This window comes from Diceros bicornis, chromosome 8 (assembly GCF_020826845.1).
Source record: "Diceros bicornis minor isolate mBicDic1 chromosome 8, mDicBic1.mat.cur, whole genome shotgun sequence".
NCBI lineage: Eukaryota > Metazoa > Chordata > Mammalia > Perissodactyla > Rhinocerotidae > Diceros > Diceros bicornis.
In genome coordinates this window covers 20,780,915-20,925,093 of record NC_080747.1, presented here as the reverse complement: position 1 = coordinate 20,925,093, position 144,179 = coordinate 20,780,915, and the positions used below count along the sequence as shown (strand labels likewise).

Sequence of the window (144,179 nt, the reverse complement as noted above, 5' to 3'; positions counted from 1 at the left end):
AGGCCTGCAGAAAAATTCTGCATTTAGATGCAGCTTTGCAGGGAGGTAGGCCTAAGTTCAAATCTCTACCAACTTATTTAACCCTCTAAGCCTCCATTTCTCTATCTGTAAAGTGGAGATGATAACCACAACCTACCTCACAAGTTTTTGAGAGGATTAAATGAGACGCTGTGTGCAAAGTGTTTGGAACAGTAAATGTCAGCTGTTATTATTTGGGTTCAAGTTTACATGTGGTGCCTTAAGCTAATCCACCACTCTGGGCCTCAGTTTCCTCATCTATAAAATGAGGATAATGCTTCTTGTGGCTGTGTGATGGTGAAATAAGACTGCAAGATAGATTGTCAAGCACTTTCCAAACGCCAGCTAATTTCATCAGTGAGTCTTTTCATTTGCATCTACCCCCGACCATGGAGTTAAGTTGAATTTCTCACAAAACCCTAAACGTGGACATGTTGCCTGTTTCGTCTACTCACGAAAATAATGTAGAAATATAGAATGTGGAGGGCTGTATGCAAACACTATTGGGAAATTTAAAAAAAAAAAAAAAAAGAAGCAAATAGCATTAAAATGATTATTGCATGGGTGACCGGACTATCGTCCCTCAGGGGAAAATATTTCCCAGTTTGCTTACAGTAGCCAAAAGAGGGAAAAAAAGATTTGATGGTTATTTCAAATCTATCTCCCCCAGGGAAATTAAATTTGAGTTATGAGGTATTTTTCATGAAGCCAGAGTCTGGAATAAAACTAACAAGTAAAAAAACCACTGTGAGATGAATCTAAGTGGATTTGGATAGGGTTGTCTGTAGCACAGGGACGTGTGGGCACACCATCATTCCTGTCACACAGCTTCCTCTGACCCCCACGCTACCCCACCTCTTTGGCCTGGTGGGACCAGGGTACATCCATTAGGAGTTACTCACCTGCCTTGTTCCAGTCGCCCTTGTAGGCAGGGACCTCCCAGTGTTCACAGCTGACGTGTTGATAGGCCCCCTCGGTCTCTGTCACTCCCATCAGCCCTCTGAACCCTAGCAGTAATTGGTGCTGCTGTGAGGACCACAAAGGCGGCGGGGCATTTTTATTTTGAAGTAACAAGTTATTAAATGTAAGCTATGGTTCCTGCTTTTATTTTTTCAAAATTACACTTTTCCAGAAACCTGATTGTTTTTAGCCTCATCTTAGGTCTTCTCTCCTACGGGCAGTTTCAAAAGTCAGGGGCGTTTCTCACTTAAATCTGTCAGCACCCCTCTTTCTGATGCAGAACCCTCTTTTCTGTAGGAAGCCCATTCCACAGGAGGCCCACTCTGCCCTTCCCCATTCACATGGCCCAGAACTGACCAATCCATATAATCCTACGCTCTTGCCAGTTGTGACTGGTTCCAATAAGCACGTGATCCAAATCAAGCAAATCAGGATGTTCCTTGGATCTTTTCTGATGTTGTAATTGGGAGAGGCCATGTCGTCCCCTGGGGTTGTTAGGCTGGGAGGATTTCAGTCTGAGGCTGCTGGTAGCCATGGGGCCAGGCCCTGCTTTAGAGACAAGAGATCCCTGATAGCATTGTTTGCACTCTGGATCAAGCCCTGCCTGAAGCCACTACAGTAGGGCGTTATGTGAGCTGATAAAAACCCTCCACGCTGCTTTTTTTTGAATGGGGTTTCTGTCACTGCCAACTGAAAACACCTTGATCAATACAGTTAGATTAGTCTCTGTGTTAGGTGTTTTGGAAATCTTGAATAATTGCTATGATGGAATGAATGTGGTGTAAAGAAATATGAAGTAAAGCGTAGCACATAGGGTTAAGTTTGGAATTTCCTTTAAAAATAGTGCCTCCCGGGCAGGCCCCATGGCCTAGCGGTTAAGTGCACGTGCTCTGCTGCTAGCGGCCTGGGTTTGGATCCCGGGCACGCACCGAGGCACCGCTTGTCAGGCTATGCTGTGGCAGCGTCCCATGTAAAGTGGAGGAAGAGGGGCATGGATGTTAGCCCAGGGCCAGTCTTCCTCAGCAAAAAAAAAAAAAAGGAGGATTGGCATGGATGTTAGCTCAGGGCTGATCTTCCTCACACACACACACAAAAATAGTGCCTCCCACTTACTGAACGCCTACATGTGCCAGGCATAAAATATACCTGTTTTCTTGGCTTTTCACCACCATCCTGCATGTTGTATTATACCCATTTTAGAGAGCAGAAAATTGAGGCTCAGAAGAACTAAGAGACTTGTGAAAGACCACTCAGGGAGGAAGTAGTGGAGCCAGGATTTTACGCTCAGGTTTTTGGCCAAATAACCTGCATCCTACAGATCTAAGACTATTGCTTATTCATTCATTCAGCACTTATTGGACATTAGGTATTTGCCAGGTATGGAGCTAGGCACTGGGGATATGAAATGAATAAGATAGTGCCTGTCCTTCAGCTGCTCACAGTCCAGTGGGGGAGACCCCCTCTAGGGTCATTATTATAGGCTGAATTTTATCCCCCAAAAAGATTTCTTGAAGTCCTAACCCTGTACCTGTGCATGTGAGCTTCTTTGGGAATAGGGTCTATGCCAATGTGAGCAAGTTAACATGAGATCATTAGAGTAGGCCCTAATCCAATATGACTGGGGTCCTTATAAGAGGGAAATTTAGACACCCAGACCCACAGGGAGAACTCCATGTGAAGCTGGAGGCAGAGACTGGAGTGACGCATCTACAAGCCGGGGAACACCAAGGATTGTCCGCTATCATCAAAAGCTAGGAGAGAGGCATGGAACAGATTCTCCCTACAAGCTCTCGGAAGCAACCAACCCTGCTGATACCCTGATTAAGGACTTGTAGCCTCCAGTACTGTGAGATGAAACATTTCAGTGGTTTTGAGCCACTCAGGTTTCAATATTTTGTAAGGCAGCCCTGGGAAACATATACAGTCATCCAGGGTTCCGCCTCCAAGAACCTATGTTGATTTGAATCTCACCCAAGATTGCTCTGCCTGTGGCCCACCCAGCTGCCCCCCAGGAACAAGCCTCTGCAGCCAGGAGTCCTGCCCTCCCCATCCATCACACCTTGCAGATGGGATCCTCCTACTCACAGCTCCCTGTCCTCTTAGCCACAGCTGAGTGAAGCCACCAGGTCCCGGGACCCACCCTATTTGACAACTCTCCCCTCCACTGCCCTCTGAACACACTCGGGCCCCAATAGCTGCCCAGGGCCCCACTGTTTGCTTTGGACAGGCAAGTGCCTGGAGGCAGTGGACAGCTAATACCAGGGCGTTGCCCTGCCTTTATATTCCAAGGCTGTTCTGTTTCCAGGATACTAGTCTCATGATTTCTCCTTTGTGATTAATGTTGAAACCATTTCTTGATGTACTGTCTTAATAACACGGTGAAGGCACACAGCCTTCGGTTGCCAAATGTGACAGCATTTTTATCTGACCAGCCTCACCCCTGCCCATTCCTGCGAGTCAGGGAGGCAGCACGGATGCGGAAGAAGACGGAAGACGAGGGGAAATAAAGTCTGAATTAATCAGCGATTTGCCTAGGGTAGTGATTAGCTACAATTTGGACCCTGCCTAGCATTTTAAGCATTGGCCCAACTTCCTTTAGTTTTCAACTCTCTCGAAACGTTGACAGAACACTTCTAATAAGATGCATTCACCTGCTGATGTGTTTGGAGGGCAAAATGCCAACTCATTAAAAATGGTGAAGCCTCTAGTAGCTAAAGCTTTCCCAGCGGGTGAACTTAAACTTTCCATTCTCCCAAAGAAGGGGGAGATGTCAGCTATAATCATTCCCAACTGGGTGTCCTCCTGTTAGCTATCCCGTCAACACCTTGAGGCCGAGAACCCAATCTTCCCTTATGTTTTTTTTTGTAGCTTTAAGAACTTCTAACATAGTGGGTGCTTCTGGCCTGCTGGCTGGCTTGATTAAGTACAGGGATTTAATTGGGGCCACGGCGTCCCTAGTAAGTTTTTATCAGTTATGGTGGTTAAGAATTTAAGCTTTGCGCCTTAAGAGTCAGACTGCCTGGATTAGAATGCTAGCTGGCTGTGTGACTTTGGGAAGGTCAGTTAACTTCTCTGAGCTTCAGTGTCTCCTCTGTAAAATGAGTTGTTAGAATGAGTCAATGAGATAATGTACCTGAAGTGCTCGGCCTTCAATAAAAAGAGCCGTTATTATCAACTGGTGATTGGCAGACCGAGACTTACCCAGGTTTGTCTGGCTCCAGAGCCCAGGCCCATTTCAGGGGCTCAACATGACTTCCCAGTGGAAGTCATGATCTAGTATCACTCTCCACCTTAGGGTAAGCTGTCATAACCAGATGCAGGACCAGTAGCCACAGGCTGTAAGAGCCACACTGGACATTGCTAAATCCTTTCCACAGAGACCTAGGCTGAGGCCCCTGTACTCCCAAGATCATAGCCAAGAACCCCCATACTCCCACCCAAATTGGTCATCCAGAAATCTAGGGAACGTCTTTGCCGCTTTGGGGGGAAATAGAAACTTTCCAGACTCCTTTCAGGTCTCTCTCTCTCCCAGGGCTTGTCAAAGGCCCATGTTGTGAGGACAGGAGCTCAAGGAGGGGAGACATTTGAAGGTTTTACTCATCTCCCCGCTCCCCCAGAGGTACAGGAGACTGTGGTCTCTCAGATCTGGAAGCAGCTTCCCAGCTATCCATCCATCTTAGTTTCCTAGGGCTGCCACAACAAAGCACCAAAAACTAGGTGGCTTGAAACAGAAATTTATTATCTCACAGTTCTGGAGGCTCAAAGTCCAAGATCAAGGTGTCGGCAGGGCCATGCTCTCTCTGATAGCTCTAGGGGAGAATCCTTCCTGGCCTCTTCTAGCTTCTGGTGTTTTCCAGCAGTCTGAGGCCTTCCTTGGCTTGTGGGGGCGCCACTGCAGTCACATGGCCGTCTTCTCTCTGTGAGTCTTCACGTGCTCTTTCTTCTGTGCAAGTCTGTCCGTGTGTCCAAATTTCCCGTTTTTATAAGGACACCAGTTATCTTGGATCAGGGTCCATCCTAATGACCTCATTTTAGCCTGAATATCTCTGTTAGGACCCTATTTCCAAACAAGGTCACATTCTGAGGTACTGGGAGTTAGAACTTCAGCATACCTTTTTTGGGGAGGCACAATTTAACTCACAACATCATCTGTGATGGTTAATTTTATGTGTCAACTTGGTTAGGCCATCATACCCAGCTATTTGGTCAAACATTATTCTAGATGTTTCTGTGAAGGTATTTTTTAGACAAGATGAACATTTAAATCAGTAGATTTTGAGTAAAGCTGATTATACTCCATCCGATCAGTTAAAGGCCTTAATAGAAAAAGATTCACCTCCCTCGAAGAAGAGAGTATTCTGCCTGCAGGCCACCTTTGGACTCAAACTCAAATCCTTCCCTGGATCTCTAGCCTTCCAGCCTACCCTGCAGATTTTGAACTGGCCAAGCCTTGAGAATCATGTGAGCCAATCCTTAAAACAAATCTTCTCAATAGATAGATAGATTTATATATATCTATATAGATATAGGAAGAGATATCTATCTATCTATCTATGGATAGAGAGAGAGAGAGAAAGATCTATATATCTATATCTATGTCTATGTCTATGTCTATGTCTATGTCTACATCTATGTCTATGTCTATATCTATATCTATGTCTATGTCTATGTCTATGTCTATGTCTATTATATAGAGAGATTTGGTTCTGTTTCTCCATTGATTCTGTTTCTCTGGAGAACCCTAACATGCTGTTCAAGTGTCCCTGTTACCATAGACTCTCCCTTCAGCCTAAGGATCTTGGCAATGCTGCCACAATCGTGGCAAGGCTGGCAATGCCTCGCCTAGACAGAGGAGAATGCCTGGGCCTGCCTTTCAACCCACCTTGCTGTAAACAAACTGTCAGTCAACTATCAAACAAGCATTTCTGAGACTCCAATTTTTATTATTCCCTTGGCAAAGGAAGGTTGAACAGTTCAGTCTCAGTGTGAATTGCTTTAAGAGATGGTGAGGAAGAAATGAGACGAAATTCCTTAGCTTCACAAGTTAACATGGTTCTGGAAGCTGCTGTTCTGTACAAGGAGTTAGAGCAGAAACACTCATTTAAAGTAAAGCATAAAATGTTAAAGCCTATTACATTGTTCATTGTCTAGTTACCTATTGCTGTGTAACAAACTGCTTCAAAATTTAGTGGCTGAAAATCATAACTATTTTATTTATTCATGACTCTGAGGGTAAGCAGCTGTGCTGGACTCGACAGGATGGTTCTTCTGCTTGATCTCTTCTGGAGTCACTTATGAAGCTTCATAAGTGGCAGCATAACTGGTGTCTTAGCTCGGGCTGCTATAACGAAAATACCATAGACTTTGTGACTTAAACAATAGAATTTTATTCCTCACAGTTCTGAAAGCTGAGAAGTCTGAGATTAAGGTGCCAGCTGATTCAGTGAGGACTCTTTGCCTGGTTTTCAGAGGGACACCTTCTTGCTGTGTCCTATCATGGCAGAGACAAAGATCATGTTTCTCATGTCTCTTCTTATAAGGCATCAATCCCATTCATGAGTGCTCCACCCTTATGACCTAATCACCTCTCAAAGGTTCCAGCTCCAAACACCGTCACATGGGGGATTAGGTCTTCAACATGTGAATTTGGGGGAACACAAACATTTGGTGCATAGCACTGGGACTAGATGGTCCAAGTGGCTTCACACACATCTGGCAGTTGGTACTGGCTGTTGGTTGGGCTTCTCTCTCCATTTGAGCTCTCATCTTCAAGATGGCTAGCCTGGGCTTCCTTACCCAGTGGCCCTGAGTCCTAAGAAGGTGAGAGTAGAAGCTGCAAATCCCCTTAAAACCAAGGCTCTGAAGTCGCCAAAACATCACTTCCATTGTATTCCTTTGGCCAAAGCAAGTTACAAAATCTTCTCAAGTTCAAGGCAAGGAGGAATAGACTCCACCTTCTGACAGGAGGCGGTGCAACGTGACATTGCAAAAGAATGTGCATGCACTGATGTGAGGGTTTATTACGGTCAGCTTTGCAAACAATCTACCACGTTTACTGAGCAAATTAAACGAGTGAATGTAAAGGGCAAGTTATGTCAGGTTACCTCAGTGGAGGTGACAGCATTATACCGATCAGATCCCAAGATTGCAGGGGCATTTCGGACATGCGAGGACATCGTTGTTTATTACGCCCTTTGATTGAGAACCCGGCAGGGAAGGTTTTTGGAATCTGCCTCATTCAAAGACTAGTCTATAAATTTTTTCCTGTGAAATTAGATGTTTGCCTCATCTCTGTTACAGCACAGCCAGAGGCATTTGGCTGGGCCTGCTAACTTATGTTCTTAGATTTTCCTTGGTAGAAATTAATTTTTTTTCTTAAGAAGTTTTTTTTCTCACTCCAAGGCTGAGTTTTTGGGTTAATACCAGGGATCCACAATTCATAAATTTGTTTCTCTTGGTTCATTGTTTCAAAATGAGACTTTTAATAGATTCCAAAGGCTTAATAAGAGAGCTGCCTAGTCACATAATGAAGCTACTGTGCATGTGGCTGACAGGTAGTAATCTATTATTATCTGTGTCCCTGATAAGAGTCGTGTCATGCACAGTGGGTGCCTAATAAATATTAGGTATAACAACATTAGCTATGGAAGAAAGTTTGTCCCTTTGTGTCTCAACTAACCTTTCATAATGCATTCTTCTATTACCACTGTGTCTATTTTCTGTTAATTTTATCAATTATTTGTAGAGGGGAACTATAGCTGTGTGTCTTTATTATTGTGAGTTTAAATGTCCTAATTTATCCTGCCACCGTGTTTCGCTTAGCAGAGCAAGTCACAATATTTTTCTGTCCCTGCAGTGAAAGACTGCAGTAAGTTGAGCTTGCTAACAAGAGATAATTGTTAGCTTCCTCAAGAATGTTACTAGATATGCATTGCTAAGCATTCCAGGAAGATTAATATTTCTATGAATTTTGGACAAGACGAGGTGGTGGCAAAGACGGATAGGGCTGTTTTAATATTGGCCCTTGCTCCATTTGCATACCCATCACTGATAATTTGTTGATGCTGCTTGTGTTTCAGCCTGTGGTCACCTCTGCTGACTAATACACCCAATTCTGAAGTGAGACATAGGCAAGTTAGAACATTGGATGATTCCGGCAGTCACAAGGTTTACACACAAGAGCAACTTCTTCGCAGGGTGGTGCTTTTCTGAAAAGTCGACAGTGAAATGGCAGATTTTAGAGCACGGTTCATTGATGTTCAAGGGTTTCTTCCTCAGAGGAGCAGAGCTATTCTGGCACTTGGAATTGCACAGGATTTTTTGTTTTTGTTTTTGTTTTGCCTATCTGTTTTGTTGTTGTTGGGAGCAGGCAAGGGGAAGGCAAGGGGATTTAAAATTCAACAGAGGATTGCCAAGAGTCAGAGGTCAGTAGGGCTGGGAAGTCTTTGATTGCTGAGCTAAGGATCTGAAAGAAATGGAAACATTCATACGTTGATTATAAGTAGACACGTAACCAGACTGCATAGATATATGTATTAGAACCATTTAATTGTTTTAATATATGTCTCATGAATTCTTCTATTTAGGAAAACTTTAGGTAAACCACAAGTAGGCAAATGTTGATTTATTAACTTAGGGTTGGTCCTGCGTGGGCCTCTCTGGAGGAAGTGACCTCCGGGTGAGGCAGAAGGCGTGATGCGAGGTGAGGCAGGAGGGACAAGCAACGCCAGGTCTGTAGGATTCAGCCCCATGCTATGGAGTTTGGCCAATGAGGGGCGTGGAAGGCATTAAGAAAGGAAGTGACCGGATCAGGATGTGTGCGGTGGGAAGGTTGACCTAGAGACGCATCTTAGGTTAGGTCGCCAAAAGCCGAGCCTGAGACGGCTTCTTGGGCAAGCAGTGTCCTGAGGGAGTGCTCTCAGGTGAAACCTGTAAAGGTTTGAGGGAGATGCGATATGACAGGCTAAGATGTGGTCTAGCCTCAGCCTGAGCCCCCGGGGAGCTCTGGAGGGTGAGGGCCAGTCTTGTGCCTCCATTATCAGGCAGCTGTGGCTGTGGGCTGTCTGTAGAGGGAAGGCAAAAACCTCCAGGCATTTTCACCAGGTGAAATGGTGTTTTTCTCCTAGGGCGAGTCTCAGGGGAAGGGAGCAGCTGTGAGCTGTTAGCTGCCCCCAGTCAAGAGGATGTGGGCAAGGCACGAAGAGCATCTACTTCCAGAGGCAAGAATGAGCAGTAGACGGGGCTCTCGACACCCTCCACATGGGGGGAGATTGCGGCATGCCATTGCCGGAAAGGAAAGGGCGAAGCAGTTCTTCTAATGCAAAAAGCATTAGGTTTTCTAGAGAGAACCGCTAAGTAAGGGGTGAGAACAACAGGACACTCCCGGCGGTTCCGCTGAGGGCAAGACCTAAGAGCTGTATCCATCAACCACAAAAAAAAGAGGCCCACAGTTCACAAAGAACCAGAGGTGAAGCGAGTGGGATTTGAGTAACATTGACGTATGTGTCAGGCAAGGCAGAGACAGGGCTATGCCAACGTTCCAAAAATAAATAATTCTCTCCTGTTTCCATCCGAGGTGCTCAAGGTAATATGCAAGCATTTGCAAGCGAGTTTTCTCCAGGCTGAACTGCAGGCAAAGCTCCCACTGACTTCACAGGGAGCTCCCAGGGGACACGCAGCAAGGTGAGGCCTTGGTTCTGGGTAATTAAGACTTATGGCACCCTTGTTAGCAAAGAAATCCCTGCGGGCATCATCGACATGCAGCAGGCTCTGCAGCCCGGCAGCCCCTCGGCAGCCCGCGGCCGTTAGAAGCCCACTCCAGCCATTATTACTTTTGCTCTCCTTCATTTTCTGAAATCAGAGGATGACATCACTTTGATTAAGAGGGACAGTCACGTTACAGACAATCAATAGAGTCAGCCTGCGTTGGTTGGTGTCCTCAGAGCCGCTCACTGATGGTGGAGTTGGTGCCCCACGGGGCCACAGGGAATAGGAGTTCTTCAAGATAGATTCAGCTTCCAGTGTCGCCTCCTGAGTAGAGGACATTCTCCACCTGCACCCCACCTGCACTCCTTTCTTATGTTACTCTCCTTTTCTGCTTGCCTTCCTCTCCCCTTCTCTAAGGCACAAAGGTGCTGATTGGTGGCCAGGCCTGACCGGGAGGAAATGTCTCTAGAACAGTCTTTGGATCCCTCTGCATCAGAGTGGAGGAGGGATGGGTAAATGCATTAGCAGGTATGTATTGAGCCTCACCTTGTGCAAGGTGCTGTGCTCGCAGCTGGGAAGGGTACAAAGAATTCTGGGAAAGATATAAAGAAAGATTCCTGACCCTGGAAGAGCCTAATATCTTGTAGCAGAGGCCCGTCTCTGCCTCGGGTTAGCAGCACAGCTTTGGAGCCAGATGGCCTGGGTTTGAATCCTGGCTCTGCCACACTGGCTGTGTGACCTTAGGCAAGTTATACAACCTCTCTGTGCCTCAGTTTTCTCATCTGTAAGATGGGGATAACAATAGTACCTACCTCATAGGGTCGTTGTGAGGACTAAATATATTAAGGAAAGAGCTTAAAACATGGTCATTACTCTCATAAATGTGAGCAAAGCAACAAACATTTTTAAAGTATTCACAGTGCTGAGTGCTGTGTATGCTTTATCTCCTCTAATCTGCAAACGACATATGAGGTGAGTGCAATCATTATCCTCATTTTACCAACAAGGAACTGGAGGCTCAGAGAAGTTAAGTAACTTGTGTAAAACCACAAATCCAGGAAATGACAGAGCTGGGATTTGTACCCAGAGGTAAGGCACCTAGCCTTCTAGGTGATTCTAGAATGTGTCTCCTATAAGAAAATCGATGAGGGCCAAATGCTTTAGATACTCACAGAAATGAGAGCTCTCTGGGAACTGGGGCGATCACAGAAGTTTTCTGCTGAGTCTTGCTTTTGCATGTAGGATGATCATTTATATATTCAACCAATATTTATTGAGCACATGATATGATCAGGCACAGAGCTGGAGACATCGTGAGTAATGCGTGGTTTCTACTCAGTTTAAAGGGGAAGAAGTAAACGATCAAATGCGGCAGCAGCAGGGAGGGGGCTTGGTAAAGGTCGTGCTGAGCAGGGCCTGGAGGCAGGAGCGGACAGATCTTTCAGGGATGGGAAGATATGGACAATGGGAGCAGGGCAGGGAAGGATTCCTAAGGGGGTCAAGGCCATGGCACAGCATGAGCAAAGGCTCAGAGGAATGAAACAGCTTAAGGAACCCCAAAGTATTTGCATAGCTGAAGCCACAAGTGAAAGTGGGTAGGATGGTAAGAAATAATTATGATGACCAACACCCTTTGAATGCACATAGTGTGTGAGTTCTCTGCACTCTCTTTTATTCTTTCCCTAGTGTGGACAAACCACGGCCTGTGAGCCAAATCCAGGCCACCGCCTGTTTTTGTATGGCTCACAAGCTGAGAATGATCTCTACAGATGAACATTTGCAATCGACTTTAACGATAGGGAACACTGCCTTTGAACCCTAATTAAACAAAATGTTATCCTCCCCCCCAAAAAAAAGAACTCCATTGTTCTCATTAGCAGACCTCTGTTACAAAAAAATTGCCCTTGATTATTACTATATTTTGAACTTTGTCAGTAAAATATGTTGCTGAAATTGATTCTCTCTCTAGTTATATAAGTACCTATATAATGGCCTTAATTTTGTGTCTTCACCTACAAAAATTGAAATATTTACAACCTGGCCCTTTATAGGAAAAGTCTGCCAATGCCTGTTCTTTGCAAATGCCCAGGAGGTACCATTCTTATTTAAGGATGAGCGGACTGAGGCACAGAGGGATTAATTGCAGAGCAAGGCAGGGTGGAGGTAAGATTTGAACCCAGGTAGTCTTGTCCTGGGGCCCAAGCTATGAAGTGCACTTCCACCAGTGTTTGCGGAGGTCTGGGAGAGAAGCTAAGGCCTGAGCTAGGGCAGAAGAGAGGGAATGGGGAGGACAAAACTGCCCAGATGCAGAGGTGGGAAGAAGAAGGAGGCTTCCCAGCTGAGCGAGGCTTCCCTGATGTGATTGGACCTGCGCTGGGGGCTGTGGGCACAGTGGGAGTAAGCCTTGTTTCCTAGAAAAGAATTCTTGACTGGGGACATCGGATTTCTCGCTTGGATGACTGGGCATATTCGCAGTGCTGCAGGAAATGCTACAGGAAGAGCAGGCCTGGTGAGCTGAGGGTGGGACAGAGGGGATGTTCAGCTTGGACGAGTGGAGCTGGAGACGGCTGGGGGATAAATATGTGAAGATGTCCAGGAGGAGAGTGGGTAACAGTCAGGGCTCGGGAGCCAAGAGCAGAGTTGGGAGTCATTAGCCATGGAGGCTGAAGCCTTGGAGAGTCAGAATTCATACACCAAGACAAGAGATTATTCCCTCTGTTAACAGCAGTTGAAAAGTTCCCCTTCTCAGAATGAGAGTGCCGACAGAGCACTTTTTCATCTTGGAAGCTCTGTTGGAGGGAAGGGGGAGCCACGTTCCTGGGTTCAGTGGATCCAGGAGACGGAAACAAGGCTATTTTTTAAATGAGTTATCCATGTCATTATATGATATCTCTTGTCACATACACACACACACACACTCCAAAAGATCATAAAGGATATATTTTTAAAAATCCAGTGTGTGTATTAATTTACACAGAATTATCTGGTTAACTTCGAAGGCTGTTGACTTGAGCATGAAGATTTCCAAGTAAAAGCAGAGAGAAAATGCTGAGTATAATTGAGAACGCAAGGAGAATTTCCTTCCAGTGAAGTTTCAAAAAACAAAGGAAGAAGCTGCCTCTGATTACATAATTCCTACCTGGGAAAGTAAAAATCTTTGATTATCTATTTATGCCCTGCCAGACTCAGGGCCCAGAGGAAATCAGACAAGCCTAAAAGAAACTAATTTCCACCACTTCTCCTTTTCCTCTCTCTTGGTTTGTGGCCTCAAACCAAGGAGGCTGAGGAGCTGGCCTGTGTGTACTTCAGGCTGGCATGAGATCCACTTCTGCAGATCTGCTGAGGATCAGGCCCTGCTGGCCAGGGAGAGACCGAGATAAAGGGACAGGACCAAGTCAACCTTGTCAGCTGAGGGGATTCTTGTAGACCTACTGTTTTCCCAAGAATTCTTGGGGCAAATAAGGAGAAAAATATGAGGCTGTCTAAAGTTTTAGAGGAAGTGAGGGGTTATCAAGGTTATGGGTATGCCTAGTCTTTGGAATTTTTGCCTTGGTTTTCCTTGGGACTGCTCCTGGCCTATAAGTTGTCTGTGTGCAACTTATAAAAGGTGACTCCCCTGCCCCTGGCCCCTGACCCTGGGCAAGCCTGAGGTTAGGACTGTTGGCAGGGTGAGGGAGAATAGGCCCCCACTCACCCTCTTGGGTGAACCTGGGGGCAGAGCACAACTGCACATCTGGGCCCCCCAGTCCTGTGTGTCCTACTCAGTAATTTATAGAAGAGCAGCATCTGGAAAGTGAGTGCTGCAGAAAACCTGATGATGTGGCAGGGTTCAACTAACAACTTAATGCGTGTCCCTCTCATACACTGATTTGTCATTTTCCTTGGACAAACAATGTAGCAGTAGGCCTGGGGACATCTGTCATTTTGTGAGCTCTATTCTCCCCTGGATTTAATTCTGTGAGGGATCATCCAGGAGGGGCTTTGAAAAACTCCAGCCACACTTTGAGCTGCTAGCGTTCTACTGAATAAATGATCACTTTGGTGTTCTAAATGGAACTGGAGATCAAATCAACAAGATCTAGGAAATCCATTAAAAAAACAAAAACGATGCAACATGGTCCCATATTTAATATGAGAATGACATTTTCATGAGATGTCTTTCAATGAGAAAACGCATGTGCATAAATACACAACATCTGTATAAACTAAAACAAGTATCTTTCCTGATTTGAAGAGAGCATACAACGTAGGTGGAGGAGGGATTTGTATGTTTACCTCTGAACCTGACTTGATTTTAATATCATTCTGTCATTTACGAACAGCTTGCCTTGTCAGGAAGAGTCGCTTATTAAGCCACTGAAAGTATCTTATAAAAATAGCAGACAATCTAAACTGTGAATCATTCCATGAAACACCAGTGGCCCCAGCATGACTGAATTCTGTACCGACTTATACAGTTGTGCAAACATGTGCTCAGCATCCTTTCCATGGCAGATTCAGTGCTAACCTCAGAGTGAAAGAAGATTCATAAGACATAGCCTGATCTGAAAGGAGTTCACAACCCAGTGGGGAAGGAGCAATATACTATACAAGATAAGGTTAAACCATCAGAGATCAATTAAAAGGCATCGCTCTGAAGTTGTACTGATGGAGTATAGGTCTGTGGAGAGTGTGATGGGAACAGAGAAGAGGGGAAATTGACCCAACCTAGGGGTGCCAGGGAATCATCAAGGCAGAGACATTTGAACAGTGTCTTGAAGGATGAATAAGAGTTGGAAAGCGGCCAGGGGAGTCTTTTCAGCAGAGAAGCAGCACGGGCAAAGGTTTGGAGCTATGACTCTGCACAGCTAATAAGGGAACAGCAAAGAGCTCTGCATGCTAGACAGCACGGTGTATGTGACACTGACAAAGCATGAAACTGGGAAAAAAGGGAGGGGTGACTGGGCGGGACCCAGTGTGAATGTGAGCCCTGAAGGTGTTCAGGCTGAGAAAGGTACCAGTAGATAGGTGTTTTCGATAGATTCTTCTGATGGCCTCTGATCTGCAGAGCAGACCTCTCAATGAGATCTACCTTAAGTGTGATACATGGTTGTGCTGGTATTTTTGTCACTGATTCAGAAAAATTTATCCATTTCCTAAAGTTCTTTGCTTAGACTGAGGGAGTGTTTATACCCTAGAACAGGGGTCTGCAAACTGTGGCCCATGGGCCATATCTGGCCCACCACCTGTTTTCGTAAATAAAGTTTTACTGGAACATAGCCACATCATTCCATCCAGTTTTATCTATGGCTGCTTTGGCACTATGGCTGATTTGAAAGCTGAGTTGATTAGTTGCAACAAAGACTGTATGACCTCAAGGCCTGAAATATTCATGATTTGGTGCTTTACTGAAAAAGTTTGCTGACCCTTGCCCTTTAGCTCTTCAGAGTCTTTGCCATCTTTCTCATCAGACCAGAAACTTCAAAGATAACCTTGAAGTTTTGCCTCAAGTTTACCTTTTGTACTGCTCACTTCTGCCTTTATCAAACGGCCAGATTCAATTGCTCTCTTCAAGCCAGGAAACAGAGGTGAGCATCACATACAAAAGAGGCAGCAAGACAGCGAGCACCAGGAACCAGGCAAGTCTGGTCAAACCACTTCATTTCTCCTCTGCAGGAGGCTCTGCATATGAGATCATGAGCCTGCCACCGAAACCAAGTATATTTATGGCAGCAGAGTTCAAAAATCCCTCACCATGTCCTTATGGGCGGGACAGAACTAATTAGGTGGTTGTGTTGAAGGTCCAACACTGCCCCCCAACATGTACAGATGAATGGGCTGACACCAATCTTAGGGAGATCTTGAACATGTTCCACAAGACTCCAGACTTACTCCTGCCCTGTTCAGCATTTTTATTGGCACAAATAAATCAGAAGCCCTGTTATCAACGTGGAGTTTCCCCATAGCTGGGGGATGTGGGACAGCTAATAACTGGCATTGGTATGTCGTCATCAGTGTTTCAGAAAATTCTTGGTAAGTTAGAGCAGTGACCAAAAGGTGCTCTCTGCCAGAGAGGCAGTTTCTCCTAAGTGAGGAATGTGAGGCTTTAGGAAGTTCATCCCTAACATTCACGGGCCCTGGGGCAAGTGCATAAATGGAGGCCAGTGTGCCATACGTCCAAATACTTAGAGGTTATAAATCAAGCTAACAAACTGCTAGACAAAATGTGTTCTCTTTTCCTACCTTGAGGAATGTACCTTCTTCACCACCTAGAAGCCCAGATTCAAGTTCAGAATTCCCTGACTCCTCGGAGTCGTACAGCTGGAGCATGGCGGCTTGGGGGCAGCTGGTCCTTGCCCCCGGCCCCCAGCTCTTGACCTACCATTTGACTTTGTGCCCTGCCCTTGGACTCCTCAGCAACTTCTCTCCGGTTGCTTCCTCTTTATTGCATCACTAGTTAGAGCTATCATTTGGTGCCGTATATCTGGCTCTTCCCTCTAGCTTCTGTACTTAAACCCAATTCCTGCTTCCACCACTGATTAATCTGTTTCCAGTCTCTTCAGGTACCCCATCTAGTGCTTACATTTGGCACATCCCCAGGCAATCATGTCTGTGATAGATTCCCCCCAGGGCTAGGAAACAGAACCTGGCCAACTCCCACCTACCTTCCAGCTCCCAGGTCTCATGTGATATTCCTTCTCCTCTACCCCAACTCATGCCAATGTCTCCTGAACTTAATCACAAAGGATGAACATAGACTTCAGCAAATTTGGGGCAGCCAAGGGTAGAAGGTAGTCCCACCCACAAGCAGCATATTTCTTTGAATGCTAGTGTTTTTATTTTCAAAGGGTCACATGCTTTAAGAAAAAGTTTTAATCATTGAAATATGATTTACGTATAATGTACATTCAAAAAAGTACACAAAACATAAATATACAGCTTAATGAATTATCAGACGCATGTGACCACCAGACAAACAAATGTCCCAGAACCCCCCCCCCCCCCAATCTCTGTGCTTCACTATCTTCTCCCCAAAGGAAACCAACCACTTGTTCTGATTGCTGATGCTATTGTTCGGTTTTTCCTGTTTTTGGATTTTCTGTAAATGGAATCAAACACTATTTATTCCTTTGTATCCGGCTTCTTTCACTCAACATGTGTGTGAGATTTATCTATGATGTTCTGTGTAGTTCTACTCCACTCATTTTCATTGCTGTGTGTCTATCATATGAGTACACCACAATTTACTTATATATTTCATTGTCTTAATGAACTTGGGCATTTAGGCTGTATCCAGTTGTTGGGTATCATGACTAATACTGAACATTCTTGTAAATATCTTTTGGTGCCCCTGAGCACGAATTTGGGACTGTGTATATCCAGAAATGTGTTGCTGTATCGTGGGTTTTGCATATTTCAACTTAGTCGATACTTCCAAAGAGTTTTCTTGAGTGGTTAAACCAATCTGTACTCCCACCTTCAGTCTATGAGATTTCTTGTGGCTCCATATTTTCATAGGGTTTTTTAAAATTCTTCATGATATAGCCATGTTTGTTTCCATGTTGAAAAATATTATACACTTATTGCCAAAAGGGGGAAATGATGCTTCTAAAAGACATACCAAGTTTATCCTGTTGCTTCACCTGTCCCGTGTTGGAGGAGCTCAGCTGTATATCAATCAAGCTGACCTCTTGAAGGTTCTTCACTCAGTCATGACTTTTTCCAAACTGTTTCATATTCAGGGAACAGCTTCTCTCCTCTGTCCATCACGGCACCTGCATCGTATTGACTGAATATGAAGAGATCCACTGCTGATCTTCAATCCATTTTGCCAAGACAGTATTTATCTGAATAATCTTATTTTGACTACAGGTTCATCTCTTTGTGGCTTAGATCAGCCTCTATGTCATTTCAAGGAAACGGACCATATACTTCTTTAATATATACCTCCATTACCTGCAAGATCTCTTGGGACCCCGTGGGGAGCAATCAGTATTTGCTAACCGACTGACCAGCTCAGTGTAGCTTAAAATCCATCTTTATTTTTATATGATAGTTTAAGTGATTTAATGAGTGGCTGTCACTGACAAGGCACTTGGGGACTGTGCATAAAATGACACAATAATATAAAAATAAAGCTTTGCTCAGAGACTAATACACAGAACTGCCTTCCGTGTACACATTGCTCTTTATCCTAGAGGAAATAATTCTTCCTTTGGTCAAGCGCAGTTGTTTTATTGACAAAAATAAGTAAATCCACATTTCCTTCTACTGCCTTATTTGAATGCTTACAAAATCAGGACTCATATATAATATTCATTTCAGCAATGAATATGCAGAAAGTGCTGCATCTCTTTATTTAGGGATTTTAAACATTGCAGTCATGTTCATCATGGTGACTGTAGGCTTTTATATCTAAGTCAGACTCATTTCTCAAAGTCATATTTAAATATCTCAAGCGGTAGTGTCAGCCTCGTGGGTATTGCACAACATACAACCGAAGAAGGAAGGTTAACCTCGCCAAAAAAAATGTAAAGATTGGCGCAGCTGTGGATATTTCACGTTTAGGAAGCAGCAGGATCAGGCAAAAGAAGAACAGAGAATTCTAGGGGAGCCAAGTTTGCAATGAGAATCTGGATGTTGGCTTCATCTTAGAGCAGAGTGTGGGAGTTCTTCTCTAACTTAATGATGCTCTAAGTGAGGTATACAATTTTTTCTCAGTTGCATATTTTGTAGGCAAGGTTTCTCTTCTGCTCCTTTCAATAATTTAAATGCCAAATCCTGACAATCCAGATGGTTACCTGGACCTAAGCATACACACAGCTTCACACCCATGGCTTTGCTCCTGAGTTTAGATTTTAGGATAGTTTCATTCATTCATTCACTCATTCATTTGTTCTTTTATTCATTTGTTTAATTAAATGGTCAGGCAACAAATAACTACCCAGCACCTATTATATTGCAAGTGTTGTGCTTGGTGCTCAGAGTACAATGACGTGTCCTAGCCAGACATTTTTCAAATAATCATGCAAATACTAATAAAATTGCATCAAGTATGAGTGCTCTGAAGGAAAAATACGGTCTGATAGACATGTGTATTAGAAGGTCAGGGAGGTTGGGAAGTGTCCTTGAGGAAGTGATGACTAGGCCGATATCTGTTAAATGAGCAGATGAGTTAACTAGGCGAAGTAGGGGGAGAGGAGGAAATGAGAACAGCTTGTGCAAAGGCCCTGTGGTGGGGGAGAGTATAACTTACATGAGGATTAGAATGAAGGTCAATGTGGCAGGAGTGGAGACAGCAAATGGTGTGGGCAGGACCTTGTGGGCCCTGAAGGAGCTTTGTACTTATCTTAAGAGCAAAGTTGACACACGGGGAAGAAAGGGGGACAGGAAGGGATCTAATTTCACAGTGTGGGTTGTGGGGCACTGGAGCATACCAGGAAGAGGGTTTTAGAGTTTCTTGTTCTTGCCTCTACACAGTCCTCGGTCAGCAGCTTGACTCAATTACAGGTGTCCCCTGACAGCTGTTAGCTGTCGGGCAGGCTGGTCTCCCAGGCCTAAGTGGATAATAGGGAAGATGCTCAGGGGTGGCAGAGGGACACGCTCCAGTGGTCTGGATCTGCTCTCTCCTCTGTGCACAATGAGCCATTTGGGCAGGAAGCCTGTACTTGCTGCTCGCAGATCTGAACGTGTTTAGCTGTAACGGTCTGACAGGGAAGCCTGGTTTCAACTTTAATAGAACACAAGGCACCCAACCAACTGGCAGAATCTCTCCCCTGAAAGGTAATGTGTGGCCTTCGTGTGCTGGGGCTTCAGTTTACAACTGAGATTAAATATAGACAAATTCAAAATATAAATGTTCTTGATTCGATTTATAACGCTAATAATAAAGTACATCATAATAGCATTTTCAAAGTCCAGGTATTCCACATTTGGAGATTCAAAAGATCTGAAAAAATATTTTTGGTTCAAGCTATTGTAATGCATAGCATGACAAAACAACAATAAATCTTGGTGGGGCAGGATTCCCGGCGCGGAGGAAGGAAGGGGAAAGGGAACAGTTTCCTGAATGTGGGCTGTGACTGTTGGAGTGCGGGGTTTCTCAGCGCTACTGACTTGTTGGGCTGGATCATTCTTCGTTTGGCAAGCTGTCCTGTGCATTGTATGATGTTTAACAGCATCCGTGGCCTCTGCCCCTTAGATGCCAATAGCACACCACCCCCACTCCCTGTTGTGACAATCAAAAATGTCTCCAGACATTGTCAAATGTCCCTTGGGGGGGCAACTCCCCTAGCTTTTGAAACACTGTAATATAGGATCCATAATTAATAAATCTGGTGTGGAGGGTTTTGTGAAATAAAAACAAAAACTGCCAATAATTTGAAGATTGTTTTACATAAATTTTTAAAACAATTTTCTATAGAATGTGACTTGAGGTTTTTCAAACTAAGATCAGTTTTCCATCTCAAACTATTTGGACACATAGCACGTGTATGAAAATCACTGCACTCTAGCTTCCCGCGAAACTCCTAAGAGGGGCAGATCCCTTTCTATTCACTGAGGGACATTGAGTTTATGATTCTGCAAGTCAACTTTGAATTTAAAGTCTGAAACACAAAAATGGCTTTGCCGTTTCTTCCTTCTCAAAGGAGCAAAAAAGGAACCCGTTGTTGGCTTACTGCACTCTTGAGACTTTAAATATTTCTCCCCATCTCAGTTTTGGTGGGAGACAGGAGGGTATTAAAAGCTATAATACAGTCATTTGGATGCTTAACCATAGTCTGGAGGAATTGGGAAAGCTTTATAAAATTCCCCAGGAGAGCGCAGCGCTCTGACAGGGGCCCAACGCCCCCCGTCCTCCACTTGGACAGACACCACGGTCCAGCTGGGGCTGCAGCACCCCAGCGGACTGAGGACGTTTTGGCTCTGGACTCTTTACCATGCTGTACGTGAGTGACCTTGAAAATTGGCCAAATCTCCTTGGATTGCCACTGTCCTTTTTCTGAAAACGAAAATAAAAGCAGTGGCTGAATCCCTCACTCGAGTGTTGTGAGGTTTAATGAGATCACAGTTGGGGGATCTGGCGGTATTGTTTGAGGAATGTTACTTCTCACTTTGAAGCTGCCAGGGATTTCTCAGTATTTTGCCTATTTCTTTTTGTTAAATTGGTTAGGCAGGCAGATGTTTCTTTTACATAAGTGGAGAGGCAGGATTTAGAAATATCACAGAAGTACCTGTTAACCACTCTAAATTTAAATCCGGTGAGTTGAGATTAGATGTAAACAAGTTTAAACTTATTTTATGTATATATAAAATATGTAAATTATATAAACATATATACAAAATAAGTTTAAACTCATCTCTCTCTAATATATATAGTTGTTTGCTCTATATATGTAATGTATAAAATAGATTCAAACTATACATGTACATATATAATAGATATAGCAAATATCCTGGGATAGATTCATAATGTGAATAATAATAACATACTACCTAAAATATTAATAATACTATGGCTTACATGATTTGCAAAAGCTTTCGGTATGTTAGATTAGAAGGTATAAGCTATGTCTACTAAAATGTGAATGGAGTTAGAAACACTTAGTTGCTCTGAGTATCAGAAAGCCCGGACAGAAGTCATCTCAGGCAGCGTGCGTGTTTATCTTGGGGAGGAGAATTTATCTACACCCCCTGAAGGAAAATGGAGAGAGGGCTTGTTTTGTTTTGTTTTGTTTTGTTTTGTTTTGTGGTCTGTACTGCCGGAAGTGGGAGGGTGAGGCAGAAAAATGTTGGTCTGTTTATGTTAAGGCTGAAGGTTGATCCCTGACTAATATTGAAATTAACTAGCTAAACTTGGGCAGGTCCAAGAGGGAAAGCAAGTAATAAAATAAGACCCATATGTTCAAAACTGGAGCATGATTTTGGAACAGTCCAGTGGCAGCAGTGTGGGACGTCTGTCTTATGGAAGAGGGCGGGAGAAGACCTGTGAGGTTTTCCAATCCCAACACTGGGAAGTGTGTGCCCTGAACAGTAAGACCTTCAGCTGTGTCCAAACTGACCTAACACTCCCACATCTGTGAAGTTTGCAAAGCCCTTGCCCAGCCACATTTCATTCAATCCTCAGAACAACCCTGAGAGTGCCCATCATCATTTTCAACGGATAAAGCTGGCTCATAAGGGTCAAGGGACTTGCTCAAAGGCCCTTGATTGGGAATTGACGGAGAACCAATTCCATCCTACACACCAAGTTGCTTCCCTTTAAAAAAAAAAAAAGAGGAAGACAAATTTCCTTTTAAAAAAAGGTAAAATAAAGAGAAAATTGAAAACAGTCAGGATTCCAGGTGGAGTTGCGAATCAGTTGAGTGGTTTTGTTGGCTTTTAAAAAAAGTTTCTTCTCTTCCAACTCACCACCGTTCCCTTTTTTATTTTAATTTCCTGCTAGACGCCTTGGGGTAAGGTCATCTTTCATTCTAAAAAGGTAAGAAAATCTGTCTTCCTGTTAATCACCATCTCTCTCCCACACTGAAACTTCCAGTAGGTTAGTTAGCCAAATAGCAACATTAGCTGCCGGGTCGATGTGTCACCAGACAATATGTACATGAACAAATGCATCTTGTGGTTTTAATGACTGATCTCTCCAAGGACCAGTCTATCCTTCTATGTGTGTACCTTCCAATTTACTAGTTTTAAGATGCACTAAACAGAAGTCTGTTCCTGTAATTGACCAAGAGGTCTTAACCCACCAAGGTATGAATCTTCCCATGAGAATGTGGACACCCTACTTACTCTGCAACCACACTCACTGAATCCAAGCAGCTGCCACTTTCACTTCTTCTTCTTTTTTTTTTAAATTTTCTCAGTTTTTGTTTGTTTTCGCCCTTCACTGATTTGACAGACACATTTATACTTTCTGGAGAGATATTTAAACCACTTGTGTTAAAGGTACTTTTTTTTTCATGGTGTCCTGTCAATAGTACAGTGAGCATACAATTTTAGGAACTCAAAATACGTTTAAACACAACTTAGTAAATGTAATCGCTCATCATTTGGCATTTGACCTTTGTAATTTCATTTTATTTAATGTCATAATTGACGTTCTTGATTTGAAATACTTCCTAACTTTTATTTTTGTCTTGAAGGCAATATATTTTTTTAAATGTATCCCATTTGACTTTCTTATAGTAACATCCTCCCTCAAAATATACTTGATTTCTATAGAAATTCATACCTATATATGTGTCTGCCTGTCTATCTATCTATTATCATGTATCTATATAAACAAAAACTGCTTCCTCTGGAAGGTGCTAGGACAGATCACCATAGCATTAGCCCCCAGCAGAGGTCTTTCGCTATATGGCCTCTGGGGAGTATCACATGGCATTGCCCCTTCAAAGTGAGACATCTATTTGTCACTCACCAATGCACTCAGCCTTTTATGGAGTAATTTTGCTGCCTCTCCACTTCACTCAGATTCGAGAGAGTTAATTATTTAATATGTTTGCAAAGCACATTGGGTTCCCTAGAGGAAGTGTGCCACATAAATATATAAAAATGAATAATTAATTACAGTTTAAGCAGATTACTTGGTGAGTTCTTCCTTAACTGCCCCATTTTTCTAATGAGGTGTTTTGAAGCTACAATCTAGTTTTGGTTTCTTGCCCTTCCTCCTTTCTGGTGCCTTCTCCTTCTTCCTCATCTTCGTTTCCTTCTGTTTAATTCTTTTTCCCTTCTGTCAGTTCTATCGCTGCCTACCATATTGTGGGCACTCAGTCAATCACAATGATTTAGCGCCAGATCTATAGGTAAAAGCCTTCATTAACTTCAACAGCCGTCATAAACTCCTCAGAACTCTAGGGTGAGATTAATAATTAGATCATGGTTCTAATGCGCTGTGAAAATGCGAAGCCAGGCTCATGAAATGCTGAGCACGGCTTGGTGATCAGTGGTTGAGAAAATCCTTGTCTACTGACCCTTTTTCCTTGATCTGTTTCAAGTAAAACAAGAGATCCCTGATACTCTAAAAATTAATATAAATCAAATCCAATCCCTCCGACAACCTGACTCCTCTCCCGGGCTAGAACAAAACAAGGAAATTGCAATCGAAAAGCACAGTTTGGAGCTTCGTTGGATTCTCTTTGAGGGAACAGCGGACTAATTTAGATCCAGTCTGAAGGAGCGACATAATTGCTTATTGAATGTTGACGTCCAAATCCTAGTTATTCCTTTACCAGAGATTAGAGGAATTAGGGAACAGTTCACGTCCATCCTGCTAAACCTGACCCAGTTTATTTACACTGTAATCTTACTTCAGAGCATGAGAGGTGAAATGAGCTGCTCTTATCAATTAATAGCTGAAGAAAAATTTAGATTTCAAGTTCAACGTAAGAGCTATTTATTCCAAAGCACTACAGAAATGAAGAGGCACTCCCGGTTATGCTGGGGGAGAGGAGGAGGGGGATGGGGAAAATCCTGAAGAGAATTTTGTTCTTTCCCTCTTAAGAGTTTGAATTACTGTGCCAATCTTGGATTTTCCAGTGACCTGTGTTAAAGCCCTGGGGCTAAAGCAGACCTATAATGGATCTATTTCTGAACTGTTCAGCAGTATTGGAGTTTAGAACAGCAATAGTGGTACATGCATCTAATGAGGCCAGTGCTTCCTTCTGAATCCGGGAGAGCATTGGTCACAGCCCTGCATGGCCTCGCAAAGGACAGAGGAGAACAAGGTCTTCCTCGGCCCACTTCCAGAATTCTCCAAGGTAGCCAGGCCTTTCCTGAGCAGACAGAGAAGTTGCTTCAGGGGTACGAGATAAAGGGTCAGCAGAGGACTCTGCCCTTGCCCCCAGATCTCCCTGCCAACCCCACCCCAGTCCCACATTCCACTATCAGAAATTCACTTCTCTGGGTTAAGGCATTGTTCCACATTCAAATACCTCTGGGAAGTATAACACATTCTCTTTACTAGTCATTAATAATTTAGTGTTTATTCGACAAACATTGTTGTTTGTTGAATTTATTCATAACATGAATTAATCAGAGTCCCGGAGTGACAAGACGTGTTGGAGTCCAACGGTGCCTTTCTACTGTAGCATGACCCCTCTGAACTTCAGCTGGCACACCTAGAAAAACAGGGGGATGGATCAGGACCCAAGTCGCTTCCAGTCCCAGCATTGTCTACCTCTAAGACAGCTGTGGGAGTGGGTACAAACCGGGCAGTGGTGATGGAGGGGGAGTGCCTGAGACACAACAGAATGAGCATGGAAATTCATCAGAAGGCTCGGGGTCTTTGATTTGCTTTGTATTAACATGTAGCCTTGGGTCTGGGTTCCAGAGCTCAGCACAGAGCCTGGAACACAGTAGGTACCCAATTACATTGGATTAAAAAGTATAGGAAAAAAGATAATACCTCTATATTAGTTTTCGAGGGCTGCTGGAACAAAGTGCCCAAAACTGGGTGGCTTGAAACAACAGAAATTTATTGTCTCACAGTTCTAGAAGGTAAAAGTCTAAAATCAAGGCACTGGCAAAGCCATGCTCCCTCTGAAGCCTCCGGACAAGGAGCCATGCTCCCGTCCTTGCCTCTTCCAGTTTCTGGTAGCCCCAGGTATTCCTTGGCTCATGGCAGCAAAACTCCAATCTCTGCCTCCATCTTCACATGGCTGTCTTCCCTCTGTGTCTTCACCCTGTCATCCCTCTGGGCATGCCTATGTCGAAATTTCCATCTTCTTGTAAGGACAGCAATCATAGTGGATTAGGGCCCATTCTATGATCTTGTCTTAACTTGATTACATCTGTAAAGACTCTATTTTCAAATAAGGTCATAGTCACAGGGGTTAGGGCTGAGGACACCAACTTACCTTTTCAGAGGACACCATTCAATCCGTAACAACTTCCTCCACAGGATTGTTGAGACAATGAACTGAAACACAGATATGAAATGTCTTGATGATTGGAAAGTGTTTATGCAAATGTAGGATAAGGAACTCAGCTGGGATTTGAGCCTGGCCCTTTCTCCCAACCATTAGGCTATCCACAAAGTTTCAGCAGAAAGACTCTGAAGTCCAATTCAGGGATGTGAAGACAAATGAGGGGGAAGAGTATAGAAAAGTAGGTCAAGGGCACAAAAGACAATGTTCACTACCTTCACAGCTTACCTGGGCCTAGTTCAGGTCCCAAGTGAGTGAGGTGACCTCAAATACTCCATGCTAACCCAGACTTCCCAGAATGGGACCAGCAGGCAAGCGACATCTGTTCATCAAGGCCACACTGGAGAGAATAGAAATCACTCTTCAACACGAGTCTTATGTCTTTTATTATCGTAGACTTGGAAGGTCACTTAGTGAAGAAAAGCTTTAATAAGCACCAGTAAGGTGTTAAACATTGTGCTATTCAGAAGACAAATACAGTTCCTGACCTCCCAGGGCACGGGTTCTAAAAGACACAAGGACAGCCATGTATAGATTTTACATGTGTTTTTCCTTTCCCTTTTGGGGGGTTAGTACCAGGGAATTACTGCATTCTAGTTGATTAGGAACCACAAATCTAAATTTCAATTCTGGGCTGAATAGTAATTTTTCCTGAAGGTTTGAATAAATCATCCAATCTGCTTCAGTTTCAACTATTTTCAGCATTTCTATTTTAATCATTAATTTTGGCTGCTTAGGACCCCGGAGTCACCGAGCTGGTTTGTGACTTAATTTGGGATGTGAGTGAGGCAGGAGGCAGAAGATGCGGTGAGAACCGAACAGGAAAAAATGGGCTTGAGCTCCAGTCTGAAAGATTTGGGCCAAATGCAAGGGACATTATCTTGTTAGCGACAACTGCAATTTTTTTGTTTGCTCTAGCAAGGCAGACTATAGAACTTGCACAACTGTAATTCTGGTAAAGATAGGAGAGATTCTTAAGTACGGGAGATAGTTTAATTTTCATTCTGATTTGACTGCAAGGAGGTGACTCAGATGAACTATCCATTCAGGTAAATCATAACACCTCAAGACAATAAGAAGTGCATATAATCCATCCTGCTCCCCTTTTTGCTTTGAATGCCAGGAATCTCAAAGGTAACTATACTGTTGAGTTAAAATATTAATATTAGCCTGGGATATTGTTTCAGTTATCTATTGCTGTGAACAAATTACCCCCAAACTTAGTAGCTCAAAATAACAATTCATTTTTATCTTTCATGGTTCAGTGAGTTGACAGCACTCAGCTGGGAAGTTCTTGTTTGGGGACTTGCACACAGTTTCAGTCAGCTTGCGGCTGGGGTGGGAGTCATCGAAAGGTTCAGCTGAGGTAAATGTTCAAGATGGTTTGCTCAGTCACATGTCTGCCAGCTGGGCTGAGTCGGCCAGAACAGCTGGAGGCTAGCTGAGCCTCTCTCTCTCCCTCCACACAGCCAGCTCGGGCTTTCTCACGCCATGCTGGCCGTTGCAGCTCACATGTGGCAGCTGGCTTCCCTTAGATGGAAAATGGGGGAATACTACCTTCCAGGGTTACAATGAGAGATGTGGTTCATGGGTGGGGTCATGCTGCCACGGGTATTTATAAACCTTCCTCAATTTTTCACGGTCTTATAATGGATGTATCTTTCTCTGTGAGCCTTTTTTGGAGGTGGGCAAGTATGAAAAATACAATCATGCGCTGCATAACAACATTTCAGTCAGCAACGGACTGCACAGTACCATATAGCCTAGGTGTGGAGTAGGCTATCCCACCTAGGTTTGTGTATGTATACACTATGATGTTCGCACAACGACGAAATCGCCTAATGACTCGTTTCTCAGGATGTGTTCCCATCGTTAAGCGACGCGTGACTATACCCACAGTGCTTTACTCTTGTCTAGAGCTTGACAATTTACCATGCCCCCTCACCTATGCGACCTTACCTGGCCTTCAGAACACCACGTAAAGGGGCAGATCAGCGACTTTATCCCCATTTTTACAGATGTGGAGACTGAGGTTCGAGAAGGATTAGTGACCTCCCTAAGGTAGCACAGCTGGGAAGTGGTGGGCTAGGACCTGGACAGGTGTGCCTGATACGGCAATCTGTTCTCAGCACCTGGTGAGGTCCTGACAGAGACCCAAGTCTAGCACCCAGGTGTGACTCCTCCACATGCCGCACAGCACCTGCCTGCCTCTCCATCACCCCCAGTCACAGCGAGAGTTTAGTGCAGGGGTGTGAGCATGAGTCTTGGAGCGAAACTGCCAGAATCCGAACCGGCTCTGTCACTTCCGGGCCGTGTTCCTGGGATCTTTCAAGCGACTCAGTTTCTTCATCTGAAAAATGAGACTGATGCTGCTAAAATGATGCTGCTGATGTCATGAGGGGTAAACGAATTAATGCATCAAAGAAATACTTGATGAGAACTTTAAAAAGAAATCTCTCCAGAAAAGCTGTGAAGATCAGTAGCTATCAAGAGGACCCTGGTCTAGCTTCCCCTTCTCTATGCCTTTCTTGATTTATAAGGACCTTACCAAGCGTCCACACAAGTACAGCTGATCTGGATGTTTCATTTTACTTGATATCGTATATTACTGGTGGACTAAAAGCCCTAAGTCGATGTTAATGCCTGCCTGCGGCTCACAATTTCAGCTGCAGGATGCAGTTATGAAATATTGTCAGGACTTGGAGACACAACCCGTCTTCCCCAAGCTCTCACATGCACTCGTACTCTCTCTTCAATTATTTACACTGACATTCCCTCCCTCAGTGCCCGGGCGCTCTCTCCTCTCACTCTGTGTCCCAAGTGGATCCGCACATTCACACCCAACTTCTCTCCACTCCGCTCCTTCTCCACACACATTCTCACCACGCTCACCCAAAGATATCCTTCCACCTGCAGACACATGGTCCTTGACCTTCTGCGTCCCAGGGCGCCCTCCTTCGTCAGACACTCAGCATACAGATATTTCTGTGCTCACGGAGCCTGAGATGCGGCCCCTCCCATCCCAGGTCCCGCAAGGATGGCAGGGGAAGTTTTTGCAGCCATGCCCAGGGGGGCAGGATGCAGACCTATGTATGAGTGAGGAGGCTCTGCACAGCGGCTGCACCTGCCCAGGGGTGTTCAGCTCACAGAGCTCTTCATCAGTGACCCCAGGGGGCCAGAGAGTGGATTTCCCTGCTGCCCACCCAGACACTGCAGGAATAGCCTGCCTGTGATCCAGAGAGCTTATGACAGCTGCTGCTTAAGGGGGCAAGGGCTCCTGACTCGGGAGGAGGCTTGGCTAAGGGGAGCTGCCTGCTTTTTCCTGGCTCAGGGTTGGGGGAGAATCGAGCTGAATATGCACCTATTCAGAAGGGCAAAGAGCCAAAAATAACTAGGAGCAACAGCATTTCATCTGACAGGCCCAGAAATAGAGCTCGTTTCGGAGCATGCCAGGGCTACAGACAGAGTGATTCCGAGACCTTCAGCATTCCCATGGAAATATATGGAAAAACTCCCAGGTTACACAAGCATTTCCATCCCCTCTTCACTACTGCTTCTCAAAGCCAGGGTTCTGTGGCCCACAGGAAGAGAGTCTGCAGAGACAGAGACTTGAGGCTCAAAAGAGAAGGTCTGGGGACCAGCACACGGGCATGGTATCTGGTGGAATGTCCTAAGGAAGGAAGAAATAGGAAGTAATTGGTCAATATGGAGAATGTGAAACAGAGAGAACAGAGTCAGGAAATGGAATGAGGGAAAGAGAAGCTTAGGCGTCATGAGAAAAATGGAGGTACTGAACATTAATGATGGCACACGTGCAGGATTTAGATAGATCCTGAATGTCATCCTTGGCAGAAAAAAAAAGCCATGGTTTTTCAATCAGGATGGTATGTTGCCTGACAGCCCTCTTCTCTTCTATTTTTGTTTTCTTCTCTTCTATTTTGATGTAAAAGGCACATGTCACAGTTCATTTGTCTTTATTCCGAATATCTGAAATTGCAGAAAGGGAGGAGGGGTTGGGAGAGGGGAGAAGGCTACAGGATTCCAGAGACCCTGATGGTGGAAAGGCTGTGTCTAATAGGAAGAAGATGGAGGAGATAACAAAGAATGAAAAGGGAAAGAAGGAAGGAAGATAAGAAGGGAGGAAGACAGGAAGGGAGGATAGAAGGAAAAACAGAAAAGAAAGATGATGGAGGCAATTTTATTTAGTGACTATGTCTGAGAATTTTCTGTACAAGGCATGGGGGGAGCACATAGAGCTGATTAAGAAACAATCCCTGCTCTCAAGGAGCTTACAGTCTACCCGAGGAGGAGAACAGGGCAACAAACCAACTACCGTATATAAAGCAGCATTAGCCCGTTGCTACGTGGGGCTCCAGGCCATGCCTGGTGGGGACAGAGAGAAAAGACCAACTGAGTTTTGACCTGAGGTCATGAGGGAAGGTCCCTAGAGCGGGCGGCATTTGCCTGGTCCCCAGCAGTTTATATAGGAGGGGAGTGGTTAGAAGGAGCATTCCTCACTCCCAGAGTGCCGCCTCCACCCACCTCTTGTAACCCAGAGCTCAGTCGTCTCTGTAGGGGCAGACCTCTTTACCCTACACACCCTTCGTCCCTGGAAACGTGGTTTCCAGTGCCCCAGTAGGGATGGTGCCAGTCTGAAGGTACATTTCTACTGGGCCACAGCAAAAGAGACACAGAAAAATTGGGAGTTTTTCACGAGCAAATTACATTCAGTTTAAAGGACTGTGTTTCATTATAATGTTATGTCCCCCCTTAATTTTCACTGGTAGAAATGCTGTGTCTTTTTAACAAAATAATGTTGACAAAAGATAGTATATAGGGGGTTTTTTGGTTTGCTCTAAATATTTTTACTTGGCAAGTTAATAGTTGGCCAACTGCGTGGGTCCTTGAGATTTTACTCATCTTAAAATCATTTCAGAGTCGGAGATGTCATCTGTGGCCATCGAGGCAGCAGGTTCAGTGAGATTCTGCCTTTCTCCAGTCTCTTCCCCTCAGGCCTCTGGATGCTGCTCCCGCTGGAGCCTCAATGAGGATGAGTCCACCATCCTCCCTGGAACCCTGCTGCCTTTGTCCTTTTCGGTGTCGAGGTGTGGAGTTGTTCTCCTCTCACTGTCTCCTTAGAGGGGAATGTGATAAACCGACTCACGCTAAAGCAGTAATGAGTGATACCAGATTAATACGGTCCCCGGGGGCCTTCACATTTTATTGGAGTATTAAAACTTAATTCAAACCAATGAATTATAATGGCGGAATTTTAAGCCCTTCCACAGGGCAAGGGGAAAGAACGATATTTTTAAATAAAGGCCCTTCTGCTGAAATCAGACCACACCTTTCAAATCACTGACACAAACGGCTGGAGAGGAGAGGGGGCAATAACTGAGTCTGTCTTCTGGATCAAAATGTCACACTCCACTATGAACAGACATCCTGACCTTCTCTTTCTCTGCCCCTCTCCGATAGAGAATTAATCAGTCAGTCCTGCCACCCCCTGCCCCGGGCCGCAGAGCAACCGGAACGTTCCTTGTAGAGAACTAAATTGCGTTTTGGCGTTTTCTGCAAGCTTGCTGCTCCACGCTGAACCGATGGTCCTGCCCACCTCTGGATTCCCAGGGCCTCGGGTGGCGCCTGATGGACAGCAGGAGGGCAAGAGAAGATGAATAAGTGAGATACTGGATATACTAGGTTAAAAATAGCCCAGTCTCCTGTGGGGTGCCCCCACACTGACTATAGTTAGGTAAATTCAAACCCTTAAAGTTCACAAGGCTCTGAAAACGCCAATTGCATGAATCCTGATTACAAACCACCTGAGGGAACCATTTGGTTCCCTAAGACCAGCTGAGTCTGTGTGCAATGAAGCAGAGAAACTCTGGCGACAGGCTCAGGAAGACAGGCGGGAAACCCCAGAAATATTGTGAAGCCCCATTCTCCAGAACTGGCCAAAAATTTTCCTCCGACGTACATTAGAGAAGTATAGTCTGTACTTTGACCTGACAGAAAAAATATGGACATGATCTGGGATAAAGTCACCAAATCTTTGATCCCCTTGGGTACTTGATAGAATAAATGGTTTTCCACCTCACGCAGGAGAATTTTAAGTGCTTTGGGTCTGTGGAAGTGGGACAGGATGGTGGTGACATCTGTCAAACAAAGAAACCTTCAAATGCTTTAATGTGGTAGCTGCTGGATGAGAGAGGAGCAGAAGTGACCCTCTCCTATAAGCCGGTGGTTCTGGAAATGGGGTCTTTGCACCAGCAGCATCTGCCATCAGCTGGGAGCTTGTTAGAAGGGCGGCTTCTCAAGTCCCACCCAGGACTGATCAAATAGGAAATTTCAGCAGGGTTGTCCAGCTATGTGTGTTTTAACAAGCCCTCCCGTGATTCCAATCCGGGCTGAATTCTGAGAACCACTGACATAAGGCATTACCTTGCAGTGAGTGACTCGGGGCCAAGAGCCTGACCCAGGGGCACAGCCATCAAGTGACCTAAAAAAAGTAAGGGATGACTCAGCTGAGGAGCTGAGTGTGGCCAGGTCTGTCCTGAGAGGCTGCGGGCATACCCACGCACAGGGGATTGCAAAGCTGGTCTAACCCAACCCTGGGCCTGCCATCTTAACCCCCAGCTTCTCCCGATGCCTGTCGTGACTTGACCACTGTGGTGGCACCTCCGCAGGGAAAGGGCTGTGTCCTCTCAGATTCCCAATCTATTATTAGTTCCAATCCGCACAAATCCAACAGTGCCAGAGGGAAGCTTTTGCGAACTTTGGAAGACGGGTTAACTGTTTCAGAGCAGCAGCCGCGGGCCCAAGCGTTTGTCTGAGCCGCGAGACACAGCCATTCGCTTCCCAGAGCGCCAGGGCGGGCCGCGAGCGGGGTCCCGCCGTCTGGCCGCGCCCCTCGGCCTGGCGGCAGAACCCGGCTGGGCGAGCAGCCAGTCCCAACCTGCGTCCCTAAAGCCGAGGATGTGCCTGGATTTTTTAAAAAAGCTTTTTGTGCACTTCAAGAGCATCAGTCCTTTCATTTGAGGCTTGAGTACAATTGCACTGGCCTAATTAATTCATTTTCTTTTCGGTCCAAAGCGGAAGCGGGGGCACAAAGATGCAAATCAAATACAAACCCGCTTTGGGCGCCGATACTCTGGACAATTAAAACAAAGAGCGCGGCGGCGGCGGCACCGCACAAAACCCTCGGGAAACATCCAGAACGCGCTGTGAAACAGCCAGCAGGGTGGGGCGCAACCCGGGCTAAAAATGTGTCAGCAGGGAGGCGGCCCCACCTCTGCAGGTGGACAGGTGGAGGTTGGCAGGGGTCAAAATCCATCCTTCAGGACTGGAAGCTGGGCCGCTGAGTGGCGCGACTCCAGGGGGCACAGTCGCCCTGCACCCAGCGGGAATGGCGCCTTCGCCCAAAAAGCAACCAAACAGAAACCCATTGCACCGGCGCGAACTGGGCTGCGCGACCCGGAGAAGGAGTGGGTGGGAGAGGGAGAATGCGGAAGGCAGGAACAGAAGGAGAAGGGGAGGGAGAGGAGGGAGAAAAAGGACAGGGAGAAAAGGGAGAAAGTGAAAAAAAAGAGGGGGTTAGGAAGAGAGGGGTAAGAGAGGAGAAGAGGAGAGAAGGGAAAAGGGAAACGGAGGGAGAGGAGGGGATCGCTGAGAGGACAAGCGCGGAAGGGGGCGGGGGAGGAAAGGAACGAAAAGGAAAGGGGGGGGTCGGGCCAGGAGCGGAGCGAACCGGGCGAGGGGCGGCGGCGGGGGGGCGGGACCCGGGTCGCTCCCCACCTGCGTGGGCGCCGGCGGCCCCCAGGGCTGGAAGCTGGGGGCCGGCGGGAGCAGCCGGAGGCGGGCTGGCCAGGGAGGCAGAGGGGAGGGAGGGGACGGGGACTGGGAAGCGGGGAGGAGCTGGCGCTCGGCTGGGGCTGCGGGGGCGGCGACGGCGAGAGCGGCAGTGGTGGCGGCGGCGGGTCCGGCGGCGGCAGGTGGCCCCGCGCGCGGCGGCCGGCCCGGCCGGGGGCGGGCGGGAAGGTGGCGCCTCGGGCGGGGGCCGGTCCCTGCACCAGGTGACCTGTTCCGGCCCGTATCCGGGCGGCCTCGCCATGCAGCGGCGCGGCGCGGGGCTCGGGTGGCCGCGGCAGCAGCAGCGACAACCCCCGCCGGCCGCGGTCGGCGTCCGGGCCGCAGCCATGGCCCCCCCGAGCGGCAGCGTCCCCCCGGGCCTCGGCGGCCGCCCTGCCTGCGCGCTCTTCCTGCTCTGCTACCTGGTGAGCGCCGGACCCTGCTCGGGTCCTCCCCTCCGCGCGGGGCCCGGGGACGCGGGTGTGGGCGGCCGGGGACCTCCGCCACGCGGGGCGGGTGCGGCGCTGCTAGTTTTCTCGCTTCCTCGCCGCTGCGCCCCGGGCGCGCGCGGCGCCTGGGATGGGTACCCGGGTCGCCGAGAGGGGTGCGTGGACCGGACTTGCGGCGCTGCGCTCTCGCTGGTGACCATTCCTCTCCCTCCCAGACTTGCTCCAGACCCTGGTCGGGTTCCCCTCGAGACTCCGTGCTGTCCCCCACTCCACCTGGGAGCCTCGCTACCCCGCGTTCCCTCCCCACCCCGCCGCGCACGGCTCTCCAGCCCCCTCCCTACCCGTCCTGGGCTTCCCTCACAATCTTCTCGCAGCTCCTTTCCTTCCCGTGCCCAACTTCGCCTCTTTCTCGCCGCGAATGCCACCCACCTCGACCCTCCTTTTAGTTTCCACCGAGTCCTCATGGCCCGGACTGTTTTCTGCCAAGGCGCCGGGCGATGAACCTCGCATTTCCAGCGCTCTTCAACTCCTCCGTGGTTACTCCAGCCAAGTTGCGGACGCTGGAAAGAAATCTAGTTCTTTATAACACGCTTACCACCAGAGTGGTGACTTTAGCTGCGTCTTGAACATTGTCATTTCAGAGAATACGTTTGGCTTATGCATGTCGGTTTACAATTTGCACACTTCTTGGCTTCCGTTTTAGTCGTCAACTAAATGGCAGTAACCTATTTTTCAAAACCAACTCTTTTGAAATACCAGAGTAATTTAGACTCTCAGAACAAGGTGGGGAAATATTCCTCAGTTCCTTTGATGGCTTGCTTTCTTCTGCTTTGAATTCTCCTGAATAATAGTAAATTTACAGAAGGCGACACCCTTCGTGTGCAGGCTAAGGTATGTTCCAGGATCCTGCAGAAACCTTGGGTTATCTCGCCATATATTACTGTAAATAAATGAATGGAAAATGCTGAATCATGAAACTGATGTAATAGGAAATTCACAAAATGCTAAAAAGAAAAAAAATTGAGCAGTATTATTGTCCAGAATTCTTTTCATTTATGTGGCATTGTCATTATTCAGAGTCTTTCTTCATCGAAGCTGAAAACTGCTTAGGAGACACTGGCAGGAATTAGAATTTGATTCCAGAGAAATTTACCACCCAGCCCAAGTTTCTTTTGATGCTCTTTACTTCTTGGATGTTTCATTTCTTGAAACACAGGAGTGTAAAAATGCAAATTGTATTTCTGCTTTTGCATCTACCTGTTGAGCAATCTATGCTTTTGCTCATATTTTAAAATTAGCCACTACCAAATTTTGTGGTTGAATTTACTTCATATTTTCATAAGAAGTTGTCAGTTAACATGAATGATTTCTTTTTAACCAAGAGATATTATTATTTAATATTTATGCCACAGGGTTACAGCACACAGGCTCATAAATAAAACTGCCTTAGCAAATGACAGGGTTTCAGTTTATTTTTTTTATTTTATTTTATTTATTTTTATTTATTTATTTTTCCCCCCAAAGCCCCAGTAGATAGTTGTGTGTCACAGCTGCACATCCTTCTAGTTGCTGTATGTGGGACGCGGCCTCAGCATGGCTGGAGAAGCAGCGCGTCGGTGCGAGCCCGGGATCCGAACCTGGGTCGCCAGCAGTGGAGCGCGCTCACTTAACCGCTAAGCCATGGGGCCAGCCAGGGTTTCAGTTTAAATAGATGATCCCCTTCCACAAGGCACTGGTTTACCCACAGAGGCAGAAATTATGTAGCAGAGCAGAGTGTGAAACATTAATTTACAGGTGGCCTGGAAAGTTCCACATGGAAATCTCAAGACCTTGCAAGGAGAGACCACTTTTTGACAGTTCCAAGAAATCACAGTCACGAAAGCCAAGCCTAAAGGCCTAGTGGTCTGTGGGAACAGAGACAGATGATGGAGTGAGTGTAAAAGTTCTGTGTGGACCAAGTGGAATTTAAGAGATCACAGAGAGGGGGACAGTGATGCTCTGGGTAGACCAGAGTGAGACAGTGAAGTGGGGAGGTAGGGGTCTGAAAAGATTATAGAAAATACTGTAATGTGGAAAATAACGAGAGCGTGTATGAATGTCTTGGCAGACAGGGCAGGAATGGATTGGGAACTCTTTTGGAGAGGAAATGTCAGTGCTTCTTGACTATGTGTTCTTCCTTCAGATGAGCTTCAGAGAGGCCCCTGTAAAGGAAAGACTTTGATAAACAAGAAGGCTGTTTTGCAACTGAGTGAGAAGGTTTTGCCAAACCCAAGAAAGCTAAAGTGAGGCTGGGAAGGTGGGCTGTGCCTTTTGCTCTAAAGGTCTAGCCATTTGCTAGGGATTTTGTTCTAGAGGGATGTGCTACCTGAGATCCTGCTGAAAGGTAAGGTTTCTTGACCTTGGAGAAGTTCAGTGTGCAAAGTGGGGAAAATGTAAACATCTGCATGAAACATATGACAAACATGAGACAACTGAGAAAAAATGCACAATTGTGTGCATTCTGCTCATCAAGGACTACTTCCTAGAGGAGGTGATTGGTAAGGGAAGGAGGGTGGGCACTTGGAGGGTAGAGGTGGAGCCGAATAGTTAGGCAGGATCTCAGGAATATGTAGACTCTAGTGGGAGGAATCTATCCCATAATTTGAAAGCCTAAATAATATTAATAATAATGGTTTGCATTGTGCTAAGTCATTTATATGTATTATCCAATATTCATCTTCACAACAACCTTGTGAGATAGGAGCTATTGTGAGTCCCATTCAGATGAGGTAACTAAGGCTCAGACAGGTTAAGTAAGCTGCCCCGGGCCACACAGGTAGTCCGAGATTGAAACCCAAATCTGTCTACTTCCAGAGCCTCAGTTCTTAGCCATGCTAGCTTATTGCCTTCTGGATTTTGCTGCTTGTAACCCATTCCCCTCATGCGTAGATGTATGGGCCATTAGCAGAGCTCTCACAATTAGCAGCTACCGTGCAATTGGCCAGGATGTGAGGTCATATCTAAAGTAGCCTAAAATATACAAAGCAGGAAGCACAGGCCACAGAATAGAAGCAGGATGTTAAAGAGAAAAAAAAAAGGTAAAACCAAAAGATATATTTGCCATCTGCGATGGAGAGGTAAAGGATCGAATCTTGGTATGGTCCAGAGGCAGCTGGCAGAGGTTAGCACTTGAGTTTGTATGAATGTGTGTCCAAGTGCAGGGCCAGTGTGTCTTGGAATGCATTCCAAAGCCAAATTGTCCGTGATTTGGGAACTGATTCCCATTTTGTGTTATTCCCACCTATTTGCTTGTTCACAAGGGCTGGAGGTTGAGAATGGCTTTCTGAACAGATGTCTTTAAGCCCCTGCCCTCGTAGGAAGCATGCTCCCTGAGCCAGGGTCCGGAGGCGATGGGCCCCTGCCTTCTCCATTGGCTGGGACGGAGTAACCTTCAGGAGCAGCCCAAGAACAGTACTGTGACTGTAGCTAGGATACTGCCAAAGCATGAATAATTGTGACGAGGCCTGAAAGATAAGTCACGGAACGATGCCAGGCAGATTTCTGAAAAGATGATCCCTGGTTCCAGCAGCTGCCAGAAAATTCTGAGGTCACCAAAGGTCAAGATGCAGAAAGCCTTCTCAGAGAGGGTGAGGGCCTTGAAAGCAAGAGGTAACGAACTCGCTTCCCCTGAGGTCACTGGCGCTGAGTGGTGTGGTCCGCACAGGACTTGATCTGTCCAGTAGACCCCCTTGTCGTTCTCTTACCTCATTAACTCTTACCTTCCTCTGGACTTGGCTAGAACAGCCCGAGGCTGCTACAGCCCCATCTGTGACAATGGCACTTGTACAAGGCAGTTCTGTCCACTCCAAACTCTGGTCTCGAACGTATAATTTTTCTTAAATGAGAAAACAGATCTCACAATGGCAAGTATTGATGTCAGCTGTAGAGCTGAAATATTCCGAGTGGACATTTGTTCTTGTTAGACAACCAAAGGACAGAGAAATAAGAGGACATATGCTGCAGAGACGTATGTGGGGATTGTTAGCAGACAGTGGCTGCGACCCAGTTTTGTACCGAATTGTCCGTAAGTGGCCACACACCATTGGTTATCCTTCTAGCAGTATTCTTTAATTCTTTACTCTGTGTACCATAGGACCTAGTAAGATCAAAACAAGGTACAGAGACCCTCAATTATCCAGCTTGTGCAAGAGTAAGCGATTATGGGTATTTGAAATACAGAGATCATGCTCAAACTTCACATCAGCCAATAGCTTTCACATCCATCCTGATTGGAGCTCCTAAAATCTCCTAAGAGATGGTGTTTGCCTCTTGCCCTCTATTCCTTTTGGCTCAAGTGTAGGAGGCATGAATTGGCTGAAAGGAAGCAGCTGGAGGAAAGGTAGAAGAGAAGACATAGGAAGCCAGGCAGTTCACAGAGAAGATGGATGGACTCCAGGAGACCATAAATAGCCTCAAGTGAGTTCAGTTACCCTGTTTATTGACTCATCCCAATCCCCTGAGAAAGGACTCGAGGGGCAGGAGGGCCATGCAGCGTGTGAGGGATTGCTGAGGAGATTCTGCTTCGCTGGCTCTTATTTGTCTCCCATCCTCACCCAAGGAAAGGTTTCATCGAGCTGCGGCTCAGCGTGGTGTGTGTGTTTGTGGGTAAGATAATATCTGCCCTCCCCAGATGCAAGGCTACCTCATGGAATTTTAGCTGCCTCCCACTTTCAAGATGAGGGTGAGCAGAGTCCCAAGATACCCTCACCTGTAGCCAGAAAGTGGTGACAGGTGTAGAGGTAAGTGGGTGAGTTGAGGGCATCACTTTGGGTGTTTCTGGAAGGCAAGGGGCACACCACCATTGACTTTGGAGTCAGCTGTTATGGATTTGAATTTTGGTTCGGCTTTTTAGTAGCTGGTTGACCTTGGACAGGTTACTTACCGTCTGTGAATTGGTTCCGTTTCATCAGCTGGAATGTTGTGTCCCTTACAGGGCTGTTGCGAGGATTAGGTTTGAAGTAAAAAGTTCTGTGAAGTTCTTTGTGAGAGGATGAGGTTAGAAGTGAGTGAGAAGACTTACTACACCTGTCCCAATGCCCAGCGTACAGTAGGTACTCAATAAAATAAAACCAAAACAAACCTTGCTGACCACATGTGATTTGAGTTAGAAAGAAATAGCATATCGAATAGTATTAAATGGGAGAAGAGGATCCAACACAACTAGTAGTGTGATCATTATTATTCTCTAGCCAGCTCTCAGATTTGGGAAGGCGTACTGGTCGACTGGGAAATGTTTCCCAAGGCACATCTTGATTTTGAAGTCCATGTTGACATCTTCGCCCATTCTGCTTAATTGCTTGCTTTGTTGACATAAACAGAATTTTTGCTTATTTCTAGTCAGCAGAAATTGGAAAAGTAGGCCTTTTAAGCCAATACAGTTACCTTTTTGACCTATGGAAAGTTTGATCCAGCCAGCTGAGCGGAGAAAAAGCACTCATGAGCCAAGGTTTTCTTAGGCGACTAATGGGGCAGAATGGGCAAGAATGAGAAAGACAGTCAGTTATTGTTTGCATATGTGACATATCCACATACACGTGTAAGTGTAAATGAACTTCCCATAGCGAGACTTGAATGATTAAGACTTTCCTTAAATAACAAGTGGATCATACAGAGAAAAGAGCCACGTTTTCTCAGCTCTTTGGTACAAGGGAGGGTTGTTTGAATAGAGTTTCTTTCTGTTGATTTTGTTTAAGGGAATCAGATGCAATCATCCTAAAAGAAGTTTGGGCGGTATTGATAGATTTTTTTTTTCCATCAAGAAGATACATAAATTCATCTATTTCTCAATTCCCAGGCTGAAGTGAATGCATTTAGATCTCCAATTTGGGGTCTGTTATGATGAACACACATTGACTGACCCATTTCTTTCTTTTTTTAAAAAAATTACAATACATACACAATTACCCAAAGACAAAGGAGTCTATGTTTTGTGACAGTGTGTGACGTTGTCAGGTTTGACTCTGATTAGGGCTTACTTCTGGTATGAACAGATGTTTGGGGACTCAGGCATCTTTCAGAGCCCAGCTCCATTGTGTGCAGAGCAGATCAGTAGCTTCCCAAGTGAAGCATCTATGTGGCTGCCTAAATGGCATAATTTGAAGGGCACAGACATGCTCCCTACACCCAAGATATCTTGCTTACAGCTGCAGTACATTTGGGCTCTGCTTTTAAGGCATTATTTCCAACAGGGTGGCATAGAAATGCGGATATGTGACGCTACCACAGTATTTTTTCATTATCACATTGACGTGGATGAACTTGCTGGATGAATGGGAGTCCAACAGAGGGTAGAGGGATAGGAAATTTTAAAAATTTAATTTGTATTTTTGGTGCGGAGAATTGGAAAAGTTCTGGAATGTAGGGCTAATGCCTGAAAGGTCTGGAGGGACTGGATAGCTGGGAGAAGTTCACTCTAGGTGGGTGTCAGATCGTGACCTCACAGTCCCTCAGGTCAGCTCTGATGCCCAGGCACCCAGTGAGATGCCAGAGGCTCTTTGGAAGAGAAGTGGCAAGGGCCCCTCTCACAAAAGAACTTGTGAATGTCAGGAAAGGGTGATGGGGACTCAAGATTGGATCAAGCCCTTCGGTTTATATGCAGGTACCCCCAGGGTGTGGAGCAGTGACCTGGGATGGACCACCGAGGCACCTGGCAGAAATGCCCGTGCCCACCCAGTACTTTATTTCAACAAGAAACACTTAGCAAAATCGTACTGTGTGCCAAGCTGTATCTTAGAAGCAGAGACATAACAGTGAATAAGACATGGACTCTGACCTTATAGTTTCTTAACAAAGAAAGGTTTGGGTAATTTTTAGCTTATATTAATGCAACCTGGCATGTGGAAATACCTATGAAGGTTGGACACGTGTCATGCCTGTAGCTGGAACTCTTCAAGTTAATTGCCTTATTTTCCTGGCAGGAAACAGCTCGTAACCACACACATGACTTGAGCCAGGAAATCAGCTTCAGCTTAATCAATATTTAGAGTGTGATGTGTTGCTAATCGGTGTTGGTTTTGTACATAACAGAGGTGGCCACAACTCGTGGTGTAGCAGGTGCCCACTGGGTCTGTTCCAACCCACAAGATGCCAGTTTCCTATATTGCATAGGTGCCCAAAAGACTGAAGATGGTTAAGGCCTTCTTTAGGGATTTAGATCATACTCCTAAAGCTACATACGGTGATTTTGAGATCTCCTTGGGGCCAGCACACCCCCATCATATTAAGAAAACAGTGCTCCGTCCCTGAAGTTGCTCTTGTCTTGTACCCTAGCTGTCACTCATGCTCCTCCCCTTTCTCAAATAATCTTTCTCAATCCATGAAATTATATCTCTTTGCCCAGCCTGGCTCCAATTTCTTATCCTACTTAAACCTTTACTGAAAGAAACAATAGCAAGATGTCAACACCGCCACCAGGGAACTTTTGCAAAATAACAGATCAAGCCCCATCAACTACACATATATGAAATTATGCCTAATTGGGTTATTACTTTCATTTCTCCTATATGATAATTCCTTTAAAAAGCATATCTTCTGTCACTTGGTGTTCTTCAAAACTATCTAGAATAAAACTTTGATAATCTAGAACAATGGTCAGAAAACTGTCCCATGGGTCAATCCAGCCAGCTGCCAGTTTTTGTAAACAAAGTTGTACTGGACCACACGCATGCTCGCTCACTTACGAGTTGTCTATGGCTGTTTTCTCGATACCACGGCAGAGTTGAGTTGTTGTGATGGACATCGAGTGGCCTAAAAACCTAGAATATTTACCATATGGTCCTTTACCACATGGTCAGGAAAAGTCTGCTGACCTCAAATCTAGAATAGCACCATCCAGTAGAAATATGATGTGAGCCACAAAAGCGAGTCACATGTGTAATTTCAAACCTTCTAGTAGTCACATTAAAAAAGTGAACACAAACAGGAAATTAATTTCAGTAATATATTTAATTGACTGTATCCTAATATTATCACTTCAACATGTAATCCTCTAAAAATTATTAATGGGATCGTTTACCTCCTTTTTTTATATTTAATCTTTGAAATCCAGTATCTATTTTACATTTACAGCACCTCTTAATTTGGACCAGCCATATGGTGAGTGTTTAATGTGACTTGTGGCCACCACATGAGACAGCATACATCTAGAACCTATAGATTTTGGATTGCTTTTGTTTCATTTGAGACTTTGAAGCAGATGAAAATAAAATAATCTTCATACGAGTATATGGAGATTTCCTTTAAAACAGAATTTCAAGAGAGAGTACATGTCAGGTGTCCAGTACCTTCTTCATTCTCATCTGTCATCACCAGTGATGAGCCTGAGGTCTGGAAAGTCATGGATCATCAAGCAAAACTGAAACCATGTGCAGCACGCTGTGCTTATTAGCATGGAAAAGTGGGCTGGTGCATTTTTAGCAATAAGATGTAAAATAATGAACATGATTATTATTAATTGTAGTTTGTGGTGAAATACAGTGAAATCAAATAGCTTTTCCCTCTGCATTCTATTTAAAAGAGGTTTTCACTGGAGTTCCTAGCGTCAGCAATAAAAACATGATAAAATCAAAGTGGGAAGACTGGGCCTCAGTGAGGTTTTAAGGCACACACGTGAAGAATGAGGAAGAGGTGTCAAGTCATTCTTTGAAAAAGAACACAATGTGATATTTGGTATACCACAGCATGTCCTGGACTCTGCTCCCCATCGTCTCACTAAATAAGCAAATATCTCCTTCTGGTGGAGTTGAGGAAGGGCAGCACTGGGGGCATTTGGAATGAGGAGGGCTGGCCACCCATTGGCTGCTGTTCTGGTCCAGCTTCCATCAGCACCAGCCATCTCTGGCTTCGGCTGAACTCTGTTGTGTGCTTAACAGCTTGATTTCCATCCTGAGAAGGGGGCCACATCTTGGCACATCTCGCTGCATGAATAAACCACCGCTTGTGGACAGATGCCGGGTGTATCTCTATTCGTAGGAAAGCAGAATTCAGCGTGGAGCGGGCAGACAGCCGTGAAATGGCAACTCTTTAGTCTTGCTCTTGTGTCTATGGGGTGGGAGGGGGTGAAGAAAAGGAGCTGGGCTTCTGGACCTGCCTCTGCAAAGCCCCCAGCTGGGTAATGTCAGAGGACGTCACCTCTCTGTTGCCATCTCCTCTTCCGGAAAATGGGCTGGGCCGGCTTGTCACCAAGGGCTCATTCCCTCTAACGTTCTCTACTTCTAATTATAAGATTATTTTTATATGTGTTTCCCCCCTCTAATTTGGAAGTGTAAATGAGAACGTCAAACAATTAAACCTCTCCCTGCAGGGATGGACAGATTGGACTGTGCCCTGCTCGTGACACGTTGCTTCCCACGTGTCTCCCGTGACTAATCAAAAGGAATGGCCGGCCCTTCTCCTAATCTCCCTCTGCCATTGGGAGAAGCTACGTTTTCCATTTTCGTCTTTTAGGACTGTTGCTTTTCTCCCCTCCCCTCATTTTTTTTCCCCAATATTCATGTAGTAGAAAATTCAAAAGATGAGTAAGGATACACAGTACTGATCTCTCTTACCTTGTCTTCTGGTCCCCTCATCCTTCTCCATGCAAGCAACCAGTGCTGTGTGCATTCAAGCAAATATGTCTATATTTTTTCCTTTTTAAAATCCAAATGGTACTTTTGAACCTTGCTTTAAAAAACCCCAAAACTCAACCTTTGGAGATCATTTCATTATTTGTACATGAAGCTCTTCCTCATTTTAATAGCTGTGTAGTACTCCAGGAGGGATGTACTGTAATTTATTGAACCAGCCCTCTCTTGACGGACATTTAGGTTTTCCATCTTTCACTATTATACAAACAGTGCTGCAGTGAAAAGCTGTATATACATGATTTTGCATAAATTTGAGTGTATTTGTAGGATAAAACCCTAAAAGAGGAATTGTTGGGCCAGAGGGTGGGTGCCTTTATACTTTTCATAGATATTGCCCGATTGCCCTCCATAGAGATCACTCCTATCAGCAGTACATAAGAGGGCGTACTTGCCTATACTCTGGCCAGTACAACGTGTTATTGGGCTCTTTAGTCTCTGTGAATCTAATAGGTTAAAAATGGTATCTCAGTGTAGTTTCAATTTGCGTTTCTCTTACTATGAGTAAGAATTTGTAATGAACTATGTTGTTTGTTTGTTTTTCTTGATTGTCAGCTTTGTTTCTGATTGTCAGGGCTTTAAAATGGAAACACCATCCCCTTTTACAGAAAACTTCATTGATTCTTTACTGTCAGTGTAATACAAGTCCACATTCCTTGGGCTGGGATTCAGTGTCCTCCAGAGCCAGCACCCTGCCTTTCCTTTCAACCTCATATCCCCATGTCCTTCTGTGTCCTTACCCACTTCTGTTCTCTGCCCAAACCAAGCTGCTTGCTCATCCCCAAGTACACCTGCATTTCCCTGCCTTTTTGCACCTACGTAAGCTGTGCACACCACTTGCAGTGTCTTCCTTTTGCCTCTCTACCTAAAGAACTTCTCTTCATCCTTCAAAGCCCGACTGAAATGCCATTTCTTCCATAAAGCCTGTCCCAGACCCTGCAGTCAGAATTGCTCTCAGCTGGTGCTGTGCTCCCTTAGGACTTGTTTATAGTTTGACTGGAGCGCTGGCCGTGTTCTGCCCAGTGTCACTGTAATTTATAAACGGGATTCCGTGATACCTTATCCACCTTAGCCTCTCCTACAACCCTAAGCCAGAACTGAAGAAGGGGGTCCCTATTTCTTCCTTCTCTGGAGAAGACCACAGTGACCTTTTTCTTTAAAATTGTGATATTATTCATAGCATAAAATTTACCACTTTAACCATTGTCAAGTGTATAATTCAGTGACATTAAGTACGTTCACATTGTCGTGCAACCATCACCACCATCCATCTCCAAAACTCTTCTCATCTTTCAGAACTGAAATCTGTACACATTAAACACTAACTCCTCATTCTCCTCTTCCCCAGCCCCTGGCAACCACCATTCTACTTTCTGTGTCTATGAATCTGACTAGTATAGGTACCTCACATAAGTGGAATCATAGAATATTTCTCTTTTTTGTGACTGGCTTATTTCACTTAGCATAATGTCCTCAAAGTTCATCCATAGTGTAGCATGTGTCGGAATTTTCTTCCTTAAAAAAAAGCTGAATGATGGCCAGCCCAGAGGCGCAAGCGGTTAAGTGTGCGTGCTCCGCTGCAGCGGCCTGGGGTTTGCAGGTTCGGATCCCAGGTGCACACCAACATGCTGCTTGTCAAGCCATGCTGTGGTGGAGTCCCATATAAAGTAGAGGAAGATGGGCACAGATGTTAGCCCAGGGCCAATCTTCTTCAGCCAAAAAAAAAAAAAAAGAGGAAGATTGGCATCAAATGTTAGCTCAGGGCTGATCTTCCTCACACACACATCAAAAAAAGGCTGAATAGTATTCCATTGTGTATGTACCACATTTTATTTATCTATTCATCCCATTGATGGACATTTGGGTTGTTTCCACATTTTAGCTATTATGAATAATGCTGCTGTGAACATGAGTGTATGTCTGTGAACATCTCTTCCAGTCTCTGCTTTCGCTCTTGGGTATCTACAAGTACAATTGCTGGATCATTTGGTAATTCTGTGTTTAATTTTTTGAGGAACTGCTGTACTGCTTTTCACAGTGCACTATTTTAACATTCCCACCGGCAATGCACAAGGGTTGCAGTTTCTCTACATCCTCTCCAACACTTGTTATTTTCTAGGTTTTTTGTTGTTTTTGTTTTTTGATAATAGCCATTCTAATGGGTGTGAAGTGGTCCAAAGTAACTTTTTGCTATTGTCTTGGATGCCTAAGTCACAAAGTCACATTTAGAAGAGCTCTTAGCACCCATACATCAGTGCCTTGTGCTTGTAACATTGCCTTAATTTCACAACCAAACTTTCCAGATTTCTTCTGGAAGGCATGTCCACATTGAGAGGGCTTTGTCATTTAAAGACCGAGATAAATAAACACACAGCTAAAATCTTTCTTGGCATGTGTAGCACCATCCGTGGTAAAAGACTCAGACAACAGTCTGTGGTCCAGGCCTGCCTGTGTGTGATCTGGAGCAATACAAACCTCCTGCTGGTCCATCCGTCACACATGCTTGTCCTGGCTTAGAACGTACGGGAGCAAAAGGGGTCATGTTGGCGTCCCCGTTGTGTTTCCTCTCTTGCACTTTGAACTCTTCTCCCGCCCTTTGATTTGGCTGCATCTCACTACCATTTGAAGTCATGATAATAGTTTGGAAATATTTGAAGCTGGGTTGTCTCTTGTTCCCTCTAAGACAGGTTTGCCGCTACTAGATTTGTTGTGAACTGGCTCCTCTATTTGGAAACCAACTCTGGAATGATTGCCACAAAGCTTTGAAAGTCACATTTGATCGGTAGATGTTCCTGAGTCTGGGGAGAGAGTTTAATGTGGCCTAATCTTCATTTGTGTGTATGTTGGTTTTTCTCCAATTGTTCAGTAGTAGTTTTGATATCTTTTATCTCCCATATTCATCGCTGTACGTCGATGGATATTTTTTATCCCTGGAAAATAATGATTCACCTATATGTTAAGATGATGATGTTTAAACTCACATAGATATATTTTCTTTTCAGAATTTTGCACCGTCTTTGGGCAGGCAGACTTCCCTGACTACATCGGTGATACCCAAAGCTAAACAGGGCCTGGCTTACAAAGACTTTATTTATTTCACTGTCTTGGAAGGAAACGTTCGCAACGTTTCTGAAGTCTCAGTCGAGTATTTATGCTCTCAGCCTTGTGTCGTCAATTTGGAAGCGGTTGTTTCGTCTGAGTTCAGAAACAGCATTCCTGTGTACAAAAAAAGGTGGAAAAATGAGAAACATCTTCACACCAGCAGGACACAAATAGTACATGTGAAATTTCCAAGCATCATGGTTTACAGAGATGATTATTTCATCAGATACTCCATTTCGGTGTCCGCGGTGGTACTACGCGCCTGGATTACTCACAAATACAGTGGTGGAGACTTGAATGTTAAATGGGAGGAAAACTTGCTACATGCTGTAGCGACGAATTATACTCTGCTGACTGCAGTCCCGCCTTTTGAACGCCCTTTCAAAGATCATCAAGTGTGCCTTGAGTGGAACATGGATTATATTTGGAACCTTCGAGCAAACAAGATTCCCCAGTGTCCTCTTGAAAATGGTAGGTCATTCACCTTGCTAGGAACCTAATTTTCATTTCTCCAGATAGCCTGTATCATAAGAGGATGACAGGAGAAAACTCTTGTATTAGCAGTGGGGGAGGCAAGGAAAATGGAGGGACACACTGGGTCTGTAATTTTGAACTTTGGGGATGAAAGGGGAAAATTAAAAGGGTGAGGAGAGGAGAAAGAGTCGGAGAGAATAGGACTGAAGATGGAAGTGGGAAGGACAGAGGGGCCATGGAAAGGGGCCCTGAGAGGTTTATATCTGCTTTAAGTTGGAAAGGAGTGTTAATGCCACTGAAACAAGGACTGGGAACATCTTCCTCCCCATCTCCCCTCAAAAATCCCTCAGGTTCTTTTTAGTGCAGCATTGGCTTTTCAGCCAAGCAGACCTGGTTCAGCTCCTGGCTCTGCCACTTTCTGCCTGGGTAATATTGGAACTCTTGGAGCCTCAGTTTTCTTATCTGTAAAATGGGGATCATAAATAATAATTCCCTCAGAACAGTGTTGTGAGAATTAAATGAGATGTAATTTGCTTAGCATATACTCAGTACTCAGTCAAAAGTAGCCCTGATGATGATAGAGTCCAAACTCTGTATTTTATCCTAAATGCCACATGGTCCCAGCCACCGAAGGACTGATACCGGAGGCTCCTGTGCCCTTCCTTGGCCTCTCTTTAGCACGGGGATTGGAGATCTCTGGCGATGCGCACTTAGAAGAAGGAGTCTGAGGTTCCCTCTCTTCTCCTTACTCTGCCATGGGGAGTCAACCCCAGGCATGCTCCCAGGCACCACCCGGGGTCTGGCTGTATTTCCTAAAGTGTGGCCCTAGGACACATTGCGACAGAATCACCCAGGGCTCTTGTTGCAAATGCAAATTCTCAGGCCCCATGCAGTACTTACTCAGGATCTGTGGGGGGCAGGGCCCTGGCATCCGCATTTTAAACACATTCGCATGACTCTGATGCACCCTAAGGCTTGAGAGCCTCTGCAGCAGGGGCAGAGCTGGTGGGACTTTGATCTAGAGTTACTGTGGCCAGACCTCCAGGCAGGGTTGGTGTGTGGAGGAAATCTGTGGACCTGTGGCAGCAGACCCTTCCACCAGATGTGGCTGATACCTCCTATTCCTCAAGAGGACTGGTTTGGGGCAAAGTGACTTAAGGACGTGGCAAAAAACAATGGCAATGAGCATTTCTTGGGGCTACCCCAGCACTACCCTGCATATAATGAAAACTCAACGGGCCTGTGCAACCATATCTTACAATTGGTCAGAGGCCACTTGCCTTAGAACCAACACATTTGGCATTTAAAAAAAACTCTTTATTTTGAAATAGAGATTCGCAGAAGTTATTAAAATGGTAGAGAGTCCCATGTTTCCTTCCTCCAGCTTCTCCTAATGGTGACATCTTTCGTAACAATAGTACAATATCAAAACCAGGAAACTGACGTTGATCTAATACCGTTAACCAGACTACAGACCTTATTCAGATTTCACCCATTTTTACGTGCACTTGTATATGTGTATAGTTCTATACAATTTTATCCTACATTTTTTTTAATAGCCCTGTTCTGTATCTGGCTTATTCTATGTTTGTGCAATGCTTTAAATACAAAGATATCTAAAAGAAAAAGGCAAATTCCTTTTCTGTGTGTGTGGGTACATTGCGGGTAGGACGGGGTAGGTAATTAAATGTCTGAAATCATCGAGCCGCATGCATTTTGATGATCAATGTACATCCCTCTTCCAGGCAGAACCCCATGCTAGCATCCATCTGGAATGCCATCCACAGGGATCTCTAATTTGTTAAGGAGAAGAAAGCACGGGGCACATACAGCCACAGTATTGCTTTGCCTCCGATTTTGTCAGGGCTTAATGATTCCATTTCATGTTTGGCAAATCACATATTTCTCATTGAAGAATGCCTGAATTGCAAGCTGGAAGTTTTCAAATGAAGTCATTTACGAACCGGCTGAGTTCTTAGGGCGCCTGAACATACCCTTAAAATACGAGACGTCTTTTCTTTCCTTTGTTGTTCCTTCTCAAATTCACAGAATTCATATTCTTCAGAATAGCACAGTGGAATTTTTCTCCCTACCTTCTTCAGAGCATTACTTTTGGGGTGAGAACCAATCTAATAAAAGCACAGTGCAGAGGAAAACCTTTCCTAAGAGTCCAAGTCACTGAAATAGGGAGGTGCTCTGTGCACCCTCAAAACCAGCTCTGTTTGCACAGCTGTGATCTGCTCACCACAAAAAGTGACCATTTCCTCTCCCTCTCTTTAAAAGACAAACCGAAGTAGCGTCAGCAGTAGCCCTGTGGAAAATGTCCACGACCTTTGTTCTTGATATCGGCTGTGCGATGGAAGGAGGCCAGGCTTCTGGCTTGTTCTTAGCAGAGGCTCCTTTATTTGGCTTCTGATGAACAAGAGTCAAGTCTGAACAACAAGATGGCATTAGGGAGCCGCGGGGGCGCCTTCATGTCTGGTCCCATAACAGTCTGCAGCCAGCACTGGTGTGGGTGTGGGGGACATTTTCTGTGTCAAGTGCTTGGTGTCCTACGAGGGCTCCGCATCCAAACTGAAGTACCCCCTGACTTGCTTTCCTTTTCTTTTTCCTTTGTAAAGAGAGAGAGAGAAGCAGAGTCCCTGTGCATGGATGTTCCATGATGATTGCAGGGCCCCTCCACTAAAGGCTTGGGATACACTCCCCAGCCGAGGCTGTGTGTGCCCAGAGACACCCCATACAGCTCCTCTTCTTTGCCAGGCCTGGCTGGTGGTCTGATTTTCGGCAGAGGTGCAGCCGACTTTTGCCCCGCCCTGCTGCGTAAACCTGCCCGGATCGGAAGTGGACGGCCTCTCAGGACGTGTGTGTGCCAAGGCTCTGCCACGTGTCCTTCTGGTGCACCTGCCTGCCGGACTCTGGGCCTGTGGGCCGTAGGTGGTGGGCGGACCACGCCTGCAGCAACGCTTATTGTCCGTTTCCTTGGGGGAGGGGCCCAGGCGTTAGCTGTTGTCCCTCAGCAGTCACATGTGTGCCTGACTCATGCGTGAGCTCCCCGAGAGAAAGAAACGAACCACACAACTCTAGGGGTGCACCAGACTGTCACATCCTGTGTGAGAGGCCGGCTGCTCCTGGCGCCTCCAGCTTCAGGGTATATCGCATATTCAGTCGCTTCTCACCGCATGTATTGCTGGCGCCCTGGTCTAGGCCACGGTCGTTCCTGCCTGGACCCTGCCCACAGCCTGCAAATGGCCTCCCCGCTTTGCCCTCATTCCCCACACAGCAGCGACTGCCAGCAGGTCACATCGCCCCCCCGCGGGCAGTTCCTCCCATTGCAGTCAGGAAGGTCACCCGCGTCCCTTACCATGGCCTGTGGAATCTGTCCCTGTCCCCTTGCTGGCCTCATTCCTACTATGCTCCCCCCTGCCCACCTGTTCCAGCCACACAGGCCTGCTCGCTTCTCCTGGAACGTACCAAGTTCGTTCCCACTTGGGGACTGCTCCCTCCGCCTAGGAGGCTCCTCCCCCAGATCGCGACACGGCTTGCTCCCTTACCTCATTCATACCTCTGCGCAAATGTCATCTCGTCAGAGACAGCCTCCTGTCCGCCTCATCTAAGACGGCGGCCGCACCCCACCATCCCTGCCCCGGGGTTATCCACCTTTGTTTTCCTTCATAGCCTTATCGCCACCGGATAGTGTAGTTAAGTGTATTGAATTGCTGACTTGCTCTTTGGGTGTCTCCGTACTAGAACCCAAGCTCGGTGAGGGTCCTGGTTTGTTTTGTTCCGGTGCCTAGCACAGAACTTGCATATGGCAGGTATGACTGTTGATTATTGACAGGTATGACAGTGAGTGAGTGTTGATTGAATGATGAATGCTTTTAGCTAAGGAGCCAGGACCTTTCTCTTTTATGCTTATATGTGACAGCATCCTCATAGGGCTGTGTTGCCACATTAGGGAGCATGCATGGGTGTGGGCGGCTGTGTCCCTTTCCTAGGGCTGGCACACCTCAGCTTCCCAGGAAAAGCCCATTTGGGCTGTGCTGGTTAAGGCTGCAGCCTCCCCGTCAGTGGTTCTCCTTTGCAACCATACGTGAGCTCCTCTTCGCCCTGCCTGCCCTCACAGTTTGAGTCTGTGATCCCCCACCCCTATGCCTTGGCTAGAGGAGTTCCTTTTACCAGGAATAGCTGCCATCCCTGACTCCCTCCGTCCCCCAACACCTCCCTGCTACTGCCACCTTCCATGTCTTCCTGGCAAAATCATACCCATATTTCAGTAACCAGCTCAAATTTCCACCCCTCTCCCAACCCCCCAACCCTGAAGCTTTTTTTTTCTCTTTTTTGATTCCCACAATCAGAAATTAGATCTCTACCTTCTGGCCTCCCCTAGCCCTCTGTTGGTACCCTCACCATCTGATGAGTATCATGTTCGATTCAATTAAACAAAGATTAATTGAGCACCTACTATGTACCAATTTCTTTACTAAGTCTGGAGGTTCAAAGACACAGATATGGTCCCTCCTTCTCTCTAGGTGGTTATATGGGAGGTAAACACAGCTAAAAATAGTAACAGCCATTTTCCGTTACTGAGCACTTACCATGTGCCAGGCATTGTGCTAACTGCTTTATGTGGGTATCTAATTTAATCTGTCCAGTGTTCTACCATCATATTTACAGAGGAGGAAGAGGAAACGGACTCAGAGAGGTAGAGTAACTTGGCTAAGGTCACACAGCTATTGATGTTGGAGCTGGGATTTGAGCCCAGGTAGTTTGGTTCACGAATGGCACACTTAGCCATTAGGCAGTACTGTGGGGGGTGGGGGTGGGAGTGTCATGGAGCTATTTATTTATTTATTTTAAGTCATTTATTCATTGAAAAAAGTTATTGAGTGGTCTTTTTGTGTTAGGTACTTTGTTAGGCTTCTTCATAGAGGAGGTGACATTTGGACAGAGACTTGAAGGATGAGTAGAGTTTTCATAGTCAGAAAAGGAACAGAGGGGAGGGCATCTGGGCAGAAGAGAAAGCATGAACCACGGCACACGGAGGAGAAAATGCAGCCTGATGGGGCAATGTGACGAGCCTGCATCCCTTGATGTGCGGAATAGCAAGTAGGTCTCATCTTGCACCCCAACTCAGAGTGATTGGGGCTGGCTACCTAGAGCATGGAGTTGAGAAGGATTCTGAGGCTGAGTCTGTGCCTAGTGGAAGGAGTGCCATGTGGCCTGATTACCAGTGCCTGCCCCAGGGTGGAAACGTGGAGCAGCAGCCTGCGAGCTATGTGTTTGTGCGGGTAGAGTCTCACGTGTGAGATGGGCGATTCAGGAAATAAGACTGGAAAGGCAAGTCGGGACCACACTGTGAAGGTTCTTAAATGCCATGCTAAGGGCTATTAAACATTCTGCCCTACTGTCTACCTAGATGAACATTTTTCTGATCTTCCCTCTTAGGTCAGAAAGTGGGGAACATGGCGGTTTTCTTCTTTTCCACTCTTCCTTTCACTAAAAATTGATTCTCATCTTCAGATCCAATAGATTGGAAGCATGATTTCTTATAACAAAATTCCACTACAACAAAATAATAGAAGACCAAGTCAAATATTGGATCTAGACTTTTCCTGTCTTTTTGAAAATATCAGTTTATGCAGTGGGACTATTCAAGTCAATGACGTGGTGATACTTTCTGTTATTATAAGAACTATATATTTGGCACTTTTAGAGAAAAAAAGACATTCCTTTTTTTCCCCAGTTAATCATGGTAGTCTGAATTTTTCGGTATAACACTAATTAGTGCCTAGCATCTGCACTGCCCTTTATGATTTTCAAAGCACTTTTTCCGTGCACATTGTCTCATTTAATATTCCCATGGGAAAGACAGTATTATTCTTGTCCTCTCTTTATGGAAGGGAAAACCCAGGCTCTCAGGGTCCTCGTTTATCTGGGTCCAAGCTTCCTGATTCCTTCAGCTTTGCTATACTGCCTCTCTGAAACATGCTAATACAGTCTCAACCCAGGTTCTAAATTAGAAGGAATACTCTTTTTTTGAGTTGAATTTTTACTGATGTGAATCATCGTGTTTCCCTCACGCACTGGACTTTGTCTCTTTGAAGTGAATTGAGCAGCCACAGAGGCCCAGGGTGGGGAGGCCTCCAAATGTGGCTGGCTCCTTCTACCCCTCTGCGTGGAAATGCTCAGAGATGTTGTTCTCTTCTTTTTTAGCCAAAAAGAAATACGTGTACCCGGTAAAAATTCAGATAGTGTAAAAGAGTTTGGGTGAAGAGTAAGTTCCCACCCACTTCAGTCTTCTAGTCTCTTCCTACAGGCAAACTCGGCAACACTGGTTTCTTATGTCTCCTCCCAGAAGTGTCCTCTGTACGTATGAGCGTTAAGTTGATAGCCCATCCTCTTCAAACACACATGGGAGGATACTATAACTCTGTCCTGCACTCATTAACAATACAGCAGAGATTTTTATATACCAGTGCATGCTACAAGAACTCATTCCTTTCGATAGCTTCTTAGCATTCCTTTGCCTGAGAGTCCATAATTTATTTAACCTGTCTCCTGCTGATGGTCATGCAGGTCATTTCTAGTCTTTTACTGTTAACAACAAGGTTTTGCTGAACATCCTTGTACATGGATCTTTGTGCACCCAAATAAGTATGCTTGGAGGATAAATTACTAGGAGTGTAATTTATTTTATTTTTAAGATTCCTAGTATTGAATATTCCACAGACTTCCTTAGTAACCCACTTCACTGCCTAGTATCCTTTTGGGGGAAATTCTGACCTAAATCATACTTGCTAGAAAATAGAGTTTTTGTTCTCAGGCTTTGCTTTAAAGAAAATAAAGCACCCTGTTGCCACTGCCTATTTAATCCTGTGTTTGGAAAGCATTATTGAGTTACCTGCACTCTAGCTTTACTTCTCCAGGTTAGAGAATCTTAGCTTCCTTTCCTCCAGGTTCCACTTACAGATTTGTAGTTATTCCTTGTATGAAGACTACCTCTAACCTCTCCACGAATGGGTGGGGGATCTCAGTGACATCACTGGGGTGCATTTGAAGCATATCCAAGTAGGGCTTTGTTACGTGGAAACAAGACCTTCCCCAGAGCAGGTGTCTGTGTCAACTCAGCTGAACTGGAGAATGGGCTACATGACCACCCAGCCACCCCACTCAGGTGTGATATTCAAAATACTTAACAACCAGGAAGAGGTGGGGGCCCCAGTCAGTCTCCCCAGGCGCTGGCCCTAGTGCTGAAACAGCATGATGCTGGAGGTCCCGGCTGAGTCAGTCTCTACCCTGAAGGAGGGGCTGGCATGGGTAGTGGGGTGGTGAGGCCTTAGAGGTTCGAGGCAGCACCAATTATCTAACCAATATGGGCATGCTTCAGTGTTTTAACCCCCAGTACGGCCTCACAGGGGCATGCCAGCTGACCATAAGCCCAGTTCTCTCTGGGAGGACTTGGGAGATGTGATGTGGTTTAGTGAAAAGCCCAGTGGTCTGTAGTGGGGGACCAGGTTTGTCATACCTGGACCTCTTATTAGCTCTACAACCTTCAACAAGACGCTGACATTTTTCTTGTCCCCAAATGAAGGATTCTGCACCATATAATATTTAATGCTGCTTCTTGCTCTAAAATTTGAGGAAATAAAACAAGCAAGGGGATGGGTTCCAAACCTGCACTGTGTTCCTGGCATTTTATGTTTATGTCATAATGATGCTTTTTTCCTCCCTAACTGCCTCATTCCAGGTCAGCCAAAGAAATGGATTTGGAGGAAGGATCTGAAAGAAGAGAGACTGTCATTTGGTTTGGGCAGCATGGGGCACATTATAGAATTGTAGGAAGTTTTGGGCGAAAGAGAGATTCAAATCCTGACTTGGCCACAACCATATTCATTTGCTCATTTGTCATTTATTCATTCACTCATTTGCTCACTGAGAATTTATGGAGCCTCCATCAAGTGTCGGGCACTGTGCTGACTCTGGGGGTGGAATAATGCATGAAGTAACGTCCCTGCTCTCTTGGAGCTTACATTCTAGAGGAAGTTGGGCAAGCCACTTAACCTCTTTGGACCTAAGTTTTCTTCCCTGAAAATTCTTTCATGGTGAATGGCATTGGTACTGTTCTTCCCCATTCTAGTGCCTATGAGAGCCATCACTAATCAACCGGAGCACTCCAAGCAGCCACAGTCAGCCACTAGCAAATAGCCTGTACGTGATGTTGGGCTAGATGAATTCTAAAGTCCTTTCCTGCTCCAAAGTTTCATCCTTATTAATTACTTCTAATTAAATGGGAAGACAATATTATATGGAGGGAAAATTGCAATAAAACTCCAAATCATAGAACTAGCGAAGCTACAGATTTTACAAGAAAATCACCATTGCTTTGGTTTTGTTGGATAGAAAAGGTATGTGTTTTTGCAAAATTATTTTAGATCTTTGGGTCTTAGATTTTCCCTCCACAGTCACCTGCTCAACCTGCTTTCCTTTGATCCCTGGATAAGGGAGAGGCTCATCAACATTCACTTTTAGCTCCTTTCATTTTGGAAACCTCCTTTATGAAGTCTCCTTTTACTGGAGTCAGGTTGGGCAGAATCAAATCCCGCTTGTTATGATAAATGTTTCCACTACATGCTAGATAACTTGACAGCAGTCACTAGCAGAAGGCCTCCGAGGGGGCTAACGTGGCCATCTGGTCTCTTATATTCCACTCAACAAGGTGGAAGCCAAACCAAGGTTAGGCTGGTATCAACCTCTTGGTGAATTTTTTCCCTGAATTCCAAAGACACCCTTGTAATATTTCCATTTCTATTCCCCTCTCCCCGCTCCCATAACAGACCAGCAAGTCCAGTGTGCCCAAACTGAGCTCAAATTGCAAAGAAAAAAAGGTTTGAAGTGCTTCTGTTGGAATTGATAACTCCACTCTTTTGGGTTTCCAAATGCATCTTTGTCTGTAACAAAGCAGGCAGATTTGTGGGCATTGGGGGAAATTTGGCTTCTTGAATTCTATTAGATATATACACAGGGGTCTGAGACTATGACAACTTTGCTCTTATGATTTCCAAGTTATAATGAATCAGATGTACCTCTCTCTATAAGAAAATATTTTTCCCCACTGGGGAACGAGAGCTGGAGTGTCCAGTGTCCCAGGTTGAGGCTGCAATAATTTGTGCTAATATTAGCATTTGGTAACTTGCTCAGAAATCAACTCTTCCCTCTTCTAGAAGCCCCCGGAAAATAGATTATTTCTACCGTTTAATCTTGGACTTTTAAACCAAGGAGCATTTTAAGAAAGAGAAAAATGATCTTTATTCCTAGGTTGAGTTCAGTGAATTCTTTTTTCTTTGAAGGGGGGTGGGTATAGGAAATAAAAATTTTATATCAGCCTTGTTTAAAGTGGTTGGTATTAAATATGGATGGAATAACTCAGTTTTCCCTTTAAGATTTGTTATGGACACCCCTCTTTTCTAGAGCCACAGAATTCTCCCATATTTGCAAAATACAGTGGAAGGCTCCCTAGTTTTAAGGGGTGTGGTTAGTAATTCTTGCAGAAGGTCATGTGTTAAGTATATGTGGAAAGTCTGTACAGAAGGAAAAAAACTGCAATTTTAAGAGCATGGATTCTAAAACCAAACTGCTTGAGTTTGAATTGCAGGTCCAGCTCTTATTATGTAACCCTCTCTAAGGCTCAGTTTTTTCATCTGATAAATGGGGATAATAATAGAACCTATTTCATAAGTTGTTGTAAAATTAAACAAGATTATTCCTGAAATGTGCTTAGCATATTGCCTGGCATAGTCTCAGTGTTAAATACATGTTAGTTACTATTTTGGCAGCTGTGCATCTACTCTCTCATCTGTAGACTGAGGATAATAATGAGGATTAAGTGAATTTATGTATATATTTATCATTATTAAATTATTATTATTTTTTACAGCAGTGTGGACCATAGTGAGTGCTTGAAATGATAACTGTTACTATTATTACACAAATTCAAAATGTTTTCCTTAACCTTAGAAGGGCAGTATGTGAAACAGGTAAGCACATAGAACCTGAGCTGCAAACTTGAAATTTGGTTCCACCAGCCAAATTATTAGCTCTGCCACCTCAGGCAAGTTATTTTTACCTCTCTATGCCTTGGGCATTTCATCTGTAGAATGGGACTAATGATAGAATCCCCTTTATAGGGTTACTATGAAAAGTAATTGAGATAGCTCTGTAAAGTGCTTAGCAGACGCCTGGCTTATAGTCAGTGTTCAATAAATGTGTGCTAATGTTGTCAGACTCTTTCATTTAAATGTTTGATGGGAACTGGGCAGAGGGTTCCAGAAAGAATGTGAGTGGCGAAGCAATGCTTTTCTGGAGATAACTGAAAGGCAGCTGTCTTGCTGTTTGCAGATGTGGCCACCCTCCTGGGCTTTCTCTATGCCTCCAGTGGAGAAAACACAGGCATTGTGAAGAAGTTCCCGAGGTTTCAGAACCGAGAGCTGGAGGGCACCCGACGCCAGCGGATAGATTACCCAGTGTAAGAATGGGCAGATGGTGGGGGCTGCTGGGCGGTGCTCTTTTTATCTGAGGACCAGAGCAGGCTAGTGGAATCCCTTAGAAGGACATACCTTTGTAATATGCTTTGGAAAAATATTGAGATCTTCAGAGCTTAGGCAGAATCTGTGGACCTGAAAACCTCAAAGTATTCTTCAATTATTCTCGCGCTTTGCAGTCCTCGGTTTGCCTTAGGCTTCGTGTGATGGTCCCAGGACATGAGGAGGGGAGGAAGGTGTTGGAGCCTGAGGCCTCGCCAGGTTTCAGGTGCGGCCAGCCACAGCCAGCACAGATTGCAACCTTTGCTTTGCCTTTTCCGTCTTGGAAGATTGGATGAGCTGCTTAAAATCTCGCAACTTCTGATCTCCTCCATTGATTTCAGCAAAACCCAGATACATTTTTTTCCTTCTGGGGTGAATTGAAGATGCTGAAAATGGTTCCTGGTTCACCTCAGACTGGATGGATTTAGCAGAGTGATTTAATTCTTCCCATGCTGCTGGCTGTAGAAAGATCTTGAGTCACTTTACTGAGCGTATGTTCTTGCTAAGCTTCCTTGTAATAACTTATCTTCATGAGCTTGCTCAGCTGGGTGGGTCAGGAGGGAGCTGTGTGGCACCATCTGTTTGCATATCTTACCACTGATTTGGAGGCCAGATTATAAAGCCCGGAATATTCTAAAGGACTTGTTCGGATGTATCCCCAATGAACCTGGGGCCACTGCCTCTTTAACCCAAACTGTGAATTGGTTGCTGGGGTAATGAGAGAACTCTATACATTTGTTTTGACCTGGATTTCTGCTTCATGTGCAAAATGCAATTACTCCCAGCTCCTCATCTTTGAACTGCTGGTCACTGGCACCATGTGTGGCATCGAGCAAGTGTACGGCAAATATTTGCTGAATGGTTGATGGATCACATATCTTGGCTAAATGTGTCCTAGTTAAGTTGACTACTGTTATTTTATCCTCACTCCGCACGTCACAGATGTACAATATTTTTTTTCAACTAAAATAGCCCCAGTCCAGAAATGGAACAATTAGATTAGTTGTTCCATATTGGTCAGCCAGAACTGTGTTACTGAACAACCTAATGTGTGCATTAAAATAGTGTCTATGTGTCCCAATTAGCATATGGTGATGCTGTTTGCAGATTACATTTTTCTACCTTAGGGCTTTTATCTTTGGAAGAAACAAAATTGCTCAAAAAGCCTTAATTATGTTTTTTCTTTTAATCATCAAAATTAGAATAGCTTCTTATCAAATCACCTCTTATTAAAACCCAGATTTTTAGTCTATGTCTGGCTTTATAAGCCTTAATCAAGAATTCAAATGGCAGGCATGTGAGATTCTCAAAGAGGCACAGAAACAGAGTTTTTGGTGCAAGGTAGAATGTCTGCTAGTTTTATACAATGACGCTTAACTCCTGTCTTTTCGTTACTCTGACTACCTCCTTTGTCTCAAAAATCAAGCTTTGCAAGCTGATCTCCCATGATGAACGTGAAGGCAAATCCATCCCTTCATTGGAAAGAAAGCAATTTACTTGGTCATTGTTAACTGTAATTACCTGTTCTTAGATGATATCAATCTGCAGAATTTTTTTTCCCTCATTCTTGTAGGTTTACTGTTTCATTGTGGCTTTATTTACTCCATTATTGCAAGGCCAATCTCTGCGGGATTCTGTACTTTGTTGATTCTAGTGAGATGTACGGCACACCTTCTGTATTTCTTACCGAAGAGGGTAAGTATGAAACAGAACCTTTACGACGATGTTGTAATTTTCTTATGCTCTGTCTATTGGCAGATACATCTGTCTAGAATAAGGAAGATATTGTCAACATGGAAGTTCAGTGAGAGTGATAGTGTTCAAATGTGGGCTTCAAGTTGAACTTTTTTTTTTTTTGCTTGAGGAAGATGGTCCCTGAGCTAACATCTGTGCCAGTCTGCCTCTATGTTGTATCTGGGACGCCGCCACAGCGTGGCTTGATGAGTGGTGCATAGGTCCATGCCCAGGATCTGAACCTTCAAACCCCAGGCCGCTGAAGCGGAGCATGTGAGCTTAACCACTACGCCACTGGGCTGGCCTCAAATTGAACTTTTTTTCTGGAAGCTTAAAACAAATGTCTTCTTTACAAAGGCATGCACTTATGTGTTCTTTTGTTTTGCTTTGTTTTTGTTTAAAGAAGGAAGATACGTGTTCTTTTTAAATATTGGGATTATTTTGCACTGGCTACAGGATTATTTGTGGGTAATATCTATTAAAGAAGTTTGCTTCTATTCTTTGCTAAGTTTTTCTTTTTTATTATGAAGTGATGTTGACCTTCATAAAATGATTTTCCTCCATCTACTGTAATGATCATCTGATGGCTCTCCTTTCTTCTGTTAATAATGTAAATTATATTGATTAATTTGCCGTTATTAAGCCCCTTTTGCATTTCTGAAATAAATCCAACTAGATTAAAGTAAAAAAAAAAAGAAAGAATGAAAGAAGATATGTGATCTAGTCTGGTAGCTTCTTAGAATAATTGTTGAAAAGGTATAGCCACTTCATTTACTCCTAAGTCTTTTTTGTCATTTTCATGAGCTTTAATTTTCCTTTTAGGCCACTTGCATATTCAAATGCATCTTGTCAAAGGAGAAGACCTTGCTGTAAAAACTAAATTCACAGTGCCTTTGAAGGAGTGGTTTAGACTCGATATCTCTTTTAATGGAGGCCAGGTATCTGTATGCACGCTCCACCATGAATCATATCAGCATCAGCACTTAATGTGAAGCATTGCTATAAAGTCAGGGAGCGAGAAAATCTGTAAAAGCAAATTTGCAGTAAATGAAAGCCTCTTTACAACTATACACTTTTTCAATCAAACTTTTATAGATGGAAGTTTAAATCATAAGAATTCTATCCCTTTTAATTAACTTTTAAAGTGCTTCTTGTGACCAAATTGTGAATGAGTAAATAATATAGCCAGCTATATAGCCACAATTATCTGAGCAATTCAGTCCTTTTCCCTCGGGGAGATAGGCTTTGTGGAGATAAATGTTAAAACAGCATTGGCCATGTTTATATAGTGTTATCAGATCTACAACTTTTTTTTTTACAGGAAATTGATTGTTTAGTTCAGCCAAGAAATGGTTTGACTGTTTTTGGCAGTTGAAACAATTGCTGACGTTTGGCTTTAAACAGACAAATAATAATCAACAAACATCAGTGATAATTCTGGTGGGACAGAGGGTCTTTATCTACTTTGTACTATAAAACACTGCGTATAACTGTTCCAAACTCTCATAGCACAGATTTTATGGATTATGGCAAATCTGTTGTTATAATTGAAGACAATTCCATTTCTCGACACACACGATGCCAGGATGCTACTATTTTTCTGGTTACTTTATTTTGTCATCAGCTTTTCTTATTGACTTGTGATTTTCCGGTAACAAAACTAGAGGAGACGTTTTGTTTGTCTTGTGTATTAGATAACACACAGACTTCCTCCGTGGTTAGGTTTATCACATTTCCTTTTTCTGAAGGGAAAAGGAATCAGGTCAGTCCTTGTTGCTTTCCTGAGAAGAGTCTCTGAAATGTTAGCTGGGATTTTTTATATGTTTGTTTGTTTCCTGAAAGGTGTTCGGTGCCGTAGCTGTGGTCTACGTTTTAGCTTCTTGTTTACATGAGGATTATGATGGTATTATAGCTTGGTTACTGCTTTCTCCTAAGGAAAAGGTCAACTCAGAACTGTGTGTCATTTAGACAGGTATCGAATCATCAGAGCAAGTCACAGATCTTATTTTGTGTCTGCTGTACTTCGCTCAGTGAGCTCATAGACTATTTCTGGTAGTAACATTAAGCAGGTGAAGGATGTCATAAGGTGAGCTTAATTGCCAAATGATTCATATTGATTCATAGAAGAGAGACAGCACTTCGTGCTGGGATGCTCAGGTTTCAAAGAGAAGGTTTGAAAGAGAAAGTTCCTATGGATGGGCAGAATTGAGATGGAGGAGAGAGGAGGGGGCATTTTAGCACATCATTGGGGATTAGCAGATAAACCAGTTTGACTGGGGTAGAAATTTGCCGACTGCAGACAATTAATAGAAGAAAAAAAATGTCTTTATTATTAGAACGTGGAGAATCTTGAATATCTTGGAATTGCAAGGCAGCATGGCATCATGGAAGATTTTTTAGCAGAAGAAGAGTAAATCAAAGTAGTCCTTTAATTAAAGAGATGAATTTAATTGCAGAGTTCCTGATGGGGTAAAACGGAAGAAAAGAATTAGGAAGACTAGATGGGATAGAAAGAAAGAAGAAATGTGTGTGTGTATGTGTATATATATGTTTTTTTCTTTTTTAGTAGACTTTTGCCATTTGTCCTTCTTTCTTTCCATCCCATCTGGTCTCTGTAATATACATAAGTTCCAAAACAAGACTTATTGTTTTTCTATACGAAATCCACCTCAGTGTTGGGACTACCAGACTTATTGCTTTGACTAAGTTGACAAGTGACTTAAAATAAATGATCCATTTAGAGAAACAACTGGTTTGAGTCATTTTCTTCTCTGAACCAACGCGTTGTATATGGCTGAATTGGGTTGGTTTTTATGGATGAGCTTGTTTCAGACACAGCGTTGTAGACACATCTTCGAGAATCTAGTTAGGCCAGCACATGTTTCCTAAACACTTGCTCTATGCTAGCACTGGAGGAGTAAAAGGCGCCCTTTAACTCCAGGGGCTTATGTTGTAGTCCAGTACACGAGAAGAGCACGTGTGACAGCTAACGACATTCACCACAAAAACATTGTCGCCGTTGAAATGACAGTGACGATTCTCAGTGCTTAGAGAAAGAGGGTGGGAAACAGCAGTGCGTGAAGAACATTCAGCTTCAATCTTGTTTTTCCCCTAAGGCTCTCATGCAATCAGAGTAAAATTTCAGAAATTCCTTTTAGTATCTTCCACAGTTCCTAGTCTTTCTATGCAACGGGCTTTTAAGCACAAATACACCAAATGAACCTTTGGCTTGTCATTTGGAAGTATCTGAAACCCACTGGGGGAAGCTGCATTATAGATGTTTTTACCACATCAAGTCATTTGGAGAAATTAAATTTCTTAAGTTTTAAAATATACACAGGGCTAGTAAACTGTTAATGTTATTTTTGCAGAAACTGATCAGGTGAAAAACTCTGCAGCACATTTTATGAGTAATTTATACCCAGGACTGAATTTATGATGTGGGCCTTGAGGCATAACTGATCCTTGTGTATCTCTCCCAACATAGATAGTAGTGACCACCAGCATCGGACAGGATTTGAAAAGCTACCATAATCAGACCATTAGGTAAGTGTAATCTTTCTTTTGATTCAAAATTTTGCTGGATGAGGGTCAGGGAATCTTCACCCTTTAGCCCTCAACCCTAACATTATTCCCAAACCTCCTTAGTCAGCTGTTCCAAACACGGCCTGTGGCTAGCCTGCCCTGTGCTAGTCTTTGTACTTTTTTTTTTTTTTTTACTGTTCATAGACTCCCCCTGTTTCCCCCACAACCAGTTTTCTAAGCAAGAGAAACTAATTCTCTCTCCAGATCTCATTGTAAATTCTTCCTTTCATGGCATTTTATATAATTTATTTTCTTTGAAAATTATCTTCCACGAAGTACTCTGAAAAATAAATCAAAGTATTAATGTTGCTTATTGAGAATGATTGGTAACTTTGTCCTAGAATAAAACATAAAGGTAGACAGTATTCCTATTTATGTTTATAATCTAAGTTTGAAATGTATACAAGTATTGATATTGGTGTAACTTTTCATCTTTATATAACCATTCCTTATAAGAGTTACAGAAACTGAGAGTTGGGTCCCTTGCCTTATATTTCATAATTTTTTAATTTGCTTCCACATTCCTGTGTAATAGTGGGTTTTATGGTGGCAGAACCATGGGGCAACCTTCTTTAGGAACTCAGAATACCTCATCAGAGCTCAGTAATATATATATAATCAAAAACTTAGGAAGAAGTCTAAAGAACAGAAATAAAAATTACCAGACTTGTATGTGTTATTTAAAAAACTGTGTGAGGACTGTTGGGGACTTTGGCTGGGGTTCAGTCCTCCATCCTTCAGTCATTTCACTACACCAAGCAGAAAGCTGCCACTCCAAACAGGCTCCATTCACTCAGAGTCCCCACACAATCCAAATTTTCTTGAAAACCAATTATTAAAGAAAGGAAAGCAAAGAGGGAAGGGGAAGGAGACAGGGGGGTAAAGGGGCATACAACTCTACTTTTTTTCCTTTTTGTGGCCATTCCTGTTTTACATTTAAGTCTAACTGATTTCTTTTGTGCTCTGGGTACGTAGAACAATGCTTATTTTCATGGCTGGATTAAAGGATTAGAGTTATATAGATGGCTAAAGAAGTGTTATTCCTTAGCCTGTGAAGACAAAGTCCAGGGTGACTGGATAGGTATATTGCGGCCCAGAGGCTGAGGCCGAAGAACAGAGCAGAAAGTGCACCGGCTGGCTTTAGAGCAGTCAGAAGGAATTCGACAGCTATGAGTTTTGTTACGAAACAGGCGGCCGGCCATGTGATCTTCTCCAAAGAGCTCAAGAATAGGAAAGGCCTGAGAGTTCTCTCTGGAGAAACAGATGATGTGTGGCTCCTTTGGAAATCTCTTTTCTGTGAAGAAGGCCCCGCAATTAAGGCTTTGCGTTTCAGGATGTGAAATGTAAAATAATACCTTCCCCTTTCTCCCCTGACACCCACCTCCAACCCCAGGACATTATTGACAACTGGTTGAATTTCATAGGCTCTTTTTCATTTTCTATATAAGGGCTTCCTTTCCTCCTAAATCCAAGGCATCTGGATGCTGACAGGAGTGAACTGTAGATGAGAAATCATGGTCTGATCCGGGGCTGGGACCAGGATGGGGCGGGAGAGGCATATGCCTTCCGCATAAAGTTTAAGGACGTACCGAATAAACTCAGTAATTATATTAGTTTCCTAGCACTGCCAAACAGAGTACCACAAACTGAGTGGCTGAAACAACAAAATTTATTGCCTCATAGTTCTAGAGGCTAGAGGCTGAGAGCAAGGTGTCATCAGGGCCATGTTCCCTCTGAAGGCTCCACGGAAGGATCTGTTCTAGGCCTCTCCCCAGCTTCTGAGAGTCCTCTGGCTTGTGGCAGCGTAACTCCAACCTTCACATGGTGTTCTCCCCGTGTGAGTGTCTGTCTTTGTCCAAATTTCCCCTGATTATAAGGATACCAGTCATGTTGGATTAAGGGCCCCCCCATTCCAGTATGGCCTCGTCTTAACTAATTACATCTGCAATGACTCTGCTTCCGAATAAGATCACATTATGAGGTACTGGGGGTTCAGACTTCAACATATGGGACACAATTCAACTCGTAACAGTAATCATCGTAAATTACATTTAGATAAAAGATTTTTAAAAATCGAAATTAATGTAAAGAATCTGTGATGAACAAAATATCAAAATGTTAAGAAAAGACAAAATCGGTGTAGTCATATAAGATTCCAAAGATCAGGCCTGATTTTCAGGGACAGACCAGTTCAGCATCCCAGTGAAAGCACTGACATGATTCCTCACCTGGTAACACAGGCAGTCCCCAGACCCGAGAGTGTCCCTCACCACCACCTCAGCTGCACTTCTCGTCCTCCTGGAACCTTCCCCATCAATAGAACAACTGAAGAGTTAACTCTAGGCCCGCCAGAGATTCCTGTGGTTAGATATTTGGAATGCCACTTTCAGAGTGGGCCAAGCCAGGGAACTAAACATCGAATATTTCAGATGGTTATCGGTGTTCCAAGGAAAGCCTCTTAACCTTCCTTTTTATTTGTCCTTGTAATGTAAACATAATGACAGCTGTTATCAAACAAAAGTGAGGTGGGAAGATCAGTCATTAAGTACTCAGAAACACAGTGCTACACACAAATGAAAGGCTGTTAGTACCACTCAGTGACAGGTCACAACTGCAGACCTGTGTCGTGTTGGATTCATTCATTCATTCATTCACCCATCCAGTGTATATTCACTCACCCAAGACATCTGCCACGTGCCAGACAGAGTGCCAGACTCTGGGAATAAAATGATGAACAAAAAGAATACAGTCGGTCCCTGCCTTCGTGGAGCTAGAAAATCTAGTGGGGGAAACAGATCTTAAACAAAGAAATTCACAAATAAGTTTAAAATTGCAAATGGTGGTGAATGCTGGGAAGGAAATGAATAAAGTGGCTTGAGAGGATAACGGGGGTCAGAATTTAGAGCAGGTCCTGGGGAAGTGACGTCGAAGATGAGAATTACTCTGAGAGGTGAAGGTGGCAGCTAATTTGAGTCTCTAAGTTCCCCTACTAAAGACCCATGGAGCTGGAGCTGTTTCCCTTTCTGAGTGAGGCCTGCTTAAGAACGCCGGCAATTCTTCCTAGCTGCCGGGGCTCTGCGGTAATAAACCAGGGCACTCTCCTATGTCCAGATGAGAGTAAAGATAGTTTGTCAGTGTATCTGAGGTTTTCGAAAGTGACTGGCCTGGGCTTTGGAAGAGTCTAGTTCAGCTTCTGTGTCAGCGAAATTGATGACCATCAAACAATGCACAGTTCAAGGAATCTCTTGCAATCTTTGTGCAGCCACTGAGGATTTTAGAAAAGAAAAATGTGGAGGCACCCATGTGGATGGAGACCAAGCTGGAGAGAGCTCCTATTTGGTTGTATTATAATAATGATTAAAAACCAAAAAATTGCAATCCAGTACCATAGGGACCAAGTACTTTATTGATTAGTTGAAAAATTCAATTAAAGCAATGATCCATAAAAAAAGATACTTACCGTAAACATTTTATTTTAATTAAAAAAATAGAAATGTACATTCATTTGCCCGTCTTTCCAGATAGGGCCTTTCCTTTGCTTCCGAATCTACTGATTGGAGTTCCCTGTGGTCTTTCTTGAATAAACGGCACCCAGTTTCTTCCAAATGAAAAGAAAACAAAGACATTGGTGACACTATCAGAATCCTTCTAGATTTCTTCAATTTCTTTTTCCAACCCTTTACAGTTGTCCTAATTCCACAACAGATTTTTTAGTAACCGTTCTTTACTGAGTTTACCCAAAATATTCAACTTAATTTTTATAGAAGGAACGACTCCTTCTTCCCCATTCTTATTTTATTGGATAACATAATATCTAATTAAATTGTATGATTACAATGACCGTACAATTGGTACTAACAGGTTTGGGAACAAACACGTCTTACTCTTACTAAGCATGCAACTCAAGAGATGGCAGCAGAAGTCCTACAGTGGGTTAAGTTAATAATAGTAACCATAGTTAACACTTATGATGCTTACTGTGTGCCAGGCACTGTTCTAAATGCTGTGTTTAAATATTAGTTCATTTAATCCTCGCAACAACCCTGTAGGTCGGTACTATTATTATCTCCATTTAGAAAGTGAGGAGACTAGGTCTCCAGCGAGTAGCCTCCAGCCGGCAAGCATCCAGTGTCTGTAGGGATTGGCCATCAGGTGAGCTGATGGGTTGGTTAAGCAGAGTTCTGTTAAGAGAGCTTCTACTGCAGAAGCACTGCTTCATGCCCACCAAATGTCAGGTATTATCTCATGAGGGTGGTTGAAATGTTCAGGTCTTTCTAAGGTCTTGAAAAACAGAATCAATTCACAGCTCTTGGAGATAATAGCTTTGTGGTCCAACCTGAAGAAAAGAGAAAAAAAGGGCCCTCTTCTCATGGCCCTTCAAGCATGATATTCTGAAAAGAATCATATCTGGAGATGAAGCACCTCTTGTCCATTTTGGTTTCTTTCGTGTAAGCTGATTTCTAAGTGTTCGTGCTTGCTGCCGTCAGTTGATGTTGTCAGAGAGCGTTCATTTCTCCATCTTTTGTCTTCCTCTCCAGCCAGGTGCACCTGCTAGGGTCGGGTTCCTTGCTGACAGCCAGTCCATCTCCTCTCCTGGGATAACCCCAGCTTGCCTGGCTTTCTGATCCAGCCGCCAGTAGCTTGCTCTGTGCCCGTTGGCGTCACCGTGGCCTATCGCTCTCGTGGCTCGCTGGGCTCCTGGAAGCTTGCCTGACATTTTGTTCTTTTTCCTTCTGCTGCCATCTGCCCTCTGCGCTCCCTGGCTCTTTCCTCTTTGTCTGCTTCTCACTCAATGCCTGTCTTGACCCCCCTTGCTGTTCACATATGCTCTGATCACACCGTGTCCACCCACTCCTATTTTAATTTTTAAATAGGTAATAAATGCACATGGTTTAAAACATCAAAACTATATGAAAAGATATACAGTTAGATGTCTTGCTTCCAGCTCTGCCTCCATCCACTCCACCCCCTAACCCCCACGCCATGGGGAAATACCTTTATTAGTTTCTCGTATATACTTCTTGTATATACTTTTTTAATGCAATTTACCGAAAAAAAAAAAATCTGTTCTCTTCTTTCTGGGATAAAAAGTATACTCTTTGTTCTGCACTTTTATTTTTTTTTTTTCACTTAACAATGTATTTTGGAGATCTCTCCAGGTCAGTACACAGAGCCCTTTTTTCCCTTTTTAAAGCTGTACAGTGAAAAAGCTGACATCCAGGCCCGTTGGATGGGTGTGGGCTGGTCCTCATTGACAGACACCTGGGGTTTCCCGTCTTTGGTGAATGTCAACAGTGCTGCGAGGAACAACTTTGTGCATTTTATTCATGCCAACCCATGTTTTTCCTCCACTTTCCTTCCTGAGCCTTCAAGTCTTTCAGGACAAAGTGGCCTTCCAGCGCATCACCTGTGCTGACCTCTGCTCTTTGGCCAAGCTGTTTGACCTTGCAGTGGTCTCCTCCTCCTAACTCTGAATTTTACCTTAGTTCTTATCTAATAAGATACGTTATTAGTTTTCCTCCACAGCCACCTTCTGTCCATTCATCAACAGCCAGCACGTTTTGAGTATTTATGGCGAGCCAGGCACTCTGCTAGACGCTGTGTGTCCTTAGATTTCACTTAATCCTTTTAACAATCCAAGTGAGGAACTAATTTACTAAGGAGAAAACTCAGTCTCAGAGAGGTTAAGTGCGGAAATCTGGGTGGATTTTTTTTCTCTTGGGAGGAAGGTTGTCCCTGAGCTAACATCTGTGCCAATCTTCCTCCTTTGTGTGTGTGGGACGCCACCACAGCATGGCTTGATGAGTGGTATGTAGGTCCACGCCCGAGATCTGCACCTGTGAACCCTGGGCTGCCGAAGCGGAACCTGCGAACTTAACCACTACACCACCAGGCGGCCCCTTAAATTTGGGGTCTTAAGTCAGGGGAGGGTTAATGAAAGAGTCTCTTTTTAAAAAATCTGGTTCAAACTCAGAGCTCCCTTAATCCTTTGTTCTTCTCTAGCTTCCGGGAGGATTTCTATTATAATGACACCTCTGGGTACTTCATTATTGGAGGGAGCAGGTACGTGGCTGGCATTGAAGGGTTTTTTGGACCCCTGAAGTACTATCGCCTCCGCACTCTGCCCCCTGCACAGGTGAGCCCAGGGGATCCAGGAGACGTTTTTGGGTGCTCGTGGGGGATGGACGTGTGGTGCAGGGGCATGGAACCCAGTGTAAACAAAAGATTTCTCCAAGCCGGACCTCACATGGGCTCTGTCATCAAACATAATTAATATTGAGGCTTTTCCCCCAGCAAATGCGATAATAGATTTCTGTTAACGTTTGGTTCATTTAGTACTCATAAAATGGAACCCATTTACTTCCTCTGTTTTAATAACCACTAGCTTAATTATAGAGTAGATTTTTATCAGGCTGTTGCCTATCCAGTGATTGAACTAATGAAAGGAGAGAATCTTAGTTATTTGGTAAAGCTTCTTTTATATGCTATTATTTAGGATATCAGAAGAGAAGATGCTCTAGAAAATAAGAATCTTGGTTCCATTTGCTGCTCTCCTCAGAAGCACAGGCCTTCCACTCACACTGGGGGAGTGGGCTGCGGCTGCAGGGATCGCAGAGGGCTTTGTGTTCAGAACTGAGCCTACTGCACCGTGTTCTCGCTTCCAAAACCCACCCACAAATGAAACTGTCCACTCTCCATGCCAGCTCCAGCAGGGTGGTGTGGGGGGAGGGAGTCTCCCCACGAGGGGGCCTTCGCAGCAGTCATCTGGTAAGGAGATCACCAGATACTCGAATGAGGAACATTCTCTCATTCCTGTGACCCTGTGGGGTTTGTTCTGGGCAAAGCAGATTAGACAAAGTCAATTAGGAAAAGCAGGGAGCCCTACTACCCATGGGTGCACCTTAGAGCCCCTATTGAGAGACCTCCAAGAAGAGGAAAGGAATGAAATTCATTTATTCGTTTATGCAGCAAATACTTATTATTTGCCAAGATGAATTAAGGTGGTAGCTTAACAAACTTTTTTTGAAGTTGGTCCACAATAAGAAATTTATTTAATCGTGAACAGTACATACATATGCATATATATACACATATACATATACAAACCTATATACGTACACACACATATGTATGTACATATATAACACAAAGCTGAAACCAAAATTTTACTAAGAATACATATCCTTGCTATGTTCAATGCACTCTGATGTTTTGTGTTCTGCTTTATAAAAAAAAAAAAAAAGAATCACTGCTGGATACAACCCACTGAAATAATTTCATGACCCTCCAATGGGTCACAACCTGCATATCGGCACACAATTGAGGGCGGGATGGGCTGAAGCAGTGACCTGGGATCTGGCTCTTGGAGGTTGAGTAGGAGCCTGCCAAGCAGAGGAAGAAGGGAGGAGGCCCCCAGGCAGCAGGCGGAGCACGGGTAGACTTGGCGTCCCTTGGGAACTGGAGGGGAGATGACTGTGATATTCTGGGGACAGGATGCAGTGAGGGGAAGGAGGGGGGTGGAGGCCTGGTCTCTGGAAAATCTTGACATTTAAGAAGCTCTGCAGAGGAAAAGATGCCACGGAAAGAGCTGGAGGGAAGTGGCCAGAGCCAGCCTGTCCTTGAATTACTAGTAACACCGTTCCTTTTCGAATCCAGAGCAGATGATCTGTGTACAAACAGGCCACCTGGTTATGTCAATGGAAGAAGGAAATCGACCCGAACACAGCCCCACAGGGATTGATGGGTGTTTGATGACAATTGTTGTTCATTCGACTTTCTTGCCTTCATGTAGATTTTTAATCCTCTCCTTGAGAAGCAACTTGCTGAACAAATCAAGTTATATTATGAAAGATGTGCGGAAGTTCAAGAAATAGTGTCTGTGTATGCATCCACTGTACAGCAAGGGGGCGGGAGGCAAGAAGCATGTAAGTATGGAGCTTCAGGAGAGCAATTTTTAGCTCGGTGCATTTGTCTCAAAATGCATTTGGCTTCTTTCTAATGGGGTTAAAATAGAACATATATGACTTGACCGATGGGGACAATTGTGACTTTGAGCCCTCCACAGATGGATCCAAGTGAAAGTGTGCACTCCACCTGGAGTCCAACAAGAAGCCAAACCTGCCTCGTGGCTTTGACCACACATAATTTAGTTTAAGATACAAATGAGAGTGTTTTGAGTCTCGCATTGCATTATTCCCATTCATAATGGATCTGAGGCCAGTCTAAGAAAATAAAAATGAACTGGAAAATAAATTGATCATTAGAAATGTTTCCCCATCGATACTCTTTTGTATTGGACCATTAATATCTGAATACTAGCTTTCAGAAATGTTGAACAATGACTTTGTTTGGGGCTCGTTTTTATTTTTTAAATCCTTGAAATTGACTCATTCTAGAAGATGTTGGTAATTTTTAGCAGAGGGAATGAAATTCAGATAGACTGCTTTCATCCTGCTCACATTTGCACGCACATCCTTTCACTCATATGGAATGTTTATTGGTTATGAAACTTGGTCTTGTCTTATCTTCCAATGTTCCAGCTTGGATCTAGCACTTAATTTCTCTGTGCTATAGATATTCTTGCTTGATATAGTGGCACTAGAGTTAGTCACATATGTTCCTTCTGGAAGAGAAACTCCTGTGAGGCCTTTGCCATCAGCAAAAGTAAATAGAGTATTTCGGTCCTGCCCACGTATCTTGCTGTCTCCAGAGCTGAACTGCCCATTCCAGGCCGTGGAGGATGGGTGCATCTCGAACATACCCCAGTCCAATAGGGTTCACATAAAACAGTCCCAGGCAGTGGTTAGAGATGGTGACAAGTAAGTGTGGAAAGGCAGAACTTGTGCAATTCAATTTAAGAATAGGCTCTATTGGTCCCCAGCTGCTGCTCTCACCGCTGAATCATCCAGAAAATACTATGTGTCAGAAGAGAGGGAAGATATATGGGAATAGTAATATGCTAAACAGGAAAGAAACTGATTTTGATAACTGATGTAATTTCAAGAGAGATACACAGAGTTAGAAGGCGAGCCTTGCATGCTGATCTGTTGGTGGCACTGGGAAGATTTTCTGAATATCTTCTACTGCCTTCCTACTGGGGTCCTGAGGCTTTGCTCCTCAACTCACAGTGCCAACAAAATGGCCTAGATATTGGCCTCCTGGGGCCAAGTCCAAGGCCAGCTGCTCATTGTGTAGAATGATTCAACAGCCATCAGCAACTTTGGCACATTTCCCTTGGACTTGGCTTTGAATTTGTGACCTCGAGGCAAAGGCATCGTAGCTGATTTCACATCCATAATCCACTCAAACCAACATCCAGTAACGTTAATTCTCACCTCTTCTTTCCAGTTCCTCCTAGGGAGCAGGGATTTAAAGAGGTGACACTTTCCCTCTCCTAAGGGGAGTGGCATCTTGTGCTTCCCTTTCCTTCAGGTGACCTCCAGAACTCCTACCTGGACCTGAAGCGCAAGTACGGGAGCCCCTCGACGTGCAGAGCCTTCCCCTGGGAGAGGAAGCTGAAAGACAATCACCCCAGCTTGTTCCAGGCCTTGCTGGAGATGGATTTGTTGACCGGTAATTGCGTCTTTGCTTCACCTTCAGGTGCTAGTTAGGAAGGCTCCTGTTTTTCCTCTGTTTCCCTTGCCTTCTTTGGTGATTTATGCCTCCAAGTTATTTTTAACCCTACTCTTCCAGCTTAATTTCAGGTTTAAATTCTACCCTTATAAGTCCACAACTTTCAATATATCTGTGTGCATTTCCAATGCTAAATACAAAAACTTCAATTTAGGAATCGCTCGAGCAATTCTTTATTTAAAGCCAACACCACAAATGAACAGCCTACAGCCAGAGCTGGCCCCCAAATGCAGTTGGTACCAATATCAAAAAACTTGTGTAAAAATGCACATTTCTAGCTTTTCTCGAAAAATGCAAAGATGTGGCAGTGCTGGGCCTCCATCCGGCATGGCAGCGATCCCGGAGGTGAGTGGTTGACACAGGCACGCTCTGTCCACCCACAGCCTCTCCTCTCTATTTCAGCACCTCCTGCCTCCTTCATTCATGGACCTCAGCTGCCTGCGCCCTTGGGCACTTGAACTTGAGACCCCTGATTTGAAGTCCACTTTAAGCAGCATCTCAGGAGTCTGTGTCTACTCCCCAAGCGTGGCCAGCTTCCCATCGAGACTTGGGTGTGCTTGTTAATTAAGTATACACATAGGGCCACGGGGAATCTTGAAACCATGTCTGTGAGGAGGAGGAGAAAAGCTGGAGATGTTCAGCTTGGGGAGGGGGATTCTAAGGGGGGCGATGATAACTCTCTTAGTGGTTAGAGGCAACCTGTGGTATTCCTGGGCACACAAGGAATTGAGTTAAGGCATTGCAGAAACTGACTTCTGCTTCATGTAAGAACTTCCTAAGAAGGGCAGTGTGCAAAGGGGTAGATTTCCTTTTCAGATAGTGACCCCCTCCCCCGTACTGAAAGAATTCAAACCACATAGGACATTTCATCTTTCCTTCGTTTCATACTTGCTGAGTGACTGCTCAGTTACTTGGCTAGACTTCAGAGATAAGTAAAATAGCACAAGGTCCCTGCCCTTGAGAGACAGACTTGAAAGCAAAGAAAAATGGTAATGCATTTTAATAAAGGCTGTGGAAGGAAATGGTAAAAGAAGGGAGTAGTCAGTTCTGCCTGAAGGGCTGGGGTGTTCAGAGAAGGCTTCCTGGAGAAGGGGACCCTAGGACTGATTCTTGAGAGGTCACTAGGTGTTTGCCAGATAAACAAGGTGGAGGTGGGCATTGCAGGCAGAGTAGAGGCAGAGAGGTGGGAACAGCACAGTGTTTTCATGACATGCGAGGGGTTTGAGAGGAAGGAGATGGGCTGGAAAGGGATGATTCCGACTAGAGCTCAGACACCATCCTGGAGAGTTTTGGCTTTACCTTGTAGGTAACGGGGACCTGTTGAAGGTTTCTGCAGGAGGGAGGGGTGTGATCAGATGTATTCTGGCAGCAGGGGGAGGCTGGGGAAGGTGAACTAGACGGGTGTGGAGCTGGAAGCAGGGAGTCCATTTTGTGATCCAGGAGGAGAGGATGCCGGCCTGAATGGAACAGACTGATGGAGATGGAACCGAAGAATGTGAAGAGGTTGGCTCTGAAGGGCTCTGTGGCTGCCTGGATTCAGACAAGGGAGGCCATGTGGAGTCATGTGACAGCAGAGCCTCTGGACCCAGGTGGCCTGGGTCCGATTTTAACTTAGCACTTACTAGCTGTGTGAGTTGGGCAAGTTACTTCATTTCTCTGAGCCTCAGTTTCCTCGTCTGCAAAATGGGGATGATAATGGTACCTCTCTCCTAGTGTCAGGTTCAATGAATAGATATATGTAAAATACTTAGTATCAGTACATTGTAGGCTCTTTGTAAGTAGTGTTTCTCAACCTCGGCACTTTCGATGTTTCGGCCTGGAGAATTCTTTGTTGGGAGGGGTCTGTCCTGTGCATTGTAGGATGTTTAGCTCTACTTTTGGCTAAACACTACCCACTAAAGACCAGTAGCACTCTCTCCCCTCCCACGACTCCCCTCTTGAGTTGTGACAATTAAAAATGTCCTCAGACATTGCCAGATGTCCCCAAGGAGGCTGGATCGCCCCTGGTTGAGAACCACTGCTATAAAAGTGTTATGGCTATTAATATCGGGCAGGGACAAATCCCAGGTTGTCATTGGTCGTCTGGGAGGTGGTGGAGCCGCTGCCCCCAAGACAGGCGAACAGGAGAGGGCGATGCATGTTGGATTGTGTAGGCTAAATGGGCTAAGACCATATCCATATCAAAATTCATTTTATGAGATTTCTGATCATATTTAAATGTAGTTTTGCTGACTGGGAATTGGAGTGAATCATTTTCACAAGACATTCTTTTTTAAGTAAATACTCTCAATGAGGATGTTTTCATGTTATTTTTACAGCTCAGAAGGTTTGTTTATAAGAATTTAGAATTGTTTTATTCTCCGTGGAGGCCTGGAAATGGAATTTAATGAAAAACCCAAATCATGAGCTCCTGAACCGTAAGACTTCCTGTTTTAAGGAGCTGTTATGTTGCAGCACACATGTTCTGCTGAACTCTGTTAGGCTTTCTGGGGACCCCATCCTTGGTGCGAGAGGGGACCCAAAGCTAGGTTTGCCGCTTTAGGGCCCACTGCTGGTGCCGAACCAGCCAGTTGGATCCTTCTGTGCTAGGTCTGCTTAGAACAATGCCACGGAGCAAACCCCAAGGGGCCATACCTGCGCCATGGCCTCTGCCTCCTTTGGGCACACAGCCACCTGCTTGCCTCCTCTCTCTGCCATTTCCTGGGGCCTAGGAGCAGGTGTGAGGAAGAGCAGGAAGGGTAGGCGAATCTCCAGAACCCACCTCAAGCCCCCGTTCTGCCTTCAGCCCCTATTTTTTCTAGGTTACATTGCTCCGTCCATAAGGACTGGGGAGCCTTCTGCAGAGGTAGGGCATACACTTCTCATTAAAATTCATCTCTCTCCCTGGCACACAGCCCTGGCTTGGGGCCATCGTAGTGTCCTCCCTCGAACCCTGGAGAGAGATTGGTGTTACACGTTGTGTAACGTGTTTCTAACAAGAAACGTTGTTTCTAACAAGACTGAGAGAAATGCAGAAAATTTGATTTCGTAAATTGAGGGTCAAAAAGTAAGTTTATATTTTTTACATATCTTTACTCTGGTCTCCTGTAAAAAGAATAATAGTAAGATTGATGTGACTGTATATCTATTCCTGGTTCCTCACGTAACCTTCCTTCCAAGTTCATCTCGCTGGAAGTGTCTAGCTGGCTTTGGACAACTCTAGTTGATAGGAACTACGTTTTTTTGCCACTGCCCTGAGCTGTCTGGTCCTGTTGACTAGTAGACTTTATTAGAACATCTTGATCGTATTACATTTTTCATGTCTGAGATAAGTTACAAGAACGGACTCAAGGATCAGATGTTTGATGCTTGTAATTCGTGCTATAGGAACTGAATAGGTGTGGTAACAAAGATAAGGAATTTGTGTGAATTGCTCATATCACAACCTTCCATTTACGCATTCACTAAACAAGTATTGACTAAGTGCCCCCTTTGAGCCAGGATGAAACAAAAATGGAGCTGTGTTTTGCGCGAGAGTTATTTAGGCAAATATAAAGAAAAACGTCAGCTCCCATAGTTCCTACAGAGGGAATTAATTTGTGGAATTATTTTCCCCTGGCATTTTGAAAAAATAAGACAGCGTGAGACAATGGCCTGTGATGTGTGGTTCTTTGAGACAGAGTCATCATTTTTCTTGGCATCTCTGCACGTATACGGCTGACTCTGCTCCCAGGCTGCTCCACTGCACGTTTCAGACTTGAATGTGTTTTTCCCTTCGCTGCATGATTTTAGGTGGATCATCTGCTCCAACAGCACACTTCAAAGGAGCAATGAGAACACTGCAGGGAGTGGAGAGTTGGGAGCTTCAGGTTCATCAGCAACCACTAGGAAGCATCTAATGGAGTGTCTTCTGCATCCTGGCCTAGTGTGGTCAGAAGAGGTCACCACCTTCCGGTTGTTCCCAAAAGATTGAGCTATATTTTCCTATCACAAAAGAGACTCGCCAAATATTTACACTCTCACTTTTTAAGAACTATAATTTAAAAAAAATTTTTTTGTGGTAAAATACATATAACCTAAAATTGTCCATCCTAACCATTTTTAAGTGTACTCTTCAGTAGTGTTAAGTACATTCACATTGTTGCACAACAGATCTCTAGAACTTTCTCATCTTGCGGAACTGAAACTCTGTACCCATTAAACAACAACTCCCCCTTCCCTCTCCCTCCAGGCACTGGCGACCACTATTCTACTTCTGTCTCTATGAACTTGACAACTCTAGATACCTCATATAAGTGGAATCATATAGTATTGGTCTTTTTGTGACTGGCTTATTTCACTTAGTATAAACTCCTCAAGGTTCACCCATGTTGTAGCATGTGTCAGCATCTCCTTCCTTTTTAAGGCTGCATAATATTCCATTGTATGTACATACCAGATTTTCTTTATCCATTCATCTGTTGACGGACGCTTAAGTTGCTTTCACCTCTTGACTAATGTGAATAGTCCTGCTGTGAACATGGGTGTGCAAATATCTCTTTGAGATTCATCTTTCAATTCTTTTGGCTATATACTCAGAGATGGGATTGCTGGGTCATATGGTAATTCTATGTTTAATTTTTTGAGGAATCACCTTGAGGTGTAATATATATAGTGGAGAAAGTCTGTTTAGTAGGAATGAAGACTGCAGTGCTCTCGTAAAGTGACATATGTCTATGAAAGGGCTTCCTGGACAGAAAGGTGCCATATGGATATGTGGGACAGGGTCACCTGAAAAGAGCTCATCACACTCTGCGTTGAGTTACAGCTATTTGATCCTCTATGTGTCTCTACCGCTCGCTCAATTGCAAGCTTGTTGAGGGTAGTGTCAGAAGTATAAGTATCCCACTTATACCTCCAGTTCTCTGCAGTGCCTGCGATAGTACTGGGCATGCGTTAGCTGCTTAGGGAATCGACCATTCTTCCCTATGACCCTGTACAGCATATTTCTGCAGCATTCCCCTCAAAGAACATGCCTCACCCACCCACGGTCCTCAGCTTGCCTGCCCTGCAAACAGCCTTCAAGTCGCTAATCAAATACTGCCTCCTCCCGTCATCTTCCCCAGGCCAACGGCTCCTTCTCCCATGCTCTCCCTGCCATTTTGTGGGTGTCCCCTTTACAGTATCTGCCTTACTGCATTATAATGGTTGATTTGCCTGTCTAATTCCACAGTGGAGCTTAGAGGTCTTCAAAGACAGGAACAGCCTCTAGGTTTTCTTTGAAGACCCTCAATAAATATTTGTTGAGTAACTGAATGCACTCCAAAGAAGTGAGTGATCTCATTGTAAATACTAAAAGTGCCTTTGTTGGGTCAGTGAATCAGTGAAGGAATGAGGAACTTGACTTCCAGGAGACACAAGTTCAAGGTCACTGCTAACCAAGCCGTGACACCAATCCAGACTGTGCAAGTTCTGTGGGCTTATTCGCCTTCTCTCTACATTTTTCTCATTTCTCACATGCTTCCTTAGCCTGTTGCCTCTCAGGAGCTGCTGTCTTGGTTCTGAAAACACCACTGCAAACCTAGTTCTGTTTCCCAGGTCTGTCAGGATGCTGTTTTCCAGCTCTCCACTGTCAATAAAAGTAGACAGAATCCTCCCTAGTCTATGCACAGTCATTCCTGTAACATAGTCCTCATGGTTCTTGCTGTCATATATCTGTAATCCAGTTGCTGAAGTATACAGGTGCCAGATGTAAGACAGCCCAAGGTACATGCAAACCCAATTTGGCACCTGTGTATTGGGTACCTCTGAGCATTGTGCTGGGCCCTGGGGTGACCATAATGAAAAGCATAGCCCAGCCCCTACACTCTCTGTGAAGAGCCAGGGGCTGCGGAGGAGGGAGGCTTCTTAAAAGTTGACAGCTGATGCGCTAACCTGGTGTAAAATGCAGCTGTCCCCAGTGGTGGTTCCCATCCTGAAGTATGACAGGACTCATTCCTTGCCTCCAGGAGTCGGCGTGCCTTTGAATTAAAGATGGCAGCGCTCCTCCAAGCACCCAGCTGCAGTGCGTAGAGATGTGGCAGAATCCCCTTCCTGCCTCCCGGCGTTCCAGAGCCGCTGCTCTGCATCCTGATTTCCTTGCCTGGCGTGGGAATTCTCCCGTGCTGCTCTTGCCCGAAGTTCACCACTGTCCAGCCTCTGGGTGGTGGCTGCTCAGGACTTCAGGGGGACCATTCTGATTGGTCAACCTCTATGTTGTTTCCTGGGGAACCTCCAATTCTCCAGGGAAAAGTCTCCTGTCAGAGCATAGGAATCACCCTATTAGCATTTGGGCTTCTTCTAATGCTGGGATGGTAGTATCTTAGTATGCACACTTTTTCATTATTTAAGCAGTGTGCTGGCTATTTCTTTTACTCTCCTGTCACACTTTCCTTGTCAAAATAGAACGCTTTGAACTCAAAAACCCTTTGAACAGGGCTCTGGCATCCCGGGAAGAGAGGTGGTGGGGCCTGGGCTGGTAAGCGGCTGCAGGAATGCCAGAATGCCGGCGGCGGGTGGAGCTCAAGGCCAGGGAGCTGGTTGTGGAAGGAGGGAGAGGGGAAGGGCACAAAGGCTCAGGCGCCGGTGGGACTCGAGGGCAGGGAGGCACAGGTGAGTGAGACAGGTGAGCTGGCCCACATCTCTCTCGGGACATCTGCCCGCAGGCCAGAACTGTTCACTCCCTTCCTTCCTGTCATCCTGGACCAGGTACCTCTGAGCCCACAGGAGTCGGTGACTGTGGCTACAGGAAGTCCGAGGTCTGTCAGCACATGGTTCTCCGGAGGAGCCCGGGTCTGAAGCTGGGCTCGCCTCCCAGGGCTGACGCCATCTGCGCTGTTCCTTCAGGGCCACGACCTGACTCCTGCCCCAGGCTTTGGAGTGCTGAGTGCAGAGGAAGCGGTGCCCCCACGCAGTATGCCAACAGGCTGCTGGCCACATTCGCGTCACTCTAGTTTGTTTTTAACTCATCTTATTTTTGCCAACAATTGCAGTGTTTATGTGGAGACGCTAAAATGCTGAGCATGGAGATAGTAGAAATACAATGATGTTACTTGACAACACCAGGATGCTGTGTCCTTTAAGAGGTGTTTTCATGGTTGTTCAATTGAAGAACCATCATCTTTATTTTTTTATTTAAGAAAGCATACATTATAGTTTTTAAAAAATACACAGAAGCACAAAGAAGAAAACAAAGAAAGGGCTATACTTTTTCTGCTCAGAGATTTCCTGATGACAGTCCTGAAAGGAGAGAGAGAGAAAGGGGGAGAGAGAGAGAGAGAGAGAGAGGCAAAGGAGGAAAGAGAGAGAGAGAAAGGGGGAGAGAGAGAGAGAAAGGGAGAGAGAGAGAGAAGGGGGGAGAGAGAGAGAGAGAAAGAGGGGGAGAGAGAGAGAGACAAAGGAGGGAAGAGAGAGAGAAAGGGGGAGAGAGAGAGAGAAAGGGAGAGAGAGAGAGAAAGGGAGAGAGAGAGAAAGGGAGAGAAGGAGAGAAAGGAAGAGAGGGAGAGAAAGGGGGAGAGAGAGAGAAAGGGGGGAAGAGAGAGAAGGGAGTAGAGAGAGAGAAAGGGGGGGAAAGAGAGAAGGGGGTAGAGAGAGAGAAAGGGGGGGAAGAGAGAAGAGGGGGAGAGAGAGAGAGAAAGGGAGAGAGAGAGAGAAAGGGGGGGAAAGAGAGAAGAGGGGGAGAGAGAGAGAGAAAGGGAGAGAGAGAGAGAAAGGGGGGGAAGAGAGAAGGGGGTAGAGAGGGAGAAAGGGGGGAAGAGAGAGAAGGAGGGGAGAGAGAGAGAGAAAGGGGTAGAGAGAGAGAGAGGGGAAAGGAGGGAGGGTGGGAGGGAGAGAAATTAACTTTATAAAACCAGAAATTTTGCACAATACAGAAAAGTACAAATAGTTTACTTTTGAGAGAGAAATAAACCATCTCCTTAGGTCTGGGGAACCCAGTGGGGCTCACCAAATCAGAATGCAAATGAGGAATGTGCTGTGTTTTTTTAAACTAGCAAACTTGCAAATCTTCCTTTTCTGGTTAAATAACATTTCTCCTTTCACTGTTTTTTCCCTTTTAAACTTCTACTTTGGATGCTTTATACCTTTTGGAAGCTTGAAACTAAAGATGACTTTCCTATTAATGTCCCCGTTGCTCTCACAAGGAATGAGTTGGCCTTTCTCCTAATTCTCAATCAGATGCCGACTCCAGATCCTTCAGCAAGCGGCTACCTTCTCATTTTTTGCTTTTTGCCTCTTTTAATGATGAATGCACAAATGGCGACCTTATGGTATTGCTGGAAAAAAGAAAAAAGGGCAAAATAAACAATGCTGTGCTGCTTGGAAAGTAGTAAGGATTAATTAATGGTGGCGGTGCCTTTCATTTCCTGAGCTTCTGGTACAGGAAGCAAGAAAATGGGAAAATGCCTCCTTCTATTTTGTTTGTTTTTTCATTACACCATTAATCTCCATAAACAAGGCATGTTTTTTTAGTTACAAATCGACTAGAAAAAAATGCATATGTGAAGCCAGATGGGTGAAATTAACAGTGTCACTAAGCTAATTTTAAAATTGCCAGTTTTACAATATCACCAGTGACACTGTGGCTTTGATTTTGTGCTACAGTTAGAATTCGAACTTTAAAGAATGTGCAACATGAGCAGTTTTATTTTAAAATTATTTTTTATTATATTCACTAGTGCATAAAATTGTTTAGATTCTTTTGCAGAGAAAATACTGATTGGTAATATTTGCGGGGAGTTAAGAATTCTGATATGTGAAAGAAATAACGAAGCCTTCTCAACCTGCCTCCTCCATTCCGTCCACAAAGTTGTTTTGTGCTAAGGATTTGAACTTTCTGAAGGATTCCTCTTTTCTCCTTGTTCTCCAGCAATCCCAGCTGGAGACTGGGCACTCTCGCTAACGATTTCTGGGGTTCTGTGCTAGGGGGTCAGCAGGGCAAGTGTTTCATTTAGAGCTTCGTTTGGTTTGGAGTCTCTTCTCTCTGAGCCCACAAAGCCAGTGTCCGTGGGTACTCAGGCAAAACTCATCATCTTAGTTAGGGGTTTGGCAGAGCAAGTGAGGCAGGGATCAATCGTTAACAAAATGTTAATGTTGCTTTGCTCAGAATGTGCACAGAGGGGCATCTGGGATGAGTACATATTTAAAAGTAAATATATAAATAAGTGGAAGTAGGATTTATTTTGCAACTCCGCCTGAGCACTGCAGTGCATACTGAATCCAGTGGAGAAGATTCTTATCCTGTCTAATGGTTGAGCAGGACAGAATTCTCCTCTCAACTAGACAAAGGGAAAACCCAAAATGAGATCCCCAGGCTCCTGGTGGAAAAGGGTGTTATTATTCAATACATCCCAACAGATGAGCAGAGGGAGATGTTCAAGGATGTTCATTGCCGTGTTGTTGGTTATAGCGAAACCACTGGAAGCAACCCAAGAGCCTAAAAATAGAGAACTGGTTGGAAAAATGGCACTGCTTTAAAATGCAATACTATTGAAGCTTTAGAAAGAATGAGCTTCTGAAAGCCATGGACAGATACGCATGTTATGTGCTTAATTTAAAAGAGAAAGTTGAAGGTCAGAATTTATAGGAACTTTTTGGAAAGGAAAGTGTATGTATGTATGTGGATAGATGTATATATGAATTATTGTCTGTGCAAAGGGAAAGTGTGGAAGTCTACACACCAAGCTTTTAACAGTGTTTACCTTCACTGTTTAAGAAGGATTGGGAGAGAGGAGATTTCTGTTTTTATTTTATACAAAGCTGCATCGTTTGATTTCTTTTTTTATAAGAAGCAGCTATTTCTTTAGGGATTAAAAAAATACAGGAAGAAGAGCAAATTTCATTTGTTCAGTAAGGTGAATTTTCAGCACTTACCACTTGAGATCCAGAGAGTAAAAGCAGGCCTAGTGGCTGCCTCCCGGAAACTCAGAGAGTGCTGGGGTGAGGGGTTCCAGGAGCCAGGAGATGAGACTGCCTTAGCACTGAGTGGAGGTGGTGGGTGGGCTTCTTTCCCTCAGCTCGGCAAGTGAAGGTATGTGTCCCCCTCTCAGGGGCAGCCAGCTCGCCTGTGTACCTGAAGAGACTGGCACCAGCTCATAACCAATGCCTCAAATTTCACAGTTCCATTCGTGGATCCCACTGGTCTCTATTTTTAGCGTGGGCTCTGCAAGAGGATTGCCTTTAAATAAATCCAATCCCAAACCTTCCCATTTGAGTTTTCCCACAGTGGGAACTCATCTCTGTTCATTCCTTAATAGAGTACTGATGGAGTGAGTCTCTTATTGCCTCCTGAAAGTTGTTAGTGACATTTTAACTTTGAATGGAATGAAGAAAATAAAAGAAAAATGTTGGACATAATTTTTAGGCAGATAATATTTTAGTCATCAATAAGATGACCATATCTCTTTAAACGTAAATAATATCTGTGCAATCCTATATGGTCTTTTGTAACATAACATCTAATAGATGCACAGAATAGGAAGTAAACATTCATTGCCTGAATTAATAAACAAGAGAGATAAATAATGTAGACAGGCTTTAGAATATTGTAACACTTACATTATAGGGCCATATAGTTTGCTAGTTTGGGCTTAAATGTTTATCAGATTTATGGGAGAATTAGGTCAAAGAAAGTATTGTATAGCTTAAAGCAGTTGCATAAAGAGGTCTCTACCCATGGTGCTAAAGTACTTATTAAGACAGCTGGTTGCCTATTAATCAGGAGGTGGGTGTAGCAGAGTGAGTAGGAACTCTGGCTTTCATGACCAGCAAAGCTGGATTCAAAGCTTGGCTCAGCCACTTGCCAGCTTTTGTAACTTTAGACAGGTTAGTTGACTTCTCTGCACTTCAATCTCCTCATTTGAAAAATGAGGATGCTAATAATAGTACTCATCTCATAAAATTGTTCAGATTACATGACATGATTTGCGTTAAGACACCTAACCCAGTATTTGGCATTTTGTAAGCCCTCAATAAAAGTTGACTCATTCTTTTTATTGTATTTAGAGACCCACGAGAAAAACTGGAGGCAAGAGATAATAAGAAAGCATCTCAAAATTAGGTTGTTTGGGGCTGGCGCAGTGGTGTAGCGGTCAAGTGCGTGCACTCCACTTAGGTACCCTGGGGTTCGCAGGTTCGGATCCCGGGCGTGCACAGACGCACCGCTTGTCAAGCCATGCTGTGGCGGCGTCCCATGTAAAGTAGAAGATGGGCACAGATTTTAGCCCAGGGCCAATCTTCCTCAGCAAAAACAGGGGGATTGGCATCGGATGTTAGCTCAGGGCTGATCTTCCTCACACACACACAAAAAAAATTACGTTCTTTTTCTCAACTTTTTAGAGCAGCACCTAGGAACTATTTTTGAGATGAAACACATTCTTCTTTAGAGACTCTTAGAGGGGAAAAGTCTCCCTGGAATTTTCAGTGGTCCTGATTTGGTGGTGAGTTACATGGAGTAAATTACTCTCTCTCATGCTGTCCCAGCTCTGTAAGGCACCTCATTTTCCCCCAGAATACTAGGCTGTCATTTAGTGCCAAAGAAAAAGCTATTTACAGAATGACACCATGGCATCCCCAAAGGGTTTAATTTACCTCCCCGGAAGGAGGTATATTTCAAGGCACTGCAGGACCAACCATATTAATAACTCAGGTGGTTTAATTGGCTTTTCCCTCTTCTTTCTAAAGCCACGTCGATCCCATGGTAATTAATTGTGTGTGCTGTGAATTGTGTTATTTACAGTGCCAAGGAACCAGAATGAATCTGTATTAGAAATCGGTGGGAGGATATTTGAAAAGGCTGTAAAGAGACTCTCCAGTGTTGACGGTCTTCACCGAATTAGCTCTGTCATCCCCTTCTTGATGGATTCCAGCTGCTGTGGATACCATAAAGCATCCTACTACCTTGCAGTCTTTTATGAAACTGGATTAAATGTACCTCGGGATCAGCCGCAGGTAGAGTATTTCAGGGCTTCCAAGCACATCAGTCACCTACGGTATATTTGCAGAGTGATGTGCTCAGCCCCAGGGGGAACTGGACATATTCATGCCCCCTGGAATCCTTTAAAATCTTTACATTCAAGGAAAACATCCTAGGGATGTGTTAAATATGGGATCTCCCTCTTTCAGTGAGTGAAAAAAGGCACTTCATCCCTTTCTGGACACAGGCTTGGGGACAGGATTGGTATACTGTTTAAGGAAGTTTGGGCAGAGTTTACCAGAATCCCAGTCCTTCAAGAACAAGTGCTTCTTGCTCAACTCTTGTGACTACTCTGGCTGTGAGAGTGTCATCCCATATGAATTTTTAGTGAAGTGAAGTCATTTGGACCTCTAAGCAAAGTATTGTCACATCCAACCTTCTACCATCAAAATGAAAGCCGTACCAGACGGTTTCGTGTGTGGTTTTGAATCCAAATTTATTATGCAACTTGCCTAACATTTGGAATCACATTTTTATAAGTACCACTAAATGGTCCCTGATCACTTTTAATTTTCAAATTTGCACACATGATTGTTCATCCTGAGTTTGAAGGACTAACTGTTTAGACCTGCCCAGGTGGTTCCATGGTCCTTTTAAGTGACATCTTTGTGCATGTCTCTGGCTAATCGAAGCTCATGATTGAGGGCCTGCTTTCCTGAGTCCCTGAGGCAATCCTCACAAAGGTGGCATAGTGTAGAAGATTCTAGCCCTGTCTCTGCCACAAAGTGGCTGATTGGCCAAGGACACGTGACTTCAACTCTCTGGGTCTCTATTTCATCAACTTTGAAATGAGGTTGTTGGACCAGTCAATCTCTAAAGACCCTTCCCCAACTAACATTCTGAGAGCATGAGGTTGGGCCATAGCCCACTATTCAGATCATCTGGCCATGGATGATGTAGCTGAAGCAGACCAGGGAGCCTTACAACAGTTGGCAGATACACAAAGAGATGCTATGACAGAAGTCAGGAAAAGACCCCTGTTTTCACTGAGAAAAGGGCAAAAGTCAAGGAATTTTAAGCTATTCGACGTTAAGAAAGACAGCTGGGAATTTGCAAACCATTAGAAAGCTGTTGTGGCTTCTTTTCTAACAATTTTTTAAAGGCATAATTCTGAAATGTCTAGGCTCATATATAGGGATGGGGCCAGGTGACCTTTCGATGTTAGGATTTTATGACCCTTTTCTACAATCTTGTGAACACTCTGTCCATTTCTTTCTAACAGGGCATGTTGTATAGTTTGGTTGGAGGCCAGGGCAGTGAGAGGCTGTCTTCAATGAATCTTGGGTACAAACACTACCAGGGTATTGATAACTACCCCCTGGACTGGGAGCTGTCCTACGCCTACTACAGCAACATTGCCACCAAGACACCCCTTGACCAGCACACACTGCAAGGAGATCAGGTACGAGAGAGAAACGGGTGGAAATGGTTATGGCCCTGTTTACCAGGGCTTCCTGAACAGTTTTATAAAGTGTCTGCACCTGTGGCTGGTTTATTTGCTGGCCTTCGGAGGATGAGCATAATCGAATGGAGAGAAAAGCTTTCTCGCACTCTCCAATTCACATTTCCCAACTGTGTTCTCAAGCTGAGTGCAGGAACAATCCTACATCTGTGCATGAAAAGCTTTTCATGGGTAGGAGGACTGGTAGGGGAAGGGTAGACTTGGCTCTGGACAGATTGTGATTTTGCAAAAATGTGTAGCAGAAACATAGGCATCTTGTCTCTGTTTCAAGACCATGTGAAGATGTGGAGTCCGGAGATATTAGAGGGGATTGAATCAAATTGAGTGGGGGCAGTAAGTCAAGGGCTTCTATCAATAATGAGCAAGCAGGGTCTATGATATACAGAAGCAAGCTCTGTCCCTAGCTATGTTCCTGCTGCTGGACACCATCATGTGAGCCTTGCTAGCCCAGTGCTCCCAGGTAACCAACAGCAGGTAATGTTTGAAGACTCTGCCCTACCCCGGATTGAGGACTGGAATGAGGGGCACTAACTCCAGCCCATACTTTTGCAGGCTCCAAAATCTTATTGACTCATTGGACAAAGGAATCAGTAGCTCACATCTGCCAAAAAAACATAACGTGTTACATTGGACCAGTTGATGGTTTGTTTCCAGACTTGTTTGGAAGACCGCGAATAAAAGGGTATAAGTCACGGTGATGGTATATGATGCAGATCTGCATCCAGGGGGAGTAGACCATGCCGTAGGTTGGCTTCTTGGAGTGTATTTTTGTACATCCTCTTTCTCCAGAAAGGATCTAAGATGTTTTGATGGTCATAGCACTTGAGGTGGTCGATTTGACAAGTGCCAGTAGTCTACGCCAGGAGTTGGCAATTTTTTTTCTGTCAAGAGCCGGATAGTAAATATTTTAGGCTTTGCTCATAGTTTCTGTTGCAACTACTCATTTCTGCCAGAGACAATATATAAATGAGTAGGATGCCTGGGTTTGTGCAGGCACAGACAGTATGTAAATGGCCTGGCTGGGTTTGGCCTTTGTCTAGGCCATAAACTCTTGATTTTCCCTGCTCATGCTTGGGGAGCCTTGGGGACAGGCCTGGCTAGGTCAGGATTGTGGAATCTGAGGCTGAGTGCCTAATTGGGAACCAGACCACTCACTGTTCCCCAGCACTGCTTCTGGATTGCTCTCAGAAGCCCGCAGTGCAGAAAACGTGTGCTTTGATGATTGGGAATTGATGGTTTCTGGAAAAGAAACCCACAGTGGCCACTGTACGGTTATGAAATAAATGACTCAAAGATGTATCCTGTCAGTGAACATTAAACACGAGTCAATCTGTAACACACCAAAAACCTGTCTATATAGACGTCCTAACTCCTTTAGAAAATGATTTCTTCTGAAGAAACACATTCTTATCATTATCATTTGTATTCCCTCAGTGTATTTAAGCTATGTGCAAAATTTGACCTCAATTTGACAGGAATTACTTTATTTAATTGATAAAGTTTTTTAAAAAAAGGAATCAGTCTGAAAAAACATTCATACAAAATCAAACCACAAAATAGTATTGCCATTGTTCTACTAAGCCTGAATATGTTAATAATGTCCTATATGTATATATTATATTTTTAAGAATTCTAATTCAGCATAAATTAGCAATGGGAAATGGTATGTTGCTAACAAGCTCCTTTTCTTTTGAAGATTTGGCACATGAAATGTTATGATTATGAAAGAAAATGTTTAATTGGTCTGAACTAGAGGAGATGAATAGGAAAGATCCATCTTGCAGCTGAAAAGTCGTATGATTAAGAATCACAGATACGAATTATACAGTTAGAAGAGTTGTATCATAGCTCATTTTCTTAAGAATGTGTAATTAATGGCGTCTTGAGAATTTAAGCAGGTGTCATACGTTGATTTAAATGTCCTTTTGTTGAGAAATCTATTAATTCAGCAGCAGCATGTAACAAATGAGATATGGAAAGCCAGACCTCTAATTAACAAACCAAGGATCCGTCAGAAACTCTTTTCTTGATTCTCGTTTCATTTGCTTTTTTATGTAACTCGCGGTTTGAATCAATGCATCTTCTTTATTAGTAATCTCGCTTCACATCACTTCTTTGTGACTTAGCAGGGCTTTGCTTTAGGTTAAAGAGAAAGAAGAGGCTAGTTTTTTTTTTGTTTGTTTTTGTGGCTTAGTTGCAAATGAGTTCCTCTCATTCTCTCCACTCCTCAGAATTTGCTTTTCTGCAAGGTTTGGTCCCCACCCTCCTCTCTCTACACCTTCTAGAGGGGCGGGGGTCCCATCTACATCCCTGGTTTCAACTGACCGCAACATACTGATGACACTAAAACCTTCCTCTCGGCTGAGATTTTTCTTACAAACCCCCTTCCGCAATTGTAACATATGGCAAAGGATACACACCATCTCATCGGCTCTTCTCCATTCCCCACAGACACCTCAACCAATGGCGCCGTTGTCCATGCTAGCAACTGAGGAGTCATCTCTGATCCCGCCATAATCCTATCAGTTACAGTCCCCAACAGCGTTACATGCCAATTTCTCTCTGCTCCCGCCTGCTTCCCTGCTGCCATAGCCTACATTTGTCCCTCATCATCTCTCCCCTGAGCCGCTGTGACAGCCTCCTGGTAATGACTGAATTGTGTCCCCCAAATTCATCTGTTGAAGCCCTAACCCCCGGGACCTCAGAAAGTGAATGTATTTGGAGATAGGGCCTTTAAAGAGGTAATTAAGTTAAAATGGAGTCATTAGGTGGCCCTAATCCAATATGACTGGTGTCCTTACAAGAGGAGGAGATTAAGACACTGACAAAACAGACAGAGGGACGACCATATGAGGACACAGCAAGAAGGTGGCCATCTGCATGCTATAGAGGGAGGCCTCAGAAGAAACAAAAGCTGCCGACCCCTTGATCTTGGACTTCTAGACTCCAGAACTGTGAGAAAATATATATCTGTGCTTTAAGCCCCCCAGTCTGTGGTATGTTGTTATGGCAGCCTGAGCTGATTAATATAGTTCCTAACTGGACTTCCTGTCACTAGTCTTGTCCCTTCTCATTCTCTTCTCACTGAGACCTAAGTGGCTGGCAGCAGTCAAGGTTCTCAACCTGGCTGCACATCAGAATCACCTGGGGACTTCGAGAATATCTGTGCACAGGCTTAACACCATAGTTTTATTGACGTGACAGAGGGTTGGGCCCAGGCATATAATATGCATATATGTGTCTCTGTGTATGTGTGTATTTTAAGAGCTCCTCAGATGATTGTAATGTGCAGCCAGTGTTGAAAAGTACTGACCCAGAAACGCTAAGTCCAGCTCAGCACTTGACATAGGAGGTGTTCCTTGATCTGGTTTCTCTCTGCTTCCCCAACCTCCACTCAAAGCATTCCCTGCTCGGCCTGCCCACTCTGGCGACACCAAGCTTTTGGCCACACCATGCTGTTCATACCTCCTGGCCCTGCTTGGTCTCCTCTGCTTAGTTTGCTTTCTCCACGCCCACTCCTCTTGTCCTGCCTGCTGACTCCTCTTCTCCTTGAACACTGGGCTCAGACATCATCTCCTCCTCCAGGTCCACCCTTTGCTGTGGGGCCGTGGCACCCGGGCACATCCCGCTGTTGCTCTTAGGATGGGTGTTGTGTACAGGGTCATAGATCCAGCTCCCCCAGGAGACTGTGAGCTCCCTGAGACAGGCACCTCATCTGTTCATGTCGGTGACCCCAGTGCCCAGCACTGTGCTTGACACATATTTGGCACTCAGTGTTTACCAGTGGGATGATAGATAGGGCAGGAGTGCAGAGCATCCAGTGGTAAACATAAAGGCATCACAATGTCTTGTTGACTCTGGTGCTTTTGGATGTGACAGTGTTCACTGTTGACGGCCAGCACCCAGACCACTTGGCCTTAAACTCTGTCTCTCTTGCATTCAACCTTGTATGTGACATCTCCCTTCTGGGGAATCTTGGGTACTTGCTTCCCTTTCTCTCCAGTGTTACAGCTATGTTTCCCCGTTCTTACTTTAAAATCCCTAAAATGTTAAATTTCAACAAAGAAAACACACACCTCCTATCGGGAGCCAAATATTATAGCTGATTTTAAACACCCTAAGAGGCAGATTCTGATGGCGGTTCCCACAGGCCCTGAAGGACGTTAGTGGAGGTAGGCTGTTTAAGTGGAGCCTCTGAAATTGCCTTGCTCCTGAGATCCCGGGAGTGCTGGCTGAACCGTTATGTTTCACGACTCCCAAGAAGGCAGATCCTCTGGAAGATGTGGGGCTGCGAGCCTTTGCTCCCAGCTGCAAAGTTAGAAGGGTTTTTTACCTTCCTGCCCTGTCTGTCTTCCTCTCTCTCTCTCTTCCCTTTTCCCTCTTCCCCCTCTCTCTCCCTCCCTCTCTTCCTTTCTCTCTCCTTCTCTCACTTCCTCTCTTCCTTTCTCTGCCTCCACCACTTCCTCCCCCCCCCCCACTCTCCCCTCTGCCCTGCCTTCCCTGTGGTCAATGGCAGACAGCTGATATGATATGAACACTGCCCTTGTATCCTGTAGGCTAAGCAGAGAGAGAGGTGAAGCATTGAAGTGTCAGTGTCTCTGGGACAGTGTGGAGCCCTCGTGGACACTGGGTCCAGGGGACTCTGAGGACTGCACAGTCTCCAGATGTTGGACCTCCTCTGGCCTCATCAGCAGGTTTTAACTCTGCGGTATAGGATATGAACTATTCATTCTAGAGACATTGATTTTACAACACAACAACAGAAAGAACCCCCTAGAAGCCACAGAAGGTCCCAGAACTGGTCAGTCTGGGGCTCTGGTTTCCTGCGGCATCTACCCAGCTCTGCCCCTGCCCTTGCCCCCACTGTTGCTTCTCCATGCCACGGCTTCCTCCGGATTGGTGACTTTCCCATCTGAAGCATCACTCCCTGGTCACAAAGTGTTTGAAGAAATGAACAGCCTTTTCAGGGGTTGTTTCTTTATCAGAAGTCTTTGTAGGTGGTCAGCTTTCACAGAAGGCCCCAGGCATGTGGCTGTGACGTGGTGCAGTTGCCTCTGTGGTGACCCCAGAACAATGGAGAGGCAACCACCTGCCTGGGTGTGGCAGGCAATTGTGGTGTGGCTCCAGGGCCACATTTGCCTGGGTTCATGTCCCAGGTCTGCTGTTCACTGGGTGTGAAATCTTGGATAATTCCACTTGCCTCTCTGTCTCTGTACAGTGTAAAATGGGTGCCATGATGATCTGCACCTCACATGGTTGTTACAACATGACTAAGTTACCCCTGTGATGTGTGCTGAGTGGAGCCCAGCACACAGTATGAGCTCTCTCCAGTGTTTCTGGCCCCAACACTCCCTCCTCAAATTCTATCCCTTCCATCTTCTAAAGCATAAAATTCTCTTAGATCTTTATCCCCACGACTTTGTAAGGCTCTGGGCTGTACAACACTGCAAATACCAATAGGAGGGCTAACCTTCTAAACTGCTATCAGCCTTTTACATGTTAGAATGAACTAAGGACCTAAAGTCTGATGAGTTACCATCAGTGAGAGCTTACCATGTGCCAGATACTCTTCTAAGCTCTTTCATAAACAGTCACATGATTATGAAAACATAAATGCAACCCTATGAAGTCAGTACAAGTATTGTTCCCATTTTACAAATGAAGCAACTGAGACTCAGAGAAGCCAAAGAACTTGCCCAAAATCACACAGCAAATGAGTGTGGAGCCTAGATTTCAACCTAGGTCTTTCTAGCTCTTCACGTTATAAAAAATAATGGCTAATAGGTTGAGGGCTCTTGATAGAGCAGGTACCACGCTAAGCTCCATTTCGTGGAGGCAGAAACTGAATCTCAGATAAATAAAGTTAGTGGCCCAAGGCCACAGGTAGTTAGTGGCGAGTTAGAATCAAGTCCCCTGGGCCTGATGTGAAAGGCTGTGCTCTTAATGGCCACACCCTGCTGTAAGGCTCATGGCACCACCCAGAGGAGACAGAAGGGGCTAGGTCAGAGGACAGGGATACAAAAGACAAAGTGTTCCTTCTTCAGAGTTATGCATGGTTGCCCAGGTCTCCGGGAAATGTGGCCTTTGCCAAGACCCCCCCTCATGGCACTGTGGGTAGAGTTCATCATGTAGGAGGGAGACAATGACACAGCCCACCATTTGCTTCCTCTGAGATGCATGAGTCCTTCACAGGGTGGTGAGGCCGAGTGAGGACTGTGGGCCTCACATCCAGCTGGCCTGGGTTTGACTCCTAAATCTGAAGAACTAAATATATGATCTTGGATAATTAGTTGGTGAAATGGGAATATGGATAGTGACTGTCTTATAAGATTGCAAAGATTCAGTGTGTCCATCTGGGCAAAGCACTTAGAACAGTGTGTGGCATGCAGTCCCTGCTGGTTATTATGATATATTTTCACTGCCAGAGTAGCAGAAACACCTAAGAATATAAATCCCTGCAGGGTAGGAATTGTGTCTTCATATGTTATGTCTTTCATTCAACTTCCATGACAAGATGAAGGAGGAGGAAACAAAAGGAGAGGAAGAAAAACAACCAAAAATAAAACACTCCAACTCTCCAGGTGAACAAAAAACTTCTAGCTGAGAATTCCATTATTTGAGCAGCTCAAGCTTCAGCCCAATTCCAGGCTCACCAACAGACAATTGAGTAGCCCCTGGAGTTTGAGCTGAAGAGCCCGCTCATTGGCTGTACACTTGGCAAAGAGTCAATGAGATAGGATTCCAGGGTCTTCTCTCCAGAGGGCGACATCGTGAGGGAGGGGGTCAGAGCTGTCTTTGGAGTCAAGCCAGCCACTCTTGATGTGACCTTGAGTTCATGGTTTTTCCTTCTGAGCCTCGATTTCTTTGCCTGTACATTGAGAACAGGGCTATTTGGGGCGCAGCCCTGTCAGGATTAAATTTAAAAAATTGGTTAAATACCCGGCGTGTGTTGGTTTCAATAAAAAGTAGTGGGCACCATCATTCTAATTGTTGCTATTCTCTTGGTGCCTCCCTAGGTTAGACATCCAGCAGGAATTGACACCTGCTGGGTTCTGAGTCCTAGCATGGTCCCCACATCTCAGCCGCCCGGTGCCCCTGAAAGGGACCCCTGGCTCTACTTGGTGACGGGAGGAGGCAGCTGAGAGACCTTCTCGGGAAAGGGGCTGCAGACTAGCGTTTGTGAATCTAAGTACTTTCTTAACTAACCAACAAAGAAGGTCACAAGGGAAATCAAGCTCCTTGTTTTCTGAGCCTTCTTTCCTAAACTCATCCAAATCCAATTTTTTCACCATCTGCCTGTGGCATGCACCGGGCATGGGAAGCCCTTTCCAGTACCCCTCACAGCACTGATTAAATAGAATTCATTATGTGTCAGAGGAGACCGTGAAACAACAGGACCAGTTTTTTGATAAACAGCCAAAATTTATACATCAAAATGAGTCTCTTTCTCTTCAAAGGCGTCAGATACCTGGGAGGCCATGTGCAAATTCAAAACATTTTGTGAACTTTCCCTTTGGGCTCATCTTTAGAGCCTCTAGCACATTCTTGCTCACATTCTCAGGGTGAACATGCCCTCTTCTTTTCAGGGTAGATTTAACTTTTGGAAATAGCCAAAAGATATTTGAAGCCGAGCCTGCTAAATAAAAAGGGTCAGTCATGCAGGATAATAACACTTTGGGATAAAAAAATAATAAGGTTATACTTAGAAAATATTAATTTACCTTTTTTGATGCTGTGTGTAATCTGGTTCTGAAATCATTGGCACAGAAGTGGACTTCTGAATAAGCTTGAGCAATAGAAGTGGAAATGGAATAAATTGTGTCCTCCCTAGGCAAATGCTTTGTTAGGAACAAAAATGCTCAGTTAGATACATGAGATGTGATACATTCATTTAAAAAGAATTTGATCTTATGGCATTGTGGACACACCTCATATTTCAATTATTCATATGATTTTTCCTTGAGCAATTGCTGGTTTGTGAACAATGTATGTCATGTCTTCTGCATCCCCTTATCATTTGGAATTTCCTTTCTCTCTCCCTTCCCTCCTTCCCTCCTTCCCTCCTTTCTTCCTCTCTTCCTTTTTAGGCCTATGTTGAAACAATTAGGCTGAAAGATGATGAAATACTCAAGGTACAAACCAAAGAAGATGGCGATGTCTTTATGTGGTTGAAGCATGAAGCTACCCGAGGCAATGCAGCAGCTCAGGTAAAAATGTGGTCCCCTGTCTTGGAAATTCTATCAGTTATAATAGACCAGGTTATGCCATGGTAACAAAATATCCCAAACCTCAGTGGCTTAAAACAACTCTGATTTATTTCTTGCTCACACTACCCATCTGGTGGGGGTTGGCATAGGGTGTGATCTCGTAGTCCATTAGGAACCTAAGCTAACAGAAGCTTCATCATGACACATGCTTCCAAAACCATGGCAGCAGGGTGATGGCCATGGCACGTCACAGGCTGGCTCTTAAGACTTCTGCTCAAGAGTGGCACAAGTCACTTCTCACATTGCATTGGCCAAAGCAAGTCACTTGGTCACTCTTGACTTCAAGTGCGCTGGTAGTGTAGTCCTACTCCACATCCAGAAAGAGAGAGGGGCACAATATTTATGATCAGTCCTAAAGACTACCATCAAACATTTTAGTGCATCAGAAATAAAAAGAAGCCTCTTGGGGTACAGGACAGATTAGATAGGCATCAAGAAGAAGGCTATGAATTTAGCTAGGAGAACAATAGAAAATCGTTATGTGGCGTGTTAGACCAAAAGGCTTGATTATGTCTCGAACGTGTCTTATTCTTTGGATGGACTTTTAAGAGGTACAAGAAAGGTCAGAGGGGAGGATTTCCCCTATCTGACTTCTTGCCTTGATTTCACTATGAAGAAAAGCCTTTCGTGGGAGGCGGCTAAGGCTGATGGCAGCGGGAGGGAGGAAGCCTCCTTTCCAAAGGATGGATTTAGCTTTTGCTTCATGCTCCTGGTGAACACAGTGTCGAGAAGAGCCTCTGGGTCTGCTAAGCAGGCAGAAGACCAGAAATGGGAAAGGGAAAATAAACAGAAAAGAACAAACACGTTGACAAGCAAACATTTCAGAGACTCTCTAGTAATGGGCCTCCACCCCTCCATAGAGGTCTTCCTGGCATTTCAGAAGATGCTTCGCTGGAAGTTATAAGTATCTAGGGGGAAAAGAGAAGAGAAAGAGATGAAAGGAGAAGCAGAAAGAGGGAAGGACAATCAGGGGCCCACATGGGACCAGAGTGTTAACTAGCATTGCCTCTGGCTCCATTCATGTTCATCCATCCCTAGCCTCAGTCTTTCTAGTGCAGGAGGGAATTCCAGTGCATAGTTCTGGAAATGCCACGGCCAGAGCCATTTCCTCCGTGCTCCGGAGCTTGCATGAACTTTCTTAGCAGTGGACACATCTTCCTTCCTTCATTCAGCAAATCTTTGTCGAGTAGCTTCTATGAGCTTCTGTTGAGCTTACTGGGTGAGGGTTGAGGAGACAAGGGCAGACAAATAATTTCTTGAGGTTCCTATCCCCAGAGTACCTCCCAGCCTTGAGTTTGATGGTGGAGCCAGCCATGTGGACAAACGCTGGGATAGGAGGAGATGAGTGCTGCAGAGGGATGCTCTAACTGATACAGACAGGCACAGGCCTCCAAGCTGTTCAGTGGGCCAAGGGGATGGGCAGCACCTCCCAAAGGAGGGGGCACTTGAGTGTGGAGACAGTTATGATTGTTGACTAAGTTTCATCCAGCTATGGTCCTGGATGCAGTAGATTCATTCACATGCACACCCCGCATTGCACCATTTCTGACTTCTGTTAAGGACTTGTATTTACACCAGTCCACCTTCAGGGCTCTGGCCCTTAGTTGGAAGATAACACGTATCTACATAATTCTTGGTTCTCAATATAAAAACATTTTAAACTAGATTTGTCCTACCACCTTTTAAAGTCTCATGTGAAGCATTACACAGAAAAGTCAGTTTTCTAAATTGCTACTGTCTTGAAGCAACGATTGGCCCAGATGCTGTTCTGGGGCCAGCAAGGCGTGGCCAAGAATCCGGAAGCGGCGATTGAGTGGTACGCCAAGGGTGCCCTGGAGACCGAGGACCCTGCGTTAATATACGACTACGCCATTGTGTTATTCAAGGTAAGAATCATTCAGTGTGTGCTGAAATTGTGCAATTCTTATCAGACTTCCTGAGCAGTTTCCTGTAGGCGTGCAGGCAAACAGGGAGTCTGTAACTGAGGAAACTTAGTGTATACTTCTGTCAGTCTTGATGGAAAGGGATGTTTGCTGAAAAGGCAGAGTCAGAAGCAATCCCTTGGTCTCGTTTTTAATCATTAGTCTTATGTTTGACACCTAGATTCTCTTTGCTTTTGCAAGAATTGTAGTGTTCTGGAGGAGACACCCGTATTTTATGGGTTGGTACACGGCCGCCAGCCCCCAAAGGTGCTGCAAGTTCGCCACCAGGCAGAGTTGTCATTGAATTATAGCTTAAACAAAGTGCATGCTTGGGCTGGATCTCAACGGTCTCATTGATCAAAACAAAGATCTTGGTTTTAAGGCAACAAGAGAATAGGTGGGACAGATAGGAAGAGCATTAGCCCAGGAGACAGAGGACAGAGTTCAAGTCCGTCCTCTGCAGCCATCAGCTGTGTGTTCTTGGAGTTATCTGATCTCGTGGGACAATGGTAATGACCACAGACTGAATGAGATAACATAAGGAACGGGCTTTGAGAACTGTAAAATACTGTGTCTTATACAAAATAATAATAGTCCACACTGATTGATCGAGCCCTTATTACCTGATTTACATGTATTAACACATTAAATCCTCACAACAACGTGGCGAGGTAGGCGCCATGGTGTATTATGATTGCTGTTTATGTATGTGGTCATAGAGGCACAGAAGGTCTTGTCACTTGCCCAAGGTTGCACAACTGGTACACTTCAGACCTGGGACAGGGATCCAGGCAGTCTGGCTTCAGAGTCTGTGCTCTTCACCCCCAAACACAGAGATGTCAATTCACCAATCTTGGAAAAGTAAAAAGCTGTTGGCTTTGGTGAGGAAACCCTTGGACTGTGTGTCCATGCCCAAAGAAAGCAGCGGCCCCCAGATAGCGAGTGTCTTCAAACAAAGACGGGTTCTCTTGGTGAGGCCCATCTCCAGAACCATAGCTGTGGCCACTCACTGATTAACAACCATGACTTTTGCTACATTTCTAACCCTCCAAAGCCTTAAAAACTATTGGTTGTTATGGTTTCCAAATTTAGAGCCTACCAGGCGTCAAATCAGCATAGAAATGGTTAGAATCTTAGCCATATGCCAATGCATTCACATATTTATTCAGTAAACACCCATTTAGGGCTGGCAAAATGCCAGACTCTGTGCTAGATGGAGGGACATATGGATGCCTGAGCCACGTCCCTGACCTCCAGGGGCTCATACACTGGTAGGGAAGACAGGCACGAAAGAGACAGGCGCCGAGGAGAGAGGCACCTGTCCACCAGAGTTGGGGCTGGCCACTGTCCGGTGTGGAGATGAAAAAGGCGTGAATCAGATGTTACTTCTGCCCACCCAGAGCTTGCAATATAGAGGGAGATACAAATACATAAATAAATGACTCTGGAGGTGACATAATGTTTCCTCAGAGTCTGATTTCCCAAACCTAAAAGCTTTTTTGGTTTTCCTGCATTCTAACTAAGTCATCCCTGGGTAGGATGAGGGAAGCCTTTTTTCAGCATCTCAAGGAAGATTTTTACCTCTGGCCAAAAGGTCTCTCTAAGTGTATTCCATGTGAAAAAACTCCGTGCAGCAAATGGACTTACCAAATGTGAAGAACAGTAATGTGCACTTGGCTTTGTGTGGGTATTTGGCCTGTTGTATCAAAGATGGCGCCACGATGGTGGCTGTGGTTTGTCTGAGACAGCCAAGTTTTGCATTTGGCATCCACATGAGGATGGAGCTTTGACTGTTACTGCAACAACTGTCCTTCATGAATTCATTCAGTGGATATTTATTGAGCAATTACTACGTACCATGACTTTCCATTTCTCTCAACTTCCAGTACTACTCAGATTTGTGTGTAGTGCATAGTCTTTGTGCAAGAAATTATCCCACTTCTGATTAAATAACAACTATACTGGAAACTCTCTGGCCTAGAAATCACAGTATCTGAGTTCTAGTTGCAGATCTAACTGAAGTTTTGGATAAGTCAGCCTCTCTGGGCCCCAGTTTTATTCCTTCAAAATGAGGAAGTTGGAGAAAATAAACTTTGAGTTCAACCAGGTTCTAACGTTGTCATTCTGGTCTTTCTGATGCTCCTCCAAAAAGTCCACAGAGGTTGTCTCATTGCCGTATCCAGTTATTCCAAATAATCTTCATGTCCTTTCCTCTTTCCTCTCCCTCTCTAATTAAATGAAGTAATGATGCGCTTCTGAAAAATATTTTCATCTTCCATTTTGCTGCAGCTCATTGGTTTTATTAAATAGGTAAGATAAAGTCTAGTAGAAACTTGGTGTACAGAATTTAACCTTTACTTAGATTCACAGTTTTATCTTGGGATCTAAAAATTATAGAGACAAACATACCCTGCATGTTTTCTGTATCCTGCAAGGAGGTTATGAATCATTATCCTTTCTCGGCATAGAACTGAAATATACAGGAGAAAATATAGCATGGTGGTTGTAAGCTTGGACTCTGGAGCCCACCTGCCTGGGTTCAACTCCTGCCTCTGTTTCTCACTTACTGTGTGACTCTGGGCAAGATCCTCAGATGGGAATGACAGCAGCACCTCTGCGGGGTTGCTGTGTGATTAGACATGACAGGACTGTGCTTGCGCCGTGTTAATTAGCACAGGATTGTTTACTAGTGCTGTCTTCATTTACCACAGAGCTACGTGTTTCAATAGAGTTAATAACTGTATTCATTGCAAAGACCTCTTACATATCACATGGGACCCTGTCAAACCACGGTGTCTGAGACCAGGAGGACTCCATGGGGCCCACGGGGAGGTGTGTCAGTAACAGACTCTAAGTGAGTTTGGAAGCAGCAGTGGTTTTCATCTGGCTCCTCTTGCCTGCCATCTTCATTGTCAGACCTATGTCGAGAGAGATCTCAGAATCCCCTCCTCAGACCCACCATTTCCCCCACCTGGTCCTGCAGACACCGCAGTGTAGCCCCACAGAATTCCTCTCTTGTAACAAGAACCGCAAAGCCATTTCTCTCTGTGGAGCACAAACCACTTCTGCTGGAAAAACTTGATTTTACTGGAGGAACCTCGTCAGTTTCAGTCAGCTTCTCTGAAGCAACCCATTCCAAGGAGTCCTATCTCATTCACAGCCGGTTCTTGAGCTGGCTCTGAAGCCGCAATGTTCTGCCCTGAGGACTCCTATGAGGACCCAGGAAGGCTGCAAATGACAGCCTAATAACTCTTGACTGTCCAACACAGATAAAGCCCTTTATCTGGCTCACAAATTAGATAATCCCCAGAGAAACACATCCAGCATGACCAAACAACCTTATTCACGGCTTCTCCCAACAGCACCTGTGGGTTGATGGGAATGCGATTCTCTCCATGATAAATGGGGAATTTTGTATTGTGCTAAGCTGGGAGGGTGAAGTTTGTTGCCTCTGCTCCACAAATATAAGCCAAATGGTGGTGATGATGATGATGATGATGATGATGATGATGATGATGATGTAATGGCTCTGCATATAGAAATCTTTAAGATTAGGTTTTTAATTAAGAAAGCTTGGGTTTTAAGTATTTTATATAGAACACTGATGTATCTGTGTGATGTTTTTGAGTATGCTCTGGGTTTATTTTCTTCATAATCTTTGCTGTTTGTCATCGTTTAGGGTCAAGGAGTAAAAAAGAACAGACGGCTTGCCTTAGAGCTGATGCAGAAAGCAGCTTCCAAGGTAACACTTATGCGTATTGTCAGAAGGAAACATTTCCACCACACATGCTCACACGCTCACAAGTCGGCAAGCGTGACTGGGTAGCCTTCGGCGGGAAGGCAGAGATGCAGTGGGGAGGGAGGGGTCGCCGGCATTGTGCTGATGAGTCATTTTTGAGCTACAACACATGTAGAAACCTGCCACAATGCAGACGGCAAAATTCAAAAGCTGAATTCACCTTCCAGTCAATGGAATTTAGGCCGGTTTTGTTTGAAGGCTAAAATTATAATCACGGGCTGCCCTGATAACACGCGACAAGGGCTCCTTGAAACTGAACAGGTATAAATGCCGTTGAATTAGGAAAACCAAAAGCCTAATTCCTTTGAAGGTTAACCCTGTCATGTCTAATGCTCATTTGCTTCTCTGTGCTTTAATAACGGGGCTGTTTATCAAGTTTATTGTCGGGTTTAGGAATTATTTTGCTTTTGTCACTATTTACTCTTCAATGTTATCTTCCAGCCGGCTAGTTTCAGTATAGCACTACAGAAGGAGGTTAAATATCGCATGGGAGGGGGCGCACGCACACACGCACACACACATGCGTGTACACGTATCCCTGCGTGCAAACACATGCCCGATGCATGCACACGCACACATATGCATGCACACAGATTTGCAAATAAATAAATTTGTAGAAATCGTTGTAATTCTACAACCTTGGCAGGGCCCTTGAATATGCCTCCATCCCCAAGGCTGCTAATATTTGCCCTGTCAACGAAGACTCCTGACGTTTATCATGATGATTTTTCTTCCTCATTCCCTTTCTTTAGGGAGCTCAGAGTGTCTTTTTTCTGTAGAAGAGGGAGTTGGAGCACGGAGTAAGAGAGCCAAGAGGCTTTGTCTCCGCCTATGTGGTGTCAAGAGGGCACGTGACCCAGGAGAAGGGAACCCACTGAAATGCACACCACCTCCTGACCCCAACACAAATGTAGCACAGAAATAGAAAAGCAGCTAATGATGGTCGTTGGTTCCAGAGCATCCTAAAATGGGGCAGTGATGAGGTTTCCTGGCAGGTGTGAAATTTGCATCTCTTTAGCCATCCTAGTGATGAATTGATGTCTAATGTGCTTTATTTGGAAGGGCTCTTTAGCTGAGCTTAGATAAGCACTGGGGAAATGCAGTTTTATGGCCTGGAGTAGTCACAGCCTTAAAAGTATTGGGTGATTCTCACTCATTTACTCAGCAAGGAATTTTTAAGCCCCTACCCTTTATCACGCACTGTGGTGAAGGTGCATATAGTTTGATTTTTGGAATTAGCCAGAAATCACATGAAGGCAAATCTGTTGATCGAGGTGTAAATGTCCAAAAGATGGTATGAGTATTAAGAAATAAGACAGGAGTTCTCGTAGGGCTCCTGAACTGGTCCAAATGCATTTCCTTAAGGAGTTTTGCAAACGTTTTAAGTGATGACAAGTGCATTTGAATAAGCCTATGTCCTCTGGCTTCACTGCAAAAGCCACGTTGATATATCCATTCTGTAGGCTTGTTCCAAAGCTGGTTCTTGCCACTTTCTAGTATGATCTGGTCTATTACTTCATTGAAATGCAGTCTGCAAGACTTATCAGGAACCTGCCTTGCACCTGGTCCTGGGTGAGGCTCAAGAAGAATGTTTTTATGACTGGATCCAGGGCACTAACACTTTCCCAAGTGTTAGCTTTCTTGGGGGCCTGCAAATCTGAGCCCTACTCTCGATCCTCAGGGGTTAGGATTAGGATTCCATTTCATTTAGCATCAGCATTGAAAGGGTGACTTTCATTCATTCATCAAACATTTATTGAGTACCTACTCTATGCCAAGCACTAATATAGGTGCTTGGGATACAAAACAAAGATTCTCACCCTCACGGAGCTTCTATTCTATGGGCATTGTTAGTTTCTTTCTCCTGGCCTGCATGGCAGCCAGATTCCAACATAAAGGCTAGGAGGGGTAGCCTTTTAGGAGCTGTTGCAGACTGGAAAGGCTGCAGGCTGGGATCTTGGCAGCTGTTCTTAAGGGACACCCATCTTTCACTTGTGAAAGGGAAGATGAAGGAGCTTTGGTTCTGCGCTTACAGGCCTCACAGAGGCAAGGGTACTGTTTGCCCCTCAAATCCTTTTTTCCTCCACTGGTTCCTAGTCTTGTGGGTCTAGCAGGAAGGGAGGAAGGAGAGCACTGTATGCCCAGGTTTGCACACAGGTGTCTCCCGGCTGGGCTGGAGGCTCTGCCAGGAGCCCTCACACCCCTGCAGGGCTGCTGAGCCTTCAACGACCAGGCTGGAGGCTGGAGGCTGTCGTAGGAAGCAGGTGGGAGCACGTGGGGAAAGTAGAGGAGGGCACCTGATAGCACGAATCAGCAAGAACAAAGAGGCTGGAGACTCGATTCACATGAACCAGCCCTTCCCTGGTACCAGTTTAGACGCAGGCTTGAAACCCCCTCCCTTCTCCACCACCCTCGCCTTCTGCCTCAGCCTGGACCAGACACCACCTGTCAGAGCTGGGATGCTAAGCAGTCCCAAGGCACCTCTGCTTTGCAAGTAGGATGCTGCAGCTGCTTCCCTCAGAGGATTTGTTGGTGTTCAGGGCAGGGTAATCAACAGATGGGCAGGTGGGTCACCTAGAAAGCGTCCCTGCCAGGGCAGGTTTCAGGCCTCCTGTCACAGTTGAGTGCTCATGAGTTTCAAGGGCACTGTTGATACTCAGGGCAAGAAGAGGCCTTTTGTAGGCAAGGGCGTTGTGTGAGCCCATAGGAGGCGAGCGATGACTTGGGGGCCAGCATCACTGTTGAGCTGGAATGCAGAAATCCCAGCAGCAGCTGTTTGAAATCCACCTGGGAAGAGGCCGAGGTGGGCTCGTGTTTTCTAGCACTTAGCTTTTCTGTAATGCCATCTGCCCCAAAAAAGAGATGGGAAAGGTTTTGCTCAGACGCCAGTAGAATGCTTTCACAATTGATTCTCTTTAGGTTTCATTAAAAAAAAAAAATAGTAATTTCTTTCTTGTTGTTCTGAAATCCAGGGATTGCATCAAGCAGTCAACGGCCTGGGATGGTATTACCACAAATTCAAGAAAAATTATGCCAAAGCGGCAACGTACTGGTTAAAAGCAGAAGAAATGGGGAACCCAGATGCGTCGTACAATCTTGGAGTCTTGTATTTGGATGGCATTTTCCCAGGAGTGCCTGGAAGGAATCAAGTGAGTAAGGCTGGAGACCAGCTGTGCAGTCCCTCCATCATGAAGCGTTTGTGAAGGTGTACTGTGTGCCCAGCCTGGACGAGGCCCCGTGGGTGGGACAGACACCACCCAAGACTCAGACCATGTTCCCGAGGAACTCAAGGGTCCAGTTAGGAAGACAAGATAGTGAAGAGCACGGAAGGCATTTAGCCAGATGCCAAGTGTTTTCTAATTGCTATGAGCCAAACAGTTCTGGAAAGGGGAAATGGTGAAGGCCAAAGCAGTCAGGAAGGCTTCATGGAGGAGGAGGCTTGAACTGGGGAGAGGAGCAGGAGGGGATGCAGGGGAGAATGAGCGAGAGACCGTGCCGGGATTGATCTTACTAGAAGCAAGGAGAGCTGGGTCCAAATAGGGTTGCCTAGCATGACACTAAATCTAATAATAATGAAAACAACAATGACAATCTTTAGTGTTTGTTGAACACTTCTGCCAGACACTCACAAACACTTTACATGAGTCGTCCCATGTCATCCTTACTATTATTACATCCATTTTACAGAATAAGCAACTGAGGCTCTGAGAGGTTATGAAACTTACTCAGAGTCATACGCTTAGTGGAGTTGGGACCTGGATCCCCGTGTGAAATGGAAGCCTTTCGTTATCAATAGTAACTCGATGATGATAATAATAATCTGAGCATCATTACATTAAACGAAGTTCATTGAATGCCCACCCTATGCCAGGCACTCTTCCAGGCATTGAGGCCACAGCGGCAGACAAAACAGTCTCTGCTTTTGGGAAGCTTACATTCCAGTGGGGAGAAAGACAATAAACAGGTGAATATATAATATGAGGCAAGTGGAGATAAGTGTTATGGGGAAGAAGCAGGGTGAGGAGGACATGGAGGGTGGAGACTGGGAGATGCTGTTTTATAAGAGACATCAGAGGTCTCTTTGATGATGTGACATTGTATAGACTCCTATCTTACAGATGTCTGGGAGAACCTTCCAGAAAGAGGGAACAGCCAGAGTAAAAGCCCTGAGAAGAAAGCAGGCGTGGCAGGCTCGAGGAACTGCAGGGAGGCCAGAGGGGCAGGAGCAGAAAGCAGGGGAGATAGGGGAGGTGGGAGATAAGGTCAGGGAGGCAGGTGCCCGGGTCATTGTGACGACTCAGCTGCTCAGAGCAAGGTGGGAAACTTCCGGAAAGCTTTGAACAGGGCCGTGATATGCTGTGTTTTAAAAGGCTCCTCCTGGATCCCAGTGGGAACTAGGATTGAAAGAGACAAGAGCAGGAGCAGGAGGTTATTGCATTGAATCCAAATGAGGAAGGATGGGCAGTGTCGGAAGAGGGGCTGGGGTGTGACTGGATTCTGGATATATTTTGAAGGTCAAGGTGACAGGATTTGCTGATAATCGGATGTGTGGTGTGAGAGGGGGCGAGGAGTCAGGATGACTCCAGAGTGTAGGGCATCTATTGAGCTGGGGAGAGTGGAGGGGGCATTTAGTGGGGTGGGAAAGACTGTAGCAGGTGCAGACTTGGGGGTGGAGAATCAGAGGATCATGTTTTATGAAGCACCAGGCCTCAAGAATATGTTATCTCATTTAATCCTCAAAACAACCTTTCATGCTGGTTACATCAGAAGCCACAGTTTCAGTGAGAGGAACTGAGTTACTCTCTCAGCTGGAGAGATTAACTAACATGCCCAAGGTCATACAGCTAGTAAGGAGCAGAGCTGGGATTTGAACCCAAGCCTCTCTGACTCCAAAGCCTCTGCTTAGAAACAATAGTTAACTGCCTCAGAAAAATAATAGCAATTATTGGAGCATAGACCCGTCTAAGCGTTTGTTTTATTTTTTTCCCTCTACCTCTCTCTGACTACCTAGAAGGCAGTATATTTTTATGCATGGCAAATGTCTAGTAACCCTCCCACACATCTGCGAGTGTGGATTTTTTATTGTCATGTTCTAATTCTCACCTTCCTCCTGGAAATGCAGTTTTTGTGCGTGACTTTGAAGAAAGGTTTTAAGCCAGGTTAGGAAAACAAATGCCTGAATTCTCACCCGGCGTGACTTCTGATACGGTCTTCCATCTAGTTTGCAGGGGTTATGTGAGGATCAAATGAGATGACAATGGTATTTGTAGTTACATGTTGTCTTATTTATTGGGTAAAATTAATCAACATAATAGCTGTGGTCTAGGTTATCACATCCAGAGACCGGCTTCTGTGATTGGCTGTCTTACTGGAACTTGACTCAGTTTTCTTATTTATTTTTTATTTTTCTGTGAGGAAGATCAGCCCTGAGCTAACATCCATGCTAATCCTCCTTTTTTTTTGCTGAGGAAGACTGGCTCTGAGCTAACATCTATTGCCAATCCTCCTCCTTTTTTCCCCAAAGCCCCAGTAGATAGTTGTATGTCATAGTTCCACATCCGTCTAGTTGCTGTATGTGGGACGCTGCCTCAGCATGGCCGGACAAGCGGTGTGTCGATGCGCGCCCGGGATCAGAACCCGGGCCGCCGATAGCAGAGCGCGCGCACTTAACCGCTAAACCACGGGGCTGGCCCTCAGTTTTCTTAAATATATCAGAAGTTCTAAGCCTGTGATAATATCAGGTGTTAAGTACCTCACCACCTGGGCTCTGGTGAAACCAGCCCAGCCAGGGCTCCTCACAAAGGAGAGTGACCTTGTTCATCTCTCTTACAGACTTTAGCTGGTGAATATTTCCACAAGGCTGCACAGGGGGGACACATTGAAGGAACCTTGTGGTGTTCCCTCTACTACATCACAGGCAACCTGGAGACGTTCCCTCGAGATCCCGAGAAGGCTGTTGTGTAAGGATCTGTCAGATGTTGCATACGAAGGGAAAGCCCTGTGCTATATTTGCTGTGCCTGAGAAAATGGGGTTCCTGTTTCTTTTTTTTTTTTGCATTTTTTAAATTTCATTTTGATTTTTATCCGTTACACCTGCACATAGTTTAAAGAGCCAAATAATTTGACAAGACCAAAATAAAAAACAAAAATTTAATTAAAAATTAAAAAAAAAATTTTTGACAAGAAAAAACAGGCAATCACTGCCTACCCACCCCAGACTCTGTTTCTTGCTCCCAAGAATAAATCACTTTCAATCTTTAATTACTTCTTTCTTATCTGCCTCTATCTCTAAATAACATATCTATACCACTATTTCTTGTTTTTTGCCGTTATAGGCGTCGTCTAACGATGTCCCACTGTGAAAGATAAAGATATAGTTCTCTCTCATTCTGCCACCTCCTGCTCACCCCTCCACATTCACACTTCCTGCCCCCTCCCACCTTCTCAATAAATATATCATTATTTGGGTTAGATTAGCATCAGAGTTGACATTATTATGACCATGTAAATGCTATTCGCAGCTGAGCCATGTAGTATATTATGATTACTTTTTCTTTCTTGCAAAGCTTTTTGTTTTCTATGGAATAACAACCATATTTTATTGTTCTTTAGTTGCTTAGCTTTCTATGTACTTATCATTTTCTGTGTACTTGATCTCCAAATTCTCCTTCAGTTGTCTAAATCTCTTCTCAGCATGTCCAGACTTACCAGGGATTCTATTAATTTAATCTTCTTGGTGACGTCTCTCCTGGAGTCTTGGTTCAGGACAGAGCTGCCCTCCTGAAATCACCTTTGTCGTCATTGTGGGGGTTCCCTTTCCCTTCATCTCTGTCTTTTTTGGTTCTCTTTGCTGGACCCTATTTCCTCCTCTTTCTTGGTTTGCTCCTACATTTTGATGGAGCACAACCTACAGTAGCTTCCTGGAGAACGGTGAACAGGGGGCACATTTTTGAGGTCATGCATATCTGACAGTGTTTTACAGGGCTTGGCAAACTATGGTCCACAGATAACACGTGGCCTGCCACATGTTTGCTATAGCCTCAAGAACTAGGAATGCTTTTTAGCATTTTTTTTTTTTTTTTTTTTTTTTTTTTTTTTGTGAGGAGATCAGCCCTGAGCTAACATCCGCCAATTCTCCTCTTTTTTTGCTGAGGAAGACGGCCCTGGGCTAACATCTGTGCCTATCTTCCTCCACTTTATATGGGACGCCGCCACAGCATGGCTTACCAAGCAGTGCGTCGGTGCGCGCCCGGGATCCGAACCAGCGAACCCCGGGCCGCCGCAGCGGAGCGCGCGCACTTAACCGCTTGCGCCACCGGGCCGGCCCCGCTTTTTAGCATTTTTAAAGAATTGTAAAACAAAGAATATGCAACAGAGACCATATATGGCCCATGAGGCTTAAAATATTTACTATCTTGTCTTTTTACAGAAAAAAAGTTTGCAGACCTCTGCTGTAGACCACGCTCACCAACAGTCTAGCTCTCCAAAAGGTTATTTTTCATAGGACATTTGAGAGCAAATCCAGCCTGATCTGGACTCAGTGATAAAACAACTTAGATTTGAGGCTATCATTGTTAGTTAGGATATTGGGTGTTAACATTTACATATTTCATGGTTTTTCTTGTTATCCTTTTGTTATTGATTTCTAGCTTAATTCCACTGTGATCAGAGACTGTATTTTGAATGACTTTGAATGTCATTTGATTATATTTTTGAATGACTTGAAATTTATTGAGGCTTGCTTTATGACCAGCGTGTGGTCAATTTTGGTATACCTGCCTTTTTTGTTAGTTTTCATATTATATCTTTTTCCATCCTTTTACTTTCAATCTTTCTCTGTCCTTTAATTTTAATGTGTGTCTCTTATAAGCAACATATAATCGGGTTTTTGTGTATTTTTTATTCAATCTGACAATTCTAGTTTTTAATTGGTGTATTTAGTCCATTTACTTTTACTGTAATTATGGATGTACCTGTTTTAAATCTACCATTTTGCTATGTATTCCCTATTTGTTCCATCTATTCTTTGTACCTTTTTTCTCTTTTCTTGACCTTCCTTTATATTAATCAAATATTTTAAAAAAATTATTCCATTTCCCTCTTCCATTAGCTTGTGAGTTATATATTATTACAATATTCTTTTAGTGGTTGTAAATCTAAAGATTACAACAGACTAGTTCATTATTAATAAACCCCTCCAGGGTAAATTCAGGGACAGAAACAAAATAGGGAAAGCTTATAATAAATCAGTAAACATGTTTTAATGGAGAGAGTCCTAGAATTCTTGGTGAAGATTATCTTTTTCTGTATTGGTGGATATTTGTCATTAGATACATTTCATGTCTTTGTTTCCATAAATGACAACTCCTAAGCATTCATAAGAAAGGGCACTGAATGCAAAGCTCTCAAAATGCATCTTTCTTTACCTTCTTAACATTCAGTTCTGGTTTATTGCTCTATAAAAATTCTAATAAGCAAAATATTGCCCAACTGGGATTTATTGAGATCATATAAAGAAAAAAGCAATTATTTAATTTGCCACAGTTTGAATATTTTCTCTTCCATTTCCTTTTCAGATGGGCAAAGCATGTAGCTGAGAAAAATGGCTACTTGGGCCACGTCATTCGCAAAGGCCTCAACGCCTACCTGGAGGGCTCATGGTAAGCTCGGGACCTGTGTTGGAATGAACTTCCTCAGCCCTTACCTTTTAATCTATCAGTTTAATCTTATAAGATGGAGTCTTAAAATGCAACCAAAAAAGCAATTTGCAGGGAAATCACGACCTCCCAGTAATAATATTCAGAGTATCACGGCTGATTGGCTGTTGATTGGAAAACATAGCATTTCCATGTTTAATTATACACAAAAATTAGTTCTCTAGGAGGAGCGTCCACATTCATCAAGTTGAGAGACACACAAATGCGTTGACTTCCCTTCCCTTCAAGCTTGCTTCCCTTGGTTTTAGAGTCTGGAGAAAGCACGGGGGGGTCTTAGCTGACCTCTGCCTCTCTCTGACAGGCCACAGAAAGTCCAGGATTTCCACCTTGTTCATGGGAAGAAGAGAGGGCAGTGTGTTTAAGGCTCAGGCTACATCCTTCCGTAGATATTGTACTGCGTCTCCCGTGGCCAGGAGCCTGGCGTTGCTGGAAGTCACTCACCAGAACCCCAATGTCACAGCCAAACAGACTCCACCTTTCTAACCTCCTTCTGATGAAGTTAGCATGGCGTACTGTGTGGATTGAGACACTGCACCTGAGGACTTACAAATGCCCCCCATTTGCTGTTACTTGATTTTACCAGTAAGATAACACCTCCCCAAAGTCTACCTGACCCCATCTTTTCATTTCCTTCGGTCAGTCCTAGCACTCTGTCTTACTTGCCCTTGGGCCACATTTGCTTGGCTGGTTTATTGCCTAAATGATCTGGGTATTTCAGTAATAACCAAAAAGGATATGCAAATCAGCACACATCCCATCGGTCCACTGCCTCCAAGACATTAGACCAGACCTATCATCAATCACACTCTGATCTGGACCTTAATTAAAAGTTAAAATATAACTTTAAAAGAATGGCATTTTCTCCTTTGGTCCATGGGTGCCCCCATAATCAACAGATAGCATCTCGGTGAACAAGAATCTTAACTTAGAGAATGCAGGGGAAATGAACCCCATGAAAAAAGCACCAAATACAAATGTTTATTATTATCATTTCTGTGAAAGTGTATTCTCTGTGGCCTTACTTTGCACGATCTGAAAGAAATATTTTAATGAAATTATTATTTTCCAAGTGATATACCTTATGATTTTTGTGGTGTTTTTTCTTGTTTCCCAAGTGAGCTTCAGTTCGTAAAACTCCCAAATTTGACTTTAATTCATTCTCTACTTCTCACCCTCATAACATCCCACCCTTTACTCCCCACAAGCTTTTTAGGGGGAATGAAGCATTTAAGTATCAAAGTGTTTATATGAGAGGTTTTCCCAAAGCGAGAGCACACCTGTAAACACCCATCCCAACACACACACACACACGCATACACGTATACACGCACACCAATATATCTGACACTGTTTTTCCCATAAAGAGAGTGTCTGTTAATGGCTTAGCTTTCTTGCCTACTTTTGGATTTAACATCACAAAGGACTTTAGGTAGCACATTTAAAAATTTGCTGTGAAGGTTGAGATAAATTAAGATTTTTGTGGCCTGCTTTCCTTAGAACATTCAGCTACAACATGAGATTGTTTTCTTTGGTTGGTTTCTTTTTGTCTTTTTTGGTGGAGGGGAGGGGGAATTAAGTGTGCTCTACACTGTCTGTGAGTTGGGTCCAGTCCAGCAGATTTACTGAGCACGCTTACATGCAGGGTGCCTTGCCATAAGCTGCGGGGGATGACACCAGTAGGGCTTGCGGAAGTTTGCTGCCTCATCTCTTCCTCGCTCTGAACTACCTACAGTTTCTCATGAGGCCCGTATTCTGTCTGACCTCTGGGCCTTTGCACTTGCTGTTCCCTCTGCCCAGAAGTCCAGCCTTACTCCTTACTCCCTTTTGTCATTCCATGGATCTGGACTGCTCTTTACTTGTTGATTGCCCTCTGACTTGTATCCTCGTGGCACCTGGGAAGTGCTTAAAAAGACAGAATAATCATAACTCAAGGGCCCTGAGCCATATATAAAGAGCATCAGGGATGCTGAGGAAGAAAAGATGCTATCTGGTTTGGGGGACTTAGGCCAGCCTTCATGATGGAGGTGGCAGATAATATGACCTTGAGGATTGGGTGAGATTTCCACTAGCCATGCAAGAAACAGCATTTCTGGTGTAGGGAATCACAGGAACAAAAGAAAAGGGATAGGAAAATTGTGGGTGAGTCTAGAAAATTTTAAGCCACCCATTTTGCCTTGAGAGTAAGATTTGCAAAAGCGAGTGATATATAACAAGATCAAAGAGGTCCTGCCATTTTGAATGGCGGGTCACACACTTTTTACTTAATTTGTGAAGTAGTGGGGACCCATTGATAGTTTTGGGAGAGGGTAATGACGTGACAGAGCTGGGTTTGGAGATGCTTAACCGAACAGCTTTGTTTGATGGTGAAAAGAAGGGAAAGTCTGAAAGGGGGATCAAGTTTAGAATCTAGGTAAGAGGAGCTGAGCATTTGAGGTGGAGATGTGGCATGAGCCAGTTGAGTTGTTTTTCTCTTCTTCTATCATATAACAGTTAGTAAAAAAATATGTGATATATATATATATATATATATATATATATATATATATATAGGTTCCAAAGCATAACAACAAAATGAATACCTATAACCCTACTTAAGAAAATGAATTGTTGAAGTCCCCTGCATTTCCCTCCCGGATTAAATCACCCCCACTCCCAGTATCCAGAAGTAACCATCATCCTGAATCTCATTATTGATCCACCACTTGCTTTCTCTATAGTTTTGCTACACAGTCAGGCACCACATAAGGGTATTCCATCCAACGACGGACCACATATATGATGGTGGTCCCATAAGATTAGTACCCTATAGTCTAGGTGTGTAGTAGCCTATACCATCTAGGTTTGTGTGTGTACACTTTATGATGTTCACACAACGATGAAACCACCTAACGATGCATTTCTCAGAACATATCTCCGTCATTAAGTGACACATGACTGTATATGATATATGCGTAAGCAATAGATTTAGTTTGGCTTGTTTCTGAGCTTCTTATTATTAAAATCGTATTATATATAATTCCTCAACTGCTTTTTTTTCACTTAACATTATATTTCTAAGATTTGTATCTTTTGGCACATGTACCTATAGATCATTCATTTTCGCTGCTGTCATATACCACAATTTACTTACCAATTCTCATATTAACACATATTTGGGTTGTTTCCTATTTTTTTTGTTTGTTTGTTTTTAAGAACAATGTGGCTGCGAACATTTTTTATGTATATCCTGGCATATATAGGAAGAATTTCTCTAAAATATAAACTAAGGAGTGGAGTCACAGGGTAGGCACATGTTCAACTTTACAAGATAATGCCAACTATTTTCCAAAATTATTTTACCAATTTACTCTCCTGCCAACTGTGTATAAATTTTTGTTTCTCTTTATTCTTGCCAATCTTGATGCTGATGCTAAGTATTATTAAAGATAAGTCTCAATTTGGATTTGAGGCCTTTTCCTATCAACAGGAAGAAACATCTAGTATCTGTTAAGATGGGAAAGTCTTTGTCAAAATATATCTGAGGCAAAGGACTTCTATCTCTTCCTTCTCTCTGAGCCTCCAAATCCATCTCAGGGGTTAAATAGGAAATATGTGAGTGTTGACCTCCTCACACTACAATGTGGCTTTCTTTGGACCATCCCCTTTTTTCATTTTCTGTGAGAGAATTTATTCTGGACATTATTTTCAAATTACATGTCAGTTTGATGAGCTTGTGCTTTTCTGTGTTGTTCTGAGATTTATATGGGATAGTTTAAACGAGGAGCATGATTAAGAGAAGGGCTGTTTGCTGTATAGGCCCAACACGGAAGATAACGTTGTCGTGCCTGAGGCTGTCCTTGGACACCAGAAGAAGTCAGCTCAAGAGAAGTCAGCTGTCATGTTTCATTTCTCTCTGCCTTACCCCTATGTGTGTTTTGTCTGTGAGCTATGTGTTTTATTGTCTTTTGTCTTAAATATACCCAAAATACTTAACCCAGGAGGTTAGCCAGATTATGATGGGCTTGAGGCAAGACAAGTAGGCATGCAAATTTCCAGTTGAAAGAAATTCACCTTTTTGCAATAGAACAGGGGTCCTGAATTCCACTGAGAGTGCAGGATTCTTTTTTATCCTTCCAGTTTGAACTGTTTCAGCCATTGGCAGAAAAGAGCACAGAGAAAATAATATAATTGTTTGAAAAACTGCTCAGAGGCACTCAAATTCACAGTTTACAGCAGGCAGCCGAAGGATTGATTATTAAGATGTATCATTATAAAAGTTCTATAAATGAATGTGCCGAGTTTGAAGTGGGAGGGTGGGAAATGTGCTCCTGAACTCATTCTTTACTCTGAATCCCCTCCTCTCCTCATCCACCCCATCCCCATCCAAGGACTGCCTGGGGAACAATTTCACTTCAGTGCATTGGAAATAAAGCGTGAAGCTCTGGCCAGCTTCCTAAACCTTGAGGAAATTCATGGAAGGAGAGTATAGTCTTGTGGCGTGTCTTTGGGCTTCCTGCACATAGCAAATGCTGAGTAAATGTTTGTTCCATGAATGTAAGGGTAGAAATATCTGTCATTAATACTCGAAGGCAGTTTCTGTTGAAACATGATTAAGAGGCAAGTGCCAGGATGCTAAATGTGGATAGGGTTTCTGCAGAGGTGTGGTGTCTCAGAAGTCTTCATAAGCTGAGAACGTCTGGTCTTCAGTGTTTAATCCTCACTGATAGTTCCCTCTTCGATATATGAAAATGGATGGTTGTGGTATTGGACTACACAGGCATCTGATGATTGCTTCTGCAAGACGGAAGACAGAGGCGCATTTCTGTTCCGTACTTCGGTTGACATCAATGCTTTTAGACATCTCTTTTTGATGGATTTCAGTGCTTCCTCAAAGGAAACGATTGAGAATTCTACGAAATTTCCTCCCGGCTTACACAGTAATTGGACAGTGGAAGTCTTCCTATAAAACTTGTTCCTCTCTTCCCTCTGCCACCACCAAAGTAACTTTAGAGACGAGATATTAGCCTTATAAAGTTTATCATAGTGACTCTGTTCTTACAGGGAGTGTCAGCCTCGTGGGTACCCCCAAATTCTAGCAGTCTGCCTGACTACTCTCTAAGAAAAATTCATTTTATTACATTTTAGTAACATGAGCCACATTCCATCCAGTTATGGTAGCAGAAGGAACCAGCCCGGTATTTGACCTTGGGCTGGCAAGTCTACACCATCTCCTTCCCTCATCCATCCCTGGGGGAAACTGAGGCACTGGTGTCGGCCTGAGTGTCCCCAAAGACACTTCAGATTATAAGACCTTTGAAACGGGACCTTATTGCAGAATGATGGGGACTTTCTGCTGAGCCTCCCTCACAGGCCCTCCATCTGGGGTCTGCTCTGAGGGTTCTGTCACCGGACATGATTTTTGCAGGTTATGTAAGAAAATGTCTGGGTCTTGTCTTTTGTGTCGTTCTTGCAGCTGCAGTTGTAGGCTTGTTATCTGGCTTGCTTATGCAAGGGACACTGCTTAGCAAGCCTCTTCTCTTTAGCATGAGTCATGGCTAATTGGTTGGCTGCCTTGGGTATCTCGGAGACCTAGAACCAGCACACTCAGCAGCCACGTGGCCCGTGACCTGCAGTATATCTGGTTGAAAGTCTGGCTGTCCTAATTTGACCCTAGTCACCTGTCTCTGTCCCCAGGAGATGGTCTGCCAGAAGCTGCTTTAGCAGTGTAGAAAAGAAGATTTCAGAATCTGCCTCCCTTATTTTCCCAACCCAACCTTCCCCCACCCTTCCTTAAACCAGTTCCTAGGTGGAGCTAAAATTAAGAAAGAGTTATTAATGTCAACTACTTAAAGTGAAAAATAAGCTTTAGAAACAACTATTTATGGTTAAAATAATTTTTACTCACAAACTGGGTAACACAAAGAAAATGGGGGAAATCAGATAAGTAAAAAGAAAGAAAGAAAAATTACATTCTTACCACCTAGCTACAAGTACTGTTAGCATTTTGGTAGATAATTTTTAGGTTTTTTTTTTTCTCTGCATGTATGTATCTGTGTGCGTTCGAGCATGTGTGTACGCAGTTTTATTCTTGTTTTACAAAAATGGATTTGTACTGTTTTTTACTCTGCTTTTTTTTTTTTTAATGAATGAAAAATTTTGCATGAACATTTTTCTATGTTTTTGAATACTCTTCCTCAACAACATTTTTAATAGGCACATTTGAAAGTGGCTGCACTGCGGGTTAATTTAACTAGTCACTGATTTTCAGATATTTAAGTTGTCTCCTGTTTTTTTTGTTTGTATAAACAGCTCTACCATGAACTCTGTTGCCACAGAATCCTTGCAGACATCTCTGATTGTTTGTTTAGAATAAACCCTCACAAGGGAGAAAGAACTGTTGGGCCAAGTGGTCTGTGCATTCCTAAGACTTCTCACATGTAACCATTGTGTTAATTGGCCCTCCCACTAGCAGCAGTTGGAGGAATATGTCCATTTCCCCAAGCCCTTGTCCTTACTCTCTAATACGAATTGGGGGCCAATCTTTCAACAGATGAATATTTGATCTCCCATTGTTTTTCAATTACTCAATTACTGGTGGTGTCGAGCATTTATTTTTTCAAGTGTGTTTTTGGGCATTGGTATGAAGCCTCTCCTTTGCGAAACTTCTAATGTACCACAAAAGCTCAGCTTTAATTAAGCTTGTTCAGAATCCTAAGCCCCGTAAAGCCTTCCACAAAACAGAGGACTCAAAAACACAGGGCTTTTCGTTAATACCACTTATCTCCTCCAAGCAAGGATGGAAAGATTCAAGGACCGAAGACTAGTAGACAACTCCCCAGCCAGTAGAGGTACCCTTCTGCCAGTAGAGGTAGCTGTTGTATCAGCTAGCTTCCCAACCTTATCTGTGAGTTCAGCTTTTAAGATAGAAAATAAATTAGTGCATGCAGTATTTTTAACAGTATTTATTAAAAAAAAAAAAAAAAGGAACTCATGATTTTGTGGTTTTAAAAAAACTGCTTATTTGGTGCCCTCTTATATTTGAATATAAAGCTCTCTATGAATATTATTAAGAGCCACTATATGAAATTTATTATTAATCATCTATTTTTAGGCACGAAGCTTTGCTGTATTATGTTTTAGCAGCAGAAACTGGAATTGAAGTGTCACAGACAAATTTAGCACACATCTGTGAGGAGAGGCCAGTAAGTACATGTATTCTCAGAGTAGAAGCGCTAAAGTTAAGGATAATGAATTGGGTTTTATGGAGGCGAAATGAGTCACTTGGCCGAAATATTACTGAATTAACTTTTTCTCCCCTTTTACCCCCTTAGGACCTGGCTGAGGGATACCTGGGTGTTAATTGCATTTGGAGATACTATAATTTCTCTGTTTTTCAAATCGATGCTCCTTCATTTGGTATGTATAGAAAGAGAGGTGCTGAATTGAAGCATTGAAGACTTTTAATCTTTAGTAACAGGGAACATCTAACAGCTTTGTGTGAAGACCTAATTGTCAAAAATCTCTGCTATTAAGATCATGACTAAACTCTGCTCTCAGCCTCACGCAATGCATTTCTCCTCGTCCATTGTCCACTGAATGCTTGGACCCACTATTTCTTCAGAGTCAGTGAGAATTCAAAAGAGAAAGCTATTATGGAGAGATTCTCTGGGCCAGTCATTTGCCTTTTGGGTCTCAGATGTATTTCCAGTCTTCCTCTGCTCTGCTCTGCTCTGCTCTGTATGGTAGGGGGCTGAACCCCAGGAACTACAGTTCCCAGACTCCTTTGCTGTGGGGCGTCTGATTAGTTTCAGCCAATGGGAAGCTCTGGCAGGAGGTTGCAGGGTGGAAGGCGGCGAGAAGCCCAAGTATTTCTTCCCTCCTCTCTCTGCTTTGGTCTGTGTCTCTGGTAGTGGCTGCCTTTCTATGGCTCCAGCTCCCGCCTGGCAGTCCACCCTCTGTGGTCTCAGCTGGCCCCCAGCCCAGGGATGGTGATAGTGTCCTGCATTGCTGATCTCTGGGCTGTCTGTTGTTCCCATTTGCCTTTTCAACTCTTCCGACACCCTAGTAACCAGTTCCCAGTGTTAAAATCCCTCTTTTGAACTACCTGACATGGATTCTCTTTTTTTGATTGGACATTGAGTGATACGTATACTCTTAAACAAGACTTTTTCCTCAGAGGAAAAGTAAAATATATGGCTTAAACAGTAAAGAAATACTCATCAGTCATCAAACCCAGGCAGCACAATTTCAGATGTGCAATAACATTGGCTGATTGGGTTGGGAGGGTGCAGACTGCAATTCTCACAAACAGACTCATTCAGGAGAGCTACCCAGCAAAGCAAGAAAATCTGTCTAGAAGGCTCAGCCCAAGAGCCTTTTTCTTTTGCCTCCTGACCCACCAAGGAAACCTGAAGATGTTCTGTATTCAGATTCTGGTAGGAAAAGCTCTCAGTCATGCGAATGGGCCAATCCTTTAAAATGTGAGTGTGAAATAAAACCACTTGACAAATGGGCCTGTGCTTTTTGTCCTGCAGCATATTTGAAAATGGGAGACCTCTACTACTATGGCCACCAAAACCAGTCACAAGACCTTGAGTTGTCCGTGCAGATGTACGCCCAAGCAGCACTAGACGGAGACTCGCAGGTAAACCACAACAGAGCCGAGCTCTTGGGGATGCCCGTTGGTGAGACTGAAAGGCCTAGAGTCTTCATAAGCCCTCCTGTCTGTATATTTTCACCAAGTCATTTCTCATTCATTTTCACAAGCCCCTCACAACAACTCTATGAGGACACTAACCATCATGGCGAATCTTTACTGAGCACCTACCGTGTTTTCCACAGCAATCTTGTGGGGGTGGGTGCTATCATACCCATTTTATAGTGGAGAATACCAAGACTATGCCAAGGTGATAAACTGCTCAAGACCAAACAATCTGGTAGTAGATGAAGTGGCCAGAACCTAAACCCAGGTTTTCTGGCTCTAAGTCCAGGGGTCTTTCTACCAGATTCTATCAAACTAACTCGCCAGGTAGAAACTCAAGAAATTGGAAGTGTGGTCAAAATGGGAAGTAGTTTGCTTGTATAGTTGGACTAATACTTCAGTGATAGGACTTTGCTCTGAGTGATGTTTTTTTTGGAAACTCTTTATTTTGGAATATTTTTAGATTTATAGAAAAGTTGCAGAAAGAGTATGTTAGTATCTTGCATAACCACGATACCATTACCAAACTAAGAAATCAACGTTGGTTCCGTACCATTCATTATACTTCAGACTTTATTTGTATTTCACTAGTTTTTCCTCTAATGTCCTTTTTCTGTTCCAGGATCCCACCCAAGATCCCACAGTGTATTTAGTTGTCATATTTCTTTCGTCTTCAATCCGGGACAGTTTCTGTCTTTCCTTGTCTTTCATGACCTTGATATTCTCGAAAAACACTGGTCAGGTATTTTGTAGAATGTCCCTCGATTGGGGTCTGTCTTCTGTTTTCTCATGAGGAGGTTGAGATTATGCATTTTGGGCAAGGACAGCACAGAAGTGATGTGTCTTTCTCAATGTATCCTTTGAGGTTTACATGATGTCAACATATCTTATTACTGATGAGGTTGATCTCAGTCACTCGGTTAAGGTGGTTTCTGCTGGGTTTCTCTCCTGTAAAGTTAATATTTTTTTCTTTCTAATTTATAGATATCTTGGGGAGATAGTTTGCAACTATGCAAATATCCTATGTCTCCGCAAACTTCTGCCCACTAATTTTAGTATCCTTCAGTAGATCTTGCCTGCCACAGTCATTCCTGTGGTGTGCTAATGTGATTCTCTATTTCCCTCATTCCTCCTGCATTTGCTAATGGGAATTCTCCTGTGAGGATGTCAGGGTCATTTGCATGATGGAAGTTGGAGTGCTTGGTACCCTCTTATGCGACAGGGTTCTGGTGTTGTGCTTTGGGCACAAGTTGGAAGAGCAAAAGCTGGAAACTCATCTGTATCTTAGTCTTTTTGTTTCAAAGGAGGTGTTATGTCAGGGTGATTCTTTACCTGGGTTAAAGTCCCACATGTCTGTCACTTCACAGCTATTATACATGGCAAGTCACTAAATCACCGAATCTTCATTTTCTCAGTCGTGAACTGGGGATGATGGTAGCATCTACCTCACAGTTTATGAGGATTAAATGAGATGTTTGATGCAAAGCGCTGAGCCCAGCACTGAGTACTTGCAATGGACACCATCTATTCTGTTATTAGTTCTTCTGGAATGAAATAGGAGCTGGTGATTTGATTTAGAGCCAAACGCCCTTAGCTGATATCTATTACTCAAAGTTAGGCCTGGACTATTTTTTTTTTCAATTTTTATTTTTATTTTGGAAAGACAACGCTATAAAAATGTCAAAGGATCATTTTAAAAAAAGAAAAAGTCAAAGAATGCACCCACAATTCCATGACAGATGCTTTACTCCTTCATGTTCCCTTCTAGTCCCTGCCCACAGGCAAGTGTATCTCTGTGATGTTACTAAGAGTGTACACACCACTTTCAAAATCTGTCTTTTCTCACATATTGTAGGAATGTGTGCATTTTATTGCATAGTCTCTGTAGTTATTACTCCTAACTACTGCCCCATGTTCTGTTGAGCTGGTAACTGTCATTTATTAAGCTTTATCTTATTGATGAACATTTATTCTTATGTTTGCTAATTTATTCATGGATTTGGCATATGTTTCTCCAGTCCTGTCATGTCTTAGACACTGCTTAATGCTGGGGACTTAAGATAAAAAGGTAGGCAATATTCTTGCCTTCATGGGATTTATAGTCTATTAAGGAAGACATGGAGGCTATTTCCTATTGTGTTGCAATTGTAGCTAGTGCTACAATGAACATTTTCATATTTCTATCTTTTAACTCCATTTGAGTAATTTCTTTATTGTCTAAGGGATAGTGTTAGTGGTTTTATAGCTGTTTAAATGGTTTTGTAGCTGCATAATAATAGTATATTGTCAATTTGCTTTCTGAAAGTGTTTCCCAGTTAACACATCACCAGGCAGTGGTTAAGTGTAAGAGGATAACTAACATTGGGTCAGCACTGGATGTTTTCATGACTTAATGCTGCTAATTGAATTATTTTAAGTTGATACTTCCTTATTGTTTTAAATTGTATTTATTTTATTACTAGTGAGGATAGCCACTTTAACATAGACTTTTCTATGATAATTTACTCTTCATATTTTCTTTTATGTGAATTCTCTATTCTTGTTCTTTGCCTATTTGCCTATTGGAGTTTTGATACTGTTTTTTTTTTAATGTAAATCATAATTAGTTCTTTATACGTTTGCCCAGTAGATAATGAACCTTAAGCTATTACATTGCACACAAATATTCCCCTAGTCTATTTTCCTATTTGTTTTAATCTTGTTATTTTTTCATTGTTCAGAGATGTTAAATTTTTTATAAAGTAATTTTTTTTTCTTTTCTTCTAATACCTCAAGTTTTAAAAATACCTTCCTTTTGAAGAGTGGAGAAATATCCTATTTTGTACTTGTGTGTGTGCGTGTTAAAGATAACACTTCTGTCTATTTAGAGGTTATTTGGCAGCATGATGGAGGTTGAAATTTGAGACTCTGACCTATCTGCTTGCATTTGAACTCCAGCTCTGCCCTTTTCCAGCTGTATGACCTTGGGCAAATTCCTTAACCTCTCTGTGCTTCACTTTTCTCATCTATAAAATGGGGAGAATAATAGTACCTATCTCAATTTGTTGTCATGATAATTAAGGGAATATATATAAAACAGAGCAATGCCTCACATATAGCAAGCACTCAGGAAATGTTAGCTGCTGTTATTTTTATCATGATCATTGCATAGGATGCTTGTGAGAGTCCTGGTGGTGTATACAACCCAGGGGATGGTGATTTTCATTTAGATTGTTGTCAGCAGCAACTGAAAGGAAAAGTCGAAGGCAGGCTCTAAGTCATTCAAACGTGACCATGAATTCTTTGAAGGGCAACAATCCAGTGAAATTTGTAAAGCCCTTGTGGTAAGTAATACATTGTTTTTTGTTTATTTCTTGGTCTGGCCCCATGCTCAGCTCAGATGGACAGTGCATCTCCTCCAGGTAGTGTAATAGTTTCCATCCTTTATGAAGCACCTCTACCATCAGGCTCTTCACTATGTTATTTTATTAGACATGCACAGCCCGATAAGGCAGGTCCTACCTCTGAGGTCAAGAACAAGGTGGATAAGGAAGAGGTGGGGAAACGTCCCGGAGTGGAGGTCTGTGCCAAGAGGAATCGTGAGAAGAGGTTTTCCATGCTGGCCTTGGAAATCTGAGACAAACACCCATACGTTATTCTGTGCATAGAGAGACTCTCTACATTAGAATGTCTGTCATGGGTAGCACCCCAGCCACAAAAACATTTCGTTAGATATCTGACATACTGATGGTGACCCAGGGCATAGTCTGCAAGTGATAGGCACTGCCTTCGACTCGGTATTGTGGTTTTGTTGATGATACAAGGGCACGTTTTCCAGCATGTTCTGTCTTGAGAGAGTGAGCAGGAAAGGACAGATCCCCCGGTTGACTGGCTTCTGAGCAGATGGGACATAGCATCCTCTGAAAGCCTCCTGGTTCTCCTGCAAATAAATTTCTTAGATGCACATATTTAGGGAAACAATTCATCAGTGAAGATGACAAAACCATCTGGCTCCAGGGACTGGAAAAAAAATCTAGAGGTTGTAAAAGTTTACGTTCTGTTGCAGGGTGTGTGTCTGGGTTTTATTATAAGGAGCTAATGAGTTTGGTTTGTGGTTTGTTTTCAGGGATTTTTTAACCTCGCCCTACTAATTGAGGAAGGTGCTATAATCCCACATCATATTTTGGATTTCTTGGAAATTGACCCAACTATCCATTCTAATAACATCTCCATCCTCCAGGAGCTGTATGAAAGGTGGGTTCAGACCCTCTCTAATACTGTGAGGTCTGGGGGAACCCAAGTGGGTGGTGTTTGCTTCTCAGTTAAGGTAAGCCTTACTCTTATTTTGTAATGTCAGTTGCTAAAAAAAGGGCTCAGGATTCATTTTGATTAGAAAACACTCCGCTGGCCCCAAACTTATTTCCCTTTTCTAGTATCTGAGGCTTAAGATGTAGAATGCTTGATCTGAAATTAAAGTGCTGACCAAGGTTTCCCGCAAGAGCGGAAAGGACAACGTGTCCACTTAGACTGTGCTTTCCTGCAAGATAGTGAGGCCTTCCAACGTCTGGACTTTGGACAGAATCTTGGACAGAAGTATTGCTCTGTCAGCCCCCAGCCTTCAGGGTTCTCCTTGACCTCTTGGCTTTTGATTAAGGACGGGATTGACCTTTTTCTGAGATTTCTGCCAGGATCGTAGAATTTCAGGGCAGGCCCAAACCCCTTAGAATTGGCTTTATTTCTTTGTCTCTCTTCTCAAGTGTGCCCGTTTGTCCCAAAGCAGAAGGAGGTGGGTCTGAGGATCTGAAAATGCCAGTCATAAGTGATGCCGCCAGAGTTCACCGACACAACGAGATGTCCTGTGCTTTTTCTCTGCAGGTGCTGGACTCACAGTACTGAGGAGTCCTTCAGCCCCTGCGCCCTGGCCTGGCTTTACCTTCACCTGCGGCTTATCTGGGGCGCCGTCCTGCACTCTGCCCTGGTGGGTGCCGTCTCCCCCAGCCCTGCCCTAGGGGTCCCTGCCCTTTCTCAGTCATCTGACGCATACTTCGGATGTTTGCAGATCTATTTTCTGGGAACCTTCCTGCTGTCCGTATTGATTGCCTGGACCGTGCAATATTTCCAGTCTGTCTCAGGTAAAGATTTATAAAAAGCCAGGGCAATATAAAAAGGTAGGGATTCTTTTTTCCTTACCAGAAAAATGATGCTTTCTCCTCATGCCCTTGGCCATGCTATTTCTTTTCGTTAGGATGGTCATTCGTGGGGTGGGGTTACCCCGTGGATGTGTCGTAATCTTTGGCTGATGGAAGGCTCCAATTATTGGTATATTTTTCAAAGTAAGTGAGGATTTTTTAAAAATAAACGCTTAAGAAATTGAACTAAAATGCCTTCTCCTGTTGAAAATACATCTGCTATCAAAATTCTACCTCTATGTGCCTTCAATCCCAGCTCTGAGGCCCCCTTTAGCATGATGTCCTCCCATTTCTCCCAGTCGGGGAATCAAATGTGTGGGGAGATAAACAAGGACTCACGATGAGTAAAAATTCCCAGCCACATGGATTCAGAAGAGGGGTCCAGGGGGGAGCATAAAGCCGGCATTTCGTCTAGTGTGTTTCCACTAGTCACTGTTATTTTCTGAGCTCGTATCAGGCAGTAGTTAAGGAGATGGGAGCCCCAATCACTTCAATTTGGGCTTAGAATCCAGGCCTGACTGCTCATTAGCTGTGTGACTTATGGTGAGTTACTTCACCTTTCTGATCTCTCAATTTCTCATCAACAAAATGAGGTTATAATAGTAGTTACTTCCCAGGGATGTTAGGAAGGTTCAGTGACAAAAATACACATAAGACATCAAAATGACTAGTATAGCTAAATGTTAACTGTTCTATTTATCTGGCATATAAACCCTTTCAATAAATATTAGCTACTGTGTTGATCTCCCCTATTAGACCATAAGCTGAGTCAGAGGAAGGCCTTAGTCCCATCATTTATAACATCTCACACTTAGTAGGTGCTTAAATTTGCAAATATCTCTCCATGGAGAGTTGCAATTTTCCACCATCTTGGATGGCTACAGAAGGACATAATCACTCGTGAAGACCATCAGGGACATTTACAAATGGATAAATTAGAACTGGACATGGCATTCGAGCATTCGCACAGCCATTATTTGTGTAGCAGATAATGAAGAGGGACAGGAGTACCTCTCGCCACAGATTTGATGGTGAGGAGGAAGTCTCTGTCGCGAGAGGCTAATCTGGAACTGTTTCCCTCTGATTTACCTGAGGAGGTTAACAAGGAACCGTCAAAAGCCCTTCCAGGCTTGATGTCCTGTACTATGCTGGTTTATAAATTTTCCTCATGCAAATTCCATCCTGTCCCGTCCCTAAATTTGTTGCCAGGCAGAGCACATTTATTTTGCATCTTGTCAGTGTTTTCCATTTCAAATTATCTTTGTCATTTTTCCTCTGTAGAAATATTGTTATGATTATTACAAATGCAATTCCATTAGAGGAGCTGAAAATTATCTTTATGATTTTATGCCAGCTGGTAGCCATGGAAATTCATGGGCTGCTGGAATTGCTTTTATCAGAAGTTGTCTCTTTTTCGTTCCTTCACGTCTTCATTATCAGTCCCTCTACATTCTCGTCTCCCCGTCCCTCCTGCCCTTTGATATATTCCCCTTTCTGTGTACCCTTGGATCTTTCACACATTTTCTTCATTTCCTTCTAACTTTTTCACTTGCTTCTTCAAGTGCACACCTCCTTCCCTCTTGACAAGCCTTAGAGAAGTCTGGACGGGATCTTAAAAATAATTTAATTCTGTGCCCTTCATTTCGCATATGAAGACATTGAGACCAAAGGGATGAAGTGGCCTACCCCAAATTCACAAAATAAAGTCCAAGGAAGGATGTAGGGCAGCAGAATTTCAAACTTTTTCAGCCTCACAGTACTTTAAAATGGCGGTTACCATCTGTTCTGACCTATTGTCCTCTTACATAAGAAATATTTTGTAACACGTCTTGTGGTGCCCTGAAATTAATGATAATTAACCTGCCTACACATATATTTTTAAAAATAATGCCCTAACAGCAATATAAAGGAGGAAGAAAAGAAACTAATTATAACAAAAGAATATATATTTCAATATGTAAATTCTAGCCTCGTGCTTCTTAATGTTAGTGTGCACATGAATCACCCAGGGATCTTGTTAAATGCAGATCCTCGTTCAGTAGGTCCGGGGGTGGGATCTGAGATTCAGCATTTCTAACAAGGTTTCGGGTGATGTTCGTGCTGCTGTTCCATGAACCACACTTTGAGTCGTAAAGGCCTAGAAGTAAAAAAAAAAAAAAAAAAAATCTCCGCATATTTCCAAAATGTGCCCCCACAGTGGTGCCCACCAGCCCTGTTAGAACTTGTGTGGAGTTAAAATATGTAGTAAATTATTTTCATGTTTTTAAAGTCCTCAACATAAGTGCAAATTTGTCACTAACTGTGAAATAAGAAGGTACTTCATCCGAGATTGGGTGATGGGGCGGGGGCGATAGACACACGGTAGAGCGGGAGAGAAGCTTCTGCAGGGGGATCGCTCAGAGGGCAACATCTATACCACTGACTGGATCTCTGTGATGAGCCAGTGCCCCAGGTCCCATGACCCCCCGATGGGAAAGGGGACGATGTTGTGGATGCTGGTGGTAGCCATGTGTTGTGAAGCAAGCACAATAATGAACTCTGGGTGCTGACTGACAGAGTAGGAGGGACAGGATTTGAGAGTGAGGAGCCTCCCTTACGTGGCTTTGGGTGAGGATTGTGCTATAAGTTAGAGATCCTTGTCATTTTATGATTTGCATTTTTTCCAGTCAGTTCTTTTTAAAAATTAATGATTTATGGTCAAACCTTTAAATTGAGCTCTCCGTCCATTTGGCGTTCAGCTCCAGCTACCTTCATTTTCCTCCTGAGTTTCTATGCTCTGTGATATATAGTCAACACTTCACTGCATTTGCCACATTACATTGTCCCGCATTCAGAAGGCCGGCAGTGCAGGACAGTAGCTAACAGCGCAGGCTTGGGAGTCAGCCTGCTAAGATTCTGGCCCTGCCACTAGCTGTGTGACCTTGGGCAAGGGAGAAAGACGGTCTGTGCCTCAGTTTCCCCTTCTGTAAAATAGTAGTACACCTACTGCCTGTGTAGATGAGAGAACCAAATAAGATAACATGGTGTAAAGTGCTTAGAACTCAACAAATGTTAACTGGTAGCACCCAAGGAGTAATGTCCTCTGGGCCATTTACCTGTAATTAACACTTGGTGACACCAAGTAGCACCTGCTCTTAGATAGCTTGGTTTATCTCTGTTAGTGACAGACACAATTACCAGAGCCTAGCATGCTTTTCTATGCTGTTAGACTTTTTAAAAAACATAAAACTCTTTTTAAAGCATCTAAACAAAGACATTGACTAGTCTATCACAAAAAATATGGCACATGTCTTTTACATCCTTTCAGGGAACTGGTTTTTGGCTCCTAGCCTGCATTCCACAGGCCCCGCAGTCTTTCTCGAGGCTGATGCTGCCCAGGGTGGTACAGAGGTCCCTGGGTCTTGGGTAGCACTAGGACCACTCATATGGTCACCAATCTGGTAGCAGAACACACACTGCCCCAGGCCTCCACTGTCCCTCCAGGTCCGTTGGCTTTGCAGCTTCTCAGTCACCTAGGAGTCCCATCATCTTTGCCAAAGCTGAGCACTCTTAGCCTTTTTACTTCCAAGTCTTCCTTTCTCAGATTGTTGAAGGGGGCAAGGCTGGGCTCTGCTGCTGAGCCCACAGCGGAGCTCAGCCACTCTCTCAGGCTCCAGAAAGCTCCTTTCCCTGCTTCATTGCATCTCTAATGCGCTCTCCCTCTCCCCTCCCCGTCAGAGGCGCCAAGCGTAATTACCTTAATGGACTCAGGCTTTTAAAAAAAACAAAAAATCCAAAGCAACGTATGTCTAGAACCATCTCCATTTCTGCCCTGCCACAAATCTCCCCTGAGACAAGAAAGCTTGAAGCCTGGCCGGCTGTCTGAAGGAAGGTAAAGAGAAGACGACTAGACGGAGAAAAAGTAAATGACCGTTTCAAAGTCTTACTAGTGTTAGTGTAAACTTTATGTCTAAATAGAATACATAGGGCAGAGCAAGGTGTGCAGAGCTACCAGCTCCTGGGTCTGACTAGGTCACCTTCTAAACCAATACCAGCCTATTCAAAACATTCATAATTTAAGCCAACTCATCCTTTCCGCCTAAGTGGTTAGCCTAGTGGTCTTTTAAAAAGAGGAAGATGATATGAACAAGATTAATTAAACCTTTTCCTACTCTTTTCCTGTCCTCTACATTTCCAGTTAATGAGGCTTCTACGAAAATTACAGTAAAATGTCACAAAGTGGTGCTCATGAAAAAAACAGTAGCCTAAAAGTCAGAGCGATTTAATGGTGCGATTTTACTTTTCTCCTAACTCATTGGTGCCCTCCCAGGATCTCCACTCCTAAGAAATGTTTAAATGACAGGAATCTTGTCCTGGGCCCTGCTAGATCCAGAGGCCCAAATAGAGGAAGCTAGATCTTATTCATAGTCTGTGATTTTCAGGGCTTCCCCCTCACTCAACCCCTTGGACCCCATCTTTGCGAACATTCTACTATTTTGGGATTAACCCAGTATATCCCCTCCTATTCTTCTTTTCTTTATGCTCCTATCTGGTCAACTGGCAAGCAGACGTTTTTCCTACAATGGTCCATGACAGGGGTCAGCAAACTTTTTCTGCAAAGAGCCAGATAATAAACATTTTGGGCTATGAGGGCCATTTCTGTCACAATGACTCAACTTTCCTTATAGTGTGAAAGCAGCCATTGACAATACATGAATATAAATGGTATGCTAGTGTCCAATAAAACTTTACTCTGGACATGACAATTTGAATCTTATGTTTTTCACATGTCGCAAAATATTACTCTTCTCTTGATTTTTGTTCAACCATTTAAAAATGTTAAAACCCTCCTTAGATTGCGAGCCATACAAAAACAGGCAGTGAGGCAAGTTTGGCGCATGGGCTATAGTCTGCCAACCCCTGGTCCACACCACTCAGGACCAGCTCTTGATTATTCTCACTAATGCACAGAAAATGGTCCCCCAAGCCACAAGTAATCCAAAAATCCCTTCTATTTGGCTCTGGAACATACTCTGTCATTTTTTAAGCAGCACGCTTATTTTCCTGGTCACCTTGATTCTACTCTGGTAATAGAATTAGCACACATTCCAGGTGAGCAGAAACAAGGAGGCCACTTTAAAATTATGATGGGCTGTGGGGGGCTTGGCCAGTGATTGCAAACCCCCAGTGGAAGGGGGAGAGTTCTCACACGGATAATAACAAACACACTGTAGAAACATCGAGCATTTTCATTATGCTTTTACGAGAAGATTTAAATTGTGGCAGTGCTAATTATATGTTCCTTCTGCATTTACACATTGGCACTTTTTTATTTTAATCAGAAAACTGATTGCTGATTTATCTTGTTACCATGGTGATTTAAACATTTCCCTGAGCTTGAAAAGGAAAAATACATGCCTTAGTACTTTATTAACTTCCTTGGAGATCATCAGAAAGATAAATGCTAGGGCCCAAGGGTGTCTTGAACACTATCTGATCAGAGCCCTTAATTCACAGAAGAGGAAACCAACGCCTGTGAGATTCAAACTTTTAGGACTGAAATGTCTGCCATTCAATATCTACCCCAAAGTCCCCTGTTAGTGATAGATAAAAGAGACTTGCCCAGACCAGGTCTCCTGACTCCAGCAAATGGTCTTTGTACCATATCACTGGGTCTCATGCTCCCTGCCATGGTTACATCACCTGCCAGACTGATGGCTTTAACCTAGAAACATCACATCATTATGCAATACCTTGGGTCCTCTATCACCGCCACCGTCCTGTTCTTTCAGAACAGTCTCTGGATCCACAAGATCTTCAGTAGGTATTGGAAGGGGTTCCTAGGAGAATTCCTTTACATATCCAAAAAAGCCAGAGGCTTTGGAGCCCGTTCCTGAATGTCCTAGAATGGCGCCTTGGAGATGACCATGGGAGCCCATTCCTGCGTTTCCTAGAATGCAGGTGGAACTCTTGAAGGGTTTATCTAAAAGTCAGATTGTCAACATACGGTGGCATCTTTTTAAAGTCAATACATTTCAAAATGGTCATTTGGGAAACTTTAAAAATAGTCCCACCTACTGGAAATTGTATGAGACTCAAAGATTGCTGAGCTTCATTAAGATCACTGCTTAAAGGCAAACGAGCAATTGTTTGCACAAACTATGGCCACTGTGCTAGCCATGTGTCACACATCCCTGCAAATTGCTACTCCCATTTTACAGATGAAGAAACTACAGTTCTGAGGTGTTAAGTCACTTGCCCAAGATCACGCAGCTGGTTAATGTCAGAGCCATGTGACCCCTGGTCTTTCTGGCTTCAAAGTTTCTGCTGTTTCCACAGGCTATGGGGGCCTAACAGAGAACTGTAGGCATCCCAGAAACAAAGCCACCAACTCTTTCATCAGTCCTGCAATCCATGTCCCTGAAATTAATAAATCTTAACACAGTTTCACAGGGAACCGGGTCACTAGTATTAATAGCTAACATTTGTTGAATGCCTATGCGTGCCAGAAGACACTGTTCTAAGCACTTTATATACATTAACTCATTTATATTTAACCTTTATAACAACTCAACAAGGTATAGTTCTTTTTTCCCCATTTTTTTAATTTTAATTTTTATTTATTATTTTTTTGCTGAGGAAGATTTGTCCTGAGCTAACATCCACTGTCAATCTTCCTCTTTTTGTATGTGAGCTGCCACCACAGCATGGCTACTGACAGACGAGTAGCGTAGATCCACGCCCAGGAACCAAACTCAGGCCACCAAAGTGGAGCATGCTGAACTTAACCACTAGGCCATTGGGGCTGGCCCAATTTTCCCCATTTTTTAAGGGCAGAAGGAGAGTAGGTAACTTGCCCAAGATCACATAACTGATAAAGGGCAGAGCAGCCAGGTTCCAGAGCCCACAGTCTTGTTAACCAGGGTACCACTCAGCCTCAGTATGTAACACAGGGTATGTCAGCCTCAGCACTATTGGTATTTGGAGGTGGATCATTCTTGTTGTACAGGGGCTGTCCCATGCATTATAGGATGCTTAGCAGCATCCCTGGCCTCTACCTACTATATGCCAACAGCACCCTGCCCTCCAGTTGTGACAACCAAAAACGTCTACCGACATTGCCAGCTGCTGCCTGGCAGTCAAAATCACCCACATTTGAAAACCACTGACAAAAAGTATCAAACTTGATAAGTCTCCCTAATGTTTATGTTGGTTCAATTTCCTTACTAAAGGTAGATTGATAAATAGTTAAACCTAGTAATTATGTTTTCCAAAACTTATACACATATATTTAAATAAAGTAATTTAAACCAAATTTGGTACATCATCCAAATGGAATAATAATGTGAATAAAACCAACACTCCTTTCTGATTGATTGGTATAATTCATAGTTTGTGTTGCATCAACACCATGGGAAAAAAGAGATATAACCACAGGAAACATAGACCAGAGAATTGTTTTTTTTTTCTTTTTTTTTTTTAATATAAAATATTTACCGGAAGTCACAGTATAAATGCAGAGCTTAGAGTCCCAGGATGTCAAAACCATCAGAGATCTTTGCACATCTATTCCAACCTGCCTTTTTATAGAAGGGAACACCAAAGTCCAAAGAACCTAGATAATGGGTCCAAAGTTGCTTATCTAGTTGGTGTCATGGCCCCTAGCCTAGAAGCATCTCTCCTAGGTCTAGGTGTGCTTGCGTGTCCTGCACGTACTGCTTTGAACATTCAGCACCTGTTGTGCATGTGTCTCTGCAGCCAGCAGTTCCCATCCAACACCAGCCGGGGCCTCTCCAAACTCCACTGCTCCCATCGCAAGTCCAGCTGTGACTCCAGCTGCAGATGCCTCCACTCAGGACCAGCCCACAGTCACTAATAACCCGGAGCCTCGCGGGTGAACTATGCACTCCAGGTCTCTCCAGATGAGAGAGAATCCTTTCAACAGCTGGTATTGGGAAGCTGGGGCCAGGGCATTATACTGATAAACACCTTAAATGTCTTGTCAACTGGATGCAAATTTTGCAATTGGTGTCTTTTGTGTTTTGTTTTTTTTTAAATCAAATTACAAGGAAGTACCCAGAGCAAACAGTGGTTATACCAAAGGTTATCAAACAAATACAAGGAAGATTCTGATCATCAGGGCATGTCGGGGAGGTTACCAGGGTTATTGCAGACGTCCATTCCTGGTGATTGATTGTGTGTATAGGGAGTCATAGTTTGCCCTGTGGCATATCTGAATCCTTATACACCGAGATGTAATTTAGGATCTTAGCCCCTTGTTCATTCCCTTTTATTAAAGAATGGAAAATTGTGACTTCTCTACCAGTTAGATAATATTTCAGTACATATGTTTGCCACAGCCCTACTCCTCAAAATCCAATCAACAGATTTCAATTTAACTTCCAAGACCCAGCAGTTCTAAGGCATCTTGAAATAAATAGGTTGTGGCCGGAAACGCAGGGAAGGCAATGGCTTTGTAAATTGGTTTACATTTTTCTCCTTGAATTTTTCTAGGGTCGTAGTGCTTCTGAATCATTTAATGACATTGTTGGATATCGTTTACTTTTCAATGCAATCCATAAAATAACATTTAGAAAATTCTTAGTATTAGTCTTCTCCATGAATTACCCATTAGAATAGACCGGCAGCAGTGGATATGCAGGAAACAAGCCTTTAGCTCATAGTCTCATCCCCACCCCTTCTGCCTGCCTGAGACCCATGTAGGGTTGTGTATGTGTGTGTGTGTGTGTGTGTGTGTGTGTGTGGAGATAGAGAGAGAGAGAGGGAGAGACAGAGGGAGAGGAAGGGCAGACTGTCTGTACACTGTATGCTGCTAAGGTAGTAAATAAATCAGTAATGCAATATTGTGGGTCCAAACTACTCTTTGCACTACTTTATTTACAGTAGTAAATAAAAATTATTTTTATACCATTGAGTCCTGGGAAGTGGCTATTTTTTTTCTTTTTCATAGTTACCGTTGTTATCATACATAGTCCTAAGGTCCATGCGTTCTCCTCAAGGAAGCAAAAAAAAATCCTCTTTATGAGAGGGATTATTTCTGGTAACCCATTAACATTTGCAGATATAGAGGTGGCAGGAGGCTCCTCTCCAGGAATCCTGAGCTCAGGGTCTGGCCCGCATGATGTCAGACATTGTTTCGGGGTTTCTGGCTGCTCTGAGGTTGGATTTTTATCAGTTCTGGATTAAGTGTGCTGTCCATCCTCTTTCTCCCCTGTATGCTGTATACACTGCTCTTGTTTTAGCAAAGCCTATCCTTCCTGATTGCAAAAGAGCCAGACTTTGGAGTCCCACAGTCATGGACTCAAATTCTGGTTCTATAACTTACTAGCTCAGGAACCCTGGGTGAGTGATTAACCCTCTCTGAGTCTCTCATTACCTTTTGATAAAACAAGGGCAGTAAAACCCACTTCTTTGCCTTTTCATAAGGCTTAAATGAGATAAGGTATGTAAAACTCCCAGGACAGTGCCCTGAACGTGGTTGTTTGTTACTTTTATTAGAAAGAGAAGTCTGAGAGGCCAGATAGAGGGCTCCTTGCCCTGCCTGGCTCCTCTCTTCATGGTAAACGTACCCATTCCCCAGCTCACAGCTATACCCCTCACTGGAAATTGCCATCAACTGCAGGGATCTGCCCAAGGTTACGTCCTTGTGAGAGCAGCTCATGGCCAATGGCTCATTGACGTAGGGCAGGCTCTCTCAATCTCAGCACTATTGACATTTGGAGCTGGATGGTTCTTTGTTGGGGGGCTGTTTTGAGCATTGTAGGATGGTTAGCAGCAGCATCACTGGTCTCTACCCACTAGATGCCAGTAGTGCACACACACAAACACACACACACACACACACACACACACGCCCGCTGCCCACCCCCAGTTGTGACAGCCAAATATATCTCCAGACATTGCCAAACGTTCCCTGGGGGCAAAATCCCCTCCCCTCCTTCACCTTCAGAAGGACCGATGTAGGAAAACAAATGCCCCTTGCATCAATTTGGAACAGCCCTAAAAGGCCATCCCAACTCCAGAACTCCACGTTGGTGGCACTCTCATCGCAGTTCAGTTTCTCCCTCTGCCCAATTGTGCCTTCCATGTTTTTATATAGGATTTCCTGACACTGCTCCCATAAACCTTCACATACAACTCTGCCCCTCAGAGTCTGTTTCCAAGGAACGCAATAGTAGTCTGCTCAGGCTGCCATAACAAAGTACCACAGACTGGGTGGCTTAAACAACAGAAGTTATTTCCTCACAGTCTGAAGACTGGAAGTCCAAAATCAAGGTGTTGGTAAAGTTGGTTTCTTCTGAGTCCTCTCTCCTTGGTTTGTAGAAGGCTGTCTCTTTCTGGTGTCTTCATATGGTCTTCCCTCTGTGTGTGTCTGTGTCCAAATCTCCTCCTCTTCTAAGCACATCAGTCATATTGGATGGGGGCCCACCTATTTGACTTCATTTTACCTTAATTATCCCTATTCCAAATACAGCCACATTTTGAGGTATTAGGGACTGGGACTTCACCAAATGAATTTTAGGAGGACACTGTTTAGCCCATAACACCAACCCAAGACACCATGGGAAGCTGGTTCAGGTCCAGAATATGGAACCGTGGGAGCCAACCTAATCTTAGACAGTTACCCAAACACTGCTCATCTTCAGATGATGCCAGAAAGAGTGGGATTGGTTCCAGCACCAAACCACTTCAGGTGAAGTTGGTGGGCCATACATCAATTCATGTCCCAGCTTAGACTCCTGTTCTCTTGGGAGTTCTCAGGCTTTATGATCTGGGCTCAACCCATACCTTCTTAAGCCTCAATCTCCCTCTTCTCCCCTAAGTTCTAAACTCAGTTCCCACAAGGCTAGTGTCCAAGCTGGCTGGAATAGAATCTTGCATAGTGAAGGCAAATGGAGTAGAGAGGAAGGAATAAAGGAATGGAAGGATGGGGTCCAGAAATGATATTTGGTTACTTCCTTATCATACCCTCCACTTGAGGGTATAGGGACATTCTTAGACCAGAGAGTGCAGACCAGTAGATTGTGAAACAAATTTAGGCCACAGATGTGATTTCTTTGACCGTCTAATAAATTTTAAAATTTTGAAATAGTTACTAACACCTTCAAGTCAAAGTTTTGGGGCTTCTAAAAAAAAATCTAAAGATGTGAAAAAACTGGGCTTTCATTGCTGCATAGCAAGAATTAGCTGAGGCTGAGTAGGTCTGCCCTTTTTAGGTAGAACCTGTGCTTTTTGGTTTGCCCCAGTCCCTACCATTCCCTGTTGCTTTACACCTAGCCCACTTAGGCAATTGAGTTTACAACCCATGTTTTGAACTCCGTTCTCTTCATTCTTAATGACTTCATTTTGGTAAGTCTGATAGCAATCAACAAATTCATCTACTGCTTAATCACTGCCAAGCCTCTGGGAGCAGAGAAGTGGTAGTCTTTCTTTCTACTTTTTGGTAGAGGGAGATGCCAAGTTGTGAGTCATTTGAAGTCCCAGTAGAGTGTCCAACAAAGTTGCAGTTTAAATGTCAAAAAAAAAAAAAAAAAAATCAACAGTGTCTTCCTACAACTGCATAAGTAACTAAAAAAATAAAATATTAAAGAATTATATTTATTAAAATATATATTTAATAAAATACTAAATATTGTAAATGAAGTTAAAAATTAAAAATGTAAAAATTTCATTTACAATAGCAATACAGTTATAAAATCTCTAGTAACTAACCTAACAATGAACTCATTAGATCTTTACCAAGAAAACTTTGGAATTTAAAAGTACGTTGGGCCGGCCCCATGGCTTGGCGGTTGGGTGTGCGCGCTCCGCCGCTGGCGGCCCGGGTTCGGATCCCGGGCGCGCACTGACGCACTGCTTCTCCGGCTGTGCTGGGGCGGCGTCCCACATGCAGCGGCTGGAGGGCTGTGCAGCTGTGACATGCAGCTGTCTGCTGGGGCTTTGGGGGAAAAATAAATAAATAAAATTAAAAAAAAATAAAATAAAATAAAAGTACGTGAAAGAAGATATAAAGTAATATACCATGTTCATGGATAGAATAACAAGTAAACATGTTAATTTCCTCACAATTAATCTATAGATTCAATTATATTTCAATCAAAGGCCTGCTTTTGTGAGGAATTGAAAAACTGATTTTAAAATTTGTATGGAAGAATATAAGTCCATGCATAACTAAAGAAAGTTTGAAAAAAGAAGAGTGAAGAGAGCTGACCTAACAAATATTATTATACTACAAAGCCATAGTAACAGAAACAGTGGGGTGGTGATCCAGGAATAGACAAACGGTTCGAAGGAAAAGAATGGAGAGCCCAGGAGTAGATCAGATATATATGGAAATTTGGCGTATGATAAAGTGTCACCATAGATCAGTTGGACTAAGAATGGAATATTTAGTACATAGAGTTAGGAAATTGGCTAATCATATGTAGGAAGATAGGGCTGAAACTGCACCTCATGTCCTTTATAAAAAAACAAATTCCAAATGAATTAAAGGCTTAATCATGAAAAGTAGAACTGCCAGGCTAGTAAGAGAAATTTGTAAGAGAATATTTTATACATTTCAAATGAGAGAAGAATTTTTAAACAATATGTAGATCTCCCTTCTTCAAAAATGAAGGATTCCTACTCAAGAAAGGATTCCACAGACAAAGTTGGTAGATTAGTGACAGACTAGGAGAAGGCATTTGCAACATCCAACACCACAAAGGATCAATATCTAGAACGTACAAAGAATGCACGCTAATCAATCACGACAATGAACAGAAAACCCGGTAGAAAAAACGTTCAAAGCGTATGCTGAGGCAGTTCATGGGAGGAGAAAACTTGATGACTCACAAATGGGTGAAGAGCTGCTCAACCTAACTTGAAGTCAAAGAAATATAAATTAAAATCAAAAAATGCCACTTCACATCCACCATACTTGAAAAAATGAGAAAGCTGGTAATATCCTGAGAATATGGAGGAATAGTAACTCTCATGCTCAGCTAGTGGGAGGGCAAACTGGTGAGCAATATGGCAGTAAGGTAGTTAGTGAAATTAAGTATTTATGACCCAGCGAGCCCACTCCTGAGTACGGGCTCCACAAACTGCACAGGTCCAATAGGGGATACACATGAGGGAAGATGTTCGTCACAGCACTATTTGGGAGAGCAAGGAGATGGAGCAGCCTGGATGTCCGTCAGTAGGAGAATGGATGTGGTAGAGAGATATAGTGGAAGATGATGCACCAGTCAGAAAGTAAGGAAATGGACTTATGAGCAGCAATATAGAAAGACATTAAAAATATGTTGATAAATGAAAAAAGTAAGAAACTGAATCAGATCTATATCTCAGTGCTATTTGTGTAAATTAAAAATCAAACCCCCAAACAATATTATACACATATGTATGTGTATACGCATATATGTATATGTACATATTCGTGTTTGTGTGCATGCCTGTGTATATATATACATACATTCTTTTTTCAGGATATGTACATAGCTCTCAATCTTGGCAATATTCATATTTTGGGCTAGATAGTTCTTTGTTGTAGGGGTCTGTCCAGTGCACTGTAGGATGCTTAGCAGCATCACTGGCCTGTCTCTACTGGGTGCCAGTAGCACACCCTCAGTTATAACAAACAAAAATTTCTCCAGACCTTCCCAAATGTCCCCTGGCTGAGTGAGTGGGTAGGTGGGGGCAAAATTGCCCTCGTTGAGAACCACTGGCTTAAATCATATATCAAATATATTAGAGTGGCTAGTTAGGTATTCAGAGGCAGGGAGTGGGAGAGAGACTGTATGAGAAAAGGAAAACTATTACAATAAAAAAAGGGCAGAATCTCGCACACAGTGTTGATGGCTTGCCATGAGCTGAGGAGAATGATTAGCTCAACTTTGGGTACCTGAGGTCCAAATACAAGAAATAAAGATAGACAAACTAAAATTGGCATCCCTGCTCAGAACTGGCAGATGTTTGTTGGAGTTCAGTCTGCCACAACCTAAATATCCTTGAAGGCAAAAGAATTTAGTGAACCACATAGTCTCTTGCTTTTTGGCTTTCACTGTGGCTTTAGACAGCGTAGGAAGCCTTGGCTTTCCTTTAATGACTCTAAGCTGAAGCATATTTTGCAAAAGCTCTAGTGTCAGGAAGACTATGCTGAATTAACCAACAGACAGACAAAGAATGTGCTATGGAGATCAGCAAAGCAGAGAACCAAGCACTGTAAAAAATGCATATGACAAAGGACTTGTATTTAGCATATGTAAAGAACTCTTACAACTCAATAATAAAAGACCAGAACCCCAATGCAAAAAATGGGGAAACAAAATGAACTAAACAGCCTCTTCATCAAACTAGCTATAGGGATGGCAAATAAGCACATTGAAAAGATACCAAACATCATTAGTCATTAGGGAAATGCAAACTAAAACTATATTAAGACACCACTGCATGATCACTAGAATGGCTAAAATTAAAAAGATTGGTCATACTAAGTGTTGGCGAGGACATGAAGCAACTGGAACTCTCATTTACTGTTGATGGGAAGGTAAAATGGCACTACCACGTCAGAAAAAACAGTTTGAAAGTTTCTTAAAAAGTTAATATTACACTTCCCAATTTAGTGTTGCTAGATAAAATAAAGGACACCAAGTTAAATTTGAATTTCACATAAACAATGAATAATTTTTTTAATTTGATTTTTTTATTGATGTCATAATCGTTTATAATATTGTGAAACTTTAGTTGTACATTATTGTTTGTCAGTCACCGTATAAATGCATCCCTTCACCCCTTGTGCCCACCTCCCAACCCCCTCCCCCCGGTAACTATTCTCTCTGTCCATGTGTTAGTTTATCTTCCACATATGAGTCAAATCATGTGGTGTTGTCTTTCTCTATCTGTCTTGTTTCACTTAACATAATATACCCTCCAGGTCCATCCATGTCGTTGCAAATGGGACGATTTTGTCTTTTTATGGCTGAGTAGTATTCCATTGTATATATATACCACATCTTCTTTATCCAATCATCAGTTGAGGGACACTTAGGTTGCTTCTACTTCTTGGCTATGGTGAATAATGCTGCAATGAACATGGGGTGCATAAGCCTCTTTGGATTGTTGATTTCAGGTTCTTTGGATAGATACCCAGTAGTGGGATAGTTGGATCATAAGGTATTTCTATTTTTAACTTTTTGAGGAATCTCCATACAGTTTTCCATAGAGGCTGCACCAGTTTGCATTCCCACCAGCAGTGAATGAGAGTTCCCTTTTCTCCACAACCTCTCCAACATCTGTTAGTTTTTGTCTTGGTGATTATAGCTGTTCTAACGAGTGTGAGGTGATATCTTAGTGTTGTTTGATTTGCATTTCCCTGTTGATTAGTGATGTTGAACATCTTTTCATGTTCCTATTGGTCATCTGTATATCTTCCTTGGAAAAATATCTGTTCATAACCTCTGCCCATTTTTTGATCGGGTTGTTTGTTTTTTTGTTGTTCAATTGTGTGAGTTCTTTATATATTATGGAGATTAACCCCTTGTCAGATATGTGCTTTGCAAATACTTTCTCCCAGCTGGTGGGTTGTCTTTTTATTTTGATTCTGTTTCATTTGCCTTGCAGAAGCTCTTTAGTCTGATGAAGTCCCACTTATTTTTTCTTTTGTTTCGCTTGTCCATGTAGACACGAAATTGGAAAAAATGCCTCTATGACCAATGTCAAAGAGTGTACTGCCTATGTTTTCTTCCAGGAGTTTTATAGTTTCAGGTCTTACCTTCAAGTCTTTGATCCATTTTGAGTTAATTTTTGTGTATGGCAAAAGAAGATGGTCTACTTTCATTCTTTTGCACGTGGCTGTCCAGTTTTCCCAGCACCATTGATTGAGGAGAATTTCCTTTCTTTGTTGTATGTTCTTAGCCCCTTTGTTGAAGATTAGCTGTCTGTAGATGTGTGGTTTTATTTCTGGGCTTTCAATTCTGTTCCATTGATCTGTGTGTCTGTTTTTGTACCAGTACCATGCTGTTTTAATTATTATAGCTTTGTAGTATATTTTGAAGTCAGGGATTGTGATGCCTCCAGTTTTCTTCTTTTTTCTCAGGATTGTTTTGGCTATTTGGGGTCTTTTGTTGCCCCATATGAATGTTAGTATTCTTTGTTCTATTTCCGCAAAGAATGTCATTGGGATTCTGATTGGGATTGCATTGAATCTGTAGATTACTTTAGGTAGTATGGGCATTTTAACTATGTTTATTCTTCCAATCCATGTGCATGGGATATCTTTCCAAGTCTTTATGTCATCATCAATTTCTTTCAATAACGTCTTATAGTTTTCATTGTATAGGTCTTTCGCCTCCTTGGTTAAATATATTCCTAGATATTTTATTCTTTTTGTTGTGATTGTAAATGGGATTGTCTTCTTGACTTCTCTTTCTGTTAGTTTGTTATTAGAGTATAGAAATGCAACTGACTTTTGTAAGTTGATTTTGTACCCTGCAACTTTGCTGTAGTTGTTCATTATTTCTAATAGTTTTCTGATGGATTCTTTAGGGTTTTCTGTATACAAATTCATGTCGTCTGCAAACAGGGAGAGTTTCACTTCTTGGTTGCCTATTTAGATTCCTTTTATTCCTTTTTCTTGCCTAATTGCTCTGGCTAAAACCTCCAGTACTATGTTGAATAAGAGTGGCAAGAGTGGGCACCCTTGTCTTGTTCCTATTCTCAGAGGAATGATTTTCAGTTTTTCCCCGTTGAGTATGTTGTTGGCTGTGGGTTTGTCATATATGGCCTTTATCATGTTGATGTATTTTCCTTGTATATCCATTTTTTTGAGAGTTTTTATCATAAATGGATATTGGATCTTGTCAAATGCCACCTCTGCATCTATTGAGATGACCATGTGGTTTTTATTCCTTGTTTAGTTAATGTGGTATATCACATTGATAGATTTGCGGATGTTGAACCATCCCTGTGTCCCTGGTTTAAATCCCACTTGATCATGGTATATGATCTTTTTAATGTATTGCTGTATTCAGTTTGCCAATATTTTGTTGAGGATTTTTACATCTATGTTCATCAGCGATATTGGTCTGTAGTTTTCGTTCTTTGTATTGTCCTTGTTTGGCTTTGGTATCAGGGTGATGTTGGCCTTGTAGAATGTGTTAGGAAGTGTTCTATCTTCCCCTATTTTTTGGAATAGTTTGAGAAGGATAATTATTAAATCTTCTTTGAATGTTTAGTAAAATTCTCCAGAGAAGCCATCTGGTCCTGGACTTTTTTTTGGGGGGGGGGGGTTTTGATTACTGTTTCAATCTCTTTACTTGTGATTGGTCTCTTCAGATCCTCTGTATCTTCTTGATTCAGTTTTTGGAGGTTGTATGAGTCTAAGAATTTATCCATTTCTTGTAGGCTGTCCAATTTGTTGGCATATAGTTTTTCATAGTATTCTCTCATAATCCTTTGTATTTCTGTGGTGTCCATTGTAATTTCTCCTCTTTCATTTCTAATTTTATTTATTTGAGCCTTCTCTCTTTTTTTCTTAGTGGTCTGGCTAAGGGTTTGTCAATTTTGTTTATCTTCTCAAAGAACCAGCTCTTTGTTTCATTGATCCTTTCTACTGTTTTTTTAATTTCAATTTCATTTATTTCTGCTCTAATTTTTATTGTTTCCTTCCTTCTGCTGACTTTGGGCTTTGTTTGTTCTTCTTTTCTAATTCTGTTAGGTGTAGTTTAAGGTTGGTTATTTGGGATTTTTCTTGTTTGCTAAGGTGGGCCTGTATTGCTATGAGTTTCCCTCTCAGGACCGCTTTTGCTGCATCCTATATGAGTTGGTACAGTGTATTTTCATTTTCCTTTGTCTTCAGATGTTTTTTGATTTCTCCTTTAATTTCTTCAATGATCCGTTGATTGTTCAGTAGCATGTTGTTTAGTCTCCAGATCTTTGTCACTTTCCCAGTTATTTTCTTGTAGTTGATTTCCAGTTTCATAGCATTATAGTCAGAGAAGATGCTTGTTGTGATTTCAATCTTCTTAAATTTATAAAGGCTTGCCTTGTTTCCCAACATATGGTCTATCCTTGAGGATGTTCCAAGCAAGCTTGAGAAGAATGTGTAATCTGCTGTGTTTGGATCACATGCTCTATATATAACTATTAAGTCCATCTTGTCTAGTTTTTCGTTTAAGTCTACTATTTCCTTATTGACTTTCTGTCTGGATGATTTATCCATTGATGTAAGTGGGGTGTTAAGATCCCCTACTATTATTGTGTTGTTGTTAATATCTCCTTTTAGGTTTGTTAATAGTTGCTTTATGTACTTTGCTACTCCTGTGTGGGGTGCATATGTATTTATAAGTGATATGTCTTCTTGGTGGAGTGTCCCTTTTATCATTACATATTGCCCCTCTTTGTCTCTCATTACCTGTTTTATCTTGAAGTCTACTTGGTCTGATATAAATATGGCAACACCTGCTTTCTTTTGTTTGCCATTAGCTTGGAGTATTGTCTTCCATCCTTTCTCTCTGAGCCTGTGTTTGTCTTTAGAGCTGAGATGTGTGTCCTGGAGGCAGCATATTGTTGGATCTTTTTAATCCATCCCACCACTCTGTGACTTTTGATTTGAGAAATCAATCTGTTTACATTTAGAGTGATTATTGATATATGAGGGCTTAATGTTGCTATTTTATCACTCATTTTCCAGTTCTTTTGCATTTGCTGTGTTTCTCATCCCATGTGTTTCATACTACTAATTCAGTTTGGTAGTTCTGTATGATGGCTTTCTCAGCTTTCTCTTTATTTATTGTATGGGTCTGTGTTATTTTTATTTGTTTAGTGGTTACCATGAGGTTTGTATAAAAAATCTCATAGATGAGATAATCCATTTTCTGATGGCCTCTTATTTCCTTAGACTAAGTCGATTCCATCCCTTTCCTCTTCCCCTTCTAAGTCACTATTGTCACAATTTATTCCATCTTGTGCTGTGAATTTGTGTTTAAAGTGATGAGGTTATATTTATTTTTGGGTTTTTCCTTCCCTTAATCTTTGGTGTTTTAATTAAGTGTTTGCTAACCTATTCTGATAGAGAGCTGCAATTTTTCTGATTTTGTCTACCTGTTTTTATCCTTCCTCAAAGCTTTGTATCCCCTTTCTCTTTTTGTTTTTTTTTTTTTCAGGCATGAGGGCCTTCTTGAGCATTTCATGTAGTGGGGGTCTTGTGACAATGAATTCCCTTAGCTTTTGTTTATCTGAGATAGTTATTATTTCCCATCATATCTGAAGGATATTTTTGCTGGATAGAGTATTCTTGGCTGAAAGTTTTTGTCTTTCAGAATTTTGAATATATCATTCCACTCTCTCCTAGCCTGCAGAGTATCTGCTGAGAAATTGGCTGAGATCCTGATTGGGATTCCTTTGTATGTTATTTATTTTTATTTTTATTTTTATTTTTATCTTGCTGCCCTTAGTATCTTTTGTCATTGACTTTTGCCAGCTTTACTATGATATGCCTTGGAGAGGGCCTTTTTCTGCTGATATATTTAGGAGATCTATTGACTTCACTCACTTGTATTTCTAGCTCCTTCCCCAAAATGGGAAGTTCTCAGGTACTATTTCTTTGAACAAGCCCTCTGCTCCTTTTTCCCTTTCTTCTCTCTCTGGAAGAATTATAGGTATAATCCTTGTGTTGCATTTCCTAATTGAGTCAGATATTTCTTGGAGAATTTCTTTTTTTAACTTTTTTTTTTATAATTTTATTTATTTATTTTTCCCCCAAAGTCCCAGTAGATAGTTGTATGCCATAGCTGCACATCCTTCCAGTCGCTGTATGTGGGACGTGGCCTCAGCATGGCCATAGAAGCAGTGCGTCGGTGCGCACCCGGGATCCGAACCCGAGCCGCCAGCAGCGGAGCACATGTACTTAACCACTAAGCCATGGGGCCGGCCCCCTTGGGGAATTTCTTAATTTCCTTTTAGTCTTAGCTCCCTCTCCTCCTCCATCTAGAGCATTTCTGCATTTCTATCCTCAAGAATGCTAATTCTTTCCTCCATATTGTCAGCTCTGTTCTTTAAAGATTCCACATTTTTCTTTATCTCCTCCATTGTGTTTTTCATCTCCAACATTTCTGATTATTTTTTCTTTATAGTTTCAATCTCTCCTGTGAAGAGGTTCCTGATTTCATTGAATTGTCTATCTGTGTTTTCTTGTAATTTACTGAGCTTTTTAATGATATTTTGAATTCTCTGTCATTTAGGTTATAAATTTCTGTGCCTTCAGGGTTGTTTTCTGGGTGCTTGTCATTTTCCTTCTGGTCTGGAAATTTAATATATTTTTGCGTACTGCTTGAGGACATGGGCTTATTTTTCCTCATTCTGAAAGTATCTTGTTGCAGCTTCCAGCTGCCGCCACTAGATGGGGGTCAAGAGCTGTGTATTCCGAGCCCATTATCTGAGGATGTTCTGGCAACCAGTTGTGCTGGGGTGCTGCACATGGGGGAGGGGCTCTTTATTTCACCTTCCCAATCCCAGGGGCTTCCCACGCTTCCCTCACTATCTGCTCTTCTGAGGTACTATCTTGATGAAGGCACGTCTGCAAGAGTTCAGTTGAGACTTTCCCACAAGCTGTGAGAGAACTTGAGGAGCAACGATTTTCCCGAGGAGGGCTGCCCCTCCCCCCCGTCTGAGAGCTGCGTGGACCCGGTCCCAGGGTCACTGTCATTCATGAAGGAGAGGAGTTCTCCTTACCTCCTTCCACTTCCTCTGGGGGTTCCAGCACCTCTACCTTCAGATGTATGGCTGTGTGGGTCTCTCAGACGTCTTTTTATTGTGTGAATGTCCTCTGTTGGTATTGAATGTCCTATTTGTTGTATCTTACGGGGGGACAGTCTACAGGGAAAGCTCACTCCACCATGATGCTGATGTCACTCAAACAATGAATAATTTTTTAAATATAGGTATGTCCTAAATATTGCATAAGACATATGTATACTAAAAATTACTTGTATATCTGAAATTCAAATTTAATTGGGTGCCTTGTATTTTCATTCACTAAATCTGGCAACTCTCTTTCCCATACAACCCAGCCATTCTACTGCTAGGTATTTAACCAAGAAAAATGAAAATATATGTCCACTTGTACACCGATGTTCATAGCAGCTTTCTTTGTAATAGCCCTAAACTGGAAACAATCCAAATTTCCATGAACAAAAGAGTGGATAAACAAATTATGGTATATCCATACAGTGGATTATTACCTAGTAATAAAAAGGAATGAACTGTGGATATACAGAAAACATGGATGAACATCAAAGTAATTATGCTGAGTGAAAGAAGCCAGACCAAAAATAATACATATCAAATTATTCCATTTACATAAAATTCTAGGAAATTCTAACTAATCTATAGTGACAGAAAGCAGATCAGTGACTGCCTGGGGCATATGAGGGTTGGGGTGACAGAAGGGCAGGAAAGGATGCTTTCTAAACTTCTAGGAGCAATGCATGTATTCATTATCTTGATGGTGGTGATGGTTTCACCGCTGTATATATATGTCAAAACTCATCAAGTTGTATTCTT

At 43.6% G+C, this 144,179-nt stretch overlaps 1 protein-coding gene and 1 long non-coding RNA gene across 4 annotated transcripts; one reads left to right on the top strand and one right to left on the bottom strand.

The window, feature by feature from the left end:
- Positions 1-24,703: 24,703 nt before the first annotated feature.
- On the bottom strand, positions 24,704-34,492 carry LOC131409521 (uncharacterized). Of its 2 annotated transcripts, XR_009220951.1 has the most exons (4): positions 34,316-34,492; positions 25,818-25,929; positions 25,521-25,582; positions 24,704-24,782 (listed from the first exon to the last, which is right to left on the bottom strand). It is a non-coding gene; the product is annotated as an uncharacterized LOC131409521 (long non-coding RNA). The 2 variants fall into 2 exon arrangements; XR_009220950.1 differs by lacking the exon at positions 24,704-24,782 and having other exon boundaries at positions 25,464-25,582.
- SEL1L3 (SEL1L family member 3) lies at positions 33,628-131,550 on the top strand. 2 transcript variants are annotated; one of them, XM_058546834.1, is made up of 24 exons: positions 33,628-33,862; positions 46,548-47,118; positions 57,517-57,643; positions 59,275-59,396; positions 60,258-60,373; positions 62,923-62,981; positions 69,024-69,156; positions 70,813-70,945; positions 72,453-72,593; positions 84,385-84,596; positions 85,844-86,023; positions 94,171-94,290; positions 96,096-96,236; positions 99,952-100,014; positions 103,044-103,220; positions 105,904-106,031; positions 108,648-108,731; positions 115,879-115,969; positions 116,099-116,183; positions 117,302-117,411; positions 121,574-121,701; positions 122,323-122,425; positions 122,507-122,579; positions 130,374-131,550. In XM_058546834.1, the coding sequence occupies exons 1-24, from the start codon at positions 33,698-33,700 to the stop codon at positions 130,511-130,513; spliced, it is 3,402 nt and encodes a 1,133-aa protein (XP_058402817.1). In that variant the 5' UTR covers positions 33,628-33,697; the 3' UTR covers positions 130,514-131,550. The 2 variants fall into 2 exon arrangements, with proteins under 2 accessions (XP_058402817.1, XP_058402816.1); XM_058546833.1 differs by having other exon boundaries at positions 57,499-57,643.
- Positions 131,551-144,179: the final 12,629 nt, after the last annotated feature.

Excerpts from the sequence above, each read along its gene's own strand:
- SEL1L3 (XM_058546833.1), top strand. The coding sequence starts at position 33,698 with ATGCAGCGGCGCGGCGCGGGGCTCGGGTGGCCGCGGCAGCAGCAGCGA. Across the intron at positions 57,644-59,274 it reads CAGCGGATAGATTACCCAGT|GTTTACTGTTTCATTGTGGC; the intron begins GTAAGAATGGGC and ends TCATTCTTGTAG. Across the intron at positions 117,412-121,573 it reads CACTAGACGGAGACTCGCAG|GGATTTTTTAACCTCGCCCT; the intron begins GTAAACCACAAC and ends GTTTGTTTTCAG.